The sequence below is a fragment of the Fundulus heteroclitus genome, unplaced genomic scaffold (assembly GCF_011125445.2).
Source record: "Fundulus heteroclitus isolate FHET01 unplaced genomic scaffold, MU-UCD_Fhet_4.1 scaffold_53, whole genome shotgun sequence".
In the NCBI taxonomy this organism is placed as follows: domain Eukaryota; kingdom Metazoa; phylum Chordata; class Actinopteri; order Cyprinodontiformes; family Fundulidae; genus Fundulus; species Fundulus heteroclitus.
This window is the reverse complement of record NW_023396956.1, coordinates 1595514-1739394: the sequence shown is the minus strand read 5'-3', so window position 1 is coordinate 1739394 and position 143881 is coordinate 1595514. Positions and strand designations below refer to the sequence as shown.

Below are 143881 nucleotides of genomic sequence, written 5' to 3'. Positions count from 1 at the left end.
TTCATCACACCGTACCGCAGCAAACTACAAAAATGGCCAAACGGAGTGAAATGAAACGCTTTCTGTCCTGGAGGGGGGGTGAAATGCTGTAGATTTAAAGAGACGGTACCAAAACGAGCTGTTCTGAGACGCAGCTCTGGACAGGAGGACAACAGGAGACCGTGGAGGTAAATTAACGAGGAATTCAGACCAAAGCGTTGCTGTTCCACTTTAAATAAACCACAACGAATGATTTAAATGTGAAAATGAAGACATTAGGAAGCATGATACGTCCCCTTTAAATCACCTCAGCTCCTAATAATAACTCATAAAAGCTCAAAGACCAGAATTTTAACTTTGAAGGCTCTTTGTTATTTGAATGATTTTTAATAACACAAATTTATAAAACATGATTATAGATGTGGGACAACCAGCATCAACAGACTCAGTTATTATAGTTAAGGGCTTGGGGAATATATTTATTTAAAAACTATTTGCTTTTAGTAGCAGAACATTAAGCCTTAATTTTATTACCCAGTACGTTAAAGATGCATCTCTCTTCATTCTCAACTTTTCTGATATAATTTGTTTTCACGTCTTAGTAAAAACATTTATTTAAAAAAAAAAAAAGCTGTTCTTATCTGTAACCTCTAAAAACAGTTAAAGAATGACAGTCTACGTTTAAAGTTCTAGAAGCAATCTGCAAGAGAAAACAGCCTTAATCCCAAACATGATGGTGTCGCTCTTAGTTGCAGCACAGATCCTCAAAGAGCAGAAAGTCGTCTGGACCTGGAGCCAAAGTCCAACCTAGACCCAGAACTTTTGTCCCATTGAAGGTCTCCTCTTTGAAATAATCCTGCAGGTAGCAGCAGTTTGGGCTGTCCACCCCGTTCTTAGTTTGAAAGATTTTTTAGAAAATTATCTGGTAGAAGAGTCTGCAAACACAAAACTACTTTAAAAACTGCAGGCTTTTGAAGACCACAGAGGAACACTGCAGGAAGTTCTTCTTGATAAATTATTCATTGAGAAGAATAGAATAAATTAGAAGTAGAATCAAAAACAGAGACACAGCAGGGATGTAAAATCAGCATATCGGTAACTGACAGATCAAATCCTGAAAATTTAGATTTTTTTTCTCCATCTTTTAAAATGAATGCATCAAAATGATGAACTAAAAGTTTTTTCAGGCTATAAACACATGAAGCGACAGGGCACACGTTGACCTCTGAGCTTAATAAAAGTTAGGGATGCATGCTTTGATGCATAAATGAGCATAAACCTCGTAATGATTTTATTTTATGAATTCAAAATGCTACTGCTATCAAAGAGGAACAGAACTGATTTAATCAAAATGAATATCAGCCGGTCTGACCTGAGAGAAAACTGGAGCTTGGTGTCAATAAAAAAAAAAAAAAACTTACAGGAGATGAAGAGAAACGCAGAACAACAAATAATTATAAATATCGTGTTATGAACACCGTAACACACGCAGAGGTGCCAGGAAAAGCCTGCTGGACGTCACCGACACAAACGGAGAACCTCACAAAACCGCATTGCTGCTCACACAGAGTCCAAGAAAAACAATGAAAAGTTGAGTGGAAGGTAAAAATACGGTAGACAACACATTACGGATAATTAAAGTAACCGGGCTGGGCCTTTATCGTATCGGTTTATCATTATCTTGAAAAGTTTCTTATCATTTTGACAACAATAAACTCCAATTAGGAATGTAACTAAAAACTCCACTGTTATTTTATTTATTTTTTTTGTATCACTTTTAACGTTATCACAATAGTACCGTTACCAGCTTCCTATAGTCTGTTTAGTTAACTTTAGAAATATGCTTCATCAGGACACAAGTTACATATAGAAATTAGATTTTTATCACTAAACTGAACACAGTAACGGCATTTAAAGACATTTTTAATTTACTGACATTTATTGACGCTCTTAAGAAACCAACAAAATATTGTGATTCAGGATTTCACGAGCAGTAAAGAATAACTACCAAAACTAAGATATAGCAACATTCGTGAATAAATCTCTATAATATAAGAATGACAATTTTGAATTCTCACACAAGAATAAAATTAGGTTTCCCTTTATCATCCAATCATAAAGATCAACATCATGGAGAATTAACTCTACATTTCAAAGTTTGTGGTTTCTCCCATGTGTTGCTAAATAAAAATAATAAGATAATAAATATAAGGAATAGTATTTTATTCACAGTGGTATAAAACAGCAGACCTAACGTTTATGTTGTGTTTACTAACTTAGATGATGTATTTGCTGTCCAGATACTCTCGGCTCTGTTCGGTTGTATTCGGCTCTACTCGGCTGCAATCGTTTTGTTTTGGGTTTTAATCCGTCGGTTAAACGGCTAACGGTACAACAGTTCTGTCCAAATTCAAAAGGGAGTAAAAAATGTCTTAACTGCTCATGTTTAGACCAGACAAAGTCAACGGTGAGTGAACAGAACCAAAACCAACAGAGAACCGGGACCGTAGAAGACAAACCCGAACCAAGCCTGCCCGTTAGCCGCCGAGCAAACTCCCACCGGAACCACCGAGAGAGCAACATTTTTACCTGAACTCACAGCGTGAAGTTCCGTTATAATCCGTCATCGGGACACCGTCCCTCCGTTAGTTCACTTTGACTGTAGATAACGGGAAGAATCTGCACTTTCAAACCGGGAGCCATACCTTTTCACCCGGACACCAAAACAAAACCACCGCCCGTTATTTTCACAGCGCCGCCTGCTGGTCGGAGGAGTTAACAGCAGCAGCCCTACCGTTAAAACCAATAATAAACACGGAACACGGTTTAAATGTAGCTCATTAAAGACATGCAGTCATAAATAAAAAACGAAAGAATAAGAGAGGCAAAAACAGATTAAACGTTTATAAAAAGTAAGAACATTTTACTAAAGACATGCAGTCATAAATACAAAACGAAATAAGAGAGGCAAAAAACAGATTAAACGTCAACAAAAAGTAAGAATTAAAAAAAAACATGCAGTCATAAATAAAAAACAAAATAATTAAGAGAGGCAAAAACAGATGAAATGTTAATAAAAAGTCAGAAAATTTTATTAAAGACGTGCAGTCATGAATAAAAACGAAATAATTAAGAGAGGCAAAAAACTGATTAAATGTGTGTAAAAAGTCAGAAATTATGCTAAAGCTAAATAGAAGTAAAAAAAATAATGATTATCAAAATGTCAAAATAAATTAAACTAAAAATCTTATTTCCACTTTAAAGCATGTATTTAATTAAATATTACCATACCCATACTATACAAACTTTATTTATAAAGCGCTTGAAAGCAACAACAGTTGAAACAAAGTGCTGAACCTGCGTTTTCAAAATACATCTTTAGTTATACAGTCAACTCAAATAATTCATAAAATATATTTAAGTGTTTTATTTAGAAATCACACCGTTTGAAAATAAACTACAAAATAATAAAATTAATCTGTTGAAATATGTATTTTCATGTTAAATATCACAGAAAATGTTTCACAGAAAAAAAAGCACAGTAAACATTTTTTTACTATAGTAGCTTTGTTACAGACCTGAGGAAGAGATTATAAGTTTATGATTTTATAAAACATAATGAAATATGCTCTCTTTCTGACACCCTGCAGACTTTCTAACCTCAGATCAGTGAGTTTACTGTCCCGCAGCAAAAACACCAATCAATAAATACACATTTTTATTTAAAAAAAAAAAAAACTGACAGACTGTGGCTCAAACAGGAGCCAGCAAAAGGGGGAAAAAAAAATCACTCAGAATATTTACCATGATTTACATACAAAAATCCAATGTCATTCATTTCAGACCAAAAAGACATTTTATGCAGTACTGCGTCAGTTAACTTTGACCCGAGCCATGTCAGCTGTACGGTATGTAATTATGCTACATTTACAAATAAATTCCTGCTTTTTAGTGTTTAAACTTCAGTTTCAGAGATGCCTGCTAAGCCCCTGAGTGCATTTACTGTAGTTATATCAAGAAACACGTACATAACTTTGAGTTCTTAATCTCTAACTGGTGCACTTCTACAGTCATTTATAATAACAGTTTATATGCAGTCCTTGTAGGTGGTGTACAGTGAAACAATATCTGTCTTTTTTTGAGTTTTGAGCTCATTTTGGAGCGTTTTCACCTCCTTCCCACACGGAGACATGAGTTTGGATCGAGCAGAGAACCCTTTTCTTTGCACAGGTAAATGAAATGCTGTCATCTCTGCTCAACTGCTTCTTGATTGGGGTGAACAAGGAAAAAATCTCTTTGAATTCATGCATACTCTCCATGCCATACCTCTGAATTTACATGTGCAAAGAAAGCATTGTCTAGACGTAGGAATGTTTAAGAAGAAAATATACAAAATTCTTACTATACAAGGCCTCAGAGCTTTGAACCAAAGACAAAAACAGCTGCAGGTGCAGTTCACTCTGAAATAAACCTCAGGGGAGTCTAAAAAGCACCAAGATCTTAACTTTTAGCTTACTGTTCCCCTTTTTTATAGGATGGATTTTTCTTAGATCGATCCGTTTATAAATGTCGTATATTGTTTTGCTTTCTGTTAAAGATTCCATGACAACAAATACAATTTTTCTGAGGTTTTTCGGGTATATTATGATGTGATGAGGCCAGTTAATGTCTAACCCTAACACCAAAGGACCTGAACAGGGATCTTCAGCTTTGCTGAAAAACGGTCAGATCCACGTTTGTTGTCTTTCTAGGTAATTCTTGCTTGGTGCTCTTCTCCAATCAGAGCAGAGCACCAAGCAGACATCCGTCCCTCCTCCCCCCAGCTGATGCACCAGCCCAGAGTCGCCCGTCTGACTGCTCCTCTGGAGAGGAGGAGGCCGGAGCAGCCAGATCAGCCTCCCTGCATCGGCTCCAACAGGAGGCTGAAGCTGCGGAGCGCGAATATATTCAGGCTCTAACTAACTTCACTGCAGTCACTAAAAGGAGAGCTGATGTGGCCGAGGATGGTCTAAAATTCAAAGTTTCCACTCATTCCTGAAGGACGAGAGAATCACAGAAGAGTGGCTGAAGTTCATTCATGGGAACTTTACTGGAGACCGATTCAAGTCGAGGTTTTCAAACAAACGGATTAAAAAAACAAAACTCTTTGATTTGAGCAGCTAAATGAGACCATTTTCCATTGGAATGAGTATTTTACCCCTAAAATAAGATAATTAGATATCCTGCACTTGAAATAAGACGATGGAGATGAATTGTTCCTATTTTAAGTGCAGAAATATTATTCCATTGGCAAATAGTGTTATTTAGCTGCTCAAATCAAGAAAAAATTCACTAATTTCAAGAATATTGTACTGTTAGTTTTCTTTTTGCAGTGAGACTACATGATACAGTTTATACAGTGATGTCACGGCACCTTTAAAACAGTTGTGGACTGCCTCACAGACTCAACTGAAGAAGATATGACTCATATATTGAAAGTAGAAAAATGCTCAACATGAATAACTTTAACGCCACAAGCAGAACTGAAGACAGGGTTCTGGACAATCCAGAGTTGTTGTGATTGGACAGAAAGGATGCTGACCCGGTTCACGTTGCTTCTGGTAGAGTGTCCTGTGTGTCAAGTTTCATCTGTTTGATTTCAGGGCGTGTTCAAAGCTGAAAGGTCTTCAGAAATCCTGCAAAGCCAATGATCAAGACCACATGACAGGGAAGCTGTGAATTTGAAACATAAATCTGGATCAATTCTGGACAGTTCGCCCTTTTATCCGGTTAAAACGGTCGGCAGAGCTTATCATAAGTCAGTTTGTTTAACAAAGTGCTTTGTTGTATAAATAAAGTTTTTTTTTCTTCAGAGAGTTTGAGGTTGTGGCGAGGAGAAAGGACCAAACAGAGCCGGCCTGACTCCTGAAGTGCCGTCCTCAGAGACATGAAGTCAGCAGTGGTTCTGGTCCAGACCCGCTCAGTAAGTTCTCAGCCTGAAGACCTTGCTGAGCCTGGAGGTGGCGCTGGAGTAGAGGAGGAAGGAGCCCTCGTCGGTGCTGAAGTGTTCCCAGTCTCTGCAGCCGAACGTGGGCAGACTGTGGACCGGGACGAAGCCCTCGTAGCCCTGCCACCTGAAACACACACACGCCGCCGGTCACATGGACTCAGACACAACACCTGCACAGGTAAGGATGATCTCAGCGCACCTGTAGACAACGCTGTTCAGAGAGTATGAACTGCCGTCGTGGGAGTTCGCCACAACCAGGAACTTCTCGTCTCCAACGGTGAAGAACTCCCAGTCCACAGCGCTGAGAACAGCAACATGCAGCAGTTATAACTTCATTTTCTGCTTTTATTGAACCAGACACTGATCACTGAGGGATTCTAACTTATTCAGGTTTCTAAATTTTTATTCAGGTTTCTAAATTCTTATTCAGGTTTCTAAATTCTGAAAGCAAAATAGAAACTGTGACTGTGAAAGTCTCGAACCGGGTCAGTTCAGACAAAATTAGAAATGATGATTAAAATCAGCGTCGGAGGTTAAGGTTTAACGACTGTTTGGTCATATTTCAGTTTAGGTAGCAGACGGTGTTATGGGAAAAATATGATTACTTGTTATATTAATCAGGCAATTTTATGGAAAATAATAAGTACTTTTTGGTCTCTGAACTGTCTTGGAAGGAAGTGGGGGCTCCCCTCTCACACATGTCACAGGGTGTTTGTTTTAAGGTCTGAAAGCTATTCTATGGTTCTTGAGGACATCTGGGTGCTAAATCAGCCTTACTTCATGAAGACTCTTGAGAGAATAGTCTTGTTTTGGGAGCAGATAGGACCTGGAGCCACAGTGTCTGCGCCCCCCCCCCCCAAACTAATCAGGAGGGGCTGGTCAGTCTGATAAAAGATAGGTTTGCGAAAATGAGGGTAGACTAAAAGCTTACAATGGCTTGGGATAAGGACGTCGGTAACATACTGAAACTAAGCTTGTAAGTTTTTCTTTGTCTCTTTGGAATTCCAAATGAAATAAATATGCATATTTTAAATGTTTGCCACTGATAATTGTTTCTCCTTTATTACCAAATCTTGAACCGGGGTGAGACGGGCCGTGGGGAATGGACAGGAGCGTCCCCTTTTAAATCTTAACAACAGTGATTAATGAACAACGAACAAACAGGTAAATAGTAATAAATGAAAAACAGATAATAAGCAGGTAGCAGACAGGTGAGACAGAGACAACAAACAGAAATTAACAAAAATATAAGATAGACAACAAACTTAGTTGGAAGCCTCATACTATATATATTAGGAAACAATTGTGAAAACTATTGTAACATTATTTAAAATAAAAACGTTAATGAATGTAAAAGGCTTGCATATTATATACTCCTCCTTGGTTATGCCATGTTTGACATATTGCTCAGAAAAATGGGGAAATGTAAATAAAACAATCATTGACATTTTAGTTAGGTTACAAAAAAAGCTATTAGGCTTATTAATAAAGTGGGATACCATGAACCAACTAATAAACTTTTTAATCAAAGTAACACATTCAAATTTAAAAGACATTGTAAATATTAAATTACATGCAATAATGTATGACGCATTGAACAAAAGTCTTCATTCTGGAATTCAGAAATTATTTAAGCTAAGAGAGAGAGAGTAAATATAATTTACGAGGTTTTTAATATCTGAGGCAAATGTGTTTCTGTTATCGGTGCGAAACTGTGGAATGAACCGAATGATGACCTCAAATTATATCCTTTTGTGGTGAGCTTTAAAAGAGTATTAAAATGTAAGATTATAAAAGCTTATACCCGTATGAAGTGACTGTTTTTGTAAAAAAAAAATTGCCATGGAGCAATAAATAAATCTGAATATGTAGATGCAGATATGTATTGTGTAACTATGAATGTAGGCAATGTATGTAAGAACTTAATTAGAATTAAAAAAGAATTATTATTATTATTATTATTATTATTATTATTATTATTATTATTATTATTATTATTATTATTATTTTACTGTATGCTGCTGAGTCCATGGACAGGATAGACAAGTATAAGCCTTGGCTTCAGCCTATTCCTTTTTTGGGGGGTAAATTATGGGTTTGTAAATTATTCTTTTTGTTTTTCTTTTGCTTCTTTTGGTAATGTTGTTAATTTACCAAAATAAAGTGAAATGAATGAGTTAAACTGTAGTTAACATGTAGTTACCATGTAACAAATGGGCAAATAACATGTTACAAATTGATAAATAATTATGAACAGGTAGTGAACGCGCAGGTGAGAACAGGCAACAGATAAGTGCTAAAGGACAGGATAGGGAAGAGTAATAAAACAAACTACTAAATATGTAAGAAACGGATAAATGATAAGTAATCAGAAGTAATTAGCAAAAAAATAAAGAAAACCACTGGTAATAAACAGCTAATTGGCAGATGAACAGGCAACAAACAATTAGCACAAAAAAGGTAACGGAAAGACGTGAAGCAGGTAAAAAATGTCCAAACAACAGATAAACTGTAGTGAAGAAATGGGAAATTAAGGGGTTAAAAATAAACAGGTAAAGGTGCTAAACAGGTTAAAAACAAGCAATAATCAGACAACAGGGCTAATTAAGAGTGATGTAGGAAGCCTGAAGTTAACGAGCAGGTAATGAGCAGGTGGTGGGAAGGACAGGTCAGCTGACCTGTGAGTCAGGATGTCCTGGAAGCGGATGAAGGTCTGGGTGAACATGTTCAGCTCGTACACGGTGGAGTTGATGCTGTAGAGGCTCGGGCCGCGGCTGGAGAGCTGCTGACTGTTGGCGACGGCGAGGAAAAACCTGCCGTCGATCTGGAACATCTCCCAGTCGGTTGCTCCGACCGTCTGAGGAGGGATGGAGGAAAAATGTCAGACAGGACTGATGTGAAACGGCTCTGCTACACCCAGCAGATTTAGTTATTTCCTGCAGAGGATGAAGCCGAAACATTAACCCTCAGACTAACGAGCAGATGCAGGTCCGTCAGTGAAGAGGGAAAGTGGCCGTTAGTGTTCGTTAAGGGAAAAGAGACGAATTTCATCACACCTCGTTTGGAAGGATTTGTTGCTGATTTACAGCAGTTAGATGACATATTTATATAATCTGATGCTTCAGGCTATAAATATAACTCTCAAGGAATAATCTCACGCGTTCCAGAAACTAACCTCAAACACAACAAACTGGAAATTATTTATAAAATCTTTATAAGATCTGAACAGTTTCAATGTTTGCATGGTTATAAGAATCTATATTGATTACTGGGTCAATGTGAGCTTCTGTGCTTTCTGTGTCTCTGCTCTGTCTTCTCTAACATAGAAAGTACTCCTGGGTCAATGTGAGCTTCTGAGCTTTCTGTGTCTCTGCTCTGTCTTCTCTAACATAGAAAGTACTCCTGGGTCAATGTGAGCTTCTGAGCTTTCTGTGTCTCTGCTCTGTCTTCTCTAACATAGAAAGTACTCCTGGGTCAATGTGAGCTTCTGAGCTTTCTGTGTCTCTGCTCTGTCTTCTCTAACATAGAAAGTACTCCTGGGTCAATGTGAGCTTCAGTGCTTTCTGTGTCTCTGCTCTGTCTTCTCTAAGCCCCAGTGGGTGGAGGCAGATGAGCGTTCACACTGAGCCTGGTTCTGGTTCTGCTGGAGGTTCTCCTCCCTGTTAAAGGGGAGTTTTCCTCTCCACTGTCGCTTCATGCATGCTCAGTATGAGGGATTGCTGCAAAGCCATCAGCAATGCAGACGACTGTCCACTGTGGCTCTACGCTCTTTCAGGAGGAGTGAATGCTGCTTGGAGAGACTTGATGCAACCTGCTGGGTTTCCTTAGAGAGGAAACTTTGAACCAACCTGGAGGATCTGATGGAGTCTGACTTTGGAAAGAGACTTGAGATGATATGGTGTGAATTGGTGCTATATAAATAAAACGGAATCGAATTGAATTAAAACTTTGTGGAAGTGCAGCAACTCCACCCGGATGGAGGTGTTATTTCTGATGTAAATCATAAATGCAAATAAAAGCCAGACTAAACACGTCTGTTTAGGTATAAGTAGCAGCGTGAGATGTTGATGGGTTTATTTTCTGGAGATAATGTCATCTGTGCGACTCAGTGAGCGGCTGGATTACACAGCAGGAGGATTTAATATGTTTTTGTGGTTTTAAAAATGCAGTAAAAGTTTCTTCAGTCTTCTGCTGGAAAACCCCTCGCCCTCTCTCATTAATTACTCACTGCTGGTTTCCTGAACTCTCCGTTTGATCATCACCAGCAGGCAGAATAAAAACGTATTTCTGTAAATCTGCTGCAGATTTTATGCCTCTGTTTCATGTCCTGACTCCTGTCGTCACATTAAAAAGTTTTACTGCAGTTTGAGGAGCTTTATTACAGACAGGCTGCAGAAAAACACGCAGCTGCTGCAGGTGTGGAGTCCCATTAGGACAGCAGGTGGCTCTTCAAGGTTCTCCAGAACTTGTCTGTGTTCAGACCCGTAAGGTCACCAGACTTTTGTGATTTCATTATTTCTCTCCTTAATTTGTTTTAAGGAAGCTCAGACCTGGATATACAGCTGGCCACTGTGACTGGATAAATGTCTAAACTGGGTCAGAACAAGGATCTCTGAGATAAAGGAGCTCCCAGGTTGTCTTGGAGGCAGTTGAGGAAGAGGCTCTGCCTGACAGTCTGAACTCAGGGATTATGACAACCTGCTCCAATCAAAACCTGCCTGTGTGTGACGTCACACAGTCTCTCCCTGTTGGTCCTTGTTGTGATTAAATCCCCACTTGTCCAAGAAGGTCACTAGATTGTCTATGGCAGGCCAATTTAACATAAGATGGGCTTCACCTCACTAGCGTTCCAGATATCTTAAATAGATTTTTGACTAGACACAATAGTGAATTAACATATCTGTATTTATATTTTGACTGGGCAAAATATCATTTTTAGATATCTTTAATTACATTCTGACTCGTCTAAATGACGTCAAATGTACCATTAGTTTGTATGGGGGCTCAAATTTAAGATATCTTAATTGCATTACTTACTATTTGAAAGGTATATTTCAGATATCAATAATTTAATTATGACTAATCATAAGGTACATTTCAGATATCTCGGTTTTTGATCTGACTTGTCATAAAGATATCTCAAATTACCCTGTTATTCAAGATATGTTGAATGTATTTTAAGATATCTTAAAGTAAGATTTGACTAGTGCAAATGGAATTGCAGATATCTTGAAAAGCAAATAATGAAAAGGAAAAACTATGTTTTAGATATCTAGAATTGTTTTTTTGACTAGTTAAAAAGTCATTTGAAGATATCTAAAAAAATTAAAGATATCTTGACTATTTTTTAATCTAAATGGCCTTTGTACTTCATATATCTTGTATTATCATTCTGACTAGTCAAAACACACCATTTACGTAGGGTTTTTGGTCTGGTCTGCAACCAGAAGATATTTTTGATGTGAAGCGGAACAAAGTCGAGGGAATGGACTGCTGTCTGCCAATCATGTGACGATATTTGAGAAAAGGCATTTTGATTGAATCATTCTTCTTACTAGTCAGAACATAAATGCAGATATCTTAAACTACCATTCAGGATAGCCAATTGTAGTTCTTACTGGTCTAAACTTGTTGTTTATTATTATTATTATATTATTATGTATTTACGGACAGGGAGAAGAAGCCGATTTTATGTTAAAACAGCCTGCCGTAGTTCGTCATTGTTGTGCTTAGATCATCACTGTTACAAGAAGGGCCCTGTTCTTCGTACATTGCTTAAAACATCCAAAATCAAATGAGACATAAGATAATATCATCCGGCTAATCATGATCCGGCTAATTGGGTTCTTCCAACACACCTGTTGTTTACGATTAGTATGGCTGGATTGAGTTATCTGAGATAACTGCGCGTTAATGCGTTTGTTTAAAAGGGGAAATGTATCGATAGCAGAAACAATGATCAGCAGCGCTGCTATTGGCTGTTCAGCAAAGAACGCCCACAGTTTTTCTCCCAAGCAGAACACGAGCTTTTAATGGAAGGTTATGATGAATTTGAGTCATTAATTAAAAATGCTAAAGCCAGGAGAGAGGGCTGGCAAAAAGCAGCAGACAAATTAATGCGTAAATACTGTCCATGGTAGATGTTTCTATCACTTTCTACAGTATTAATTTTTGCATTTTAATAATCTCATATTTACTTTGTTCTTTTATGTCAGAGCCTCCACGGGACCCACTAGAACATGGGGACAAGTAAAAGTGAAATACAAGAATATATCTACAAAATGGTAGCCTTTAATTATTATACTTTATTTTCAAAAGCAACTTCTTCCTTTTTTAAAAGCCACTGTTAAAAAAGGATACGCGATTAATTTGAAAAGCTCTGAAATTATTCTTGCACCTTCCGCAACAGGTTGCTGTCGTAAAAATGGACATGGCTACGGCAGACTTCCCTATCTCCGCCGCCTATACAGCCGTGATCTAATCTTGTTTACATGAAATAAGCCTGTTAGCGAGCAGGTTTAAGCTGGCGCACATGTTGCTATGACAACAAGTCCAGGATGAGTTTCGAAGAACCAAACCATCCAAGATCATGCCAAATCGTCAACAATCAAATCCAGCAAACTGAGTTAGCGACGTACGAAGAACGGACCCCAGGTCTCTAAATTAAATTTAGAGATCATAACATTTACACATTGTATGTGTAAACCTCACCACTAGAGGGTGCTAAAGGTAGAAAGTTGTGAATTTCCACCACCAGGATGGAGCCAGATCTGCAGCTCTGACCCAAAGCTGCTTCTCAACACTGACCGTGATGTTCTGGAAGGTCCGGAAACACCCGTCCAGCCAGATGTAGATGGTGGAGCTGATGGTGGTGGTCTGACCGTCGAAGGTGTTGGCCACCACCAGGAAATGGTACGGTCCGATGGTGAAGAACTCCCAGTCGTAGGCTCCAAACGTGGACAAGGTCTGGTTCACCTCAAACAGCTGGAGCAGGAATGAAGGACAAAGAAGTCCAAGAGGAGGAAAATGGACACAATCAGGAATAAAAAAGAGGACGTCTTCTAACGTTGACTCTGTGGACATTAGGACAGCGAGCGTTACCTTCGTCTCAGGGTTCCACCTGTAGATCACGCTGGGGATGTTATGGTTGGAGGCTGAGGACACAGAAACGTTCATCAGATTTACAGACAATCACTGGACTGAAGTGGCTGCAGAGACTCATTATGGGGTTCTGATGGGACTGAAGCTTCATGGCGTTCTTCAGGTGAAGGTTTATTTCTCAGACTGCGTGCGCCTCAGTCTCAGACGGTGCTGTTCAGTTTGTGATCTGATCCCCGTTCTCCTGCATTCCTTCCTCTCGGATCATAAACAATCTCCGTGGACCGCTGAGCTTGTTTTCATCTCCACAGGAAACATTTTGGGCATGCAGGTGGAGGTGCTGTTTGAAGTGGCTGCAGGTCCACAGCCCAGGAGATAGCAGCGCTCTCTGAACTTGAAAGTGTTTTATCGGCTGAAAAACCACAACTTTCCTAACATGAAATAGTCGTGTTTTAAAGCTCTTAACGTACGAACTAACCGCAGAGCGATGGGCATCTCTGATTCTGTCACAGTTACAGCCGAGACGGAGGAACCTGACCACACGGCAGCTTGTTATTTAACACCTCTGATTACAGACGGCGCTGCAATGCAGCATTTTTATGAAAAGGCTCTGATGAAGAAATAAAATGTGTTTTATAAATTAGACTCTTCATGTTGGGATGTCTTTGGTTTTAATCTGTATCGCAACATCGTCTATGCACTTAATTTACTACAGTTTTGACCAAATTTTCAAATTATACTGTTTAGTTATGCATTAGTCTTTGTGCTGACAGTTCACACAAGCAAATAAATGGATATTATTTATAACTTAAATTTAACCAGATAAAGCCTCATTATAATATTAAAAATCTCTTTTCTAAGAAGGACCTAAATTAAATTAATGTATTTCATACCCAAAATGACTTAAAGTCAATACAGTCATATCATCAGCAAAGATGAGACCTTGAAGTTCTAATATCAATGTAATTTTTCTAATTTAATTTGGTTTGTTTATTTAGTTATTTACCAGGACAGTGCATATTAATTACATAATCTGTAACATGCCAGAGTTAGTTTAGTTTTCCTCTGTAGTCCCGTATGCCAGTTGTACAGTGCCATTAGCAGACTGACTAAAATAACATCGAATGTCCCTGAAGTCGTTGTGTTTTTGTGTTAGTTATCACCAAAGACAAGAGGAAAGCCATCTTTGCTACAATACAACCATGCATGAACATTCCAAAAGTCTGGAGCCATTGCAAGGCCTTTGTTTGCCAATGGTATAAAGCTTGGTACTCATCATTACTCCAGACTTTTTGAATTGAGAAAGCTTCCTGGAGAGGAAGCAAAACGTCTTCAACTACGGAAAACAAGTCCAGTTGCTTTGTTTTTTACTTTTTTTGGAATGACCATGACCTGGATGACTGAGAATCTTCACCAGAAACCATGCATAAAGAAAAATGCTGCTGAGAACAGTTTGCTGGATCACTGAGAACTTGAAAAAGACAGGTTAGGCTGCAGTGAGGAAGTCAGGATGTCCACAAATGTCCAGGACCGTCTGCTACTGAGGAAAGCGCCACAGATTCACGTCGCCACCAGAGCAAAGCGAGGTAAAGATTTTATATCCAATCATAACGTCTCAATCTATCAGAAAGTAGGAGTTTTCAGTCTTCCTTAGAATCTTAGTTCTTCACTGTGATCTTCTCACGTCCTCCAGATGTATTCAAGGTATTTTATAGTTTTGTTTGAGCTTTTCCTGGTTGGTGCCTTACTTTCAGCCTCGTACCTGATTACTTCAGACGGTGTTTGCGTCCTGCTCACCTCGCCTGTGATTGGCCACCACCAGGAAGCTGTCGTTGTGGATCTGAAAGGCCTCCCAGTCCTGAGCAGCGTGAGTCTCCAGAGTCTGATAGCGAAGGAAACGTTTCTGCCGCCGATTCCAGCGGTAGACGACCGACAGCTCCGGCTCGGCCTTCCTGATGTCCGCCACCACCAGGAACACCTGAAGGAGGGAAGCAGCGACACACGACCCGTTTCAGCATCACGAGTTTATCATCTGTGCGACTGAACCAGTTCCTTCCACTGTTTGGCTGACTTATATCGTTAACTGTTGGCGAGTCCGTCATTACTAAACAAACAGGGAGGAGTGCAGGCTTTAACTCCAGGTTAGGTCTGCCGTAAATCTGTTTACCCCTAATCTGAGATTTGAACCTCCTGGAGACGACCTTCTCCATGAGGTCCAGTGATCCCTGGTGGTTGGCAGACGCTCCTCGGTCCACCTTAGGTAGAAACTGGTCCAGATGTCCTCTCTGGCTGTGAAAGCCAAAGTTTCAGGTTCAGAGGACTTGGTAGAAGCCATGGAGAAGAACTTCTACTGGTCGGGGTCGGGGCTGCACTTGGTTTGGGACTCTGAACCCAGACCATTTTTAAGTTAAGGAAGAAGTAATTTGAGGAATTATTTAGTTTCTTCACCGTGTCCACAGTTAAGGAGGTGATCTAATGATTTGTGGAAAAGACCCTGAGATCAAGAAGAACCCGTTAAAACAGAAGTTTTCAAAACTGCCGGAGCCGCTCTGTGATTATAAAAAAATGGAACATGGATCTGACCCGACTACAGAACCGGATGGAACTAGAACTCGTGGACAAACACGGGTCTGTGGCTCTTTGACACATTTAAGGATCCCTCCTCTCTGAAGCCACCTGTAGCTTCTCTCTGGGCCCGCTGGTACGCAGCAGCTGTGAATACCTGCAGAGCTTTGTGTTAACACCTGTGTCCCACCGAGAGCAAACACGCCGACACAATGCGAACGCAGGAGTATACCCGAACACACCTTCACAGGTCACATGATCACAGGTGAGGCAGCAGACCCGGTTGGTTCTCATGAGCTTTGATTTGGGTTCTGGCAGCAGCTGCAGAACTTCCCCAGACGTTCTCCACAGAACGTGCCGCTGTGTCTGAGCGACTCTCACCTTGTCGTTGATGGTGAAATGTTTCCAGGCTCGGGCTTCCTGAGTGCTGATGTTCTGGTACAGCTGGAACGTCCCATTCCTCCATCTGTAAACACCAGAGCCGGGCCGGGCGTCCCTGTAGGAGGAGACAGGTCATGAAGATGAAGACCTTCAGGTCCTTTAGACCTGCTGGGGGGGGGGGGGGGGGGGGGGGTACCTGTTGGCCGCAGCCATGAACAGGCCCTCAGATGGGATGGAGAAGACCTCCACGTCGAAGGTTTCTGAGCGGGTGTACAGGTCCTGGTAGTCCTCCACATAGTCCAGACGCTCCTTACCTGCAGAGGGTTTTAACTTTTATTATTTTAAATGTTATTACTGTTAAATAAAAAGAGGGCATGTCAGGCAGTTGTGTTTTCAGAACCTCCAGAACTAACAAGTGAAAAAAAATGAGTGAAATGACGCCTTTACTCTGGCATCACCGTGTTTTTCTGTCAGTCTGGGGTTCTGTGGAGTTTCCTCCTGTCGTCGCGTTTTGACTCACTCTGCAGCAGCGTCCTCCACATCCTGCCGTCGCAGATGAACAGACCTTTCCTCTGAACGTTGAACCACAGCTGACCTTTCTCTGGTCCCGAACAAGGAGGACGATCTCCTGCAGTCACCCGGGCCTCGGCCTCTGAAGCAAACACAGAACCGGGGGTGAAATCTGCTTCTGATGCCCGGCTGAACCCAAGGAGCAGAAATCTTTGATAACTTTACGTTGAAGCTTCAATAACGGCGAAGTTCTCACTTCCCATGTCTTCTCTGAAAACCTAAAAGCTGTTCTTGAGTCCTATTCTTCGTGCAAACACAGCTTAAGGCGTCCAACAGTCTGAAGGGTTCGCTGTCATCTTCAAGCTATCTGCTGCTGTAGCCAGCCTTCAGCCTCCTTTAACTTTCACACTAAGACTGATCCAGTTTCTCTTGAGCAGAAACATTTTCAGACAGCAAATCCTGCTGCAGGCGAGGAAAATATGACGCAGCCTAGTTCATCAGCAACGGGTGGGGGAGGGGAAGCACTGAACACAGCGCTTTGCTTCATGCAGTCAGAGGAAACTAAAGTCACTCCTGCACCAGCAAGGCGCTGAAAGCGTGTGCAACTGTTAATCTGGTGGAAATTGTTTGCAGTTTGGTAATCTTGACATTTTCAAACCCTTGTATATAATAAGTTTATGAGAGATAATAACCAGACCATGTCTAGTTCCCAGTCTGTGAAATATGCGTCCAGTGCCACAATCTCCAGGTGTTAGCTTCTTATTTTGTGATTGTTTCCATTCACTTATGTTCATAATGTTTTTGATTCTTGCCTCATTATCGATATATTTTTTACTTTACTCCTGCTTTCCGTCCCCTCTATATTCTGGTTTCTCCCCTTTGGGTTAGTAATTATCTTTTCGCCGGTATTCACTGTTTCTGTTTAGCCTCCCTGCTTACCCTTCGTTCTCTGATGCTCCACAGATCCCCTAATTGACACACCTGCAGTCCACCTGATTGACCTCAGGTTCCCCATCGCTCTGACCGTTCTTCATACCCAATTCTGTGCATCTTTCTTTCTTTAACCTGATCACTTCATCGCATACATTTAAATTCTTTGTTCTGATAAAAAAGTAAATGGCTCTTCTGGGGAAAGTTAAGATCCGGATTCTTTTTTGCACATTAAAGCTGTCAGCTGTTGATCCATTTTCATCTGAGGGGTTAGAGATCCGGCATGTCCAGCTCAGGGTTACTGCCTCAAATTTCTTTGAAGATCTCGGATATTTAGATTATATTCTGCGCTGCTGAAGTAGAAACATGTGAATCAACTTCTGTCTTTCTTTGAGGAACGTTTAATACCTGCAGCTCCTCTGAACACCTCCGCTTCTTAAAGTTTTAACCTTTTACATAATATTTCAGCTTCATTTCCCCTAAATTGTCCCCATCCCAACATTTTCAAGAATGTTTCCAAGCCTGAAATACAGGAATGTCTAATGTTAATCGTCGTGTTAAATTAAATGTGCCAGAACATGAAAGATCCTGACTTTGTGCTGCCTGTAATGAAATAATCCCTTATTCCACAGCGCTCCAACCCTCTGTGGGTTGAGGTTTTTGTGGGATCGGGCGTGTTTTCGGTTGGAAAGCTCCTGGGTGGATTAAGCTCTTTCACGGATCATAGGAACGTGATCTCTGGTGACGTTCTCCCCAGAAATCTGAGGTCAAGTTCAGGCGACTGCCGTTTGCGTGGCTCGCTCAGCTGCAGGCAGGTACATAAATCAAACGCACCTCAGATGGCTTTTTATAAACTGTGATTCATAAAGAGTCTGACAGGATCAGCGCTGAACTTCAATCAAATGAACTTTATTAACTTTATCAACTGGAGATGGCTGAGAGAGAAGCAACATTACAGGCCAATCAATCAAGGATTTTCAGACTCAACACAGCTGACATCAAACAGAACAGAAAAGGTGAGACTGCTCCACACTCCTCAGCAGACGTCAAGACTGCAACACCTGTGCATGTCCTTACCTGTCTGACCTCACTCCATTACTATGGAAACACTCATCAAATAGGGCAAGAAGCCTTCGACTCAAACTCAGCCATACTTCTAAGGACCTAAACTCAAAGTTCAATTAAATTTTATTTATATAGCTCCAATTCACAACACACATCATCTCAAGGTTCTTTCCAAAGTCAGCTTCCATCAGATCCTCCAGGTTGGTGAGAAAGTTTCCTCTCTAAGGAAACCCAGCAGGTTGCATCAAGTCTCTCCAAGCAGCATTCACTCCTCCTGAAAGAGCGTAGAGCCACAGTGGACAGTCGTCTGCATTGTTGATGGCTTTGCAGCAATCCCTCATACTGAGCATGCATGAAGCGACAGTGGAGAGGAAAACTCCCCTTTAACAGGGAGGAGAACCTCCAGCAGAACCAGAACCAGGCTCAGTGTGAACGCTCATCTGCCTCCACCCACTGGGGCTTAGAGAAGACAGAGCAGAGACACAGAAAGCACAGAAGCTCACATTGACCCAGGAGTACTTTCTATGTTAGAGAAGACAGAGCAGAGACACAGAAAGCACAGAAGCTCACATTGACCCAGGAGTACTTTCTATGTTAGATGGTAATAGAGGATGATCTGCCTCCCCTGATGATGTCACCGCTAACAGAACGCCAGACCAGGTGTACCTTCTATGAAGAGAAAAATGACAGAGAACAAAAAGTTAAAAGCTGAAATAACAACAAACAATGCAGATTGGAGAGCAGTAGGAGAACTCAGCAGAGAGAGAGAAATAGACCCTGATGTCCTCCAGCAGCCTAAGCCTATAGCAGCATAACTATAGAGGTAGCTCAGGGTAACATGAGACACTCTGACTAGAAGCTTTGTCACAAAGGAAAGTTTTAAGATTAGTCTTAAACTTTCCTTCACAACTGTGAGCCCTCAATACACATCCAGCTTCACCAGAACCACTATCTGGTTCCCTGCAGAGCTACAGGTCTGGCCACTGTTGGCGTTTCCCACAGATGGGATATAGACGGAGTTACAGAAGCTGGAAGGGCCTGATACTCATAAACAAGCAGTTCTTCATGCTGTCAGTCAGTCTGGAGCTCGGGTTTCTGGACCACTGATACCATCACAGCTCTGGGTTTACACTGCAAACACACCACAGGCAGGCAGTGAAAGTGTAGAAACACTGAGAATAATTAGGCTCCAGTCTAAACACACGGCTGAGACAGGAGAGATCAGTCCCTTTAGCATCCTGGATCCACAGTAAACATCTGCAGTCATCAGTGTTTCCAGGATTGAATGGGCGAGTATTTAAAGCTGTCACACTTTCCTGTACCGCTGTGTATTCTAGCATATTGAAAAATGTGTTTGGTGGCTCTAAACATGAGGAAATTAAAGGTGTTTCTGTGTCCTGTGACAACCTTTTGGTATTTTAGCTGCTTTTGCTGTGCTCCTAACATGAACAGCGCACGTGTGTTTGGATCAACACTGTGAAAACTGCAGTTTTCTTCTGAGTTAGGACAGGATGTGTTACTTTTCCTTTACCATTTCTAACTGTCTGGAATTGAAATCTCAATCTTCCATCAACGCTCCAGGTGGTCAGGTAGTTACTAGCCTAATTGATGAGAAAGTGGAGCCACCAGTTAAACTGTTTTAATGTTCTTTTTTGTCTCTACATTCTATCCCTACTTGCTTTTATTCCTATATTTTAATCATGTAAAGCACTTTGCATTGTCTTTGTACTGAATTGTGCTATATAAATAAATTTGCCTTGCCTTGCCGTTCTGTTTCGCTTTCAGTCTCAAGCATCGAGCATGCTGAGGTGAGTGAACCTGCATCAGCGCAGACAGAGCTATGTCCTAGCACTGCGTGAGATTGAGTTATGTTGGTTTTTGTCACTATATATAAATCACAACTGCGTCAATTCTACAGCAGTGGTGCTACACAGTAAGTGCATATTACCATACTACCATTCATATAAACTTTCCTAATCTATGAATGGTAGAGTGAGGATATTAGAGACCCTCAGAAATACTTATTTTATATGAGCTAAAATCTACTTAAACTGGACTGTATGTATTTCAGATTATCTGGAATGAGTTCTGCCACCCTGGGACTAAACTTGATTGTTTAGTCCAATTGGACAAAACATATAGTCTTCTATAAATGTGTTGAGGTGTCTTTTGTTGTGAGCTGATGTTTTATCATCTAAACTAAACTGTGGTGATTTTTATAAAAATCCCTATGAGCTGCTGGTTTTCATCTCACCGTAGGGATAAACTGAGCCCTGCTGGTCCGGCTGGAGTGGGGAGGACCTGATGACCTGGGGGACGGACAGCTCTGCCAGACTGGGTTCAGAGTTGGGACAAAGTCTGGGCGTGGCATCTGAGCCTGGAAGCAGAACCAGCTGACGAAGCAGACCCTGAATACAAAAGAACCAGTGTGATTCTACGGGAGAAAAACATCTGGTTCTGGTTCTGTTCATAGACTCACAGTGAAGCGTCCCTTCCAGTGTCCTCTGCTGCCGATGAAGAACCTGGACCCTTGGGTGTTCAGAGTACTGGGGAAGGACTGGACCTGTTTACTGAGAGACAGGAAATCAGCTAAAGAGGCTGATAGAGCTCTGATCCAGAACACGATGACCTATTCAGTGAATGGGTTGAATCTTTTGAGACGAGTATGTAAATATTTCACTTGGCAGTACCGGCCAGAACCAAACTGATCAGTTCTAAGCTGGATCTTAAGATGGCTAATTGGATGTACCCAGAACCAGAACCAAACATGGAGAAGCAGCATTTAGTTCCTATGCTCCACTGATCTGGAACAAACTCCCAGAAAACTCTGAGTTCCTTTAAATCCAGACTGAAACCTCCTGTTTAGAGTTTCTGTCAGCCATAGTAACAGGAACACTGACCAACATGTTGGTGTTTTTGACCTGATATAATTTAATGTTTGTTATTCACAACCAGTGTCTGTTTGATGTGTTTATGACGTTTTTATGTTTTCATGATGTGAAGCATTTTGAACCACCTTGCTACTGAAATGTACTACAAAAAACTTGACTTAATGTAATAACCTTATCTAAAGTGGTCCTTAGACTGAACTAGACAGACCCTGATGAGCCTCTTTAGAACCAGCTGGGAACCTAATGAGTAGAACTGCATTCAATCCAAACCTTTTAAAAAACAGGATTGAACCAGTTAGCAATAAATAACCTCATGTTAAAATGCAGCAGAACTGATCCAAGGTGAACTGAACAGGATAACACTGGAAAACAAGCAGCTGATCCAAGTTATTAGGGATGAAATGAGTCAACGGGACTCAGTCTGTTTGTAATGTAAGATGAACCACTATGGAGGATAACTGAAATAAAGCAAACTACACTAAAAGAAGCTAGATCACACTGAATTAACCCGTCAAAGCAGGTTTGAACCAGTTTAAAAAATTTTTTTTACAAGATTGTGACCAGAATTCATATAATCTGTACTGGTATGAAGGTGGCCTGCTTAATGGGCCTGCACAGAACGACTCTGAACTTTCCTGAAACAGTTTAAACAGTTATTAATTAGTTTTCACTATCCTAAATTAGTTTAAAGAGACTTGGACTAGTTAGAACTGCTGCCAGCATGAACAGTTTAAACAGTTTTCAACCGGTTAGCACCAACCTGGTGCCTTTTAAATTTGTTGGTACTAGTCAGTGGGTTGCACAATGAAGTAGTCTAAACCAGTTTAAACAGGTTTCAACTAATTTGCACCACCTGGGATGCTTTGAACTAGTTTAAACTGGTTTGAACTAATTTGAGCCAGCCTTGGATGGTTTGAACCAGTTTGTACCAGTTTAAACAGGTTTGAATTGATTTGCACCCGCCTGGGATGGTTAGAACCAGTTTAAACCAGTTTAAACAAGTTTGAACTAATTTGAGCCAGCCTTGGATGGTTAGAACCAGTTTAAACCAGTTTAAACAAGTTTGAACTAATTTGATCCAGCCTTGGATGGTTTGTACCAGTTTAAACCAGTCAGACTCACAGCTCCACAGGGAGTCCACAGTCAACGGTCAACGTGGCGTAACGACCAGTCACAGCCAGAACCAGGGTGTGCCATCTGTTGTCTTCCAGTCCAACGTTTTTAAAACTGATCCTTCGCCGCCCCCCAGCACCTGGAGGCGTGCTCAGAAGGTGAAGACGGTTCTCAGAGATGCGTAGCCCCAGCAACAGTGATGCAGATCCTTCCTTCACTACAGAGAGGATGTACTGACTTGTCTTAAAGCGGAAAGAAAGCATGCAGGTTAGATACTCCTCGGTTGGACTTGACAGGACCAGACTCTGGTCTGCTTACCTTCATTCTGAGTCTCTGTATCTTCAGAGTGGCAACCAATGAAAACTCAGAAGGAAAATAGTCGCAGTTGGTGAAGATCTGCGAGGCGGTAAAACTCAGAGCTGGGCTGGTCAGTCTGATACCTCTGGACCCTCTGGACTGAACCATCTGGACCTGTCGGGACAGAACACTGATCAAGTCGAGTGTTTACGCCCATATTAGCTTCTTCTTCCTGTTTCCTACCTGAGTGGGCGTGGTTTGTCCGGGGGGTGGCAGGGCTCTGGCCAACAGGTCGATAGGGAACAGGTCTGTGGAGAAAACACAGCATCGGTCTGTTCTGCAGCTGAGATTCACTCAGGAAAACAGAAAATTTTACTAAAACAAGACATTTCCACAAGTCAAGCACAGCATGTTGGAGCAACAAGCTAAAAGGTTTAATGAAGCTGAGAAATGTTTTTAGAAAAGACCCTTTAAGCTTTAAACACCAGTGGTAAACCTCGCATGATGAAGGATTGATGTGAATCTTTTCTGTTCAATAAATGAACATTATTAGAGGACCTTTATTTGTAATTTTATGTTTAAAAATGAAATATTTAGCTTATAAATAATGGCATTTCTAATGTGTTGGTTTATGCTAATTTCATTTTTTTTTACATACTTTGTGGGTCTAGTCATTTAACAGCTGCCTGACATGGGGGAAGTGAGAAGGGGAATGACTGAGGAGCCGCTTGCTGTTGTCCCAGTAAAATATGTGCAGGTTTGTGGTTTTAACGTGACAAAATGTGAAAAGGTTCGAGGTAAAAATGCTTCTGCGAGGAAAGCCGTTCAGTAAGAGCACCAAGCCAGAGTTACAGCTGCAGGACTCGGTTCACTGAGCCGAATCAGGAGCAAGCGTCTGAAACTTCCTGGTTTTCAGGTTGTGGCTGATCGCCGTGGAAACTGTTGGAGCTAAAAATAAATCCTGATTAGATGTGGACGGATTATCTGCTGCTGATTTCAGATCCATGAAAGCTGATTTTCATAGAGGTTAGGAGAAACCAGCAGCCGGAGGAAACTAAACCAGATCCGGATCTGTTTCCTCCAACAGAGGCCGCGTTCTTTCAGATTGATCGTTATCATCGTTTAATCATCAGATTTATGTTTGTGTTATCAGCTCAGAGGATGATGGCTTCTTCTGTTCGATGCTGCAGGATCTAAAAACATAACCCGAGCTTTGATTTTCCCATCATCACAGTCAGGTCAGATAAATATAATGAAATCACCTCAGTGTTTGCTGCTGCACCATGGACTCCTGACTGCTGAGAGTCACTAGGAAACTGGACAGCTGTACCTAATAAAGCGGCCGGACTGAAGCATGATATCTTGATTTAACATTAAGTCATTTTAGAAGAACTTATCTGGAGAAAAACAGACAAATTCTACACAAACTGGTCAAAAGTAAGGAGGACAGCTGGACATTTATTGTTTAATGAAGACGTTTCACTTCTCATCTAAAAGACTCGTTTAGTTGCCTTCTGACTAATTTTTTTAGGATTTTCAAACCCAGGATGACAGAAAATCTACATCAGCTATAAAAATTTAATTTGCAGGCCAACAATGACCCTAACAACTCCCCATTGCTAAGGGGTGGACCAGTTTCGGTGTAATTTGCATGTTATCTAAGCCATAACAAGGTCTTTTTGGGCAGTAATATAAAGCTTGGAACTCCACATTACTCCAGACATTTTGAATTGATTAAGCTTTCTGGATGGGAAGCAAAATGACTTCAAACTTCGGAAAAAAGTCCAGTTTATTTATCTTTTTTCCTTTTTTTCAGAATACAAATTAAAGGAACTATGCTGAAATCTGTTTTTGCCCCATGAGAAACCGTCCGTCGCTCCTCCTGGCGTCTCCTCCCAGTCAACATGCAGCAGACTAAAGGTGCGCCTCCAGCTCGGTTACAGTCCTCTGGAGGAAATAAGGCTTCATGGAGGGACTTCTCTTTGTGTTGTTGGACATAAACGGTTATGTCTCGGGTAACTGACATTTTCTAATGTAAACGGTCAACGCTGCTCGTTGTACCATTAGCAGAGAAAAGTCGCCTCGGTTCCCATTTCGCTGCTTATTCCAACTGAAAAAGCCTGGAGTTGCTCAGTCAATTAATCAGTTGTTATTATCAAATTATGTCTTTTAGCTCATAATGGCCAAGCCTTTTTCTTAACCTGACAAAAATAAATGCAGGTACAGGATCTTTATCAGGGGGTATTATTTTTATTTTTAAGACAATCAAGACAAATTAATTATTGTCAAATACATCTCAGCTGACAATAAGAAGGATTCCTGATAAACGAGCATTACAGATAACCCTGAACATCTTCCTCCTCTGTCCTTTACCACAGAGTCTTCAGTCAGAGGCTTATTCATACCGCTGTAAGACGGACCTCTACAGGAGATCCTTCCTCCACAGCCATCAGCATCAGATGTGTTAAAAAATTAGATTTTCCAATTCTGAATCGATTCTCATATTAATTCCCAAAGATCGATTAAAAAATGCATTTTTCACTGTGAGCCTAAAGTTGTGCATTACCGGCTCTCACTGTGGGAGGTGAATTTTTAATGTCTTATTTTTAATAAAGCACCAGGTTAGTGTCCAGCTGTAGAAATCTGTCTTCCTCTGTTTTCTGCCCCTCAGCATGTTTGTGAAACATCCAGGGAGAAGGTTTGGTCCTTCAGCTGCCATTAACAACTATTCCTGTATTAATTTGCTGTTGAATGTTAAATATTAAACTAATATCAACATGTTGCATAACTACACAGTAATGCAATTCAGATATTAGCTAAAAAAATGTGTTTAATACTAGAAGCAAAGCAATTTGAGATCAGAGAATCGCTTCTAAATCTTGAGAATCAGAATCAAAACGATTATTGAATCAATACCCAGCCCTAATCAGAATCAGCAGCGACTCATAGGAAACTTTGATAAGAAGAGTTACAACATCTATTTGGATTAAACATGTAGTTTTTAAAATCTTTTTTCTGTGTGAACCGAACCTTTGGTTTGTTAATATGACCCAATGACGCTGCTGTAAACTAAGATCCACAGGAGACTCGTTCTCAGGGAACTGACTCAGAGACTGACTCAGTCCAGAAAGGTTCTGACTCTTTGGGTCCCGGTCACTGAATGGTACAAAGTTCAGGGACGGCAAACGGATCTCTGTGGTCCAAACTCCAGAACCACTCAAATGATCTTCACCAATAGTCCTCCGTTCAGTTAAAATATATACATTTTAACTGAAGGTGTCTGAGGTTGCATTTTTGACTTTAGCTGCTTTTTCCTCACATTTTATCCCCTCCAGAACCTAAAGGCGGACCTTAATCTTCGATACCTCAGGCTTCAGAAGAACAGAATGAGTCTTGACCATTAAAAAGTCCCTGAATTCACTGTTTTAAAGCTAATGAGAGACAGTCAGAGCACATTAATATTGGAAAATGTTTGTGAATGTCTGGATCACTGCGGCGTCACCAGTTTATCTCTGCCTTCAAAACCACCAGATGTAAAGGAGGAGTACAGAGAGCGGCCTTGGGAGGATAAATCTTTTTTTATCCGACATCAGTTTCAGTTGGAATTCCCCTTTAAGCTCCTCTGAGGCCGTCTGTGTGTTTTGGTGCAGCAGCAGATCAATGCCGGCTGAATGGAGGGAGGGGACGACAAGTTCAGAAACACAGCTCACATTTCAAAGAAGCAAAAGCAGCAGAGACGTCTGAACTACATAAAAACACAGAGAGAGAGAGAGAGAGCCGTCCCCTGCTGCAGTCAGAGGACCAGGGGCGGTTCTAGACCAAATTTACCAGGGGGGCCAAAGTGGGGGCCAGTGTTTTTTCACAGGGGCACAGAACAAAAAAAAATTAAAAACAATAAAACGGCAATATTTAACTATGTAATAATATTAAGTGAGCCACTTGTGGCTCTGGAACTGCAGGTTTCCGACCCCTGATCTAGCAGTTGAAAACTTTGCCCCCTGCTCAATACGGCTAAAGCTAAACGTGAAACATCTTAAGTTTTAAATTCTTTTTAGAGTAAAGCTGTATAGGTAAAAAATAATATTGGTCAAAGTGACCAATCAGTTATGGTTTCTTTGCCATTACAAATAAATAATTATGAGAAGTTTATTTAACTTTATGCTTTTAGTACAGGGGCCATAACAGGGGCCAGGGCCATTTCTACAGGGGCATGGGCCCCTGTTGGCCCCTGTCTAGAACCGCCCCTGCAGAGGACGATCCCCTGGAGACAGCATTCGGTCCCTTCTGCAAAGAGTTTGACCGACCGACTCCAGGGTTTCACCTAAAACTCTGAATATTTACCAGTAATGCTTTCACATTTCACACAATCTGATCATGCAACTCAATTAAGCTCCTCTCTAAGGCAACCTGCTGGGTTTCCTTAGAGAGGAAACTTTATGACCAACCTGGAGGATCTGATGGAGTCTGACTTTGGAAAGAGCCTTGAGATGATGTGATGTTGTTAATTAGAGCTATAGAAATAAAATTGAATGGAATGGAACGTTATTGACCAAATACTTATAAAGGTAGAAGTAGGTATGTAGACATAGGTAGGTAAAGCACATTTTCACAGACAGGTGTCACAAGGTGCTTTAGACGGGTAAATCCAACTAAACACAGCAAGGAGCAGGTGTTGGGAGCACTAAAGGGTTCAGGATCTAATCAGAAACTCAGGAGGGAGCCTGTCCATGTAAACTCTGAAGACTGAAATTATAAGAGGAAACCTAGACCTGACTGGCAGCCAATGTAGCGACCTTAAGAAGACATGTCTGAGCGAGCAGAGAGAGATTTGGACAACCTGAAGGCGAGGCAGGTGCCGTGTGGAGAGAAAACCACTTTATTATGGGAATCCCACCAAGACGGGTTGAAGCTATCAGCAGAAGAAGATTCAGGACTGATGAGATGTTTATAAAGCATCTCATTCAGAGCTCCTTATGGATGCACCTTTACAATATTACAGACCTGGGAGACTCAGAGTCAACATGGTTCAAGCTTTAATGTCGTTCTTCACAAGCAGCTATAGGGGAAAATGCTAACATGTTGGTTTATTCACGAATAATCCCCCTTTAGTAATGAGCTCCCCGCTCAGACACGGGTAAACTATGACTTTAGTGTTAATGAGTCATAATATTGGAGCGGGCCGCCTTCAGTCTCCTTTAATACTGAAAGCTGAGCGTCTGCGATGAAGCGCTCCTACCTGTGCACGGCCTCCAGCTCTGGCTCCGGACTGAGCAGGTGAGCAGCGCCCAGGTAACCAGCAGGGGGCGACACAACGACATCACGTCTTTGGCTGTGATTAACTCAGCTCAGCCTCATGCAGCATGATTCAGTGAGGAAGAGGGACGAATGAGGATGAGGAGAGGGTCTTCCTCCTGGGGGTCTGCGAGGAGAAACACGAGAAAGGAAACGAGTCAGGATGCAGGTTTATTCACACCGACAACTCAGATATGTTCGTATCGTTTAAGGTTCTGAGGTATAAAAACACTAAACAAAGACTGGAGGCCGTCTTTAGCCGACGATCACAACAAAACTTTGGTGACCTAAGCGTAAATTATTGATAAACTCGTCCAAACAGCCTGTGGAGAAGCTGTAGTCTCCAGTGAGCGTCAGTTCTGAGGTTTTTTATTCCTGTCTGGTTTCTGACTCTCTTACTGAGCAAAGTGTTCCTACATAAACGTCTTGGCCTCGCGTCAGGCTGTATAGTCCTGATGTAGGTGGTACGTCTCAAAGTAACATTTCATAAAGTAACATAGAGTCTGTTTCGCACATTTTTTAGATCTTTCAGGCCAAACATCCATGAATCACATTTAGCTTCAGAAAATGTATTGTTTCTGCTCAGATGTTCTGGTTTCAGGTCAACTGGGCTACTTTAACTGCTATTTCCCTTTAAATGTTTCTTAAATAAAGAAACATTTAAAGGGACAAAAATTGGCCTAAAATAACAAGATTAATTTATTTTCAACAATCTGAGAGAAACTTTCACCCACTAACCTTCAAAAACCTCCTCAGCCTTTATGACTTTTCAATAACATCCCAGAGAGAAAACCCACATCTTATGATACATAATTGTATGTAAGTAAAAAAAATATATTATTTGAAGTATAAAAGTGTTCATAACAGTGGTTCTGTAGAAATGAAGCACCTGATCTCCCCACAAAACAAAACATGAGTCCACTCTTCCCAATAATAATAATAATAGTAATAACTTTGCTTATCGGAAGTGCCTTTAGAGCTGAAAAATAATGATTGGATAAAAATCTATCTAGATGGCTTCTCATTAATTTTTGATTTATAAACTAAAACTAAGGTTTAATAAATGCCAAACTGTGTTTTTTAAGAATATCTGTTCAGTGTATAATAACCCAGTTAAGATTCAACATATCGAACCACAGATGATCAAATGGAGCCCAGATACCTTTAAAACACAAAATAATCTTTCAGATCAGCATCAAATCATGAGCTGCAAACCTTTAATTAATCAGCAATGTGCAGCGCAAAGCAATAATTTCTTACTTTGCTGCCATTAAGCATCAGCACCACACTTAACCCCCCCCCCCCCCCCCCCCCCAATGAATGGACGTGTAAATAAGCAGAAGACCGGTTCATTTTTTCATGTTTTCTGTCTCCTGACGCCCCTGGCTGACGATGCCACCCCGGGCAGAGAGCCTTAGGGCCCTTATTAATAACAATGCATGAACGCCTTTGCTACATAATAATGTATAGTAATAATAATAATACATATAGTAATACATAATAATACATACATGCAACATGAACATTCAGACATTAATATAGTAACAAAAACATCTCAAAGAGCGATTTTGTAACATGTAACAAAAAAAACTATTTATTTGAAGGTTTGTTACAAGCTTGGACATGTTTGCTTCTTCTATGAAGCAGACGTTAAACATAAATGTGTCTGAGGATGTCTGAGGACATTTTTACTGGCCAGGAGGTTTAAATCCAAACAGACAGAAGACAAAACACGTTTCAAGAGCTTTATCTTCCCTTCTCATGGCCGTGTTAAATATTTATATTTACAGCTGATCTCAGGTTTTAAAGTCTGAAAATGCTGGAAGTACGACAATAAACCAAAGGGTTCTGGTTAGAAAGTGATCTACAGTGATCCATCAGTGTAGATCACTTTTTGTGTCCGCTTCAGTTCAGAAGAGTCAGATGTAAATCATAAAACGTGTTTTTATCTTCCTGTTCCTTTAGATCATGTTGTTCTGGAGCTCTTTAGCAGCACATGAAGTCAAACCTGGTTGAAGGTTGATAGCTGAGGTCCGGTTCTGGTTCTGGATCAGCCGAGGTTCTGTGCGCCTTTGTTTAATCCAGTCCAGATGAAATCATCCAGTTTTGGTCCCACAGAGTTAAGGAAATCTAAAGCTGATCAAATAAAAAAAATGTTTTATTATTAAATGTCATTTTTGGTTTTGAGTGGATCTTTAAAGGGGTCCAAACCACAGAAAAAAAAAACTGTTTCTCACGTTTAAAATACAAATATAAAGCAGTTTGATTCCAACCTCAGTTCCTTAAATCAGAGCGATGGCGATCCTCCCTTTAAAGTCTTCAGCTGCAGGACATCCACCTGTCCTCCTGCTGCTGGTCCTGCTTTCCCTGCAGCTTCAGGTTGAGTCTCACTGAGGAGAGAGAGAGAGAGAGAGACTTCACCTGCAGCGGGGCGAGCTCGCACGACCCACATTTAAATATAAAAGAGAGGGAGGGGCTGCAGGGAGGAGGGGCTGAACACCTGAACACACCTGGGGAGCAAACATGTCAGATCCAGCTGATGAGAGAGACTCAGATGATGGTGATTAATCCTTATCGTCTGAATTAATCCTTATCATCTGAAGCAGGAATAAATCATTGAGATAGAACAGAACAATGCTTCTTACTTACCTGGAGCACATTCGATTCTCTGGTACCGGACTAATGTGGATTCATCAGCGGGTTTTTGGTTCTTTTGGTCCAACAGTGAAAACTATTTTTCAAATAAAATGGATTTGTTAATATTTGTGTTGAGTGTTCAGGATCAGCAACACCAGCTTTAGACTCTCTCAGCCTAAATAAAGCAGCTAAATCTCTAGATAAAAATAGGAAGTCATTTTAAAGCAACACCTTTGGGAACACATGGAAGGCTCATGGACCAAATGGACCCAGTTTTAGCTCATTTTTGCTTTTTCTCTACAGTCCAGATCACCTTCTTTCCAAACGATCAACTATTTGTGTGACGTTTGTTTCAATTAAAGAAAGCTTAATTGCTCTGTTTGATTATAATTGTGTTTTAAGTTTTTAAAGAGCACACTTTCAGGGATAGACAAGGCTCAGCTATGATGTTAATGAAATTACTGTCATAAGTGTGACTAAACATTTTATTTATGCTAGTTTTGTGCTGGAGGCAGCTACACTGCATTTTCAGGTCAGGGTCGGTGAGGGAATTCAGTTTTTTTTAAGTTGGATGTCCAACTTCAGGTGATTTTTTTATGACTGAACACAGAAATTACCTCCTCTGGGTACAAATGAAGAACAATGAGATTCTCTTGTGACAAAAAGTAGGGATTTTAAGAATAAATCTAGATTTTTTTTCTTGAATGTTTCCCTTTCGGATAAGTTATTTCTCCTCTGCTTTACTTTCAAATTAGCTTTTTAAATGTACATTACTTAATCTAGTGTGTAACTCTGATATATCCGTCTACGTATTTTTGCCACTGTCATGTCTGTATTTCCCCATCGTGGGACAATAAAGGTATTTCTGTCCTTTATTCTATCAAAGAAATGTTCTTTTATTGTGTTTATATCTTTGTGTCAGATCTGCATATCAGATCATTTCTACCTGATCACCAGTTAATTAGATCATGCAACGATCAGTTGAACCAAAGTGGTCCCAGGATGCATCCTTGGGGCACTCCAGATGAAAGTTGATGAAGACATACGCCTCCAGGGTAAGACACAAAAATAAAGACTATCATTGTGAAGCAATTGAATCAAATAATTTCCTTTGTCCCAGGATAATCAGCTGGGTTGTTTCCATTACGATAGTTCCACAACTGGAATTTGAGAAAGCAGCGTCTGCCCTTCGCTCCTGAAAACCGTTTAAATTCAGATGACTTTAATATTTAACGTTCCTGCTCTGTGACATGACACAAGTTTGTTGACTCATAATTAGAGACGGCAAAGAAAGATCAAAAACTTCAACACACTCTTGGTATTTTGTGATCAATCATAAAGCAGCTTCATTACAAACTCTTTCAGGTTCTTGATTTTACTGTTAATGGAACCACTTTCAGTAAAAAAAAAAAAAAAAAGTTTAACTGAAACAAATGTTGGTTATTCTCTCAGACACTTCAATAAAATATAATCAGACAGAAATATAACTTCACTTGTGCCGGAAGTTGTCCGCTGCAGGAAATTAGTCAGAACGCCTGTAAATTGCACCGCCCCCTGCTGGTAATGAGATAAATTACGTTGGAGATATCACCCTCTACTGGCCACTCTGCGAACTGCAGGCTTGCAGTGCTGCCCTCTACTAACCTGACAACAGCCAGCTGCATGTATCGCTCCGCCTAGCTCGCTAGGCGGAGCGATACATGCAGCTGGCTGTTGTCAGGTTAGCCCTCTACTGGGTGTCGGAAAGAAAGCAGGTTTGAGGCTTTTGCATCATTCTGCAAACATGAGATCCAATGCATGTTCATGCGTGTTGGTCAGAGGCCCTGAGGCCTTTGAACCTGCGTCAACGTCACATCAATGAGGGCTGCAACACGCGTGTCGGGTTCTGTAATGATAAATGAAGTCAACCTGTGAGATGAAGCTCCAGCGTGGGGGAACAGTCTCCGTGAAAACAAGTAAAGCAGCAACTGATCTGAGTTCTGTCCAACAGAGGAATTCCCCATGTAAGCCTGGGCCCCGCCCGCTCACCTGTTCAGCCACTCACACAGGTGTGGGGTGTACAGTGCTGTGTACTCTGCTGCACAGCTGTGAAGTCTGAGCTGGGGAGCAGCGAGGAGCAGCTGTGAGCTGAGATCTTTAAATCCCAGTAATCCCAGATTAAACATGGAGGGGGATCCAGTCCAGCAGGCGGAGACACGACTGAACTCCAGCGCCTCCCTGTGGTCCTGCGAACCGAGACCAGAGGGAAACCAAAACATTGTTAAGCTGCTTCTGGGTCAGAATCCTCAGGAGAAGCCGAACACTGACTCAACATTTAATAATTTACCTGCTGATAACCACACGGAGGAGTCTGAGTTAAAATTCAAACTTTACCTGAACGCTTTCCTTCAACTATACTGATAAAATGAACACTTTCTGGTCTAAAGAAGGAAAACAGCCACTGAAGGATCTTTATTTCCAGAACCTTCCTGAACTAACAGGACCAGAAGGTCCAACTATACTCTGTGCTTGTTTCATCCTTTAGGCAAATTACTCCAATAAACCAAAGCTCCTGAAACATAAACGTCGCTTTATTAAGTTTAGGTCAACATGCTTTAAGTTCAGTTAGACACCAGAAACAGAAACAAAGTGAAGCTGCTAGTTTCTGAGAGAGGAGATCAACAAGAAATCAGAGAAACAAAGAGCTGAATATTCTGTTTTTAATGAACTGGTCGTGAAAAGGAACCCAGAGAAACTCTTCGCTGCAGAACTCCTTCAGCTCGGCTGCAAAAAACCAACGTGGAGTCCAACATGGCGACCACCAGGGGGCGATAAAGTGCAAACAGTCCGCTGAGAAACTTCGAATTAGAGGCCGGGAGGAACCAACAACACAGAGAGGAGCGGAGGAGGGAGACAGAAACAGGAAGTGATGTCAGGAGAGGCTGCTGTGGCCATAACTGATCAGTCTCTGATCCATCAGTTCATTGATCTGTCCAGCTGCTGCTCTGTGTGTGTACCGGCGCGGCGTGATGACATCATCTCTAGATGCCCAGCGACTTGCGGACGGTCATCTGGGCCAGTTTGTAGAACTGCTCTCGGTCCTCGCGCCACATTTTAGACGCGTCGACGTTGGCGCCGCTCTCATCGTTGGGCTCTGAGAAGCAGAAACGGAGAATAGTTAAAATTCATGAATGATTCTATAAGATGAAACACGACAGGCGTGCAACAAACGTTTAAATGTGAAATAAAGCAATAACTATTATGAAATCCTATCAATCAACTGTTTATTAGATTTGTACCAGGTGTTTGTAAGGCAGGGCGATGAATCGATTTAACTGATTCGTTCAAATTTAACGTTTTTTAAGATTTAATTTTTGGAAAATCTGGATTTTATTTTGCCAATGAACTCATTGGGCTTCCATAGAGAGAACAGCAGCAAAGCTGAATATATGTTTAGGGAAATATGTTGTCAAATGTTATAAAGAGGAAACTTTAACCACAATACGAGACACTTTTTATCTATTCAGGTATTTTTTTTTTAAGTTAGGTGAAGCCTGTTCTCAGCTCGGTGCGTAAAACCACCAACAGCATTTAGTTTTACGTTTATCGTTTACAACGGCAGGGCGGCCATCTTGTTCCACCAGTGTGTCTCACAGCTTGGATTTATCTGCACTTTGACGTCAGGTTTAACTCCCAGACGAAAAGCTTTTTTTTTTTTAAATAATTTCTTTAATTTACTTTTGTAAAATGACATAAGAGTTATTTTTAGGCCATATCGCCCAGCTCTGTGTGAAAGATGTTTAATCTATGCAACAAATGTCTCGACTGCATGCCAGATTATGTAACAGGCAGGTAAAACGCATACAGGTGTGAAATTAATAAGTGACAGGTTCGTAAATCGTCAAACAGTATAAAATAAACATCGGACGTTTATTTCATGCAGCTTGTGTCACATCTGTCACAGGTGTGTCATAAACACGCAGCAGGTACGTATGGAACAGGTGGGTAGTAAATATGTGACAGGTGTTAAATCTATTTAACACACCTGCCTGACTCAACAGGTGTGTAATAAACATGACAGGTGGATTCACTTTAATGCAACAGGTGTGTAATAAGCAGGTGAGCCGCATGGAGCAAAGCAGCAACAGGTGTGTTAATAATGTGACGGGCTGAACGTGAATCCTGTAACAAACCGGTCACAGGTGTGTATGCGACCGGCATGAACTAAACCTGCGCCAGGTGTGAAATTAAAACGTCACAGCTGTTTAAATCTATTTATGAAACATTTTTTAACAATAAATAATGTGCTAATCGTGTATGAACTCTCAGAAGGTGTGAATGGGACCTGAGATGATGTAATAAATTGATGCTAACAGGTGCTAACAGGTGTTAACAGGTGCTAACAGGTGTCCCGCTCTACCTGCCAGCATGCTGACCACAGACAGCAGGATCTTCTCCACGCTCTGCACCGGGCTCCACCTCTCGGCGCTGCTCTCATAGCCCATCGGGTCGTCGCCAGGCGCGTGAAGGATGGAGATGCACACCCGGCCATCTGGATAGACTGAGGAGGAGAAGAAGGAGACAGAAACGTGTTTAAAGAAGAAGAAGAAGAAGAAGAAGAAGAAGATTCATTGTGGTTCAGACTCCTTCTCTGCATCTCTGAGATGTTCTTCTGGGCCGAGGACATTTGGCGTGTCCACATGGGGACACCTGAGGCTCAGAGCTGGTTTTAGTCTCTGTAAACCATCCCACTGGCCCATGAGCAGCTGTAGCATCAGGCGTCTAACCAGCAACCTGCAGGCGGGTCGGGAACTGCCTCAGTGCTTCTGCCGGACCTCCAGATAACTGGCCTCAGATCTGATCACTGACTGATGCTTTCTGGATTCTGATTGGACGGAACCCTCCACCTGTTCATCTGTATAGAGCCGGACCCGGTTTGGACCTTTCTGGCTGATTTAACAGAGTTTCTGGTGCCGCCTGTATGCAGAGAGACCGTCCAGGAGCGGATGGTTCTGATCAGGATCAAGGCCTCAGGGTCTCTTCAGACCGTTTAAACTTTCTTCTTCATGGGTTTTGTCGTTGACGCGGGACCAGAAGATCCGGTTGCAGCAGGCGGTTCAGCTCGGGGGCGGGTGATGGTAGGGAACATGATGACGGGTCGGGACCGAGCGCTCTGTCCTCTAATCAGAACCCTGCTGAGCGATGACATCACCGCTCCTGCCCACTAATCACCATGTTAATGACAGCACGCTAACGAGGCGTGTTCTGACGGGCCCAATGACAGGGTTCAGGTGGGACTACCTGGGTTAGAGCCCGTCGTCACGTGACCAGGTGCCTCTGAGCGTTTAAGTCTGCTGTCAGGGTGGAGCTGGGGGGGGGGGGGGGGACTTACTGTTGGGGTGAAACATGTCGCAGGTGAACCTCATCTTCGGAGGACTGAGAGGATAGTCAGAGGGGAAGCTGAGGACGGCGGGGAACACGCCTCCTTCAAAGCACGTGTCCTCTGGACCCCTGAGGGACAGACAACAGAAACATAAACGAGACATGAGACGCTGCTGTAGATCTAGAACACGTAGACGTTGCTGCAGACACCCTGTCTACTTTTAAGACTAATCTTAAAACTTTCCTTTGTGACAAAGCTTCTAGTCAGAGTGGCTCATGTTACCCTGAGCTACCTCTATAGTTATGCTGCTATAGGCTTAGGCTGCTGGAGGACATCAGGGTCTATTTCTCTCTCTCTGCTGAGTTCTCCTACTGCTCTCCAATCTGCATTGTTTGTTGTTATTTCAGCTTTTAACTTTTTGTTCTCTGTCATTTTTCTCTTCATAGAAGGTACACCTGGTCTGGTGTTCTGTTAGCTGTGACATCATCAGGGGAGGCAGATCATCCTCTATTACCATCTAACATAGAAAGTACTCCTGGGTCAATGTGAGCTTCTGAGCTTTCTGTGTCTCTGCTCTGTCTTCTCTAAGCCCCAGTGGGTGGAGGCAGATGAGCGTTCACACTGAGCCTGGTTCTGGTTCTGCTGGAGGTTCTCCTCCCTGTTAAAGGGGAGTTTTCCTCTCCACTGTCGCTTCATGCATGCTCAGTATGAGGGATTGCTGCAAAGCCATCAACAATGCAGACGACTGTCCACTGTGGCTCTACGCTCTTTCAGGAGGAGTGAATGCTGCTTGGAGAGACTTGATGCAACCTTGATGCTGCTGTAGATCTAGAACATGGAGATGCTGCATCAGGAAGCGTCTAGTTAAAAGAACCGAGTGTCAGTTTTTGATCACGACATGCTGAGTTATAATCAGAGCAGGAGTTTGAATATCTGATCTCAGATCTGCCTGCTCTCCTTCCCTGATCTGTTAAGTGAAGCTATTTCAGTCAAACTGATCTATGATCAGATATCTGCGGCTCTGTTTATCAGGACAGACGGCGGGTCGGACGAGGTTCTGCAGGAGCCTCTGAGCCGTGAACAGTCGGCTCTCACTGATCTGAGGTCAGATCCTGAATGAAGGTAAAGCGGCTCTGATCAGAGCGTTCAGCTTCACCTCCATGCGCTCAGAGGGAGGTGTGAGGAGGCGCAGAGGACTCAGGTATAATGACAGGTGTGCCGTCTCGGTGATGTCACTCTGCAGGGCCAGCAGGTATGCGGACTCTGACGGTAAAGCAGCAGAAAATTGAAGGGCGGCCTGAAGCCGCTGTCACGGCAGCATGGAGCACGGTAACCTGTAATGATGGTGCCTTCACTGACATCACGGTCCCCGCAGCGTCCCTCTGTCAGAGTCGCATCAGACTGCAGCACATCTGGATTAACTAAGGTCCGGTACGCATGTAGCCGGTATTTATAAAGACGAATATCTCCTCTACACCGCTTTTAAAAATAATACCGTACACACGGGAACGTTTTTAGAAACGTTTTCATCCAATAAATTCCCCACTGACCGTTTGTTTTAAACATACCAGACGCTTCGGGGGCAGTCAGCCAGTCAGAGTCCTTCAAAATAAAAGCGATGTGTGTATAACTTCTGACCTCCAAGCTCTTTTTCTCCTTTGCATCTCAACACACTGGAGCTGCTGGGCTTGTAAAACCGAATAAAACGCCTCGGTTATAAACGGTTATAATGTCCCATGTACGCTTTTACTTTGAAGTCTCGACGCCGAGGTGAAAACAGGAAATGCTTTGTGGTGCCGAGGTAGCATCAACTGGAAATAAAGACCAGAGACGCTGTAGCTTAGTGAATTTGTCCAGTTTACCGTTGATCAGACACACGTTGAAACATCATAACTACGTAATAACCAGCATCCTTTTAATCCTGAGCTTTCAGAATCATTTGTTTTTAGGGATGTAAACGCTGTTTACGTGTGGATGAAAGGCATAACCGCATAAAACCGTCTCTGTTTTCCCAGATATGCGGCTATTATTCACGCCTCTTCCATCTTTACCACATTGTGTCAGGTTAAAATCATGACCTTACTTGTATTTTATTTCATGGGATGTGATTATTTTTTATGAATTAGCTCGACGTCAGTCTGATTGGACGGAGACTGGACCAGATCGGATGTGTGGGCATCGGTTTTTCAAGCCTGGCCACATTAATTGGATTTAGGTGTCGTCTTTCAGGCTGGTTGTCCTTCTGGAAGGTGAACCTCCACCACAGTTTTGAGTCTTTCTGCAGCTTTTAACAGGTTTTCTTCTAGGATCGTCCCGCGTTTGCTCCATCATCCTCTCTGTCCAGCTTCCATGTCCCAGATTAAGCTTGACTGGTGATTTCAGGGTCAGTTCTCCTGGTACAAAAGCGGTGGGGCTGCTGTCTGCGTCAGCTGTGGTCTCAGAGAGACGTGTTTAGGTTTGCTGCACGTTCTGCCTGAGGTGGGGCGCTGTCTGCTGGTGAGCAGCGACACCTGCTGGTCAGGAGGAGACATTGCACCTGCAGCAGCTGGATCACCACCAGCCACTGATCTCTATTTATTCACTGGAGCGCTGATTTGCCCGAAAAACTGAAGTCACTGGCCGCCATCTTGCTCCTCCCCACTCTCACAAAATCCTATAGCATTTGGTTGCAACAACAAGCAGTTTTCTGGCTGTGTGAAAACGTTTCACAGGTAAGTTTACAGTCAGTGGATGTACTAAAACTATTAACTACTAGGAAATGATGTGCTGAAATATTTTACATGTTTGTTTATATATTACCCCCCCTCTGGTCATTGATGTTTTATCCCTGGGGGGGATACATTCCTCTCCCCCTCTGGCCTGAATAGGTAATATTATGGATTTTTAAAAATGTATATAAATTAGGGCTGTCAGTTTTAATGCGTTATTAACGCGTTAACTTTGTTAGACCACAAAGCCGACAATTTCTTTTGTCGCCGTTAATAGTGCGTCAAAACACACACGCCAATCCTAATGTTTTTTCCCCGCCGCGCTCTCCAGATTGTGTTTCTTTTATCCTCGGCGCTTTCCGTAGTTTCAACAGTGCTAGAGACTGTAGCAAAACCCGCGCTCACTGTTGATAAGACTGTTTATTTCATGCGACTTTGAGCTTCTTTTTTCTAAAGTCGCATGTATTTCATGAGTCGCTGGTTGCGTTTTTTTCGGCCACGTTTCTGAAAGTGAAATCGCTTATTTGGGCTCTAAAATAAGTGATGAAACAGCGGTTATTAAGAGACCTGCCTGCACTAGACTGAGTGTATCCAGCTGAAATATCCCTCCGCCATAGGAGCCGACGGTAGTAAAGGCAGACAGAGCAACTCTGCACGTATTTTCTGCAGTTTACGGTGCAATAACCGGTGATAACTGCTGAAAGTAGATTACATGGTGCAATCACCATTTTAAGCAGACATTGGTTCTGAAGATGAGTTTTTAACATGCTGATAACATTGCAGAAACCCAACCCATAAACCGTACTTTAATGCTTATTAATTTGTTTTCTCTGTATTTGACAAACTAAGGATGAATCACGTTGCCAAACGAAGGACCTGGAGTTACTAAACAGTTGCTAAACAGTCTCATTCAGGCTATTAAGCTCCTGCCCAGTTACAAGCAAAGTGTAAGACTGGAATGACCTGGAGATTTAAAACCTTTTTCCAGGCTTAAACTCTATGAATATGGATATAAACAGCAAGCAAAAATATTCAAAGAAGTTATTGTTGTTGGTATGAAAGCTCAGAGTTAGATTGAGAGAGAGTGAAAAAATGAACAACAAAACTTATGACTATATTGAAATGTAATTTTTTTTTTTTTAATTTGCGATCAATCTCTACTTATCTATTTAAATTAGGCGATTAATTGCGATTAAGATTTTTAATCGTTTGACAGCACTAATATATATATTAGAGCTGTAAATATATTATTCCACACAGTGATGCTGCACGGATGAAACAATGGGTGCAAGTATCTACATACATACTTCTATGTATATTATATGCAAATTCTCAACTAGAACCGCAGCTCTGCATATATTACATCATCAAGATATTTTGGTAATTTGTTTACTATTACTTTCAATTTTATTATTATTATTATTATTATTATTATTATAATTCAGAATTGTGTATGTGCATACACAAGCTGTGTAATGTGTAGACAAACATGTACACTTGAGTGTGTATTTTGCAAATTTCTGTGATTTTTCTAGTGTAGAACTGAAGCTCTGTGGAGCTTAAATTGGTTCATTAATTTAGCTCTATTGTAAATTTGTCAGATTTAAAGGCTAATGCACAGACACAGCATAAAAGTATATGGCATTTGACATTTTAAAAGTCTTAAGCCCCCTGAACATGAGAAAATCATCGTTGTTTGATGCTGTAGCGCACATATTCCCTAGTTACTGGAGGAAAATAGGGAGTACCAATATGGCGGCTGGTGGCTTCACAGCGACGTGTATTACATACGGCCAATCAGCATCCAGAGAATAAATAGAGATCAGTGGTTTTAGCTAAGGTTAGATAAACCAGTCTATCTCTGGGAGATTATTAAATTCAGGCAGAATCAAATGAAACGTTTAGCTTCAGTTTAAAAAACAACAACAGAACACCTGAAAAGGGGCGGAGCTTCATGTCATGACCCGTCACACCTGGCTAACAACGCTGTGGCCCGTACTCACATGATGAGCGCCTCCCATTCGAAGAAGTTCTCCTCGTTGGCTGGACCTGCGGAGCAGAGAGAGAGAAGCTGGGTCACGGTTCCACCCTAAGGTTCTGTTCTGGTGCACCTTTAACGGAACCACGTCTGTAAAGCCGACACATCCTGAACAACACGCCGCTCACGCTTCAGACTTTCAGTGCGGCGCTAAAGCGGAAGAGTAAAGATAAACCTCCAGAAAGAACTACTGATCCAAACCACACGGAGAGACTGCAGGACGATCTGGATCACTGGAACCGACAGAAGTAGGTAATCACAGCAGGAACCCTGAACTGGGTTTAAACTGGGAACACCGACAGAACCACAGGTGTGGAGGTGGAGTCTCACCTGCGACGATGCCTTCAGGTGGGTTCAGGGTCAGCTCTGAAAAGCAAAGGCATGAATCAGCATCACAAACATTATGACTCCTGCTTTAAGCTTCTTTAAAGTCACTCAGCAGATAAGTGGCTCAACATTCAGTCTGCAGCAGGTTTTATTCTGAGAGAACCAGCCCAGGTCAGGATGAGAGGAAATTATTAGGGATGTGGAAAAGTCCAAACTTCATTTTAACTTGTTTGAAATAAAAATTCTAAAAGAAAGTGTGAATCTTTATTTTGTTACCTGCAGAATAAACTAAACACGCAATAAAATTTGACTGATTCTTATTTTTTGAAGAGGACTGGAGTCGCTCTACCTTTGAACGCCCCTGGCTGAATGTATCCAGGTTTAATAAAGCTTTAGATGCTGGATTGGATCAAATTAATAAAACTACCAGATGTGCCAGCAGAGCAGGAACCTGCACAGGTAAACCCCAGGTGAGGCTGGAGCACCTTCCGCTTTTCTTCTGTACAAAAAGAGTTTATACTTCACTTTCTTCAAATGTATCTAAGATAGCTGAGATTAGGGCTGGACGATATAGAAATAAAGCGTATCGATAAAATAGAAATCATATCGGCCGATATTGATAGTTACCAACAAATTAAAAACATATTTTTAGATTCAGACACACTTAATTCAAATTCAACCCTTTATTCAACCAACTTTTTACCAAAACCAAAAATAACGTGTGCTCTCTGAACTCTTTGAAGGGGGTGGAGCTTGGTTCCTCGGTCTGTGTTGTGATTGGTTGGGAGGATTAACGACTGTAATATTAACCTACATAGCTAGAATACAAAAAGAAGGAAAAGTTTTATTCTATTTTACTTTTTTGAACTTTTTTTCTATCATTGATATGTATTATTATTGAATTATTGTCTAGCCTAGCTGAGATACACACATACTAACCCTTCCTGCTACGTCTTCCAGCGCCACCTGCTGCCTGGAGAACTTTTAAAATGTAGCACTTAAATTAGAAAAAAATTATCAGATTTAAATGTATCACATAGATGGAGTTTTTATATTTGTTATAATGGTTCCCCGTGTCTTCTGTTTGGCTTATGTTTAATTTTTTTATTGCAAATACAGAAGACAAATCAGCTCTGTCTGTTAAACATTTCATTTAAATACATTTTAGACCAAATGAGCTGAGTATTGGGTATTAATAATTCCTTTAATAAAGTTAATTAAATGTGAGGCATGTAGGCTAAGTTGTGTTTTCTGTTTCTGTGTGTAAAAATATCAGAATCAGAATCAAGTTTAATCGGCAAGTAGGTTTGCACATACAAGGAATTTGATTTGGTGATGATGGTGCAGACAGAAATAAGAATACAATAAAATAAAGTAAAATGGAATAAAATCAATATATATACAGAAGTAATATACATTCAGTAGACTGTGCGTCTACTGAATGTAAAAATATGACCTGGACAGAGAATTTTAATACAGCTTTCCAAGAATATTTTCTGTCATAAAACACATCGCCTCACGCAGATGAATATGACATTTATTATATTCTCAGCTGTCGCTTTAATTTTGACTACAAATATTTTATAATTCTTTCTACTTACATATTTAAGATGAAAAGTCAGTAGTTACTTCGAGTTCTGAACTCATGTGACCCAGACCTGGTAAATTTGTTGGAAAAACCTGCTTTGATACAACATGAGATTACATGACGCAGATTATATTTTGTGATAAAGTACAGAAGTAATCTCGTTGTGCTCCCTGTGTAAGAAGAAAATAATAATAATGGTAATGTAAGTTTTAAAGCTGACCCAGAAAGTTGTGTCACTAATCTAACCTTTAATCAATTTATAGTAATTATGTTGCTTTATTTATCTTAAGAATTTTGGAAAATTCACCTAGGTTGCAACCCTGTGTGTATTTTTGCTGCGGCAATTTAATAGTAAATCAGATAAAAACTGATTATTTAATATAGGTAATTTTTCCCCCACATTTTGAAAATAAATGGGTGAATCTTGCAACCGAAAAGTTGTGGGTTTGATTCCAGAGATGCCTCCTGTCCCATATCGATGTGCCCCTTGGCAAGGCACTTAACCCCAAGCCAACCTGCGTGTGACACGGAACCCGCTTTATAAATTCAAATTACCAAATGTGCTAAAATTTAATTTATAAAACTATTAATGTGAAGAAAAACGCCAGAATATGAAATTAGCGAGTATAAAAAAAATAAACGTTTACCAATAAACATTTAAATAACCAAGAGTGTCAACAGCTGGCAGTCAGACAGGTTTTATTTTAGTCCATCAGAACCAAACCAGGTTCTGAACACTAAGCGGGTCAACAGCTTCTTTGTTTACCTTCTGGTTGGTTTGATTGCCTCTGGTTATTATTATTCTTATTATATATTATTATTCTTTTTGTTTCTCTGCTGATTTTATGTCTCAGTTTACAGTCTCAGTTACATAAACAGCGAAGAAGGTTCTGGACGGAGCAGCACCAGCCGCACACAGACAAAATGTCTAAATGTGTCGTTCTGCAGAATTTTAGGTCCAGAAAAGCGGCGCCGAATCGCCCAGACCGGCCCGTTCTAAACGGGTTTTGTGAACTTTAAATCTTACTGTGTAGATTTAAGCCCCAGAGGCAGAGAAACGCTTAAACCTGCGGATTATGTAGGGGAGTCTGGTGGAGCGGAACTTCCCCCGGCTCTGAGTCAGCTTGTCGGGTACCGGCTGAGCTCAGCCGCCGGAGCTTCGGTTACTCACGTTTGTATTCAGCCATGAGCCTCTTCAACGCGGTTCCGGCCATCCTGGCTTCCGGACGCAAAGAGTTAAAGAAAATAACTAAACAAAAACAAACAGCTCCGATCCGCGCAGCTCAGACCAGACTCGGGACTTTTCCGCTCGTTGTGAGAGCACACAGCGCCCCCTGCTGGCGCGGGACCGCCTCGGCTCTTCTTCTTCTTCTGCTGTTTCATGGCGGACGGCAGATGACTGTACAGTGGACTATCGCCATCTAGTGGATATTAGTGGAGGCAGGAAATTAAGAGAAAAGGCTACATTTCCTTCAATGCATGTGCATTGCCATTGCTCATATACATAAGTTCACGTTTAATTTTAGGTGTATTAATTTTCAAAATGTTTTAAATTGGAGAATTGAGGGTTAAATTAGGGGTAGCTTGCACAGCCCATAGATGCCTGTGTAAACGCAGCTTACCCAGGTTCAACTTCAGCCTACGTCCCTTTGCCACACGTCTTCATCCTCTGTCAGCCCCACCTCCTGTCAACTTACTTTGAATAAAAAACGCCACCAGTTTCACAAAAAAATATATTTAAAAAATTGCATAATTGGTTCAGGGCAGACTTCTTTAAGCCTTAGCAAAAAGTGTCTCAAGTACACCTAAATTAAATTTTATTAAGCATAACCTACTTAAGTATAAGTAAGCTTAAGTCTTAGTAATAATGGACTTGGTCTTAGACTTCTGTTTATTCTTTTCAGCATAAATCAAGTATACTTAACTATACTATTGCATCCTTATCTAGCATTACAAATGCTACCGAACTCTCAGTTTTTTAAAATGCATTCTTGCACAAATCATTTCTGCACATACAAATGGTTTTTAAAAATACTCACCTGTACAGTGTGATCGCACACTGTCTCTTTCTCCTGCATTGTTTACATTTCAATTGTTTTACTGTTAAATCACTGCTGCACTTTACCCTGTAATTTTATCCTGTAATTTACTTCATCCTGTAATATACTGTAACTTACTGTAATTTTCAAGCTGTATGTAAACAAAATTTCGTTCAGTACGCACTCTGTGCATACACAATGACAAATAAAGTTGTCTAAGTCTAAGTGTATTGTTAAGTATATGAAATATAATTTATGATAAATAAACTTCAAACACACTGCCTCATTTAAGTGTGGAATAAGTATACTCGTAGTACCCTTGAATAAATAAAGTATTCCTGTTAACTGTCATCACTGAATTCATGCTGGACATATTCTGCCAAACTGTGATCATAACACGGCGACATGTTTACCTGTTAGTGACTCTGTGACCCGACCTGAGATCATTTATATCTGACTCGGTTTTCCTATTTCTCCCTACATTTATGGCACATTTGTCTTCCTTGGTTATTTATTTGCCATTTTAAATGCTTTGTTGTTGTTGGTTTTTAACATAATTGTTAACAAATAATTTAATTAAAAAGCCACAGTTCTGGATTACATTGAATATTTAGGCAGAATATCCATATTTTAACTTAACTTTATTTGCTGAATCATTGATGTCATTGATTGTTGAATCATCTCACCTAATATTTGATAGAGTTGAAATGCTATTAGAAGCTCAAACATTTTTCTAACAGTTCTAATCTTTAATCCGCCGGCTGCTCAAACATGATGCCATCAAATCTACTTTGTAAACGAATTAATCATATCCATCATACACTCTTCTATATCAAAACTTTTAATTGTATTATTTTTGTGTTTTATTGACAACATTAGATTATAAAAATAATGATATTGTGTTTGCTGGTCACTTGTATACATGTTCTGCTTTTTGAACGGCTGTTTTCGAACCTTGTTATTGACTAACTTTAACCTGAACCGATTCTTAATCATAACAGTCTGTTGTCTTCAATCAGTTGTTTGACTTTTTCCACTTACTGACAAAAAATCCTTATGTTCATCACCCAAAGACCAACGTTTGCCCTAAATAAAGCTCGGTGAGAGCTACAAATATCACGGGACCTTTTCAATACAGACAGCTCATAGTTTGTGTTAAATATCTACTGAACAAAATTAGTTGTCATTTTCAAAGGACCAACAATTGTTTTTCTTATTTTATGTTCTAAAATAAAAATAACATTTTGCAGAAAGCAGATCGTAACATTTTTTATACAAAAAAAAACAAAAAAACAACAACACAAAAAGCACAGAGTTTCTCATCTAAGGACTTAATAAAAAGTTTTACTGGTAGTTATGTCATTCTGTTGTTAAAATAGCAAGCAATTATTTACTGTAAAAACACAAAAGCTACTAAGACCTGCATTTGTTGTATCTACATTTAAAAACATTACGGTTATTTATCCTTGAAGATCACCTTAAAGAGTTTTCAGTAATGTATGGCCTATTCTCTCCTGTATTTGCCCATTTGTATTTCACATTATTTCTCATTTGTTGTTTAGTGGTGGCTGGAAAATCAGCTTCTAGGTGCATTTACTCCAACGCTGTGGGCCAAAATAAGGCAGACTCGTTATTTCCTGACTCTGCACACAAAGAACACGATAAACAGGAACTACTGACTCTGATCTGTGCCCTGGAGAATTTGGAATAAATACATGATGGCAATTTTCCTAAAATGGCTTTGTTCATGAAAATACAGCAATGCTTCATCCTACGTATACCGAGTGACGTAAATCCAGCAAGGTTATATAAAGTGCATGTTGAGTCCTAAAAGGTTGAACCTGTTATATACCTAGAACTGCATGGAAAATGGGTTAGACAGTAAAATCTATGTTGTCACCGTACCATTTAACATTTACCAGCACCAAATAAAAGAAAAACAGTTATAAACCTCGCAGATATATGCCAAAACCGTTTTTAGGGATGTTTTCTACTGTATGGAAAATCATAATAATTCAAGACCTTCATTTTATTCCCTACAAACAATTTGCAATATTTATTTAAAGTTCAGTTTTCTTTCTGGAGAGGTGATTTAGTTTAATATTACTATGCAGATCATGAGGCTGAGGAAAGGGAAGAATTCATTTGACACACTAGAAAAAACAAATCTATACAAATTCATAATTATTCAGGCCAGCAGCATCCATTTAATGCTGAAAATATGTGTCATCACGAAAAAAAACAGAAAAAATAAAACAGAGGGGGTTTCTTTTCATATCAGCCCAACATTTAATTTAAAACATTTTTTGAATATATATACACATCACTACAACAAGAGGAAATTATTCATTTTTCAAAACAGAGCAGAAGCCCTAAAACACAAATCATAACGGAGGTTATAATCTGTTTTCCTTTCTCCTCACATTTCCAGATCTAGAAAACAGGATCAAATTCCACATTTCAGTCCGTTTTTCTGCTGCCCAGCAGCCGCCTGACTTTATCGGTGATGGCGCTCATGTTCAGGCCGTACACCACCGGGTTCAACACGGTCGGAACCAGAACCACCAGCACGGAGGTCAGCACCGACGTTGCAGGCTGGTCGGCGGCCTGCAGGCGGCGCTGCAGCAGCTCCGCCGCGGAGCAGCCGCTGTAGTTGAGGAAGACCAGCAGGTGCGGCAGGCAGGTGCGCAGCGCTTTGCCGCTGAAGGAGCGCGTGCGGCAGACGCAGACGAAGAGGATGCTGCTGTAGGTGAAGAGCACGAAGGCGGCGGGGACCAGGACGGTGGCCGTGAAGGACAACAGCGCCAAGACTTCGCTCAGCTGCGCCCCGCCGCCGCCGCAGCTGATTCTAATCAAACTGTATAAGTCACAGTAGAGCCTGTCGACCTGAGCGCGGCAGTGCGGCAGGCGCGCGGCCAGAAGCACGGTGCCGCCAATCATCGCGGCGGGGATCAGCCAACAGAACAGCAGCAGCGCGCCCACCACGCGCGGCGACACCAGCGCGGCGTAGCGCATCGGCTGGCAGATGGCGACGTAGCGGTCGAACGCCATGGCCGCGAGCAGCATGAAGGCCGAGGTGCCCAGCGTGTACAGCACCCACGCCTGACACGCGCACGCCGGCAGGGTCACGATCACAGAGTCCCCCTCCCACAGCAGCTCCCACAGCAGCCGCGGGTAGAGCGCGCTGCCGCCCACCAGCGAGTTCAGCAGCAGCGCGCCCACGAACGCGTACATGGGCCTATGGAGGCCGCGGTGCGTGCAGATCACCACCAGCACGAGGCCGTCGCTGCACAGCGCGAACACGTAGGCCGCGAGGAAGAGGATGAAGAAGAGCAGCCGCTGGTCAGACAGCTGCCGCAGGCCGTGCAGCGTCAGCGACGTCGCGTTCGCCGCGTCGGTCATGAGAGAGGCGGAAAGGAGGCAGAAGAACCAGCAGGAGGGGACAGAGAGGAGCAGAGACCCCGAGAAGAGGAGACCTTCACCGGACAGGTGTAGAGAATGCACACCTTGGATCATCTGCTCACCTCCGTCTGTCACATCTAACCCACAACATGAGGAACCACATGAACTTTGACCTGTTAAAGTTATGGTGATTAGACACATTAAACCATCTGAATGTTTTTTCAATCCTCAGTTAATGTTCACACCTGAAGCATCTCGCATACATAACCTGTTCACCAGCCGGCCACCGTGCGAGTCAGAACCTGAGGAACATCTGGTCCAGTGAGCTCCTACTGTAGGAGCTCCTGCTCTCTGTGGACCTAATTAGTGGCTTCATCACCTGAGAGCACCTGTGGAAGTGGCGCTTTCAAGTCATGGCGTCAAAATGTTTTAAACTCTTTGTGGTTAGGTGAACCGTTAAAGCAGGAATGGAAATAAATCCTGAGAAAAACGTGACCATAAAGTGGTGACATTTATAAACGACCATCCTTGGAGAGTAAAACATGAACACGTATTTTCTGTCTGCCAGAAACCTGAGCAAACACACTTTGGTGGAAGAGTCACGTCAGCATAGAAGTAAAAACTAAACTACATAAACCCTGAGAACGTTTTTATCGACCACATGAAGCACGGCGTTGGTGGCATCATGATGTGGCCATGCTCATTATCAGCACAACCTGGGAAAAGGTTAAAGGAATGATGGACCAAGTTAAATATTGATAAGATGTTGGGTAAAGTAACATCCAGTGCAGACCAGAGAAATTAATTTTCCAATTCTAACCCTTAGTGACAATAACGGCAGATGAAAGAAAAGGGAAACCACGTTCCAGAAGATGATGCTGTGGGCTGCTGAATCACCTCTGGATGATTAAATCCACAGCTACAGGTGCTGCTCATGTAATTACAATACCATGAAAAAGTTTTTTTTTTCAGTAATTCCATTCAAAAAGTGAAACTTGTATATTATGTTTATAGATATAGTGTTCATTTCTTATAATTTTGATGATAATAACTGAAAACTAATGAAAAACCCAAATTCAGTATCTCAGAAAATTAGATTATTACTTCAGACCAATAGAAAAAAAGTTTTTTCCAGAAAGGATGACCAACTGAAAAGTATAAACATGAAAACTATGATCATGTGCAGCTCTCAGTGTTTAGCTGGGCCTCCTTTTCCCTGGATCACTGCAGCCATGCGGCGCGGCATGGAGTCCATCAGTCTGTGGCGCTGCTCAGGTGTGATGAGAGCCCACAGACTGATGGACTGCTCCCCAGGCGCCGCACAGTGGCAGCCCACTGCTCCCTGAGGGGATGGGTTAAGATGCAGAAGTGAATTTCTCCATTGTGAGATCAATAAAGTTCAATTATTTATTATTTTATTATTATTATTAGGTTGCTCTGATTGAGGCCTTCAGCTCTTCTGCATCGTTAGATCTGGTGTATCGCATCTTCCTCTTCAACCCCAGAGATTTTCTACGGGGTTAAGGTCAGGTGAGTGTGCTGGCCCTTTAAGAACAGGTGTACCATGGCCCTTAAACCAGGTACTGGTAGCTTTAGCCGTCTACCAGGACAACTTCCTGGTAAACGGCTGCTTTGACCTTTGACCTCAGCAGACGACATGGCTCCCAAACCATCACTGACTGTGGAAACTTTCCACTGGACCTAAACGTGGATTCTGTGCCTCTCCTCTCTCCCTCCAGACTCTGGGACCTTGGTTTCCAAAGGAAATGCAGAGTTGACTGTCTAGGAGGCATCCTGACCAGATGCCCGAGCCACCTCAACTGGCTCCTCTGGACGTGGAGGAGCAGCGGCTCTACTCTGAGTCCTCCCCGGATGACTGAGCTCCTCACCCTATCTCTAAGGGAGAGCCCAGACACACTACGGAGAAAACTCATTTCAGCCGCTTGTATCCGGGATCTCGTTCTTTCGGTCACGACCCAAAGCTCGTGACCATAGATGAGGGTAGGAACGTAGATCGACCGGTAAACCGAGAGCTTCGCCTTTTGGCTCAGCTCTCTCTTCACCACAACGGATCGGTACAGCGCCCGCTTCACAGCAGACGCTGCACCAATCCGCCTGTCGATCTCCCGCTCCATCTTCCCCTCATTCGTGAACAAGACCCCAAGATACTTGAACTCCTCCACTAGGGGCAGGACATCCTCCCCAACCCGGAGAAGGCACTCTACCCTTTTCCGGTTCAAGACCATGGTCTCGGATTTGGAGGCACTGATTTTCATCCCGGCCGCTTCGCACTCGGCTGCGAACCGCTCCAGTGAGAGCTGTAGATCACGCCCTGATGAAGCCAATAGGATCACGTCATCCGCGAATAGCAGAGACGCAATCCTAAGGCCACCAAAGCGGATCCCCTCAACACCTTGGCTGCGCCTAGTTGGATAGTCGAATCTCGGATTCATATCAATAAAAACAACATAGAAATCAATTTCAGTTACTGTCACATGGACGACCTTGAGCGGTTGGGTTTTTTGTTCAGTGAGACAGAGTCTTGAACCAGAGTCAGGTGGAGAACAGCAGCAGTTTATTTTCCACTCAGCATCCACACAACACTGTCCTTCACAGCTGACACTGCAGTCTTAAATAGTCCCAGCTGTGACGGACCAAACCATATTAAATTGACAGGGGAATCTCTTAATCAATCTCCACCAATTTACATAAAATACATTTTATTAAATACCATACTTCTATTTACTTTTTATAAATATTTTTCCATTTTATCATTACACCTTAAATAAACACCACAAAAAAACCCAACAATTCCCCCCTAGTCTCCTCAATGGCCTCTCCCAAAGCTATATATGGCGTCTGGACCCCCGGGGTAGAATTTGTCCAAACACCCTGGAGAGGACACAGAAAAGACAGGTGAGTCACTTTACCACAGCACTCCTCACTCAACAGAGTATGCACACATTTGCTTAGTTTTTCCTCACCATTAGCTCATTGCTCTGTGGTAATCATTATGCTCCTCCACAGGCACCAGCAACCAACCTCACTCATCAATGAGGAGCAGCTGTGCAGAGCCCAAAACAAAGGCCACATACCAATCGCCAAAATGCTCAATAAATATAATTAAAACTTCTTGTGTGCAAACTTATTGCTGTGCAAATCTCTGCTTAAAGTGCGAATGCTAAATAAAGTGTTTGTTAATACAGTGCAGAAATACCTTTTAAGTGCCATACAGTACTATATATGTAAAATAGTCCCAGTAATGAAGATCTCTTCATTACATTTCCTCCCTCCTCTCTTAAAAGCACAGTACCTCAGTCCTCCGACATTCTGGATAAACAGTCAGCAACCACATTAGCCTTCCCTGGCTTGTACTGCACCGTGAAATCAAATGGCTGCAGTGCCAAGTACCATCCAGCGATGCGGGCGTTGGCATCCCTCATTTTTCTCAACCACTGGAGGGCACGATGGTCAGTCTCTAAAATAAAGTGACGTCCCAAAAGATAGTACCTTAGAGCCTCGATAGCCCATTTCATGGCCAAACACTCCTTTTCCACTGTTGAATATCTTGTCTCCCTGTCAAGCAGCTTCCGACTCAGAAACACCACAGGTCTTCTTTCACCGTCCACCTCTTGTTGAAGAACGGCTCCAAGCCCCACTCCTGAAGCGTCTGTTTGTAAGATGAATGGCTTAGTGAAGTCTGGTGTGTGTAAAACTGGATGAGTACATACTGCTTGCTTGAGATCCTTAAACGCTCGATCACAGTCTTCCCTCCAGCACACTTTGTTGGGGGCTGCACCCTTTGTTAGATTGTTCAGTACAGCTGATCGCTCTGCAAAAGAAGGTATGAATTTCCGGTACCAACCCACTAAACCAAGAAATCCTCTCACCTTCTTCTTGGTCGTTGGAACTGGGAAGGAATGTATTGCGTCCATCTTCCCCACTTGAGGCTTTATTTTCCCAAACCCAATGACAAAACCCAAATACTCCACTTCTCTCTTAGCTACATTACACTTCTTTGGGTTAACAGTCAGTCCAGCCAACCTGATGCGGTGTAGCACCTCCTGCAGGTGAGTCAGATGCTCCTCCCAAGACCGGCTATACACCACAACATCATCTAAATATGCTGCAGAAAATGCTGAAACATCTCTCAGTACATGATCCATTAAACGTTGGAATGTTGCGGGCGCACCCTGGAGCCCAAATGGCATGACTCTAAATTGGTACATACCAAAAGGAGTTTTGAAGGCCGTCAGCTCTCTCGCTTCTGGTGCCAAAGCCACTTGCCAGTATCCTTTGCACAGATCCAGCGTTGTGATGTAACTTGCCGAACCGACTTTCTCCAGTAAGTCGTCCACCCTGGGCATCGGGTACGGGTCAAAGTTGGACACAGCATTTAAATGTCTAAAATCTATACAAAATCTCAGGGAGGCGTCTTTCTTTGGCACCAGCACAATCGGGCTGCACCACTCACTCCTAGACTCTTCAATTATTCCCAACTCCAACATCAGCTTTATTTCTTTTTCCAGTACCGGAACCAAACGTTCTGGTATGCGATAGCTCTTTTGCCGACTCGGTGCATCTTCTTTCAGCCGAATCTTATGTTGGACCAGTGATGTAAATCCTGGAACTTCTTTAAAGAGCTGAGGGTCCAAGAACGGTTTGATTTTTTCCTGCTCAGTAGGAGACAGATGAGAAACGTCAACCAAAGCACAGTCTGACATGCTAGTTGGGAGAAATTTTTCGGTCACTTCCTCATCCTTAACTGCTCTCACAAATAACTCCTGGTGCACAGGCTCTTGTCGGCTGCGAAACTCTTTCAACAAGTTGACATGAAAAGTCTGATGCTTTTTAGCTCTTTCCGGCATGTACAGTTCATAAACCACTTTACTCACTTGTTTGGTGATCTCATATGGTCCATGCCATTTTGTCAGCAGCTTGTTGTCACTGGTAGGCAACAGTAACAGAACCTTCTGTCCTGGCAAGAAGACTCTGTCTCTGGCCTTCTGATCGTACCATGTCTTTTGATGTTGTTGAGCTGCTTTCAGGTTGTCCTGTGCAAAAGATGCCATTTCCTGCAATCGCTCTCTCATGTTAATGACGTATGCTGCAATGTTTTCACCCTCTGGCTTAGCGTCTTCCCAACAGTCCTTCAGTAGATCCAGCGGACCTCTCACTTGGCGGCCATACAATAACTCAAAGGGTGAAAAACCTGTAGACACTTGTGGAACCTCCCGGTAAGCAAATAACAGGTACGGCAGCCATTGGTCCCAGTCGGCACCTGTGTCAGAGACAAACTTGCGCAGCATATTTTTAAGAGTCTGATTATATCTTTCCACTAACCCGTCCGTCTGGGGGTGGTAAGGGGTGGTCTTAAGTCCTTTAATCCCTAATAATTTATAAACCTGCTGCAAAAGTTTGGACAAAAAATTTGTTCCGCAATCTGTGAGAATTTCTCTTGGTATTCCTACTCTAGAGAACAACTGCAGAAGACAGTTAGCAACATGTCGGGCTTTAATGGATCTGAGAGGAAAAGCCTCAGGGTACCGTGTCGCATAGTCACATATCACCAATATGTAACGGCAACCTGTAGAGCTCCTCTCTAATGGACCCACAATATCCATGCCTAGCCTCTCAAACGGTGTCTCAATAATTGGCAGCGGCTGTAGGTGGGCTCGGGTTACTCGTCTGCCAGAAGTCAACTGACATTTTCCACAGGAACTACAAAATTTTGAAATCTGGGTATACATTCCCGGCCAGACAAAACGGCTACTGATTCTACTCAGCGTCTTATGAAAAGCCATATGACCTGCCCATGGAATTGAGTGGCCCAGCTCCATGACTTTGTACCTGAACTGTTGTGGAAGGGCTAATGCGTCACCCTGTCCCTTCTTCTGATACAAAATGCCTCCTTTAATAATGTAAACTGCATCTTCCACGAAGTCTAACCGGCGCTGATGAGTTCCCCCCCCCAGTTACTTTTTCAAACCACGGTTTTAAAGTAGGATCATCTCTCTGGAGTGCACCTACATCTGAGGGAATGTCAAACTCCAACAAGTTATTTGGCTTAGACAACTGTCCTATCCCTTCATCACCTGAGCCTTTGAATTTCTCCATTCTTTTCTGAGCTCTTGACTTTTTAGTTTTTCCCGGCTCTATTTCCAGAGACTCCCCATAAAAAGGCAGCTCTTCCAACACAGTCTTTGCACTTTGAGCTCTTGTGACTATATTACAAGGTTTCAGTGATTCTACTGGTATATCAGATTTTGGGCATAAATCCTGGGCCTCTCTGTTGGTAAGCCCTTTGGGTTCATATTCTGACTGGTGAATAAGGTCAAAAAGAGTGGGGATATCATTACCAAGTATAACGGAGTACGGCAAAGAGGGAACTACAGCTACATGTACCAAGTATGTTTGACCTCCCACTGTCAAATACACCTCAGCACTTGGGTAGACATGTTCATCTCCATGTACACATTTTATCTTAACCCCCACCCCACTTAGCTTTTCTTCAGAGATTAAGCTAGCATGCACTAGAGACTGGAAGCACCCAGAATCAAGCAAAGCTTCTTCTTTTTGCCCATTCACTAGAACAGAAACTGTACAAACCTTCTTTTGCACAGCCTCAATAGCTGGTCTTGGCACTGAACACAAAAGTGATGGCTTTGATTTAAGGGCGGGGCAAAAATGTTGCGTATGGCCAAAGCCATTACAATTGTAACATCTAATATCTTGCGCAGAAGACTTGTGAAATGACTTTTTTACATTAGGAGGTCTTTGAGAAGGGAGCTGCTTTGAACTAGAAAAATTTCTAGCCTGACTTTGACCAGAGCCCTGTTCACCCCCAGTGGACTTACTTGATGGGGCATAGTGAGTCTCTCGGCCAAAATAGGTGCTCTTGCTCCCCTTCCTGGCTGACGTGAAGACCTCTGCAAGAGTAGCTGCTTCTTTTGCCGTCTTCGGGTCGCGCTCACGGATCCAGATCTCCAACTCTGGATTAACCATTCTTAAAAACTGCTCCAGAATTATCTGCTCGGATATTTCTTGCACAGTACATTTATCAGGTTTAATCCATCTTGAAAACAAGTCTTTTAATCGCACATAAAGTTCACGTGGCGTCTCACCTGCTTCAATCTTCAGGCATCTGAAGCGGCGTCGATACGTATCAGCAGTGATTTCATATTTTGCCAGAATTGCCTCTTTCACTTTTTCATAGTCCTCAGAGTCAGCCATATCCATTAGAACATAGGCTGTGCGGGCCTTACCGGTCAACAAAGGGACCAGACGAACCGCCCACTCATCTCTAGCCCAGCGACACACCTGGGCCATCCTCTCGAACGTCGTCAGGAAATGCTCAATGTCATCATCCGTGGATAAGGGAAGAAACTTTGGTTCAATTATGGTCCTGGAACCACGAGCCAGCTGGACATCACCACCATCTGATTCTTCTGTAGGTGCTTCAGATGTCGTGGGTTGAAGATGTGCTTCTGATACATCAGATTTTCCAAGTACAGCATGCACTTGAAGCTGCATTTGTTGGAATTGATGCTGTATGCTTTTCCACCTCTGCTCCTGGCGGGAAAAATCTTTATCAATCTTCAGGTCTCTAGCCACTTGAGACCGCATCATAGATTTCACCATCACCGCCAGTTCCTCCAACTTATCTTCAGGGTTGGTTGTTGCCATTGTCTCCATTTCAGAGGAAGCTCCAGCTCCTTCCTCAGGCTCTCCCTCTTGGGCTGGCTTTTTTCCTCCTCTGGTCATCATCTTCTCTGGCATGAACATCCCACTCCTGACACCACTTGTCACATGGACGACCTTGAGCGGTTGGGTTTTTTGTTCAGTGAGACAGAGTCTTGAACCAGAGTCAGGTGGAGAACAGCAGCAGTTTATTTTCCACTCAGCATCCACACAACACTGTCCTTCACAGCTGACACTGCAGTCTTAAATAGTCCCAGCTGTGACGGACCAAACCATATTAAATTGACAGGGGAATCTCTTAATCAATCTCCACCAATTTACATAAAATACATTTTATTAAATACCATACTTCTATTTACTTTTTATAAATATTTTTCCATTTTATCATTACACCTTAAATAAACACCACAAAAAAACCCAACAATTCCCCCCTAGTCTCCTCAATGGCCTCTCCCAAAGCTATATATGGCGTCTGGACCCCCGGGGTAGAATTTGTCCAAACACCCTGGAGAGGACACAGAAAAGACAGGTGAGTCACTTTACCACAGCACTCCTCACTCAACAGAGTATGCACACATTTGCTTAGTTTTTCCTCACCATTAGCTCATTGCTCTGTGGTAATCATTATGCTCCTCCACAGGCACCAGCAACCAACCTCACTCATCAATGAGGAGCAGCTGTGCAGAGCCCAAAACAAAGGCCACATACCAATCGCCAAAATGCTCAATAAATATAATTAAAACTTCTTGTGTGCAAACTTATTGCTGTGCAAATCTCTGCTTAAAGTGCGAATGCTAAATAAAGTGTTTGTTAATACAGTGCAGAAATACCTTTTAAGTGCCATACAGTACTATATATGTAAAATAGTCCCAGTAATGAAGATCTCTTCATTACAGTTACTCTGTTCACTAAGGAAAATACATTACAGAGATTTGTTACTGTTTTCAGGCCTTGATTGCAAGAGCTCCCTGCTGCAGTTCCATCCGGAAGTCCAAACTGACAGATCAAATCCACCTTTAGTGAATGAGAAACCCAAATGTTCGGGTTAGCTCTCAGGGGAGGAGATAAACTGGAGCCATGAAATTAGGTTTGGGTATTAAATCAACTGACCTTACCTTTAGGTTTCTTTTCCAGACGATTCGGTTTAGCTTTCTGACCCGCGTGCAGACGTCACACTCACGACTCAAAGTAAAGGTTTATACACTCCATTGAATCTGGAAGCGGAGGACAGCAGTTAGGCGGAGCTTGGCGTAACGCTCAGGGGAACGAGTCAAGGTGAGAGGTGAGCTCTGCGGCCCGCTCAGACCAGAGGCTGCTAATGCCAAAGCTAGCAGAGCGCAGGTTCCGGTGAGCAGATCGGGAAACTGACACACACTGGCAGCTCGGCCTTGACACCGTCCACATCCAGACGATTCCTCTCGTTTCTCCATGCAGTTGTCATCATTGAAAAGACACATTCTGTGTGTGCATTACTGCATGGGAAGTAGAAAATACAGGCACTGACCTTCCTGAGATTAAATAGTGGTACATCTGCTTTGGAAAACACTTTCAGACATCGTTCCTCACTTCTGGTGAACTGAAGGAACCTTCCACCCATATCGGTCCAGATCGCAGGCCTGGACAGCGGCACTGTAGTCCTCAAATGTCACAGCAGGTGTGAGGCCAAGCTGTTGTGTCAGAGAAGTATTATCTTTCACGGATGTATTCCTCTGCTCTTTCATTAAAACCCTCTGGTGCATAGCGGCCACTGTAGTGTGCAGCACCTGAGTGAAGTTGGCCCCCCAACCCTCTTCAAATCAGACAGAATTGGTGTCAAATGTTTGTGCAGCAAAAGTTTTCGTTTGTGCCGCTATCATTTTTTTCCAGGTTAAAATTAAATTATTCATATTCACAGGTTAGCAACTTATAATTTGTATGAAATTCACAGTTTCAGAATGAACTGATGTTCACTGACCTTTGATGACTTCTACAAACCATGGTTAATATCATTAAAATGATAGCTGTACTTGACATGAGGCAGTTTTTGACCTCCCTGTCTCCCCATGAACTTTTCAGCACTTTCACCAGATGAGTTTCAAAGAACCAAACGATCCAAGATCATGCCAAATCGTCAACAATCAAATCCTGCTAACTGAGTTAGCGACGTATGAAGAACGGACCCCAGGTGTCCATGGTCGTCTTCTGGACAACTGTCAGGTCAGCAGTCTTCCCCATGATGGCGTCGCCTACAGAACCAGACTGAGACCATTTAAAGGCCTTTGTAGGAGTTAATTAGTTAATTAGCTGATTAGAGCGTGGCACCAGGCGTGTTCAACATTGGACCTTTTCACAACATTCTAATTTTCAGAGATCCTGAATTTGAGGTTTTCATTAGTTGTCTGTCATAATCATCAAAATGAAAAGAAATAAACACAAAATATATCAGTCTGTGTGTAATAAATGATTGCAAGATATAAGTTTCACGTTTTTGAATGCAATTACTGAAAATAATTAACTATTTCCTGATATTCTAATTATATGAGTAGCTCCTGTATCTTGCTGTAGCTGCAGAAACTCCCTGGCCTCAGTAACGTGAAGATGTTTGATGACGGCGGGACAACCAGGACTGGAAGATGTCCGGATGAGAACTGGAGCATTTAGCCGGAGTTCCTCACTACATCACAGCTCACGCTTTATTTTCTCATTTATAACATAAATTGGAACAAGTTTGCCGCTCAGACTTAAGAGCAAAGTTAGCAAATGCCAGTTTAGTAAATATTTTTATAATTTTTTAAATGCTTTGGTTCTTGATGCAAAAAGGGAGAAGAGCTCTAATTCTCTACAGCTATAAAATGATTTGTTTCCGATTTATTTTAACATCTGCACCTATTGTTGCTGTAGTCTGAGATCCTCCATCATCATCACAGGTTACTGCAGAATAAAACGGCAGATTTTTTCTTTTCATTTATTTAGAGAAAAAAAAATAATACGAACATTAAAATAAGATAGAGACAAGGAAATAAAAACTAAATCATCAACAAGAATCAGAAACTTTTGTTGTGGTTTGTGTTTAAATCCTCTGAGGAACATTTAGAGAACAAACTCAGAATTAAATAACAAGGATGATGCAACGGCGTCCATGTTGTGTTGTCCTGAGAGGGTGGCTTAACGAGCTGCTGGTCCTAACAGAGCCATTAACGAGCTCATTAAGGCCGACACACACTGACCAGCTGCTGTCCGTCAACACACACACAAAATGCTGTTTCTCATTAACGGCTTATTGTCTCGCTCAATCACTAAGTCTACAAGTTTATTACTAAGTGATCTTTGTAATATTTGCTTAACTATTATTTGTAACCATCATCTGAACTCTGAAATGTTAGCCGGCTGTTCTTCTGGAAAAAGAAGAAGAAGCAAAAGATAAAAGCAGTTTTGCTCTAAACTGATTAAAACAACGTTAATCAGCGTTTGAGTTCCTCAGGGATCACTGAGTTCTCAGTCCTTTCATGTTTGTTTTCAACTTTTTCTTTAAGAACAGTAAAATTAATGGTTTATAAATAACCATATTATGAATTAATTGATTAATATAAAGCTCTTCTGGGTCTTTTAAAGCAAATCAATCATAAACAGAAAATATCACCAATTAATCTGAGTTTTAAACAAAAATACCACAGGGACAAAGATTATTTAGTGATAAAGTTTTATTTGGTATCTGTGAGTAACTACAGTTGTAGTGTTCTCATACAGTTCATCAAACTGATATATTTTTATAAAAATTAAAGTAATTAAATCTACATACATCTAACAAAAAAAATAAAATAAGAGTGAGTCCACCTCTGCTTTAATAGGTGGGGACATCAAGTGCTGTAACACCTTCTGGAAGAATGATCATATAATTAAAAATCTGTGCATTAAATAACAATAAACAGACTTCAAACACACGCACAGGACGGCTGAAAACTGCAGGGAAACACTCTCACACGCATACAGTTCACACACACACCTGTGAGTTAGCAGGAAATAAAAACCCTCTTTGGTGTCTGATTTTAAAAAAGAATCAGATTTCTGGAAAAGATTCAAACACAAACAGCTGGAATGTGACATTTAACCAGAACCTCTGGCGACACACTGTGAGACTTCGCAATGATAAAAGCGTTTATGCTGCGTTTATGCGACGGCTGAAGTCAGGAACCGGGCCGTGGAAGCTGGCAGATTCACGCTGAGGTCTGAGAGTTTCCTGATCCGCCAGCAGCTGCTTAAGGCCACAGAGGATGAAAACCATCCCACAGTGTGACAGAGAAACTCTGAGTGTGATTCAGTGACGCTTTAAGGCTGCAGCAGGAGGCCAAACGTGATCATGGCTTCACCATGACATGCAGAAGCTGATTTCTCGGGTAACAGTTACAGAAAATAAAGGTGATCTCTGCAGCGGCTCCTGTTCAGACGGGGCTCAGCGCAGCTTTAAGGCAGACGTGGCGTAAGGCTCACTGTCTCGCACTCAGACAGGACGAACAGGATAACATTTAAAGTGTTGCCAAACATGCTTTGGAACAATGTCTCAGTGTCTCATTTTCAAATCAAACAGGGACAACGTGTGACTTTACGAGTTAAACATGTACAAGTTAAAGTTCAGTGACGTCACAGAGGCGTGCGCGGCCTTTCGCTTTGCTTCGCCACGCAGGGCGGGCCGACTTCCTGCAGCTTCCATAACACGACCAGTGGTGCGAAGGCGGGCTCCCGGGACAGGTGCATGTTGGGAGATAACCTCCAGACTCCACGTGAGAAACATATTTGACATTTTTAAATTGTGAATCTGGTAAAACCCGGAGCCGTTACGGTAAAAGAAGGTAAAACTACAGGAAGTGCCGGTGTGGTTATCTGGAGGAGCTGTTCTTCGCAGGGGGCCAGTCCGCTGATGTGACCTCACAGGGCGGGCAACGGGCGGGGCACCAGGTGGGCGGAGTCTAATAGCTGCAGGGCGGAGCTGTCTGGGTTACCTGAACGGACCAAGGTGACGCTCGCACCTGGGAGGCAGTGTTACTGTTTTTTTTTTTTAAATAAATGCGGCAGTGAACAGTCAGGCAGAGTTGAGTATGTGGGTTATATCATATAGAAAACTTACCAGATTCTCTCTGTCCGTGCCAAACAGCTGGTTCTGCTGTTGACACTCGTTTGGTGTCATTTATTGGAGGCCATATTAACAATTTTCATGAAATAGAGTCCAAGCCATCCTACAGGTGTTCAGAGGCGCCGCGTCCTCTCTGCCTGGCGCTGAAGGAGGATTTAGCTTCATAGGTAAACCCACACACTGGGTAAACCCGTAAAAGCCTTCTACTGAATAAAGGGGCATTCTTTAATGAGGAATAAACTGTACTATGATTTAAGCTTTCTCGTTAAGAATTGTTACAACAAAGAAAAAAAAAATCAACCTATTGTATTTATTTCTAATTGGTGCTAACTTTATTTTATCCAGTCTACGTCTCATGCTTCCATGTAACACAGCAGATAGTTTAATAATTTAACAACCATAAAGGCCAATGTAGTAATGTAAGTGTAAATCATTTCCTTTCATTAAAGATTCCTGCTTCCAGCAGCGCAGCAACAGTTCCCTATCCTTCGTTACTAATGTCCTGTTTATAAAAACCTTTTTTTAAACTCTAATAACTACATTGTGCAGCATTATTTCACATAAACACTGCGTTATGTTTCCAAATGTTTTTCCTGCCGTATCTCCATCGTCATCATGTTGGTTTTTAGTGGTAAACAGCGAATTTGCCGACTGAAATTATTAATATATGACGGATTGCTAAGTTTGATCCTCCTGACGTCAGGTAAACAGGTAAACAACACCTGGTGGTGTTTACCTGTTTACCTGTTTACCTGACGCCTGTGTCACGCCTGCAGTGACACAGGCGTCCTGAGTCTGTGGATTCAGTACCGTAGCCGCCACTGTTCAGAGAACTGGGGCTCGTTGTGCTTCAGATAATCACGCCACAAACTCAGCTACTGATCAATCAGCTCCAGCTGCAGCTCTGCACATGCTCAGATTCAGGTATGAGAAACTCCGCCCACCTGTACCTCCAACCCCAAACTATTACTGTGGGTAAATTTTCTCCTGCTCAGGTCTGACAGGCTGAGGAGCAGCAGGCCTCCTGAACCTCCGACAGGAATCCTTATTCCTCCTCCTCCTCCTCCTCCTCCTCTTCCTCCTCCTCTCCAGCCATCACCTCCACCAGCAGCTCTGCTGTACACGTCGCCTCGCCGAGACTGTTGACAGCCTTCACCGTGTACTTGGCGTCATCGTCACCTGAAACCTGCAGGTTTCCACAAACAGAATAAATCAAATGAATCAGAAATTATTAATATTATTTCCAGAAACACATAAAATATTCAATCATCTTGAACTTTTTCACATTTTGTACCATGTCCTATTTACATATTCCAATGTATTTTAGTGGGTTTTAATGTGACGCCAACACAAAACACAACATAAATTTGAAAATAGAAGGAAAATAAGACTCTAAGTTGCTGAAAGTTAAACAGGGTTAGGCTCTAAAATTATACACCAAGCTTTTCACAACTTTGTTCAATCCATCTTATTCTTTTGGTCATAATTCATACCTCGGGCATAGTTGTGCTAATCCGCAAACAGCTAATTGCAAAACTAACATTCATTCAGCACATTAGCATAGATATCCTCATCATGATAAAAACAGAAGAAACTGGCATTGTGCACCAGGCTTTGTTCCCTGCAGCATTCAGCAGCATTCAGCAACATGACGGTTGTGGTTAAGTCCTCCATCGATGGCGGACTGAAGGATTTTACATGTTAGCAAAGAACATGCTAGCAGCTGTGCATGTGGAAGAATGCTTAGCTTCGTCAGCCTGCGAGATGAATGCTGTAAAAAATGGGAGGCTGATCTGGATTGCAACATATGCTGCTCGTCTCACTTCTATTAATGCATTAGATGACTTGTTATACTACACACAGGTAGGATCACTTTTTTGTTTTTTATGCAACGTGGCTGATTAACTTTTAGCTTATCAACTGAAAACACTTTATAAATATTAGCTTGATTGACACTTGTAGAGGTGTGTACTTGTACTTGGTGCTGAGTAAGAATATATTTTTCATATTTTACCAACAAGACGAGGACTTCCATGTGATGATTGTAGCAGTTAGCGTTAGCTTCCACTAATTTCTTTTAACGGTTTAGTGGTTTAGCGCTAGGGAAGCTAATATTTTAGTTAGTGATGCTAACTTCTCTGTTAGCTGTGTCAGCCACTGCTCATGACTATAGGCGGAGGTTGTAGACGATCCGGTAAACCAAGAGCTTTGCTTTCTGAGTTCTTTCTTCACCACAACAGACGGGTGCAGCGGCCACATTACTGCAGACAAAGTCCCGATCCGTTTGTCCATTTCAAATTAAAACGATCTGTGCAGCAGCAGGTGACCTCTGACCTCTGAAATGATCAGACTGCAGTTTCCTTCTTCGTCGTAGTCGATCTGGAAGTGTCGGGTCTCTTTGATCGGCTGGTCGTCTTTGTACCAAACCACCTCGGGGTCAGGGTATCCTGCAGCAGAAAAAACTCATTTTAACTTGAAAGCTTTGGACTGACTGCTTGTGGAGTTCAAATCTGGGTTTAATTGTATAAAATTAATCAACACATTTTAGTTAATTGGATGAGCTCAGCAGCTTCGTAACTTCTCGGAGAAAATCACCTTATTTCATCCTGGAGGATAAAATTTAAAGTGTTGATGCAGAAGATGACAGTGGGTTTAAAACTGGAGCATAAAGATCAGGATTACTCAATACTGAAGTGAAAGAGTAATAAAACACTCCTGGGTTTCCTGATTGCTCATACGCTGATCAATCTCTGCATTGATAGGTTGTACCTTCAATCTTGCAGTCGAAGCGAGCGGCGCTGCCTTCCACCACCTCCACGTCTTTGATGACTGCACTGAAGGTGGGTTTGCTCTCTGTCTTCTGTTCGTACTCCAAACACTCCAGGAACTGATTATCCTCTGAAAACAAACAGGATCACATTGAGTCAGCAGGCGGCTGTCGTCTTGTTTCACTCTGGTGTTGGTAGTTTCCGTCGCAGGAAGGGTTTCTGTCCTTTGTAGTTTTGCCAACATTCAGTAGTTTTGACCCTCTTATCTTCCCATTTTTTTATTGGTCTGTTTTTGAACTTTCAGGACATTTTGAGTCGTCCTTTAAGCAGTTAGGGTCTAATTGTTTTTCTGTAGTTGTTTTTTCAACGAGCCGTTGCTGATTATCCAGGTTCTGGTCGTGTTGAAGGTTTGTTTCTGTTTAAAGGGAGTGGTTTATTTTCACTGTCACCTCATGCATGCTCAGACTGAAGGACAGCTGAAAGTCACTTACTCGACGTGTTTGATCTGCATGTTAACGTGTGACTTTATTGGGTTCGGTACCTTCGGTGGGCGAACCCTTCTTGGCACTAACACCAGCCATCATGGCCATGGAGGAGAGTCTGCCAATAGCTCGAACAGCGTGACCCGTTTTCTGTCACAGAAGAGCAAATGTTCACAGTACATCATTGATGACTATTAGAGCGTTGAGGTGTTAGGATGAAAGACGTGCTTACCTGCCACTTCCTCCTCAGGATGTACTTCTTCATCCTCTCCTTGGACAGCTTGGTGGTCTTCATGGTATTGGTGTCTTGCTTGAGCCAAGGGTGTTCAAAACACTGAGGGCAGGTCAACCGAGCCCTGTTGGACGACACGGTACATTGTAACCAGAGCGGTCAGAGTCCAGATGTGTAATAATCATATCCTCAGGTCATGTGGAGGGTCGCAGTGAGGGTGAGGTGTTCATCAGGATTACTTCATGTCTTTTTTCAGCAGGTTGGTGATAAAGTCTTTGGCATTCTCCGAGATTTCATCAAAGGCCTCGTCCTCAAAGTCCCAGGTGGCGGAGGTGACGTTGGCCAGGGTCTCATTGTCGTTGTCGCCCATGAATGGAGACAGACCGCTCAGCCTGAGGGGACAAGAACAGAGGAAGCCCCTTAGCTGAGGTTCAGCCAGCTGAGCCGCGTTTAACAGGTGGTTGTATCCTCACAGGATGTAACAGATGACTCCTATGCTCCACATGTCTGTGGGGTAACTAATGGCTTCGTAATTGATCACTTCAGGAGCCACAAACTCTGGAGTCCCGAACAGAACCTTCAGGGTCCCAGCGTTTTCTGTTGGAGCACAAAAATACAAAGTTAGACGATAAAGAAACACAGCAGCAAGAACAGGTTAAAACAGGTTAGCGTCAGTTAGACGGCTGGTTTCATTAGTCTCAGAGTCCGGTTACCCAGCCGGCGGGCGAGGCCGAAGTCGATGAGTTTGATTTTGCTGCCGGTCTTGTTGACACACATGATGTTCTCGGGTTTGAGGTCGAGGTGGACGATCCCCTGTTTGTGGATGAAGTTGACGCCGTCGATGATCTGCAGCATGTATTTAATGACCTCCCTCTCCGTCAGCTCAAAGTCCTCGTCGATGATCCGCTCAAACAGCTCGCCGCCTGAGATCCTGCAGACAGCGAAGGCGTTCACGACTCAGAGGATGAGAAACACTCAAACTGACTAATTTATGCGGTTCCATTTTGCTCTGCAACATCATTAAAGGTCAGTGTGTTTCACTGGGAGTTTGTAAAAGAATAAATCACAAATTAGCACAAAATGATAAAGTTGAAGGAAATAGTTTTTATGAAACTTTTAAGTAAGCAGATAAAAGACCAAATGATATCCTCTTTCATTTGAGGGACGTGGCCAAGCAGGGCAGCAGCCCCCCTCATAGTGGACAACAATAACAGAACAAACAATAAAGTATGAAAAATTTGAGCTTTTTGATGGATAAAATGCAAGAGTTATTGTAACAGTAACAATTTAAAATTTTAAAAGAATACAAAACTTAAAATTATTTCTTTTACAAATAAAAATTTGAAGAGTTTGCCGTGAATGTGCCTTTAGTCAGCACCGTATAGTCTCATCTAGAGACGAGGAAGATTTGCGAGTACATTCTCAAGTCTTGCAACCGATTCTCAATTGGACTCAGGTTTGGACTTTGACTAGGCCATTCTAATACATGAACAGGCTTTGATCTAAAACCTTCCACTGTAGTTGTGCCTGCATGTTTATGGCTGTTGTCCTGCTAGAAGGTGAATTTCTATTTAGCTTCACCCATCTTTGCATCAACCTCTGACTAATTTCCCAGTCCCAGCCAAAGAAAAGCATTCCCAGAGCAGAAACCTAGAACTGTGCTGATCAAGGTGGCTGCATGTTGAAGTAGCTCGGTTCTTTTTATTCTGCAAATCATTGTAAGGAACTTTAATTCCTCCTTTTTGTGGATCAAAAGTAGTTTTCTATGGTTTTCTCAACTGGTGCTAGACACTGTGCTGCCCGAAGAATTGTGTGTTTAATTTTTGGGAAATTTGTTATGATGCGTAACCATAGCAACCAGATGGTTTTGTACAACCATGAGCTGATTAACATCTCAAAAGCTGAAATAATACTTCAACTACATCCCCAAATCCCAGATGAGCTGAACAGCAGGAGCAGAGGATGCAGAGCAGGAGCAAGAAGAAGAGAGAGGAGGAGGAAATTAAAGCCATCTCTTTTATCAAACATTATGGGCAATGTGAGCTCTTCGGGAAACAATTTGGAGGAACTTCAAGCCTTAACAAGGACCCAGCCAGAATATGAGGAATGCAGGATTATGTGTTTCACTGAAACATGGCTGCAGGATCATATCGAAGGCTCCAGCATCTTTCTACCAGGCTTTCTGATCATACGAGCAGACACAGATTTTAAAGAACAGTGGCAAGAGCAAAGGTGGTGGATGGGCGGTGCTGGTGAACGACAGATGGTGCCATCCAGGACATGTTACTGTGAGGGTTCATCTGCAGCCTGGATAATGAAGTGTCAGCAGGAAGGACTGGGTACCTTTCACATCTGAACTGACACGGCACCAATACTGAGATGGTACCGGTACTCAACGGTACCTATTTTTAGTGCTTTTGTGTGTTTATGTAGTAATAAATGTTAGTCTTCAGTCAAAGACTTCTCTAGATCAGCTGTAAGACAGACCTTACATGGGGAATTCATATACAGCGTTACTCCTGCTCCATACCTACTGTTTTGGTCCCCCCCACCAGAATACCTTCCTCCAAATATTTGTTGTGCCCCCTACAGGACGTGTAGCAAACTGCAAGTAGGACTTTTTATGGCCTTTTCCTCAACGATGCCTTAATTTCTGCCCCTATTCCTATGGTTACATTTGCGGAGTGCATGAATAAAAGTCCTGTTTATAGATCTTCCCACCTGAGCTGTGGATCTGAGCAGCTCCTGTTGAGTTACCATGGCTACCTTCTTTCTATCTCTGATGGGAAGGAAAAGCTCTCAATGACCAGTGGTCAGCGGTCAGCAACCTTTACAATCCAAAGAGACATTTCTGACCCAGCCAAAGAAAACTCATTTAGAGCCGCAAATGTCCTGTTAGTTAGTCAGTGAGTCCTTTTGGCTGCCCCGTTATCCAGGGGTCGCCACAGCAAGTCATCACAACTCACACACAGACTTGGCCGAGTTTTTATGCCGGATGTCCTTCCTGACGCAACTGGGAACCAGAAATGTTATATAAAATTTGACATAATGGCAACTTATACTACTTGAATATCTTTTACTGTAAATATAAATTTAGTTTCTTCTATGGGATATTGATATTTGTGGAGAATAATGTTTAAAAAAGCAAATAGTTTTTCGACCTGAGACGTTCAGAGCTGGAGTTATTGTTCTATAACCTAACCGTTTTTTTTTTTATTTATTTGTTTTTATTTATAAATTTTTAACCGTGGTTTAAATGTCTCCACAGCGTTCTCCCTGACCTGTTGGCCATGTTCCGTGGTCCTCATGATGCTCCGAGGCCTTCACAGAAAAGTTGTTTTTTAAAACACCGGTTTCCTCCATTAATTAATTAGGTGCACTATAAAGGAAGTTTGTCAGACTGTATATAATGTCAGCAGTATTAAAATAAAACGGGGTAAATAAACATGCATACCACAATTTTATTTTGACACAGATTTGTCATCCTTGTATAATTTTCTTCCTAATATACGATTAACATACTACTTTTGTTGGTTTATCACATAAAATCCAAGTCAAATTAATTTAAGGGTTATGGCTGCATCATGGAGCTGCAAAGTGGTGCAGCACTGTTGCAAGAGGGTCCTGGGTTCGACCCCTGGGTGTGACCTGGGGTCTTTCTGCATGGTTTCTATGTTCTCTCTGTGCATGCATGAGTTCTCTCTGGGCACTCCGGCTTCCTCCCACAGTCTAACAACAAGTTAAGTCAACTAGTCTCTCCTCTGTCCAGGGTGTACACCGCCTCTCGCCCAATGGCCGATGGAGAAAGGCACCAGCCCCCCTGCAACCCTGCATGGATAAGTGGTACAGAAAATGGATGGTTGGTTGCAGGAAGTGGAAATAGAAAACAGTTCAGGGGGTGTGAATAGTTTCCAGGCACAGAGTAAACGCCATGGCTTCTGTTTCTAAACTTCTAATTCTCTTTGTTTAGATTAAAATGACAAAAAGATCCCTGTTATGAACTCAGGACCGTCTCAAAGTGAAAAACTAATTTAGATTCTCTGGTGAAACTTTGGGAATCAGGTTCCTGTTTGTTTGTTCCCTCATTGTGACGCCTGCTGCTGTTTCCATAATGAAGCTGCAGATTCAAATGTTATCAGATCTCAGATGAACAGAGATAATCTGACTGTAAACACGACTCTTCCTGTTTGTGTTCCCCGTTTTCTGCATGTCAGCACATAGCTGCTGCTTCCTTTCAGATGTTTATTTATCGGAGTTAAAACTGAAAGCTATTTTCTGAACAACTGAGGAAATCAGCTGAAGGAGTTCAGCTGGAAAACAGCAATGAGTAAAAAAAATAATATCTGTTTCAGGATGGGTCGAGGTTGAACTTTGGATTTAAAATTAGCTCCCAGGAAATCTTTGCTTCTGAAATCCTCTCATAGCTGAGCAGGAAATTGTTTTCCGGTGTTTTGCACAGAAAAACATTTTGTTTGTGCTTTCAGATGAAACACGGCAGAGATGAGATCTTTAATCTCCTCCCGTCTGTGGCGAGCTCAGCTAAGGCGTGGGTTTACGGGCAGAACCGAACCCTGCAGGGGAGCACCTACATCTCCAGGACCATGACGATGTCCGACTTGCCCTCGAAGGCGTCAATGCACTGGACCAGTTTGGGGTGATGGAGGCTGTTCATGATGCAGATCTCCTGTCGCACGTTCTCTTTCTCCTTGGCCGAGTACGCTTTGATAAACTTCCCAGCCCAGACCTTCTTCGTAGCTTTCTCCACCAGCTTGAAGACCTGACCGAACTTCCCCCTGAGACAGAAACAACACCTTATTCACCTGCAGACTAATGCGAGACAGGTGAGAGTGGGCGGAGCCTTACGTTCCCAGCCTCTCCTCCACGTCGTACAGCTCCTTCACCTTCACGTCGGTTCTGATCGTCACGTTTCTGTAATCTGGCTCTTTTTCTGAGGTGGAAAACAGAGAAATGAATCATGTCCCTCTGACCGCCGCGGCTGACAAAATGTCACGTGTTAGTTTGCTTGTCTGCAGAGGCTCGTACCTTCATCCTCATCCTCTGCCTCAGCATCATCCAGGTTCTCTGTTAGAGGAATTAAACAGCAGCAGCGTTAGTCCGGTTAATGGTTTTAGTTCAGCGTTTGCATTTCTGGCCCTGCCAGAGCCCAGTTAGTTGGATATGGTTCTGGTTTAGTAGCATCTGGATTCAGATTCAGGTTTGTTTGCATTAGTAAATGCTGCCGCCCTGCTTTCAGGCTCCAAAATGCTGGATGACTGGAATAACGTATGGAGATGGAAAAAACATTACTCAACCCCTCCTAGCAGTGTTTTGTAAAAGGTGCTTTTGATCGGCGCTTGCTACAACCAACACCCAGAAGGACACATTGTCTCCAGCACTATTTCTCAGCAGGTTTAATAGCTTAAGAAGAACCTGTGGTGCACCACAGGGATCAGTCCTCAGCTCTCCTCATTCAGCTCTCTCTTCCACCATCCTGTTTAACACCATCATGCATGGAGTCATCTCTATGCAGATAACAATCTGTTATACATGCTGACAATTCAATACATTTGACTTACAGTGCACAGTTATGCTTTTTTCTTTTTTAGTTCAGCTAAAAATACAGCAGGAGGCCTCAGCATCCCAGACTTTCACAACTCCAAGGAAATTACTGCAGGGTTAGTGAAGAAAATGTGACTTCTGGCTTTGAAAGACTAAAATATTTCTTTTCTTCAAAGGGGAATAAAAACCTGTCTCAAAAGTTCACAGGCAGTGGCAATTTACCAGGTTATCAGATTAAACAGATTATCTGAGTAATTTACCTAAATCTAAACACAAAAAAAATAATAAACTGGGGACCCAGGTTAATACATCTGAAATCTTAATGATAACAGACTTATTGATAACATTTATATCTCTACTAACCCAGAAGATGTTAAAGAGCCTGATTGCAGGCAATGTATGTCTGCAAAATGTATCTGTATAAAATATTCTAATAAAGTCTGTGGTCCGATGGTGCAGTGGTAGTGACTACGACCCGTAAACAGAGGCCTTAGTCCTCAACCCAGCTGACCCGGGTTTGATGAGCCACTAGTGCCATTAAAACCCAGAAAAAGAATTAAAAAAAATAATTTCCAATAAAAACAAGAGAAGCTTTATATTATTGTCTCCCCTAAGTGACGATAGCAAACGTTTTTATTATAAATTGAACTCCAACCTGTTTTCAATAAGTGCAGCAAAGGATGATTTATTTTTAGTTTGATTTTAGTAAATCTCACTGAAATTTAAAGAGCCTGATCCATCAGACTTTAGATGACAAGTTTAACAGGAGCGGGCAGTAATCCAGGCTAATCACTAAAACTGATTACCTACTGATACCCAGACTGCTGTAATAAACTAATATCCAGAGCTTCTCACAGGCGGTGAACTGGACTTCTAATAAAAATGATCCCTTTTGGGTTTTGGATGGATTTTAATATCTTTCTTTCCAACATTAGAAACTCCGGCAGTAAACCTCAGGCTCTCTGACCCGTTCCTGGCTGCTGGGATCCACAGATGGATTCTGCTAACCGTACCGAGACCGGACCTTCTTTTGTTTACCGGGTCTCTGTCTACTGGTTCCAGAACAACAGAGTTTTAGTTTCCTCACCGTCGTCCACCAGTCCCACTGTCACAGCTTCAGACTCGGCGCTCGGCTCTCCGATGCCGTAAATGTTCTGAGCTCGGACCCGGAACTTGTACTGTCGTTCCGGAAGGAGGTTCTGCAAACACGGACGTTCTGTTAAACCTTCAGAACCAGACCTTTGCTGTCTGGAGCTGGGAGACGTGGACACACCTGGACGTTGTAGGAGGTGCTGTTGCAGGACACCAGCTCTTTCCACTGCTTGTCCACAGAGTCCCAGATCTCCAGGTGGTAGGTCTGCACGGCGCTGCCTCCGTCGTAGGTCGGCCCGTACCACGACAGCGTCAGGCTGGAGCGCCGGATGTCCGAGGCTGCGGGGACCTTCGCCGGGGGGTCGGGTTTATCTGAGGGGGGGAGCAGGTGTCATTACAACCACAGGTGTGAGCAGCTACTCGTCCTGCAGGGGGCGCTGCCCTGAACTGAGCCTCGCAGACTTAAAACGTCGGATTATTTGGTGAGTGTCGCTTATTAAACACCCTTTCCTTCAGTAATATTGCCGTGCTTTAATATTACTGGTGCAATCTTCCTCAGGTTTCTCCCAGAAGAACTTTTCTGCTCTTCAACACGTCCTCATAAAACCACAGGTCTAGTCAAAGCAAATTCAACGTGCCTCAAAGTATTAGCAGCAGAAAAGCAGAGTTTGTTGCCTAAAGTGAAGTGGCTTTCCTTAAAAAGAAAACAATTTTTTTAAGGGTGCCACTTAAAGTCATCATAAAAAGTCTTCATGAAATAAAAATATAAAAAAATGAAGCAGAATAAAATCTAATTCATGCTTGTCCCAAACATGAAAGCAGCAGATTCACATTCTGGCTCTCAGTGAAGCGGCGGCACAGAGAGAAATCCGCCTTAGAGCTGCAGGACTGCAATAAGCCAGAGGAGGCTGGAAGCATCAGATTTGTTGATGAACCGTCAGCATGTGAAGGTGTTGTTGTCACGATGTGAACCAGACGCTCCTCTTGGGCGGTTCAGAGTCACAGAAGAGCAGCAGATTATTTTATAGGGGGATCTGTGAGCTGCTGCGTCGCCTTGTGCTTGAATTCAGGAGCACAAACTCAGTTTAGTCTCATGGTGATGATGATCCGTACTTTAAGGGCGTTTTTAGGGTCTGGTAACATTGGGAGCTTCAGACCTCTCATTCCTCTTCCTCCCTCTTTAAAAAGAGCGATTTACAGTCTGTATTCATCCATTTACCCCACCATGTTTATCCCTCCTGCTCAGCGCAGAACTGAATAGAAGAAATGTTTCTGCTCACCGCCTCAGCCTGGACATAAATGATGCTGAGACCGAACCATCAGTTCCCTAAATGTTTTTCTACAGACATCCAGGCTGTGGAGGAGTGAGACGCAGTGAAGCGCCTCTACAGAATCTGGGGATATTACATAAAAGTGTTATTTCCTGTAGGCTTCAGACTAGTGGGTTAAAGGCCAAGCAGGAGTCCATGCCTCCCTGGGTCCGCTTGGAGCACAAACATGAAACATCTGCTCCGAGAACAGCCTTTATCGTATTTACGCACTCAGAGGCGCTCTGTGCAACTACAGGGGAATAAAGTCTGGTCAGGGTGGAGGATGTGATGACAAACCTGTTTTCCCCTTTTTAACTGTTAGCTGTAATATTGTGTTTAGTAAAAGAAAAGAAAATAGCAGCAGTTTTCCATTCATTAACTGTCTCGTGTGTCCTGGGCGTCTGGATCCATGATGCGTCTGTGACGTTACGTTCATAAACAGAATTAATGACAGGCTGCCGTAGGTTAAATGATCCAGAAGCTCCTCCGCTGTGTTTGTGGCTCTAAATCATCTCATAGATTATTTTTTTCTGCTGTCATTTCAAGGATGTTCACCAGAACAGAGAAGGTCTTTTCTGCTTCCTTTCAGCCTGGATCTTCTCCACAGAGAACTTACATACGTGCAACTTAATAATTTAACTAAAATTATTTGGCTCACCCGTTTTTTATCAGGCCTGGCCCAAATGTAACGCCACTGGCACACAAATAAAGAAAAATTATCTGATTTAGTGTCTTTAGACAATTTAGAAACCTTTGAAATAATCCAGATTATGGTGAACCTTCAATGCGATCCTGCATTTTATGTAACGGTAAAATTATGTATAAATGTTTTAATGTAAAGACAACCTCAGTTATGAGATTCTGAATATTTATGAGTCTTGGTTCCACCTTTTTGTTTCTTTCTGCTCTCGGGTCAAAGTTTGGCATCAGAACTCAGAACTTGGGCTGTAAATCTGGTGGATTTCGGTCGATAATGAGGCTGATTGATGGATGAACGTCGTTATAGTTTATCGTAACCTGATTTAGTTACTGAAGAACTCGATTCAGCCTCTCAGAGGGTCCAGATGTCTGAAATGTTCTCGTTCCGATGTTTCTTACCCACGATGGTGAGGTTGAGGGCAGCCTGCCGGAGGCCGTAGCCGTTCCTCAGCTCGATGGTGTAGCAGCCGCAGTGCTCCTGCTGCCCGCTGCTGATGGTCAGCTTGCTGCTGCTGTCTGTGCTCTCTATGGAGATGTCCGAGGAGCCCTCCTGGATCTGAGCCACAGCGACACAACCATCAGACCCGGTCAGAAGGTCCTGGGCGGGACCGGGCGACCAGCTGCTGCGTGTGAGAGAGACCCACCGGTTTCCTGAACTTCAGCCAGGTGCAGGTGATGGGCGGAGCTCCAGAGAACTTGCAGAGGATGTCCACCTTCTCTCCTGCGAGGATCTTCATGTCTTCTGGGAACTGGAGGATCTGAGGAGGCAGAGCTGCAGAGCGACAGCAGTAAGCAACCACCAACCATCACTGCTGCTGCGTAAAAAGTCTGGCTTCTCCTGGATGATACAGATTTACTGTGTGAGGACCAACGCGCATAAAAGAGGAAAATTATTCTGCAGGTTGTTTAATGTTTACAGATATAAATGTTGAGAGTTCTTTGTTTTGATTCATTTATTGAACAGAATAAAAAAATCTGATTCAGGTTGCATCAAGTCTCTCCAAGCAGCATTCACTCCTCCTGAAAGAGCGTAGAGCCACAGTGGACAGTCGTCTGCATTGTTGATGGCTTTGCAGCAATCCCTCATACTGAGCATGCATGAAGCGACAGTGGAGAGAAAAACTCCCCTTTAACAGGGAGGAGAACCTCCAGCAGAACCAGAACCAGGCTCAGTGTGAACGCTCATCTGCCTCCACCCACTGGGGCTTAGAGAAGACAGAGCAGAGACACAGAAAGCTCAGAAGCTCACATTGACCCAGGAGTACTTTCTATGTTAGAGAAGACAGAGCAGAGACACAGAAAGCTCAGAAGCTCACATTGACCCAGGAGTACTTTCTATGTTAGAGAAGACAGAGCAGAGACACAGAAAGCACAGAAGCTCACATTGACCCAGGAGTACTTTCTATGTTAGATGGTAATAGAGGATGATCTGCCTCCCCTGATGATGTCACAGCTAACAGAACGCCAGACCAGGTGTACCTTCTATGAAGAGAAAAATGACAGAGAACAAGAAGTTAAAAGCTGAAATAACAACAAACAATGCAGATTGGAGAGCAGTAAGAGAACTCAGCAGAGAGAGAGAAATAGATCCTGATGTCCTCCAGCAGCCTAAGCCTATAGCAGCATAACTATAGAGGTAGCTCAGGGTAACATGAGCCACTCTGACTAGAAGCTTTGTCAAAAAGGAAAGTTTTAAGCCTAGTCTTAAAAGTAGACGGGGTGTCTGCCTCACGGACCAAAACTGGGAGTTGGTTCCACAGGAGAGGAGCCTGATAGCTAAAGGATCTGCCTCCCATTCTACTTTTAGAGACTCTAGGAACCACCAGCAGACCTGCAGTCTGAGAGGGTCTGTAAACAGAACTCTGTATGTTTCTGCTGCCAGTTGTGACATTATTGATGATTAATGATCAGTGATTATAAACCCAGCAGATGACATTATTTACGGCGGTGAAACAAAACCAGGTATGGGTTTGGTTTTGAGACGGTGTGTTCAGGTGTGTCACCTTGTTTGGGAGGAGTCTTTGGAGTTGGCTTCTTTATCCTGGCTTCGCCTGATGGAAACACAAAGACAGCAGACAGTCAGCCGGAGCCAGTTTAAAATCTCTTTATCAGCTCAGGGATTTCCTCTGGTCGCCATGGTCTGCTACTAAATCTAAATTATCTTCAAGTTCTCAGTAATTCCCAAAATACGGCAACTCATGAGTTGCGGTTCAGAGGTTTGCAACATTTCTGGAACCAGGAGCCCAACAGCCACCGTTTCTTGTTTTATATGTGATGGACGAAGACAAATTAGAGCATAATTATGAATCATAACTGGTTAATCAAATTATTTACAAATAACAATCTGAAAAGTATGGAGGGCATTTAACACAGAAGGCCTTCACAGATCAGCTGGATTTCTACTTAAATCTTGACTGTGTTAATTATATAGGTGACTTAATAAGGCATTTGGTTATATTGGATTTTATTTACCATTATTAAACGTGCTGATGAGCAAGGCACCGTGCTCCCCTGAAACTTCTGGTCTTCAGAAACTTTGCTGAACCTAAATAAAAAAATTTAAAAGTGCTCTGCTGCTGCAAAAGCTTCTCAAGGACATTTGGAGCCTCCAAAAACGGTTTTATTTAATTTTAGGGCTACTATAACCTCTCCAAGAACAACGACAGTAAATGTCACGGGATGCTACAGTTTATTCTTCCTTCACAACCTTTAAGTCAAATAAATAAAACATCGACCACAATCAGTGCTCTTGCTGCAGCTTGACGGCACCTTAAAACCGGAAATATTCGCTCCTCCTTCCTAACTATCCTTCAAAGACTCAGTAGCATCCATCAGAGTGAAACTCTGACGGTTAATATTCAGCGTCTGTTCCTTTATTATAACCCCAGCAGGTCTGTCAAAGATGGCAGCTTCTAGGAATCAGGAGCCAACAAACGACTCCGATCTGTTTTACTCTGATTCTGATTTTCATCAAGTGTGTTTTATGTTTTGTGTCTAATTTGTTTCCTAAATTAATAGCTGATCTGCTCTTCCTGTGTGTCTCGTTCCCTCATGCAGGACGGGTCCTGGGTCAGTGAGATGGACTCCGTCGGAGGGAAGCAGCAGAACAAGAATGTGAGACCTTATAAGGAGAACCTATTAATAGTCCTGCTGATGCAGGAAGCAGCTCGTGGAGTTTGTTATTTATCCTCCAGATGAATAAGAGGCCATCTTATAATGATGTAGCTGAAGGTCTGTCTTCTTTTTTATTTTATTTATTATTACACAGAGGGTCTCCCCGTGAAATCTATAGAACATCTGGATTTAAAGCAGAAAGCATCTTCCACTTCACTCAGACTCACTAATTCAGCTCTTTTAGGAACTCTGGCAGCTGCCGTCTTATCGTTAATTAAATCTGACGTGTGGCAGAAGTTTAGCTGACATCCAAACGTGTTTATGTTGGATTTATTATAGTTATTCTACTTTTAATCTATATTCTAGTTATATTATGTTTCACTTATAATAACTAAATGACTATGCAATCTTATATTTTACTAATAACATTCTTGACCATTTACAATATTATATTATACTTATTACTGAAGTGTTATTTCTCCTTGTATCAGAACACAAGCATGCGAGCAGTTGCAGGTTGCACCCAATTGTATCTTGCAGCTGCCTGTGGAAGATAAAGAAGTTACTCCCATAACAATGAATGCTGTTGTTGTGTATTGGTTCCCTGCCTAATAGATTTCAACTGGTTTGTTCCCCTTCCCTCAGCAGTTGAAATCCTGTGTAACTAGGGCGTTCCAATTTTCAATAAAAAGCCTGGCGAGCGGAGACTGCTTCAGAGTGGTTTGGAGGATTGTAACTAAGCAGTCTCCGAGCCCTCTCCTTGCAAGAAAAATTTAACTGATTCTCTGTGTCTTCTTTGTGCAGGTTGCTGAATAAGATGTTTGGTGTTTAAACCTAACAGTTTATCGTGTTTTTCTTCACTGAAGGTGAAATGATGAAGCAGGAAAGAGACGAGGAAGAGAATCAATTAGAGAAAACTGTGATTGCTGATGGTCTAGACGGCACCGTTGTTGAGTTTCTGTTTCAGTTTTAGAACCAAACAACAGAAACTTCTCAGAGGATCAAATCCATGTTAAGAAACCTTAACAAAGTTCACAACATTGAAAGAAAACCTTAATGTGGCTCAGAGGTACGAGGATTTATTTCTCTTGACATCTTTAGTCAGATAAATAACTGATGACTGCCTGATAAAATCGATCTGTTGACACTAAACTAAGGTTTATTTCATTACTTTATGAACGGCTGTTGCAGGCAAACATCTTCCCTGTGAGCTGCATTCACTAAGAATTAGTCAGAAGACACGTTTCCATCTGTTTTCTGAGGCTGAAGGAAATCTCCACATGAGCTGCTGTTCTTAATTTATCACAACTCGGTAAAAACATTGATAATATCTGCAATAATTCATTAACACCATAACACAATTCCACCTGCATCCGTTAATATGCAAAGTTTGTGCAACCAACCAAATTAATTTGACTTGATTGTGTTTTAGTCACATTTTTGTTTTGTAGATAATTTTATATTAAAATGAATAAAACCAGATTGTCTGCTATAGAAAAAATTATATTCAGAACAGATAGAATAAAGCTTCCAGCCTGTTAAAGTGAGGTATGCATCAATCACTTTAATGTAATTTATAGTTAAATCAAATATAACTAAAACACACCCAGCAGTAATGACTGATTCAGAGGAATAAATCCGGTTTACTCTAAGAAACAACCAAAGAGCAACAAAGATTCCTCATTTTCTGTTTAGAAACAATATAAACTAAATATCACGGACATTATTGTCTAATATCTTTAATGAGCCAAACTCATGTTAAAATGAAGCTGCATTAAACTGTGTGTGCAGCGCCCCCTGCTGCATTCAGGATTAATAACAACAGAAAATTAAATAATTAACCTTAATCTTTTTCTACTGAACAAAAATAACTTAATTTAAGCATAAATTTGGTTGTATAGATGTCAGATGGAGAAGAATGATCGCCGTTTGCAGAACCAGCAGAACTAGAACCGAGAGAACCTGACGTTTCCTCTCGGCACAAGATCTCCTGGTAGAAGCTGAGTTTGAATGAATTCGTTTAGCTGAACAGATCGAGGTGCGTCTAAGAGGGCCGACAATCACACAGTGGAACCGCTAGTTTGGACCAGAAGACCCGGATCAGAAACACTAAACCCTTTAGAATAATTTAACTACTTAAAAGTCACCAGAACTTTGCTGTTCATCTTTAAAATCAGAACAAACATCTATGACACATTTAAGGTATATTATAAACTGTTTCTGAACACTTTTATTCTGGATTACAGCTCCTTTGCAAAAGTTCCAAGTCCGATCCAGACTCAGTCCAACAGTTATTTAACATTATTTTCACCTTCAGCAGTTTAATTTAGCAAACTGATGTCTGCAGACTTTGTTGAATGAGATCAGATGACAGACTGATGTCTGCAGCTGATGGCGATGCTGCCTTGCAGCAATATAAGGTCCTCGCGTTAAAGTTACGCTAAACACATTACTGGAACAATTTCTTCCCTTTAAAACCCAGAGTTTCGTTATTGCACGTTTAAAGATGCTTAAATAGAGAATACACTGTTTTATAGTCAAATTTATTCAAATCGCACATCTAAAAACTGTTTGTTCTTGCAGGAATCAGTCAGAAACGAGGAGACTTTATTCAAGTAAAGCCTCTGAATTAATGAATAAATGTGAAATTCTGGCTTCCTAGCCTATAAATGAAACTTCTGCGACAAAGCAACAATTTCTGATTTCAGCCAATTAAGCAGAAATGTCTTGTTATCTGATGAGGCGGTGAGACGCTGCAGCGTTGGATGAATGCCATGCAGACGGGACATCCAGTCGATCACTGCAGGCATCCATCAACATGTCCATCAGCCCAGAGGAAAACATCTACAGTCGATGTTCCTCAACCACTAACAGCTGATCTGAGAGTCAAATGAGCCTCAAACAGCAAAACTGAACCAGCTGCTGCCCAGAAAACCCACAACATCTGGTCCAGCTGTGTGTGGGCTGAAGTTACAGCGAGCAGCACTTGTCAGGAGTAACAGGAAATGTAGGTTTCAGCCTGAGAAATCCTGCAGCCCGCTCAGCATCTGGACCCAGAACCAGCAGGTCCAGGAAGACGAGCTTCTTAAAAGGAAAGCTGCTCCACTTTCAGGCGTTTCATCTGCGCTGCGAAGCAAAGCGACGTGTGAGCGAGCCGGCGGAGAGCTGGCCTTAAATGGAAACGAGGGAGAGGAGTTCCCATCCTCCACCTTCATCCCCCCCCCCATCCTTCCTCTCATCTGTCAGCTCACATCTGAGGGGAAAACTCTGCAGATCCAACAGACCGACCAGACAAAGACCTTCATACTGAGCAGAAAATGCTCCTTTATTCAGCTCTTCAACTTTAACCGGTTAGTTTGTTGGAGCTACAGCCGCGATAAAGACTTATTAAACCTGATGGTTTAGTCCCTGCTGACTCGTTCAGGCGGATGAATCTGTATTTACTGAGAAGCAGTAATTTCAGCAGGGCGTTGTAAACAGGGCAGCAGCCATATCACTGCCATAAAAGGAGAGCCCAGCTCTGAAGGCCCAGAAGAATGTAACGCAATCAGTCGCTTTATAAACACCGCAGGCGAACCGCAGGAAAACCAAAGTCCACGGCTCAGAGACTGGAGTAAAACCTTCACCAGTCAGGTTCTATTTGAGTTCCACCAAGACAGAAAAGAATGAACGCTGGTGGTGTTTCCCCGTGACTGCTGGGTCGCCTTTACGCTCCGTCTCCCTTTAGTTTCAGTAACAGCGGATCATCAGAACTACAGGATGTAGGATTAGAGTCCCAGCAGGAACGGCCTCACAGTAACTGGGTGTTTCCAGGCTGTGGGACGGGTTCTCCGAAGGTCCGGACCTCGTAGGGACGCCAGAACCAGACGACCAACCTGAAGCATCGTTTTAAGAGCTGCTGCAGACCCAGAAGTCCGTCTGATTCAGGCCGCCATGCAGAACCAGCAGAGGAACACGAGGAACAGCACACAGGTTCTACTGAGTGGCCCGAATGTTAGGTACAGCAGAACCAGAACCATCACGGCAGCTTTTAGCAGATTCTCCTGAAGCTGCACTTCAGTTTTCATCCAAACCTGCAGGTTAAGCAACTGAAGCCTGCAGACAATCCAGTTTCATCAGAACCACAAAGAAACGACTCTGAAGTGTTTTAACGAGAGTTTCTGTGTTTTAATTTGTCGGTTCTGTTGTTTATTTGGGAATTTTTACTTTTTAAGATCTTTTCACAGCTTCTTGTTGTCAGACAGGTTTCATTTTAGTGTTTTTTGATTCTTCAGGTGAAGCAGTTTTCAGACCAGGGTTTGGAAAGAGAAGTTCAAGAAAAAGATTATTGAAGGTTAATTTAGGATTTAACTAAGACAGCAAACCCTCCTTATGACCTAATAAAGTAATTCATTATTCAAAAAAACTCCTTTTGGCTTCACTCAGGTTTAAATTAAAATTGATGACCTGAAACATGCAAAAGGAATTTAAAAAAGCAACAAAAAAAAACAAAAAACGAAAGAGTTGATACTTTTTATGCCACTTTATATTCACATCTATGGAGTTCTGTTATTGACAATTTGCATATTCCTCCTTCACTTTAAACTTTAAACTTTTTAGAGTCTGCTGCAGGCAGGGAGAGGTTCTGGGTGATGAAGCTATTTTAATATTACTTCCTTCTACAGCCAGAAGATATGTAAATGAGATCAGTTTAATGGGGAAAGGGGCCAAATTAAGGTTTATATTAACAAAGAGATCAGAGTATTAAAAAGAAGGCGAATGAGCTGATAGAAAATATCCAATACTGCATGATTGCAAAGATGATTTCATTACAAAAGCACCCATGGAGATCTGAATTCAGCTTAAAATGCTCTGCTGTTGCTAAAAACTTTGCAATAACTGCGTCTCCTCAGGTTTTACTTTCAGCTTTCCTCTCTTGGTGTTTTCCAGATGGACCGTCTCTGTGGAGATTCGTGGGTGAAACCGTCTCAGGATTATATTTATTGACTCTGTACATTAAAGGTTTAATGTATCGGCTGCTTTTCCGTGGACATCATCTATTCATCACTCAGGAATGCACGCATGCAGAGATGCACTGAACGCGCTGAAGCATTTAGAGTCGTGTCCTAAAGATAAGAGCCGACTTTCCGCTGAGGCTGCAGACAGAAAACATCGTCTGCGTTCATGAACAGCATCTGTAACAGAGACGCTTTAAACTGGAGAGATCGAAGCTATCAGAGCTTTAAAAGGAAATGTTTTTGTCTTTATTGTCTTAAAACATCAGTAAATATTCTGATAAACCAGCCTAACAGACAACAGAGCACTCACACATTTCTCCTTTCCTTTAAAAGCATCTGACAAGCGCTTCTTCACCTGAAGCTCTGTTTGTCTGCCTTTATGCTTAATGGGACAAAGATTAAAGATAAACTCACTGCTCTAAGAGCTCAGAATCAACATAGTCCTGATATCCAGAGGAAAACCACCGTTCCCGTTGCTGTAGCAGAGTTCTGAATGTGACAGTGAGTTACAAACTGATGTTTCCAGCGATGCTCAGAGAACATTTAAAATAGAAACCTCCAGCTGTGTGTGTGTGGGAACCAGCAGTCCCAGACTGCAGCTCCTTATTGGGACAAAAGGAAAGAGGCTGGCGTGGCCGCATATTTTGGAAACTCACTCTCTGAGGTCGGAGCTCCCTTCTTAGACTTCTTGTCGGACGGAGAGTTTTCTGGCGGATCTGCGGGAGGACGACACACACAGAGGAGGTCTTAGACACGGGACGAACAGCCTCACTCAGGGTCACAGTTTACATTCAACCGGTTTTAGCTGGAAGCCTCTCAGAATGAGGCAATAACAGCTGCAGAGTCTAAAATCAACAGTGGGAACAATGTTATTAGAAGAAGAGCGAGTCCAGTCCGATGCTGCAAAACCTCCATATTTAACCGACCAATTCAATTAAATTAAACTTTATTTCTATTGCAGCAATTCCCATCATGTCATCTCAAGGTTCTTTCCAAAGTCAGACTCCATCAGATCCTCCAGGTTGGTGAGAAAGTTTCCTCTCTAAGGAAACCCAGCAGGTTGCATCAAGTCTCTCCAAGCAGCATTCACTCCTCCTGAAAGAGCGTAGAGCCACAGTGGACAGTCGTCTGCATTGTTGATGGCTTTGCAGCAATCCCTCATACTGAGCATGCATGAAGCGACAGTGGAGAGGAAAACTCCCCTTTAACAGGGAGGAGAACCTCCAGCAGAACCAGAACCAGGCTCAGTGTGAACACTCATCTGCCTCCACCCACTGGGGCTTAGAGAAGACAGAGCAGAGACACAGAAAGCACAGAAGCTCACATTGACCCAGGAGTACTTTCTATGTTAGAGAAGACAGAGCAGAGGCACAGAAGCTCACATTGACCCAGGAGTACTTTCTATGTTAGAGAAGACAGAGCAGAGACACAGAAAGCACAGAAGCTCACATTGACCCAGGAGTACTTTCTATGTTAGAGAAGACAGAGCAGAGACACAGAAAGCACAGAAGCTCACACTGACCCAGGAGTACTTTCTATGTTAGAGAAGACAGAGCAGAGACACAGAAAGCACAGAAGCTCACATTGACCCAGGAGTACTTTCTATGTTAGATGGTAATAGAGGATGATCTGCCTCCCCTGATGATGTCACAGCTAACAGAACACCAGACCAGGTGTACCTTCTATGAAGAGAAAAAAGACAGAGAACAAAAAGTTAAACGCTGAAATAACAACAAACAATGCAGATTGGAGAGCAGTAGGAGAACTCAGTAGAGTGAGGCCAGACGCAGCGTTGATGTAGAACAACCCAGAAAAGGTTCAACCACAGGTACCAGACGCCCCTGCAAACTGCTGCTGGTAGATAAACTCCAGAAATAACCCGCAGCCTCGCACCATATTAACAACAGAAGAAGAAGGGTGAGATCAGTGAGCGCTCACCCAGCTCTGCCTGAGTCTCTTTATTATCGTTTCATTCCTCCTGGTTGCACCGGTGCATCCTCACAGTTCACATGACTTTTCCTTTGCAAAGACATGAATGTTTTTTTCTGTCTGTAAAACATGCAGAAAAAAACAAAACCCTGCCTCCTCCACTAAGGGGCTTCAGCTAAATGCATGAAAGCTGCAGAATGATCTGGTTCGTCTGGTGAACTTGTCCACAGCTTTGGGAGTTTATTGAATTAGCAACAACAGTTGAGCTGCACAGCAGATGAACTGAGGCACTTGGATCAGCAGCTGATGATAAAACTGATAGCTGGGAGCAATTAGTACATTAAATCTGAATAATAACATATATACTCATAATATATACTCTCAATCTAACTAGATTGAAGCAATGAGACACTAACGAGCCGCTGCAGCTGATTGGCCGGAAGCACCCAGGATAACCTGACGAGGCATTAAAGGTCAGCACAGAAAAGTGGAAAAAGGAAACAGGCAACGCAAAATAATCAAAATAATCAAAAGATGAATTTCAGCAAATCAAAGAAAACAGGATTAATGTCCAGAAAAGCCAAAACTGAGATAACTCTTAAAGTGCAACATGGTTCCAGGGGACTAAGCAGGATTAGACTCAGAATGCATTCACCAATTATTCACAGAGGAAAAACAGACGAACCCAAAATCAAGACCAGTACATAGTCAGGATGAGCTGTGGAGAGAAAACGCTCCATGTCCATAATGATGATGAGGTTCTGATCTGTCACTGAGGGATGAACTTTTGATGGACATCAGTTTGATCTTTTCTGTAGTTGGCAAATAAAGCAACACCTCCGACTCCTGCTGGGTGTGGCTCTGACGCTGGAAACATTCACCAAAACAACGTTCATGTTTAAAGGAGAAGGAGAGACGAAACATGGACACTTCCCATCATAAGCCACGCCCACATTCCAAAGAGACAGGTGCCCCACCCCAGATAGCCACGCCCCCTGAAGTCCCACCGCTAGCCACGCCCCCTCAGGGCCGCCATGTTGGGTCTCAATTCAAAGGTTGCATCCTTCGGAGGACATATTTGTAGGCGGCGATGAATGGATCCTCGTTTTCCCCGATCTGAAGGATGGGTCTGGTGTATCTTTCCTTACTAATCCCATGATTCATTGCGGGTTGAAGAGAACTTTTTAACCGGAAACGGCAACGGTGGAGGGGAGTGAGAAAACATTGAATAAAGTTGTATATATTATGCTTTCTGTGACATAAGAGTACATTTTAAAAAGCTTTTAGATGAGAAGGTATATATATTAACCTGAAAACTCTGCTTGATTTTAAATACGCTTGCAGGATAGAACACCTTTATCCCAGCTTTCCACAACAAGAAATAATGTTTGGTTAGTTCATTATTATTATTATTATTATTATTATTATCCATCCATCCATCCATTTTCCAAACCGCTTTATCCCTCATGGGGTCGCGGGGTTGCTGGTGCCTATCTCCAGCGTTCACCGGGCGAGAGGCGGGGTACATTATTATTATTATTATTATTATTATTATTATTTTATACAAATAAACTGATTTAAGTGTATTTCCGATCCGTCATGTCGTGGCTGCAGTATGTTTTTATATTCACACGGGACAGAGGATTCAGAGCGTTTCCTCCCATTAAAGCCAAAACTAAAACTCTTGAGAAAAAGAGAAGCCTCTTACTATCTACAACGGAAAAGCTGAGTCAGGGGTTCAGGGCACCAATGGCTCTGGTTAATTTAGTTCTCAAATCAGCACAGTAATAAAGTAATCTCTGATAGAAAAAGATATCGCTATGAAGGGACCTAAGAGATGCATTTCCCTGGATTCTGGGGTGAAGGCGGCTTTCTGATTCTATTTGGATTGTTTCCAGTAACTAGAGTCAATAGAGCCTGGGGTGTCTTTGTAATGAAGCCCAGCGCTGAATTGTGTCTTTAAACTTTCTTCCAAATAGTTGAGGATTGTCTCAATCACGGCCCTGTTAGGCTGGGAGGAGCTAGACGGTGAAATTAGGGCATATTCACTTGATTTCTGATGCAAGAGGAGAGTTATTTCTTTAAGGGGATCAGTCAGTGAAATGTGTCTCTTTCTCAAGACTTCCTTCATTTAGTCCCGCTTTTGGCAACTGATTTATTTCCTCCAGTTTATGTGAAACCACGCACGTTCTCCAGGGGGTCGTTGTCTTGCTCTGCGTGACAGAACCATAATCCTCGCAGCTCTTCCTGTGACGTCAGAGGCTGTGTTTAAAGTTTATACTCTGAGGTGCGGTTTAGCAATAGCCAAACCTGATTTAACTAAAGGTGAGACGAGGCTAAATAATCTCTAAAATATTAATCCTATTCCACGTCTGTGCATCACAGGAGCTCCATAAAAACAGGTAAATCACCCCCTAAATCTGATAATTATAGGATCAGGGGAATATGACTGATGATCAGCCAGTTTATAAATAAAGTTTATCTTAGGCTGCGCCGGGACGTCACTGATCTGAAGTGTAATCTTATGATAGTCTTTCCATAGACAGAATTTACGGGAACATTTTGGTCCGATTTAATTTCTATATGTTTATTTTCATTATGTTTCCTGGGAACTGGAAGGTTGTGTGTTCAACAAAATGGCGTCAAGAAAGGGGAGGGGCTTAAATAAAACGGTAGACCGAAAGGGGAGGGACTTGAACAAACTTGTCCCCAGAGTGGGCGTGACTACAAGCGGGACTTCCGGCTTCACTCTGGAAAAGTGGGCGGGGCTTAATCTTGATGACCAGCCTGAGTGTAACAGACATGAAGCATGAAGCTAGTAAATCAGTTTTGTTTTTACTTTATTAGTGACGACTCTGGGCCTCCAGGAGACCAGAAAACTCTGAACAGGATGCAGAAGCAGCTGATTTCCAGTCAGCGGCTCTGCTTCCAGTAACCGTTGGAGATCTTTGATAAATACTGTTTGTTTGTCTCCATTTGTTGTAATTACAGGAAGCTCCAAACAGACGGAGGCTCCCGGGGAATCCTGGGAATCAGGAGGAGCAGGAAGGAGACTTATCCTGGTGTTTCTGAGCCACTCTCAGGCTCCAGACCTGCAGCTGTTCTAAGATCAGACCTGCAGCTCCTGCAGCTCAGAGACTCAGACATGAAGATTTAGTTCTCATCCTTAATGACAATGAATCCGGCTTTTGGTTTCAAGTGCTGTTGGACAACAAGAAAGTGATTTTGGTTCTCCCTCATATGTTCTCCTCAGAGTTGTGAAGGAACATACACTTTCTACAGGAGGAAAATTAATAAAAAATGAAACCTTCACCTTCTGTGCAGCCCTGACCTTGGTGGATTATCTGCAGATAACTAAACGTGTTTAGCTATAGTTAAAGCTCGGTTCTTACCGTCGACTAGAACCGTGCAGGAACACTCTGCTCTGCCTGCAGAGTTCTCAGCCCGGCATTTGTACTGGCCTTCGTCCTCCGGCAGAGCTTTGTCGATGGTCAGAGAGCAGAGGCCACCTGGAAGACACCACACAGCACATTTATCAGCCAGGAAGCCAACCGTATCCTCATTCCTCCACCTTCCTCCACCTTCCTACCTGTGACCTCGATGGGTCTGACTTGTCTTAAAGTGGTCTGGATCTGCAGCTCTCCAGACTCTCTGAAGGTCTGTCTGATTCTGTCTGAATCATCTGAGCAGATGATTCAGCTCTCAGGTGATTCTGTGTCATTTATCCCCTTTAAATCTTTTTAAGGGAACATAGCATAACCTCGTGGCATGTTCATGTTTCTAAAGAATAAAATACTCAAACAGAAACTTTTTCCCACAGCAATACAGATTAAATGTCAGACGGGACTGGATTCTAGATGATGCCTCGAGGAGACTAAAGGGAGGTCTAAGGAAGACCTGGAGATTAACAACACATTAAACAGCAATGCTTCTCTAAGTCAATGATCAGCTATATATTCATCTTTCAGACTGCTGAGCCTGAGGTATGAAAGGACAGATTATCCACAGAGAACTAATTCCCTCACATCTGATGGTTGCAGATCATTTTGATCTCGTGGTGGAAAGAAACCAGACTAGTTTTCTTACTGCAGGGAAAATAAAATATCTGTTTCCAGGGTCGGTTTTTCAGCGTTAGAAGCCCCTGAACCTCAGCTGGGAGCTAACGGGTGGAGAACGTCTCAGGATCTCCGTCCTGGTTGCCATCTCTGCAGAGACGCATGATGCTGGCAGGTTGTTAAACGGCTGCTCAGCTCCACTGGCATGATGACTTAGAGCCAGAGCGCCCACTGAGCCCTCCAGACAGAAACCAACCACCCAGTAAATCTGCAGCACGACTAAAACCTCAAAGGTTTTATGGAGCAAAACTAATGAATGCTTTGATTTCTCAGGATGCTGCATCTGCCGGTTATTACCATAGCAGGCAATAAAGTTGCTAGAAGCCTAGTTTCCCCAAACGTTGAACTTGTTCAGTCTCCATCCTGAGGAGCGTTAAGCTGGAAGGAGGAACCGCCATGTTGTACCGAATGTACGATACAACACAAAACATTTGTCTTTTAATAAGCTTTTTACCTGCGCTTTAATTGCATAGTAAATAGGACGACTTTCACTCAAATGAAGACTTTGGTGCATTAAAATCTGATTGGAATTAATTGAATGAAATCGGCTAAATACAGTTTAATACGTTTTTTGAAGTGATCATATTTTGTTGGGCATGTTAAAGGAAACAATCACCATATTTTTGGTTATGTTGTTTATTTTTATTCATCTTTTGGCCCTCGAGTGCTTTCAATTTACCAGTTTTGGCCCAACAGGAAAAAAGTTTAAGCAGATGTAGATTTTCTGCTGAGTCATGCAGCTTGTGGTTAATTAAAATGACTCAGGTTATAAAAGCTCCTGTTTGAGGACCTAAAGGAGGAGAAGGAAAAGTTAAGAAACTCAGCAGGTTGATGCTGCTGCTGCTGACAGTGATGAGCCGCTTTCAGATCATTATCTCACAACAATCACACAACCACAGCATTACTTTGTGCTTTCTCATGATAAAAGGCACCTGCTGAGGTCATGTGAGCACTCATTGGGCTGGGACTGCAGAACCAAAGGGGCGTGGCTTATAACCTGCAGCATTCACCTGCTTTAAATACAAGCAGACTTTGTGTGGGCCATCTTACTACGGTCATCAGATTCTGCAGATGCACCGTAGGGCTGGACAATAATTCAATAACAATGAACATCCATCAATAAACGTGTATCGATGACAAAAAAAAAATGTCATTAAAAAGTTCAATAGAATAACAGATTTTCTTCCTTTTGCATTCTGGCCATGTAGGTTAATATTACATCATTATATCCTCCCAGCCAATCACAACGCAGACCCAGGAACTGAGCTCCGCCCTCTTCACAGAGTTCAGAGAACATGTTCTATTTTCTGTTTTAAAAACTTTCAGTTTTGGTAAAAAGCTGGTTGAATAAAGTGTTGAGTTTGAATTCAGTGTTTGTGTCTTTATCTAAAAACAGGTTGCTAGGCAACAGCATAAAATGGTCAGGGCTGCACTTAAAAATAAATGTTTTGAATTGGTTAATAATCATCGATCAGTGTGATTTCTATTTTATCGATATGCTTTATTTCTATGTCGTCCAGCCCTAGATGAACATATTTATTACATCACAAAGACGCTGATCTGCTCACCAGAATATTTACCCGCCATACCGTAACAGGACTTTCCAGCTGAACGTGAGTCCCACAATCGTGTGTAAATCACCAAAATAAATGATTAATGAGAGCGATAAAGGCACCATTCACAGCATGATGAGACCAAGGTAATAAGAAAACTGCAGCTTAATTCATCCTGTTTTTTCTGCTTTGTTTGGTACAGCGTAGAGCTCCTCATTCTTAGACAGTGGCTGGTAATCAGGACTCAATAATCAAACTATAATTGCATTAGTCCTCTTAAAGATTCCCACCCACAGATGAAATAATAGATTTCTGAGTATAATCGCTGGTAGACGATTGTTAGTTTTAATCGTATCTAATTTAACGCGCGGCCACACAGACGGTGTTGGAGTAAATTTAACTTGTGGCATAAACCTGGGATGATTAGTTGTTCTGATGCCGTCGGTTCTGGAGCTGCTGATATCGACTCACTGCTGCAAATAACACCAACAACAACAACATCCCTGCATGTCTGAGGCTGATGTGACCTCTGACCTTCAGCGTGCATGCTAGCAGGATTGAAGCAGGACCGTCCTGAAGGTTATAAAAACACACAGAGGGATTATTTACTCGCACACGCGGAGTCCCACACTTGTTCAGGCAGATCTCTACTGTAGCTGACTGCGGTGTTTCTACGCATGTCAGACATTCTGTCCGGTCAATTTAACTTATTTACAACCTGTGACATATGTTAGTCACATTTAGATCTGATTACATAATAATTTGTTTATATTTATAGTACAGTGCAATCAGTGAATAATATAAAGTCAACTGGTAAAATTTATCATATCTAAGGAAGCCTGTTAAATAGCATAAAGTCAGTTTATTTGCAGCAACCCCTCCTCCTTAGAAAGCACGTGGTGACAGTGGTACTGAACAACTCTCTTTTAACAGGAAGACACCTATAGCACAGTGGGCCTGTAACTTTTGACCGTTACTCTACTTCAACACCTTTAAGGTACCCTGAGTCCTCTGATGAACATATCTGTCAATTAAACACTCATTAGACCCCAGAACATTAATGTTCATATTAGACATTTAGAACAACCAGTGGCCGTTATATTATGCTGATAGCTGTTATCTTGATATGGCCCGTTTGTTCTTGACAGGTGTTATTTTTTGTAAAGTTAATGTTTTCCTATTTTCTACAAGAAACCTGCAGCAGTAAGACGAAGTTACTGTAGCAAAGCAAAGCGGTAGTTTTATCTTCCTTCTGTGACTCTATAGATCTGGTGGTGGAGACGTTTCAGGAGGCGCGTCTACATCTAGTGTTCCCACAACAACTGCAGCAACAACCACGATGTCTTCTCCAGCTCCTATCTACTCTCACTGATCCAGAAGGAATGAACTTAGCTTCTTTTGTCAGTGACGGAACATTTAGAGAAAGAAATTTGACATTTTACTCTGTCGGTACTTCTTTGTACCAACAGACCTCTTAAATAGCCAGTTGATCCTATTTAACCTGTTTCCTGCATTACCCAGAACCAGAACCAACCATTTAGCTCTTCTGCTCCGCTTAACTGGAACAAACTCCCAGGAGACTGAAAAAGTGCTGAAACCCTGAGTTCCTTTAAATCAAGGTTAAAAAAACCTATTTTTATTAGTGTTGCCTTTATATGTTTTAGTTTGTAGTCCAGCCTGTCTTATATCTTGACCTGCTACTATTATTTCACTGCAATCTGCTTTCCTCTATTTTCATTTCTTGTGTTCTGTTCATGTTCAGCACTTTGAATTGTCTTGTTACTGAAATGTGCAACAGACAAACTTTTGCTTTACTTAAATACCCCACAGCCACTGGTTTGGGGCCAGATTATTGAACGCTTTTCCCCGTAGATGTCCAGTTTTGTTCCACGTCTGATTACCACGTTTCAACCATGATTCTGTTCCTTGGATTCTCCTGCCCTGCCTTTGTTAGACTTCTTTTGATTTTCATTCTGAACCCTGTCCTATCAGCTTGCCGGATGTTTTGGATTTGTTTCGTACCTCTGATTATCTGAGTATGACCCTCGCCTGCCCCTTGGATTGGGAACTGATCTCGGCCGTTCTACCAGAAACCATCCTCCAGAGGTTCCCTGATTGCATCCAGGTTTCTGGTTCAAATACACCTTTTAAATGCAACTTTGTCTGTGGGGTGAATTCTGGGTCCCCATTCTGGATTTCCTGACAGGAAACCTAATTTTAATAAAATATCTTAACACTGTACAAACATTTAAAGCACATTTCACGGCCTTTATTGCACCTAAAACGTCCACTGTCGACATAAACTCCACCCAGAGCGCTTTTTAACTGCAGTTGCTGCAGACTGAATAACAAACAGAAAGAGAGAGAACTAAAGAGTTTGCAAACACAACAGCAGGTGTGAGAGGCAGAGGATGGCCAGAAAAACTGAGGTTGTTGCTCCACGCTGCAGGAAAGAACGATGACAGCAGAGAATCTGAGAGGAGCAGAGACTCTGAGAGGTAAAGATCTGCTGCGCCTCACAGCATCAAGGAGGGAAACTCAGTGAATGAAAGCCGTGAACCTCTAAGAGTGTCTGAAGGCGCTGCTCACTGAGTTACAGCTGACTGAAGCTCTGCTGCTGCTGCAGGACGCAGGCCATAGACGAGGATGCCCCATCCCCCACCTGTTGCTGCTGCTCACTGCTGATCAGCTGGCTGAATAAATGCTACAACACTTATCCCATTCCTCTTGGAAGAAAAATTCAGCAGTTTGTACATTTTTCTGCTTTCAAAAGCATCAGACAGGTGTCATGATGAGAAAACTAAGGAAGCGAGTTGAAGTCTGTTATGGAGCCCAACTAACGGACCGACTAACAGCTTGTTATTGTTCTGCTTCCTGATAAAGATCAGAACCATTAAAGTTTCACATTCTGCACAAAAAATATCTTTTGGGAGGGATTATTTAGTGTTTTAGCTTAAGCTGATGTTTACAACCCATAAGTAGTAATAGTAATAGTCATTGTGTTATATAATTTTAGCCAAAGAAGTGATAATTGTAATTTTTCTTCTATTTTAAATGAAAGAAATTGGATAATCTTTTATAAGCTTTAATATTTTGCATAAAAACTGAAATCTGTGGCATTTGTACGCTCATCACTCTGCCTGCTTGGATGTCCACTGATCACGCTCAGGTGAGACTGACAGAAAATACAGAACAATCAGTTTTGGCTTTAAATACGACGGCTTCAAGCATAATAAACCGCAGAGACGGTAGAAAAGGAAATATTTTCTACAGCGTAGTGGTGTGGCGTTTCTGGCACGATAAATTCAGTGGGGCATAAAAACTCAACTCCTATTAGCAGCAACTAATCTTTTTGTGATGCATACAACCTGACTTAGAATAAATTTTAAATAAAACAGATAAATTAGCATAAACCAACACACTAGAAAATCCATTTTATATAGGATAAATAATTAAATTTTTATACATAAAATTACAAATAAAGGCTCACTAATAATGTACATTTATTGAACAGAAAAGATTCACATCAATCCTTCATTGATCCAGCAAGGACAACCACCAATAGATTATTATTTGCTTTTAGTTTCCTATATTTTAGTCCAACTGTTTTTTACTTGCTTTTTATTTTCCAATGTTTTAATCATGTAGAGCACTTTGCATTGTTGTTGTGCTGAAATGTAATAAATCTGCCTAGATTGTCTCAGACTATCAGGCAGAACGTAAACGTAACATTTCCAGTGTTCTGATTGGACAATCTGAGCATGTTGCCGTAGGATTTGTGCCCCACAGTTGTCTGCTGAGAGCGTACTGAGCATGCTCAGTGCGATTTCAGATGTTCAATATCAAGACGCCTCAGGAGGATTTAGTTACTGAGCTTGTTAGTTTCCTGGCAGACTTAAATGTATAGACACAAAAGTTTATAACAGAATTTTATTGCTAAAGGAATCAGAGTTTTTTACAATATTGCTCTATTAAAAACGATGATGTCTCACTGATTATTGCGAACAGAGACATCTGGTGGCCCCACATGCAGAGACGCTGCTGTGGACGCAGCGCTGAAATGAGGTAAATACCGAGATGAGCGGCTAGGGGGCAGCGTGGAGCATCGGTTACATCAGAAAACAGAGAGAGTCCTAACCCAGCATAACTAACACTGACTTTTCTTAACCGCTAAGGAAATCTTTTATTGTAATATATTCCAGAACACAGACAGCGCCCCCTGCTGGAATCAGATATTAGACCAGGTCAGGACGGTTTACAGCTCATTTTTATGTTTTAGGGGGACGTTTTGTTTTGGTCTGGGGGGCATGGAGACGTCAGCTCCGTGGCCCTCAGGCTGAACTGGCTCCTGATGAATGTGGCCCTGAGCACAGTTAATGCTGTCGGTGTAAAGTGATCTTTCCCCTCTGAAATAGCAGCAATACTTGGTGGTCTCACATCACATCCTGCATCTCTACGCTCTTTTGTTTCACATCTGAGATCTATTAATAGAGTCTGAATCCTATGAGCTTCGGCAGCAGCTGCTCCTCCTCCTCCTCCTCCATCGGCACAGTTTCCACCAAACCCCAAACAAACAAGCCCTCCTCCACGCTGTTGATCTCTACCTTCATGTCTGACTGTGTGTGTGTGTGTGAACTCTGACCTTGGTTGGCGAGGATGATGAACTTGGACGGTTTGATGGTCTTCCCGTCCAGCGTCCAGGTGACGGAGACGTCAGCGGCGGCGGCGGAGGCCAGGCGGCACTCCAGCCGGAGCCGCTGACCATCCAGCACCGTCACGTCCTTCAGCTTCTCCACGAACTCTGGGACCAGCCCTCCTCCTCCTCCTCCTCCTCCTCCTGCCTCGCTCTTCTGGCCGTGAACGCTTCCATCCACGCAGTTGTTCACCTTCTCGCTCTCTCCGTTCTTCTCGGGGCTCGCCGTCTTCTTCTTGTTGGCGAGGACGGAGCGGAAGTCGGCCGGGCTCTTGGACGGCGCCTCGGCCGGCTTGCCCCCGTTGCCGCCGGCGGCGCCCTTCTTCCCCAACACGCTCCTGAAGTCCACCTGCTGCGGGGAGTTGGCCTTCTCCTCCGCCTTGCCTTTGACGCCCCTGAGGTTGGCCTTAAAATCCATCTGCTGGGCGTTGGGGTCGGCGTCGGCTCGGCTGCTCGGGAGTTCTCGGCGTCCCAGCAGCGACCGAAAGTCCAGCTGCTGCGCCTCCCTCTGTCGGAGCTCCTCTTCGCCGCGCTCCCTCGTTTCCACGCAGCGTTTGAGGAGTCCTCGGGGAGCAGCCTGGAGACCCTCCTCCTTCTTCTCCTGCTCCTCTAGGTGGAGGTCCTCACCAGCCTCCTGCCTCTGCAGACTGACCCTGCTGCCTTCACCTCCTCCTCCTCCTCCTCCTCCTCTGTCACCTCCTCTCAGCGAGGCAGCTCCAGCTGATCCTTCTCCTGGACTTCCTTCTGCTGCTGCAGCTCTGGAGGAACGAGCACAGAGAGAGATGGAGTGAAAGAGAGAGAATAAACACAGCTGAGGCTCCGCCCCCCAGGAGCCAGGAAAAGGAGGATGAGGAGTTCAGCTCCGGCTGCTCGTTACATCACAGGTGACTCAACTTTCCTTTTATGGGCATGAATGAACTGATCTTCATCAGGCCCCTTTCACGGCCGGGACTCCTCTTCACCTCGCTCTGTGCCGTTGCTGGTTTGGACGCTGCAGATGGTTCCTTGCAGCGGACCGGAGGATGCATGCAGAGGAAGCAGCGGCTCTGATTGGTCGGGCTGATACGCAGATTAGAGAAGCTTTGGGAATTGCTGGACATGAAACAGACGGATGGATGGGAGCAGAGGGAGGGTTGGGAACGGAACGGCTGAATGACAACAGGAACGTAATAAACGGGGAGAACCACATCTGACCGTCTGCATGCGGTGAAACGCGTCAACCAGCCGCCTGCAGGACTTAACGCCTGATTATAGAGAAATCATTTTAACAAAATCAACTTTAAGCTGCCTGATTCGGTTTTAGAGCGTCAGCAGCATCATTTTGATGTAACAGTTTCCATGAAGCTGAGAGAGAAACCGTCACAGGAAACGTTTTTATTGGCCTGTTCCTGTACAGCCTGATGACTGAAAAGTCAGAAACATAACTAATGATTAGTGTATCTTCTGCTTCGTGCTTCAGCTGCTCCTTTTAAGGCCCACCAGAGAGGATCTTCTGCCAACATCTCAGCCTCCTCCTCCGTCACACCAGCCTGCATGTCCTCCGTCATTAAATCCATGATATAACAATGTCTAAGTCTGTCCATCTTGGTCACTTCCTGTAGAAATCTGAACATTTTCAGCTTCTGTCTCTCTGTTAGCACGGCCGTCTCCAAACTGTGCAGCGCCACATCTCACTAAACGGCACAAAAAGGGAACTAAAAGTCAGTAAAACGTTCTTGAACTCTAATTCCTTTGGGAAATCTTCTTGTTTTCCTGCTCAAATCAAGAGCAAAAACAGTCCTTTTAAGAAAGTTTTACTTACTTTTAGTTCTCTTTTTGCAGTGCACCATATTGTTAACCCTCTGTTTCAGTCTTTCTTGCACTATTCTTCACCTCAGTTGCTTTTAATGATACTTTAACTCCTCCAGTACTTCTAATCTTTGCAGTCTCCCTCCTCCAGCTCTCTCTCTCATTCAGACACATTTATCGTGATTTTAATCCTGCTCCTTACTCTCTACAGATCAGAGCATCACGATCCTCCTCTGTTAATCCCCCTTTGAGCCAATCTGTGATTTGTACCTGTTCATCACCTGTTTTTGAAAACCAGCGCTGGGACGGTTCCATTCCTCACTGTCTATTGCTTTAATTTTTATGTATTTCCTGTCTTTTCATGTTTTTTTCTTTGCCGTACGGTGAAACCTGTAATTATAACCATATTTTAATCAGTTTTTCTTTTTCAAAATGACAACAGTGCATCATTCTCTGCGTGGACACATGGCTGTACAGGTAGCGGCGTTAGCCAGCCCACCTGTTGAGTGCTCATTGGTCAGGTTGCTCCATGCTGGTGCATACTGCATGTGTTTCTGGGCTTTTCCTGCCATGACATCAGCAGAGAAGCTGACGGAGGTGGAGACGGACTCTCTTCCAGAGCCTCTATGGGCCACGCTGCTGTCTCATGCAGCTTTGCAATGTAGCAAGTTTTCTGACATTTTTTAAAGTTTGAATAAGTCGATTGGATAAAAGTAAGTAACATGTTCTTGAAATTTGCGTATTTGTCCTTGATTTGAGCAGGTGAATAAGACTATTTGCCAATGGAATAAGATTTTTGCACTTAATAGAAGAACAACTTCCATCATCTTATTTCAAGTGTAGGATATCTAATGTATTTAGAGGTAAAAATACTCGTTCCATTGGCTGATAATCTGATTAAATCAAGGACAAATAGACTCATTTTAAGAACATTTCCCTTAATCAAGTGTGGAAGCGTAAGAATGTTTGGTGATTGATGCTGTGCAAAATGCTTTAGGAGACAAGAGAACATGTTTCCTATAACCATGCTTGGGGGGGTGGGGGTGTGGGGGGTGTATACAGCTTTTTTTATTCCACCTCTAAACGTCTTTGAATTACTGCCCTTATGAGACGTAAAGTAATGACAAACTAATACGGTACACTGCAAAAACGGATCTAAAAATAAGTAAAATGTTCTTAAAAGTTGTGTTTTTGTCCTTGATTTGACGCAGTAAATAAGATTACCTGCCAATGGAATGAGTACTTTGACCCCTAAAATAAGACAATTAGATATACTGCACATGAAATAAGATGATGGAGATAAATTGTTCCTATTTTAAGTGGAAAAATATTATTGTATTGGCAGATCATTTTATTTACCTGCTTATATCAAGGAAAAATACACTAATTTTAAGAAAATTGTACTTATTTTTAGTTCGGTTTTTGCAGTGTAGCCTTGTCCGACTATCAGGTGTTAACTGGTTAAAAGGTTCACAACGTCTCAGACACTTTCATCCTTTTCTTCAGAATTATTTTACTCTTTTTGGCTACATGCTGCATCGTGATGCACTGAATCTCACTGAATTGTGACTAATTAGTATTTGTATGGAGTCAGTTTTACACATTTCAAAGCTGGTTATAAATATTTACAGCTCTGACATAAAACAATATGCACACAAAGCTCTTAATATCTGCTTTAACAGTAAGCATATAAACGTATTATAAATGCAGCATATTATTGGCGGCATGTTGAGATTCAGCTATCTGCCACAGACCTGGGAAGCTTTCTTTGGTTTGAATTCATATATTTCTGCACCTCTGCTGGTTTTGATGCAGAGACATTTTACTGTGATTTCTGCACGTTGTATTTGTCCTTTGATATAATCAATAAGAAGTTAAGAATCAACGTCATTCAGGTCGGTGACGTGCTGCAGAAACAGTTAAGCTGAAAAAAGTATCCTTCCTCTCACCTCCTGTCTCCTCCTCCTCCTCCTCGTCCTCCTTCAGTGACGGACAGCTGGGCCACAGCGCTGCACTCTCCCACTTTATTCCTGACAAACAGAACCTGAGAGTCACTGAAACGGTTCCTCAGCCCCAGATATCCAGAGCGCTCAGAGCTGAATTCAGACCGCGGCTTTGTCACGTCAGTAAATCACTGAACCTCTATCGTTTGTATGAAAAACCTTCCTGTCCACATAACTGCTGCTTGCTGCACATCTTCTGCCTTTGGACCATTCTCTGTAAACCTGTGAGGTGGTTGTGAGTAAAAGTCCCTGTAGATCAGCAGTTTCTGGAATAAGAACCATCCGAATGCTTACTTTCATCTTCATCACAGCCGGATGCCTAAACCCACCGTGTTGCTGCCATGTGATGGGCTCATTGATTAAGAGGCATGTGTACCTAATAAAGTGGCCAGGGGATGTAAATAATTCACGACCGATCGAGGCAGGAGGGCTAGAAAAATATAGATTTGATGCTTGATGTTTTTATTTCTGTTAATATTGTAGTTCTGAAAGTGGAATTGTGGAATAAGCACTAAAAGCTCAGCATGAAATGGATTCTTGGTGCTTTTTCCTGTTTCTGGAAACTGCCAGACCTAAATCTACAGATGTGTCCTCAAGCTTAAATCTCTACTTTATTTCTTTTTCTTTTTTCCCGATCCACTGTATATATGTGGACGCACTGTCTATACCTCATGCACCTTTTTTCTCCTTTTGGCACCTTCATTAATTATAAGAGACGATGTGACACGTGGATTTCTCCACTGTGAGATCAATAAAGTCTATTTTAAGCTGCCGGTAAACTCAGAGTAATGAGTTTACCGGCAAAATATAAAACTAATCCTCGAGGATGAAGATGCTGTCACTCTGACAGGAAACAGTAAAAAGCTCAGGAAGGTAAAACTCTTCCTGTTTCTTCAACGACCCGCTGGCTTCAGATTAAACGCAGCCGGTCTGTGTTAGCAGCATTTTCTGCCTCTGATGAAGCTCCAGATGCTGCAGCAGGAAGTCACGACGTTTCAGGTTCTTTAGGGTCAGAACATGTTGGTGTATTTTATATTTTACAAATGAGAGGCTGAGGACGCGCGGCGGTCCGACTGCAGCGATGACAGATTATGGACAGATTCATGGAGGGGGAGGGGGATTTTAATCCTCTGATCTGAGCTGTAGATCATAACGGATTATTCCAGCCTGCTTGCTCAGTTCGGGTTTACGCGTGTGTTGCTGCGTCACCTCAGGCGGATCAGGTAGTCTCCTGCGTGATGCTTTCGGACCCGTCTGGAAAAGAAGAAGCAGAGACAGCAGATTGTTCCCTCCCGTCCTTTCGGCCACGGCGGACATGTGGACAACTGAGAGACCTGATGAGCAGCGAGACGACGTCCTCCTTCTGCAGCAGCTCGTAGTCCCCCCCGGAGCTCAGCGCTCGGTTCTGGTCGGCTCTGGTCCATGTGTAATGTGGAAACGGGTCTCCGGCGACGGCACAGGACAGCAGGACGTGCTGACCCGTGACGGCGCTGACCGGTTTGGGTTTTGTGATGAACCAGGGCTGGACGCCGTCTTGAGGCTCTGCAGCACAAACAGAAGCTGAAAGCCGCAGCCAGACGGGCGTGTGACGTCTAGCATCGTGTTTTCTACGTTTCAGTCGCCTCGTCCACTGGTGACCGCAGCTCACCTTCCACGATGAGCCGAGCCTGGGTCCGGTCCTCTCCGTACTGGTTCCAGGCCCGGCAGCTGTAGGTCCCAGTGTCTTCTGGGAAAACCTCCTGGATCAGCAGAGTGTGGCGGTTCTCCTCCCTGAGGAGGTGGAAGTCCTCCGACTCAGAGACCTCCTGTCCATTGTGGAGCCACATAACGAGAGGCGGGGGCTCACCTGTAGGCCAGAAACGCTTCATCAGAACATCTCAGAGTCCTTCATGAAGTGGACCGATCACAGAATGTCAGCAACCTCTGTGATAAAAACGAGAAGACTCTGTCTGTGCAAAGTCTGCTCTCTAATTTACCAGCCCTGATCAGGATGCAGGATTTAACCACTGAGCTATAAAATACACTGGAGTGCTAATCACCGTCTGTTTGAATGAGTCGCTTTGAAGCCACCAGCCGCCATATTGGTACTCCCTATTTCCCCCCAGTAACTAGGGAATATGTGCGCTACAGCATCGAATAGCGAGGATTTTCTCATGTTCAGGGGGGGGCTTAAGACTTTTAAAATGTCAAATGCCATATACTTTTATGTTATGTTCTAAAACTATAGAGTACTGAGAAAGTCATGTGCTGAAATATTTTGCATTTTATTTATTTAAATATATACATTTAACATTTATAAATATATAAATAACAATATACAAAAACATATATTTACATATGTGTATACATATATATACATATATACATATACACATACTTATATATACACATATATATATATTTAATATGAATAACATGTAAAATATTTCAGCACCTAATTTCCTAGTAGTTGATAGTGTTAGTACATCCACTGACTGTAGAATTACCTGTGAATCGTTTTCACACAGCCAGAAAACTGCTTGTTGATGCAGCCAAATCCTGTGGGATTCTGTGAGAGTAGGGAGTAGCAAGATGGCGGCCAGTGACTTCAGTTTTTCAGCAAAATCAGCACTCCAGTGTATAATATAGCTCAGTGGATTTAACTAGAAAAACAACATAAAATGGGTTTTATAGAGCGACTGTCACTGCCGTCCCATGGAAATGTAATCAGCTTTATATTGACTGCTTTCGGCGTTATTCCACCTTTCATTGGGAACAGACCTGTTGTTGTTGTGCATCTCTGGCAAAATTAGTGAGCTACTTAGTTAGAAGCAGAAACCTGGACCTATATGTCCTGAGAACATTTTGTCTTTCTGTCCGTCTGAAAGAAGCTCCCGTCTCTAGATGTTTGCTACGTTTCTGTGGGAGGGGGAATAAATCTCGTGGCCTAACGGCAATAAAAACAGGGAGACCCTGGAAGCGGTCGTGTTAAAACTGAGTGACAGAAGAGAGCTGCAGACCGATCCTCAAACAGCTTATATGGAGACGGGAGTCTGTGGAAACTCATTATATAACACACACACACACACACAGACACACACACACAGTGGGGAGATGATACGGGCGACTGAGCTTCAGTCTGCAGAGAAGGAACATCAGATACACAAACATCATCTGCATGTCTTTCTTTCTAGAGTTAATGCCACGGATCTCAACTGGGACCTAAAATAACTCCGCTAACATGCAGCTAGCTGCTAGGTAACCTAACCTCTCCCTAACCTTAACTCTACCTAGACGCCGGCATGTATTTTCTGATCTTGTGAGGCCCGACCACATCTCTGTCCCAACAACAAGACAAACACAAACAGCGGAAATGAAGAGGCAGGACTACAGTCAATCTGTCTTCATCTCATCTGCACCGTGTCCCCGGAGATCAGACAGGAAATACCACAGCGTGCACGCACACACACACACACACACACACACACACACATACATACACACACACACACACACACATTAAACAACACACACACACACACACTAAACAACACACACACACATTAAACAACACACACACGGCCCGGGCGTACCGCTCAGCTCCACCGTCATGGAGACTCTGCTGCCGTCCATCACCTTCAGGTCGCTCAGCGGGACAGTGAAGCGAGGAGCCCGACCTGCTGTTGCGACCTCTGACCTCTGTGACTGCAGCACGCCTGCCGTGCAGAAAACGCATGAAGAAGAAACAGAGACAGTCAGAAAATCAGCTGCTCTACTGTAACCCATCAGATTGACAACTTCCACTAACACGTTCTAATCGGGTCCCTGCACCGAAACACCGGATCCAAACCCATGAAGGTCAAATCAGGTGTAGAGAAGCAGAGTAACGTGTAAAACCTTCTGGAGAAAAGCACCACTAGCTGATAAAGTTGGTTATGTTATTCCCTGAGAGCCTCAGCATGTAGAAACATCCTTCAGTTTCACACCCAGCAGAACATCTAGAAATCATCGGTTCACCAGAAGCATCATTACCACCAACGTCCGAACTGGCCACCTTCATTCACTTAATTTTATTTCTGCTGTATCTGGAGTTAATTTCTATGTTGAGGGTTTTTATTTTTAGCAGATCAACACTTTGACACTTGGCAGGAGAGCAGATTTCAGTTAATCTGTAAACGCGTGCATTCAACATCTTAGCAACATTTATGTATGGCTGCATAATTACAATGAAGATTCTTGAAATTATCTTTCTGTCCCCTGACATCCAGCACAGACTGTAGGGTCCAACACGCTGAAGGCTAAGGCGTACTGGATGGATCACAATGACACTTCAGGGGGAAAAGAAGGAATTTGATCTCATCAACATATTCAACAGTAATATTAACTATTGCAAAGTTGAGCCTGGTTCTGCTGGAGGTTCTCCTCCCTGTTAAAGGGGAGTTTTCCTCTCCACTGTCGCTTCATGCATGCTCAGTATGAGGGATTGCTGCAAAGCCATCAACAATGCAGACGACTGTCCACTGTGGCTCTACGCTCTTTCAGGAGGAGTGAATGCTGCTTGGAGAGACTTGATGCAACCTGCTGGGTTTCCTTAGAGAGGAAACTTTCTCACCAACCTGGAGGATCTGATGGAGTCTGACTCTGGAAAGACCCTTGAGATGACATGTTGTGAATTGGCGCTATATAAATAAAATTTTATTGAATTCAAAGTACCTCATAAAACTGCAGGACTAATCTAAGTAAATGTGACCCAGATGGTATTAAAGTCAGATGTTGTGAGTTTTACTTTAAGGCAGAACCTCTTCTGCTGCATTAGTCTGTGTGCAGAAACCAGCAGACACTGAACACTGATCACATCTATAGGTGTCAGGAGTCTGGATTTATTTATTTATTGCTCATTTTACTTGTAAATTGAGGACTTTAATGTAAAATTAGGACCTTTTTTGGTCCTCGCTCTTTTCTGGGCTGTTAAGGACTAAGGTGTCAGGGTGAGGCCATAGAAAGGCTTGAAAGTGAATGGAAGTCAAGACACGGTCCTCACTATGCATACTAAACAAGGATGTACATGTGTGTGTTTGTACTTGTTTGTCTATCGTTGTGTGGACCAAAGCTTGACAATAGACCAAAGTTGTGGGGAAATTTGGCATTGTGGGGACATTTTCCAAGGTCCACACAGTGGACCTAAAGAAATCTTTAGTATTAGAGCTAAAGTGTGAATTAAGTTTAGGTAAGGGTTACCTGTAGGGTTAAGGGGGAAAAAAACAATAGAAAATGAATGGAAGTCAATTGAAGGTCCACACAATGATGTATCTAAAAGCTTGTGTGCGTGCATGTGAGTGTTTCTAGGCTCGGACTGATGGACAAAATCACCAACAGATTCTTGTTCTGTCCCAAATGTGTTCAGATGAGTCCAGCTGACTCCAGATCAGATCTCTGATCCCTCCAGCAGCAGCTTCCACAGACTTCCTATTAAACTGGGAATGTTCTTAGAGCCGAGGAGGAGAGTCAGCGTCGGAAACCATCACAGTGTTTCTCACTCAGCCTTCTCCTTATAAGGAGAAAGGATTTCCTTTTCCTCCCAACATCTGGCACACAACTTTAATGGTCTGCTCGCTGAGTGTGTGTGAACAAACAAGAATAAACGCTTGTGCACGAGAAAAGCTGAACTTTCGTACTGAAGTGTTTTTTTTTTCTTCTGTGTACATATCAGACATACCAAAGAGGAGAGTCAGAGAAAAAAAACACAGAAAGAGATAAATTTTTATAAGCTCTACAAAGCAGAAACATTTTATCTATCTTATTTAAACCAGGAAGATCCCACTGAGCTTAAAACATATTTTTAAAGTAAGTCCTGGTCTAAATAGGGAGCCGCTGTAGAACTACGTTGCACACAAAAAACATAAAAACAACAAGAATAAAAAAATACATTTAACAGAAAACTAAAAACAACATGTGCATATAGAGAATTAAGCTTAAACCTACTCAGTATCAATTTAAACGTTCCCAAAGATATAAAGTCTCTTCATTTCCAGTCATTGTGAAACATATTTTATGCAAACTGACCTTGTTATCCATGTCAGTTTCCATGTGAAAAAAGATCTCTGTAATCCAATCCAGTTGAAAATCTAGCAGCTAAAACTGCTTTTTTACATTAAAAGATAACCAAAATGTATCAAGAAGATGAATTACCAACTATGGCCTTAGCTTTTTCAAAAGGTTCTTCCACATATGAGAGGATTAAAAACTACCTGAAATGTTTTCCGCTTGTGAATAATAATTTGTTCTGCATTCTGATGGACTTTAAATACTTTAGAAATTTTCTTCTGGCTGCTGCTTTCCCTCATAACATGTAAGGAATCAGGAAGGACTTTGTTCATCAAACCAATTGATCCTTCGTTTATGGCACCTTCAGTTCAACTCTGATAAATGGAAAATAGTGGACATTTTAAAGGGATTAGTAAATATAGCTGCAGCTGATAAAACTATTGGAGACAGTTTTAAGAGTGATTTTTGCCAAGTAAAGAGGGACATTTATGCAGACTGAATGTTTTGCCAAACTCAGTGGCTCCTTCCCCCCCGGGGAGCCAGCATTCTTGCCCTGAAGGCAGCATCAAGCTTGTATGAACCGATGTGCATGCACTCATTTCTGAATGTATTATCATAGATTTGTGTGCAACAAGAAAAAACTTTTATTGGTAAATTAGCCTAGTACAGAAAGATTTTTCTTATTGGAACAAACGGTGTATTTTGCAGGTCAGATTGTTTTATAATAGTTTGGAGAATAAACTAAACTGAAAATAAAACGTGATTAACGCCACAGATTTCTTTTGGTCTTCAGATGCGACTCGTTGTCCACACATGGACATCGTGTGGATTCAGAGGGCTGACGGGGTCAGGTTGTGGGAATCTGCTGGTATTTCGCCGAGTGTGTGTACACTGGCCTCGTTGGGGGTTTCCTGCTTCTGGCGGACTTTCCTCCCCCTCTCTGATTTTCCTTATAAAGCGGTGATGATAGTTTCTGTTTAAAATGCTGATGAATGATTGGCTTCCTGATAAACACGTTTCTGTGGTCCTTCATAAACAGCTAGTCAGCACATTGAAAACCTGTATAAATACAGGCCTGGTCATGCAATCAGACCAACAGGACAAATAAGACTCTAAATAACCAATTAGTTACAATCAACTTCTCATGTGACAATAACAAAACTAGAGCTAATCTCACTGCTACATGTCTGAGAGACAATCAACCCATTAAAGGTGATAAAATGTAATCAGATCTGTAGGTTCTCTAACAAATCTTTCAGCAACTTTCATTTTGTTTTAGTAACAAATTTATTTTAAGTCACGAACAGCCAGTTGTAAAGGTGTTATTAATGGACATGAAAAATCTCCCCCAGTCATGTCTTTAACTGATCTAGAATAAAACTGAATAGAAACGGTGAGCAGGGGTTTGGGTTTCATGTCCAGAAATTGTCCCACAGAAGCAGAATTTGCTCTTCAAGTGCAGAGAAGGTCAATAAGAGCTTATGTGGGTCTGTATCGACCTAGAAAAAGCATATGATGGGGAGATGGTTCTGCACGAGGACGCCTGGTGTGGCAGAAATATGTGAGAATAGAAGAGGACGTGAATGAAGAGAGTGAGGCAGTGGTGAGGTGTGCATTCAGCGTCCCTGATGGGTTCAGGGTGGAGTTACCCCAGGGATCAGCTCTGAGCGAACCCGTTCGTGTTTGCAGCAGGGATGGATCGGCTGACAGATAACAGACAACAGAAAACAGAATCTGTGGCAGAAGCAAAGATGAAGCTGGGAGGAGCTGAAGTAGTGAACAAAGCTGAGCTCAAACACCTGCAGTTAACCAGTGAAAACAGTGGAGAGTGAGAAAATGGGGCTGAAGGTTGAGGTGGAAGGAGAAGAGAACCAGGAGGGATCGGTGACAGAAGGACGGCTCTAAGATTGAAGGGAAAGTCTCATGAGACAATAGTGAGACCTGCTGTGATAAATTAACTGAACACAGTGGTTCTGAGCTGAAGGAGATTTTCATTGGGAAGGACCAACATGCAGATCAGAAGAAAAGCTAAGGTTGGCTAGTTTAGAGATAAGGTTAGAGAGGCAGGGTTGAGATGGTCTGGACATATTCTGAGAAGACAGAGTGGAGAGGATGCTGGAGATGGAGATGACTGGTTTAACAGTTAAAGAGCACAAAGGATTTTAAAAAACAAACGTCAACGTAGTGATAAGTTTGCTGGTGGACGGCTGGACTGACTTTAGACCTGATAAAACTCAGTGGACCAACACCAGCAGATGACATGGTACCAAAACCATCGCTGACTGTGGAAACCTCATTGTGGACCTCGATCAACGTGGATTTTGTTCCCTTCACTCTTCCTCCAGATTCTGGGACCTTGATTTCCAAACTGGAAGGTAAACTCTACTTTCATCTGAAGAGAGGACTGGACTACTGAGAACCTGTCCAGTCCTTTTCTCCTTCGCCCGGTGGAGACGCTGCAGATGTTGTCTCTGGTAGAGGAGCAACGTGAGAGTTGTAGCTGATGTCCTGCTGACGTCTGCATGTTGTGACTTCTGAAATTCCCCCAAACTGTTGAAGGGGTTTTGCTCAGACTATGATTATTCCTGTTGCTTTTTCCATTAAAATGTTCTTTCTACAAAGCTTTCCAGTAATATTCTGTGAACGGCCAACTTAAATGTGTTGTAGCTTAATCACCTTGTGGAGGATGTCTGTAGCTTTCAGTAGACTCCTCCATGACTGAGTACAAAATATAATGTGGTCACAGCTAAAAATGTCAGTTTTATAGATATTTTTAATGGGTCTTATTTTTATTCTAATTTGCTGAATAATTGAACCTTATATTTTCATCTGAAAGCCATAATCAGACAGAACTTTTTATTGTATCCTAGTTCAACAGGCAGGAGAACTGAGCCTTTCTTCATCATATTGTCTGTAAAGCTCCTGACCTTTGACCTGGACCCGGGCGTGGCTCTCTGCCTGGCCATGGATGTTCTTCGCCACACATGTGTACACACCGTCATCATGGCAGGAAGCGTTCTGGATCACCAGCTCAGTCACACCCCCAGCATGTGAGGTCCAAGTCCTAGGAGGAAGAGGACGGCCTGGAGGAGGAAGAAGAGACGTTGTCATCTTCATGCTAACAGAAACCAGCAGCAGTGAATCATCATCACTATACAGTGATTTCCTGGGAGAGTCCATGTAGGGGGTTTTATTGTTCGAGGAATAAGCAAGTTAATTGGACCGGATGTTCAAATCAATTGAATTTTATCTATATAGCTCCAATCCACATCACATCATCTCAAGGCTCTTTCTAAAGTCAGACTCCATCAGATCCTCCAGGTTGGTGAGAAAGTTTCCTCTCTAAGGAAACCCAGCAGGTTGCATCAAGTCTCTCCAAGCAGCATTCACTCCTCCTGAAAGAGCGTAGAGCCACAGTGGACAGTCGTCTGCATTGTTGATGGCTTTGCAGCAATCCCTCATACTGAGCATGCATGAAGCGACAGTGGAGAGGAAAACTCCCCTTTAACAGGGAGGAGAACCTCCAGCAGAACCAGAACCAGGCTCAGTGTGAACGCTCATCTGCCTCCACCCACTGGGGCTTAGACAAGACAGAGCAGAGACACAGAAAGCTCAGAAGCTCACATTGACCCAGGAGTACTTTCTATGTTAGAGAAGACAGAGCAGAGACACAGAAAGCACAGAAGCTCACATTGACCCAGGAGTACTTTCTATGTTAGAGAAGACAGAGCAGAGACACAGAAAGCTCAGAAGCTCACATTGACCCAGGAGTACTTTCTATGTTAGAGAAGACAGAGCAGAGACACAGAAAGCACAGAAGCTCACATTGACCCAGGAGTACTTTCTATGTTAGAGAAGACAGAGCAGAGACACAGAAAGCACAGAAGCTCACATTGACCCAGGAGTACTTTCTATGTTAGAGAAGACAGAGCCGAGACACAGAAAGCTCAGAAGCTCACATTGACGCAGGAGTACTTTCTATGTTTGAGAAGACAGAGCCGAGACACAGAAAGCACAGAAGCTCACATTGATCCAGGAGTACTTTCTATGTTAGAGAAGACAGAGCAAAGACACAGAAAGCACAGAAGCTCACATTGATCCAGGAGTACTTTCTATGTTAGAGAAGACAGAGCAGAGACACAGAAAGCACAGAAGCTCACATTGACCCAGGAGTACTTTCTATGTTAGATGGTAATAGAGGATGATCTGCCTCCCCTGATGATGTCACAGCTAACAGAACGCCAGACCAGGTGTACCTTCTATGAAGAGAAAAATAACAGAGAACACAAAGTTAAAAGCTGAAATGACAACAAACAATGCAGATTGGAGAACAGTAGGAGAACTCAGCAGAGTGAGAGAAATAGACCCTGATGTCCTCCAGCAGCCTAAGCCTATAGCAGCATAACTATAGAGGTAGCTCAGGGTAACATGAGCCACTCTGACTAGAAGCTTTGTCACAAAGGAAAGTTTTAAGATTAGTCTTAAAAGTAGACGGGGTGTCTGCCTCACGGACCAAAACTGGGAGTTGGTTCCACAGGAGAGGAGCCTGATAGCTAAAGGATCTGCCTCCCATTCTACTTTTAGAGACTCTAGGAAAGTGCTCTGTTAAAAACTTGCTTAAATTGTGCAGCCCTGATCATCAAGATGATGAAACAGAAGTTTGAGACTTCAGTCTCCACAGAAAGATCAAACTACATTTATACGGCGCTGTTGTTCTGTGGTGGAGTGAGTTTGACTGGTGATGGTTCATATTGAGCTCTGATCACTGCAGAAACAACATCTGGACCTGAACCAAGACGTGGTCCCTACATTTTAGAGTGAAGAAAGTCACCATGTTTTAATGCTGTTAACGGAATATGTATAAAAAGCAGGAGGGTTTAACCTTTACATTAGACATTTAAAGCAGCTGCTGCATGTGCAGATTTATTTAAAGCACTCGAAGCAGTGAGTGGAGTAAATCTGTGGACTGGAGGGTCTGAGATGAGGTGGAGGAGTGACTGGATGCAGCAGGAGTCCCGCAGCATGATGGAGAGCAGCTCTGAAACACGGCGAACTCGCTGTGCATGCCCTTGTTGGGTCGGCCAAACGCTCCCAGTGTGTTCCTGTGTGTGCGCTCTGTGCAGCAGCGAGTTTTGTCTTTATATGGTTTCCAGCTCTCGTCCTGAAGCTGTTCAACCGTCCGAGCTCTCTGTAAAACACGGCTGGTTGTTTCCAGCGCCTCCATGGGATTCTCTCTGGTTTAACTCTTTCATTTATCCACTTTAGGAAAATACCGCATTAACATTTTAGATCAACTGTTTAATCTTTCCTCCGACATTTCCCTGCTTGTTTTTATAACTTAACTGTGTTTGGGTCACAGGCTTTTTAAAGCTCACACATAAAGGCACTTAAAGTTAGAAAAAGCTACTTTATTCTCAGATTTCATTGTTTCCTTTTAAATATTTATAGTGAACTCTTCCAGACGGTTTTCAGACATCAGTGGCCTCTTATTCTTTATCGTCCTTTTATTAAAGCAACCCTCTGGAGTTTTATTAAAACTCTCTCTTTAATCTTTGTGTTAATCTTCATTCCTTTGCAGGTTAGAGATGTTCTAAACATCAGACATGCAAAGTTTAGGATTCACACGGAGAGAAAATCACACGTTTTAGTGAATTTGAACCGCTGACTCTACTGAACTCATTTGTGATGTTTTACAGTACCGATTGGATCTGTCTCATCGTCTCTGATGTTTCCATTCATTCGTTTTTTTTTTTATTAGTTCTCTAAAAATAAAAACCTGAACACAGAATCCCTCCCTAACTTTCAACAGTTTTTCTCAGCAGGTTTCCACTCTGCTCCATATCTTATCTGGATTAATGTTTTCCTTTCTGTGCTCAGTCCTGTTACCCAACACTAACTCTGTTTAATAAAGCAACAAAAGCTGCCAGGAGACAAAACACAACAGCACAATCTATCCCCATACAGAAATAAATCAATTGCAGGCAGATCATCCGTTAAAATACAACATAAATAGTTCTTTCTCTGCTCATTTTCATCGTCTGTTGTGTTTGTGCATGTGGTCTGCCATCTGCTGGACACTTCAGCCTCAGGCATTTGGTGCTACTGCAAGTTTCTATTGCTGCTGAGTGAGATCAGTAAAATACAGCTGAGCAAAACAATCTGACAGCTGATGACAGCAGCATCAACCCAAACAGACTGACGCTTGCTTCTCAGCACTATGCTGGACTTATTTAGGTTTATCTCATCAGCGATGGGATGCAAACTCAATCAGATGTTATTGCAGAAAGATGCTAAAACTGAACTGCAGATTATTTTCCACCTGAGAGGTTGTGTCCATTTCTGATAACGCATTAAAGAGGAAAAAAACAACCCACGATTAAAGGCCAATCTGGGAGCAGATACACATTCTCAGCTTTCTCCACAGTCCTGCTCAAAAGGTATTTGTTATGTTCAGAAACTCAATCCATTTACAACCCCAGCCACCTCAGACAAACAGCAGCTGAATGTGAAGCAATGTGATCTAATGGAAGCCATCGGTCAAATGAATGAAACTCACAAGGTCCTTTCTGAATCCTCCGTAGAAACATTACCGTGTTTAACGTGGTGACGAATAAGAAACACAACCTCAGCTGAGTTTACTGAGGTGGTGGAGTAACACAGATAATTATGGGGATTAATGTCAAAATGAGCTTTTTTTGGATTGCTGAAACAATCCAAAAAAACGGTTAAAAATAATATATCACCTGAACTTCTGTTCTGAAGGTGAAGATGTTTCTCTTCCCATTCAGGAAGCTTTCTCTGTTCAAAATGGTCTGCAGTAGTGAGAAGTTCCCAGGTTTATAGACCTGATGGCCTCGTTAGAGCTTAGATTCACCTGTAGATTCACCTGGAGCTGGTCTTCCCAACAATGCACTGCAAAAACGGAACTTGAAAGAAGTAAAATGTTCTTAAAATGAGTGTATTTGTCCTTGATTTGAGCAGGTAAATAAGATGTTTTGCCGATGGAATAAGATTTTTGAACTTAAAATAGGAACAACTCATCTCCATCATCTTGTTTCAAGTGCAGGATGTCTAATTTTCTTATTTTAGGGGTCAAAATACTCATTCCATTGGCAAATAATCTTATTTACCTGCTCAAATCAAGGACAAATACACTAACTTTAAGAACATTTTACTTATTTTTAGATCCGTTTTGCAGTGTGGAGAGTCGTTAGGCTCTTCGTTAGGCTCCTCGTTAGGCTGGCTCCCAGGAGGAATGTTGTGCTCACATGTGCGGAGGTGTGAACTGGGATGAAACTGGGCAGGAATCAAACCTATGGCTGTGTTGTAAGTTTCTGAAAGTGGAAACCTGAGTCCTCCTCCTCTGGTTAAAGTTGATTTTTCTCGCTTTGAGTAAATGTCCTACTTCACCCCTCTCTCAAACCATCTGTCTTCTCTGTCCAAAATGGAAAAGGAAGCCTGACAAGTTTCCCCCCAGTTCACACCTCCACACATGTGCTGCAAAAATTAAACTAAAAATAAGCATGATTTTCTTAAAATTACTGCATTTGTCCTTAATTTCAGGAGGGAAATGAGATAATATGCCAATGGAATAAGATATTTGCACTTAAAACAGGAACAACTTATCTCCATCATCTTATTTCAAGTGCAGGATATCTAATTATCTTATTTTAGGGGTCAAAATACTTATGCCATTGGCAGATCATCTTATTTACCTGCTCAAATCAAGAACAATTACACTCATTTCAAGAAAATTTCACTATTTTTAATTCCCTTTTTCCAGAACATTCCTCCTGGGAGCCAGGCTAATGAGGAGCCTAACGACTCTCCATGTGAGGGGCGATGAGTTCCAGGTGAATCTCAGTTTTAACGAGGCCTGCAGGTCTATAAAGTTGGAACTTCTCACTACTCCAGACATTTTGAACTGAGAAAGCTTCCTGGATGGGAAGAGAAACGTCTTCAGCTTCAGAACAGAAGTCCTGTTGTTTTATTTTTTAACCTTTTTTGGATTGATCATGACCTGATGACTGATCTTCACCAACATATTGCAGAAAGTGAAGGAGCATCACCTGAGCTTAGAGTGAAAACAAAGACCCCAGCAGAGGGTTTCTCTGGAACACTGACCATTGACCTGCCAGCTGACGCTCGGGGCCGGTTTCCCCTCCACACAGGCCTGCAGGCTGATGGGCTGACCCTCCGATACGCTGCAGTCCTGCAGCAGGCGGAGGAACACTGGAGACCTGGGCGCACCTGAGGGGGGACAGTGAGACACGTGGTTATGTGGACGGACAGACAGAGGGACGAGCAGAGTCCGGCGTAGCGGCCTTACGGCTGACGCGCAGCATCCATGTTGCTGAGGCCACCGTGAGTCCCTCTGGAGTGATCAGCTGACAGCCGAACGTCCCGTCGTCCGCCTGCGTCACCCTGTCCATGGTGAGAATCAGACGAGTCCCGTCCCGTCTCTGCTGAAGTCCCGGTCCTGTCTTCAAGGGCTTCCCGTCTCTGAGCCAGGTCACCATGGCGTCAGCATCAGAGGAGACTGAGAGCAGAGGAAGGCAGTGGTTTCTAATAGTGAGTGTTGGCATGTTAGTCACATTGTACTGTGTTGGTCTTGTAATTAAACGGGAAGACGTTAAAAACCGACGTTTATTTCCTTTTTGTTGTCGTTTGTTGTCCTGGAACAATGTGAGCTTCTGTGCTTTCTGTGTCTCTCGCATAGAAGGTACACCTGGTCTGGCGTTCTGTTAGCTGTGACATCATCAGGGGAGGCAGATCATCCTCTATTACCATCTGACATAGAAAGTACTCCTGGGTCAATGTGAGCTTCTGAGCTTTCTGTGTCTCTGCTCTGTCTTCTCTAAGCCCCAGTGGGTGGAGGCAGATGAGCGTTCACACTGAGCCTGGTTCTGGTTCTGCTGGAGGTTCTCCTCCCTGTTAAAGGGGAGTTTTCCTCTCCACTGTCGCTTCATGCATGCTCAGTGTGAGGGATTGCTGCAAAGCCATCAACAATGCAGACGACTGTCCACTGTGGCTCTACGCTCTTTCAGGAGGAGTGAATGCTGCTTGGAGAGACTTGATGCAACCTGCTGGGTTTCCTTAGAGAGGAAACTTTCTCACCAACCTGGAGGATCTGATAGAGTCTGACTTTGGAAAGAGACTTGAGATGATGTGATGTTGGAGCTATATAAATAATATGTAATTGAATTGAGTTTCTGGAGGTGGAGGGGTGATGAAAAGGACAGTACAGCCACTGGCCACATCTGCTTACAGTCCCAAAAGGGAAAGTTTGGGATTTACAAACCAACAAAAGGACGGCAGTAAGATGTGTTGACAAGAGGAATGGGTCAGGATTGAGTTGACTATACCTTTATAGGTGGTTATTCTGTTATTATTATCTTTATCAGCCCATCTGGGCCAGACACTTTGCAGCCCCTCTCAATGTCACTGTTCTGATTCTAATTGTTGCTGAGCAGCTTTTATTGCCCTGTTCAGCGCTCTGATCAGCTTCAGTTCTTTTTAAGGTGCTCCACAATTAAATAACTGCTGTAATTCTCCATTGTCTGGACAGAAAATGTGTTTCTTTCACCGGTTTGTACGCTGCAACTTCCATTCTACCAGTGGACAGATTTACCTTGGCAGGTGAATGAGACCTGTGATCCCTCTGTGGCCTCCTGGTCCAAAGGAACCGCTTCAAACCGCAACCCAGAACCTGAGGTGGATCTCCTCAAAGCTCTAAAACGAGCCATCAGGTCGGTTTGATAGCAAACAAGAAAATATAGAAAATAAATTTAAAAAATACATTAAATTAATGAGAACACACTTAGTTTTGCAACTACAACCTATTTAACTCAATAAAATGAACATAATGAGAGTTAATTCAAACTGTATGGCCGATCGCTAACTGTATCTTGTTTAAAGGGGCTCTAACCTGTTGCAGCCTGATGAAGCTGGCGGCAGCTGGATTAAACCGGTCTGAACTGGATCAGCTCTGACGGACTGCACCCAAAGAAAGAATTTAAACAATAAATTACAAATGTCCACCCACTCATTATGCTCTAATAGCGTATTTTTTGACATTCTTAATGTAAATCATCACAAGCCAAGTCGCCAGCAAAAGATTTAAATTCAGGTTTTGTTTACGTTTCTAAATTATCTCAGAAATCCTAACAGAAACAGAATGTGCTAGCTGAGTTCAGTTTGGTTAAAAACTAAACTGGCAAAATGCCCTAATATTTTATCTTCTTTTATTCTGCTCTCTATCAATAAATACTAAAGGAAGAGAGTGAAAAATAAAAGTAGTTGTAACATGTAAATTTATAAAACCTCATGACCTCACAGCTAAGTGAATCTAATTAATTTACAAAAAAATTGTCATTTGTGGAGCTTTTTTCACCCATTATTAATAAATGCAAGGTTCTGTTTCAGTCACATAAATAAAATCATGCTGTCTCATCTGAAGCACTGACAGAGAAAACGTTCTAGATAATGAAACATTTTAAATATCCTTAATTCAGACAACAATCTGATTTTTAAAGCAGATGACAAGAATTCACAGCTTAGTTAAAGGCCATTACAGTAGCCTACAAAATATGGTATGAAATGGTGCATTTAATTGTATTGTGGAATAATCGTGTTAGGTATAATAAATAAAAAAATAAATTTATTTATTTAATTTCAGGCAGAATAGATTCTTAAATCACTCTGAGGTATATATCAGATATTTAATGTATTAACTATTATTTTTACATATGTTGCATTGTTTAATTTTTATAAGGTCTCTGTAATAATATTTTTATTTTTACATTTTGTGTGATTACTTGTGTAAAGTAAGAACGAGTGTTTAAAGGTGGTGTCACAAAATGAGAAATTGTTTTTGTGTTTTTTTGCAGTTATTTCATTTAATATCACGTCTTTAGTACTGGCCCCTGTACTGGAGCCTCACTTGTTATATCCGGTCTCAGGCTGTCCTTTATGTATTAAATTCTTACTACTTAATAGCTTTGAAACCTGTTTAAGTAATTTGACTTTAGGTAAACAAACCGGTTCTAAACGGAAATGAGAAAACACTTTATGTTGGTTATGATCACCTGAGAAGCAGCAGTACTCCTTCCAGCCACACGAGGGCGCTCTGCAGGAGGTTTTCTCCTCCCGGTTTGTCCATCCTGCTGCTGCTGCTCTGCAGAAGACCTGCTGGGCCTGTGAGCAACGCTGGCCTCCGTCAGGTTCCCGGCTGGTGGTTCCTCAGGTGGATGAAGGCTGCAGGATTCAACAGAGAGAATGTTTTGTTTTAGGGTGTGGTGATAGCAGGATCGTGTTAGATCTGTGATCATGTGCAGCTGTTTCTGACGCAGGTTTAAAAGTAAGTGAAGCTGCGACTTGGTGGTCAGGTTGTGCCTCAGTCTCATCAAAAAACAAACTAAAATTGTTTTTAGGACAATATAGGTCAAGCCAGAAGGTCTCACTAACATCCCTGTAACCACATTGACTTATGCTGCACTGATGAGTGATTACTGTCCAGATGTGTTTGCTTCAATAAGCAAACACATCTGGATCTGAGCTGGAAGTAAGACCCGTTAGAGACAGAAACATCTCACCTGGACGAGGCTTCAGGAACACCTGAAAGAGACAGAAACGGAGAAATTGACTCATACTTTTCAAATTGCCTGATTTTATTTTTATTTTAAACACTGATATTCTGGTGGAGCAATCTTAGAAATCCTCAACAAAAGCAGTCTAAACACAGTTTTTATGGTTTCAGAGGAAACTGCTTGCTCAGTATGAGGGATTGCTGCAAAGCCATGGACAATGCAGACGACTCTCCCTGTGGCTCTACGCTTCTCCAGGAGTGAATGCTGCTTGGAGAGACTTTGATGCAATTAACTGGTTCCCCTATATAGGAAAGTGTTGACCAATCTGTATAATCTGATTGAATTTGACTTTGTAGAAGCGCCATGAGATGACGTTTCATGAATTGGTGCAATATAAATAAAATTGAATTGAATTGAATGGAACTGCACGAAGGAGCTTTCAGACCCTTTTGCACCAACCCCAACATCTAAAGAGTTAAATTCTTAAAGCATTTCTTAAAACTGTCAGCATGAACCCTCTGCAGGTAACCTGGCAAACCAGATTAATAATGTGCAGCACTTTGCCTTCTGGGAAAGGAGGAACATTCAGCAGAACTTTCCGAGCTGACTGGGCAAAGCAACGCCTAGTGCTCGCCTCCTAAAGGTTGGTTTTAGTTTTAAAACATCATAAGCTAGGCATGCTTCGGTGGCGCAGTGGTTAGCGCGCACAACCCATGTACGGACGCCTTAGTCCTCAATGCGGCTGACCCAGGTTCGACTCTGACTCCTTTGCCGCATGTCTCTCCTCCTTTCCTGTTAGCCCACTATATGAAAAATGAGCCACTAGTGCCGTAAAAACCTAAAAAAAATAAAATAAAAAATGTAAGCAGCAGGTGCCATGAGAAACCACAACAAGCTACCCTGGTCAAGGCAGGCTTCTTTGGATCTTGTTGTGTCTCTGCTCTGTCTTCTGTAACCCCAGTCGGTCGAGGCAGATGACCGTTCATACTGAGCCCGGTTCTGCCGGAGGTTTTCCTTCCCGTTAATGGGGAGTTTTTCTTCCCACTGTCGCTTCATGCTTGCTCAGTATGAGGGATTGCAGCAAAGCCATGTACAATGCAGATGACTCTTCCTGTGGCTCTACGGTTCCCCAGGAGTGAATGCTGCTTGTCGGGACTTTGATGCAATCAACTGGTTTCCTTATATAGGACATTTTTGACCAATCTGTATAATCTGACCCAATCTGTATAATATGATTGAACTTGATTTTGTAAAGTGCCTTGAGATGACATGTTTCATGATTTGGCGCTATATAAATAAAATTGAATTGAAAATTGGATAGTGACACCTGTGGATTCTGACCAAACAGATAGCAGCAGCTACACGTGCGTCCTCCTGCACTCCCACGTTTATGTTGGTTCAGCTGTGGACTCATCAGTTATTGCTGTCGTCACAGCTGGATGTCCCGCCTTAAACCATAATACTGCAACATGATTGGCCGACCCGTTTTGGTTCGATCTTGTTAACTGAACAAGGTGGATTTGTGTGTGAACGCACAAAAACCGTGAGAATTCAGCTTACAGGTAAGGTTACCCTATGAGGTCGGTTCTCCTTTCTATAGGAACCAGAATTAGCAGCAGCTGCCCTTTCACTAGATCAGAACTTTACAGGCTTTACATGATCCTGACCTCTGGTTCCCTGCTGTTTCCTGCATCTTTTGACCCTTGCAGACTGGAAACGTAGAGCTGCAGGTGTGAAGATGCCTTGAACAGTAAACCATCATGAACCGGTCGCCTCACCCTGAACTATCAGCTCAGCGCTGGCGGTGGCCGTTCCGGCGCTGTTGGTGACTGAACACGTGTAACTTCCTGCATCCTCCACCTGGACTTCCTTTATCTCCAGGAAGTGGCGGCCAGACAGCTCGTACGCGCTGATCCGACCGCAGGGATGAATCTCCATCTTCCCCTGGAAAAATAAGCAATCATGTAACAATGTAAACAGTGTAAATTATTAATCGTAAAGCAGCTGATCAGGAACGGTGACCAGAGTTAGGCTGTAACCACAGGAATCAGGATGCCACAGTCGTCAGCCTGCAGCCCGAGTTTAAACTGTTCAACGCTGATGTTCTTCAGAGGAACAATCTCAGAACCTGGTTCCAGTCCCTGTGTAAGCTTATGGTCGCCACAGAGAGGTTATGTGGCTTTACTGTGATGAATTGTTCTCTTTGATTTTCTACTGTAGGAGAACAAGACCCATCCATACAGATCAGTGCATCATTGTGAATCAGTGTATCTGAGCTCTGTTGATGATGCCTGTTCACAGCACCTGTAAGCAAGCTGAACTCAGGGTTAACATACTCAGAGTTATTGATATCAGGCGTTCTGGAAATTAAAACTGATAGTTTCCCTGCTCAGAATAATCCAATCCAGAGTTCACAGAGAGACTTGGAGTTAAACTGCGACATCCGGATCCGTCTTTAGTCGGTCCTGACTAGACCCAAGGTGCCGAAACCAGACCTCCTATCTCCAGTTTCCCTCTTTGAGGTCTTCAATAATACTACAGTTTTTAATATTAACTAAATTACTGGTGGTACCTGATTAAATGCTATAGTTTTAGTAAAGGTTTTTTAACTTTAAGCCCCCTTAAAGTGAGAAATGCAGATTAACCTGCCTCCTGTTTCCTGATGTAACATTGGGTTTCCTTTCTTTTTTGTTTCCTCCAGCCTGCAGCTGGTGAATCAAAAGCTTTGCTTACATATCTAAAAAAAAAACTTTTTGTTTTCTTGGTAAATCCTCAGTGCAACACCACTCCCAGCTTTTAAAGCATGCTTTATTCAAACTCTATTACAGCATTTTATATCAAATTATGATTATAATCACTTGTAGACACAATAAATATGAAATAATATTATTGCTATTGCATCATTAGTATTCTTAAATTATTTCTATCTGGAAATGTTTTAAATGTTTTTTGTTTTTTTTGGCTTCATGCAGTTTGCATGCCGAAGTAAATGTTAGAATAATTGAGTTTCTTTGTTTGTATTTTCCCTTCATAGGAACTCTGACTGACTTGAAGTTGAAGTAAAAATAAATTCATATTCATCATCTCAGAAATGATTGATGAGAAGAATCCTACAATTAATTGTAAAAGTCTCCAGCTGGACCCTGAAAAAAACAAGGGACAGATCAAAGTACCATCAGGTGATACCTCAACTTTACTTTTCAGATTCCGGTGCTCATCATAATGCACCATATCTCTGTTTTCCAACAGTGAACAAACTTGAACTTAATCTGGGATCTACTAAGACATTTAGAAAGGACACTTCTTTATGAGTAGCCTGGTTCTATTTAAGTTCATTGCTCACCAACAACACAGTGTTGCTCCTTTTACCTGTTAAACCACTTGAAGTTAACTTAAAAATGTACTTGTTGCACTTTAAAGGAGAAGAAAGTGATTTTTCACGACTAGGTGGCGCTAAAGCACTGCCTGTAGACCAAAACAAGACGAGTATCAAGCCACGTCTCTCTCCATCTCCAGCACTCAGCACCCATCTCTCCTTCTCGCCCATCGGCTCGTTTAAGTCTATTCGCAAAGGATAAAAACGCAGCAAAACAGCCTCACCTGTCAGAGGAACACTTTTAGTGGAGAAGTAAGTAACTCATAACTTTATAATGCTGTTAGTGAGAGAATGTTTTAATCTGATGGGCGTGCTCTCCGCCATTTTGTGCCTGGCGGCGGCATTTTGTGGGCAGGAGGGAGCAGCTGTTCACGTACGCGTACGCACAGCCGGCCCGGCAAGAGATTGGAGAACAACACAGAGAGATAGTGTGTGACATTAAACACAAGTCCTTCTAAAAATATACCTTTAGTTTTTCACAAAACTACTTTTGGTTCTTTTTATCTAAAAATAATGAAATTTGGCTTATTACTAGTTTATGGTCCGGCCAGAATAACTGGATATTTGCCAAACAGTATTCCAGAACCTCCTAAATATGATCTCAACAGCTTTAATAATCAATGTTGCTAATTTAGATATTTATAAAATCGAATAATAATAATATTAATAATAATAGTAATACTACATAATTAGTTACTTCTTTACACAATGGTTCCCAGCTGTGAAATACGATTTTGGAAACAGTAATTGATCGTTGACATTTCAAAAAAGCTTAATAATTTTATTTCTGCTCAGATTTCTAGACTTGATTTCAGATAAATTGCCCAGGAAGTGAAAACTAAAGTCTCAGTTAGGCCCCGCCCACCTTGTACCATGTGACCTGCGGCCGTGGCCGTCCTGTGGCTTTGGTGGAGAACTTCCCGCTCTGTCCCAGCCTGACCAACACTCGGCTGGGCTTGGAGATGAACTTTGGTGGACTCTCGCTCCAGATGCTGGTCGGGTTCTCCGGTGCTGGGATGGAGGAGCGGCACCTGGAATCATGGGAGATGGAGTTACCTCTCCGCAGCATCCTGTTCAATGTGAGTCTATCAGTACTGGAGCGGTTTTATAACTGCTGAGGTCTTGCAGGAAGCAGCTGGAGTAAGAGGGAGCTTCTACAGTAAATCTGCTGATGTGACCTCATGCAGCTGCAGGTTTGGAGCCTGAAGCCTCCAGAAGAGCCTTTCTGACACATTTATGGGGCCTCAGCAGTGATTTAAAGCAGCAGGACGAGGTAGAGTCTGCAGCAGCTCACCCGGATCTCTTCCAGGACGGCAGGATGTATTTATTCCCATAGTTTTCTGCAGGCAGGAAAACATTTGGACATCAGAGAATAATTTGTTTTCTGACTGAGCTGCGGAAACTTTATATATACTGAACACATTAACAGATCAAACAGGAATATCACATAAACACAGGACTTTTTTACCTCCTATTCAGCTGCAACGGGTTTGTCTGTTCTGGCACAGAGGTAGACATTTTCTTCTGATTACAGAAAACGAGCAGAAACAAACCACCTGCTGCAACCTTATAGATAAACTAGCATAATAATAATAATACTGTTATGGTGCATAATAATGAAAACATTGGTCCTGTGTGTTCTGGCTGCTGAACACTGTTTTCTCAGCTGGATGATGATCTGGTTTAACTTTCACTGACTGCAGTTATGCTCTGCAGCCCAGCGGTGCAGTAAACTGCTCACTTAGCTCTCTATGGGTCACATTCACAGAGCTATTTCAGGTATTTCAGTATGCTGAATGTAGCAAATAACGTCCCTCTGGTTCTTAAATGAGCTATGCATTTAGAGGACAGCCTGCCACCCTTTACTGCATGTAAATTACAGCCAGAGCAAATTTCTTGACATGTCACGCCTTTAAAGAACGGCTCAGAGATGTTAATGAAGCAGGAATTCATGCGCTGAAGTCTACCTGATATTCTGGCACACAATTTCTCAGTTAAACCGAGTAAACTGTTAATATATTATTGCTGCTAAGACATATCCAGGCCTCAAACATTATGATTTTGAACTGTTCCACCAGATGATTTACATGCAGTAGTTAATAACAAGATTTGAATTAAATAAACTCTGTGAAGAAGATCTTATTGTGGATCTAAGGTACATTTAGGATAATTTGTCTCACTCGATGAGGGCCTGGTGAGTGTTACAATCAAAGACGCAGAAGAAAGAGAAAAACTGCACTAAAAGGAAAACTTTCTATACTGTTTACTTCACTCTGTTGTGTTTGTGAGGTCAGCTGTTACATGGTGGAAAAAGAGCTAATCGTCTACTCAACTTGATGTTTACTCCTGTGTGTATTTATTTCAGTCTTCTCTGTGAATCAAAAACAGAAGCAAAACAAAGACAAGCACCAACATGGTTGCAACAAATGGCAGCGATTGCACTGCTTCACACAAGGATCCAAGGGATTGTTTTCCCAGTTGCTGTTAACAAAACTACATGATAACGCTTTAACTACACACTTTGCAGCTGCGGTTTGCAAACCAGTCGGCATCCGCTACGCTGTGTGTGCTTTTTAATATTTACTGATTGCAGTCAAACTGCACATGTGCAGTAAGACTACAATCAGATTCATTTTTCCCTGTCTACACGACAACGGAGGCCGAGATGTTTCTGAATCCTTCCACTCAGGAATCAGCTTCTAAGTCTTGTCAGAGAAAACGGGCTCCATTGAGGTGGAAAACAGAAGAAGCAGAACAAATCTCTTCCATTTTAAGCAAAAAATGTTGTGCACACATTGCCTTAGGAAGAATCCAGCGGCTGTCAGATCAACAGTAAACCTTCAGGAGGTTTCTGTGGACAGAGTATGTGTGCATAAAGATGTGGAAAAGCACAGAAAGGTCCAGCAGGACTGATAATTTAGTAATAAAAGGTTTTTGAAGAGTCTAATCATCTGTTTGATTCAACGTCACAAACCTATTACACAGATCCCACCTATGCAAGTTACGAGTTAATTCTCCAACACCAGCGTCGTTTGAGACAGATTACAAGAAATATCTACATTCTATTCAAGCCGGTGGGAATAAAATAGAGGAAGGAGGTGACCGCATTATTTCATCCTCTCTTAAGGTGAGGTTTGCCTGGTAGTTTTAGAAATGATGGACGGGACAGAGCGTTTCTGTTGCTGTTCTTTATTAACTTAGAACCCAAACTTTATGATTGTGGAACGTTTCAACAAACGGCGACACCTCTGGATGCAAATTTTTGGACAAGAACTCTGATATTACAACTCTGTCCAATCAAACTGAGTTGATGTGGACGTCACTGACAGCAGTCATGCAAACATTTTGTCCTCTCCCTGCAGGACTCAGAAATATGAACTAATGTAAAGCAGTAAAGCTCTGCAGTAACATTACAGACGTCTGACCATAGTTTCAGCCTCAGAGATGGGGGGTTAGTCGGAGGGTGGGGAGGGCGGGGTGTGTGCTGCAGGGACCGGTACCTTCCAGGAGGATCTCCACGGTAGCCTGCCGGCTCCCCGCCTGATTGGTGGCCTGACAGGTGTAGCAGCCCAGGTCCTCCTCTGTGACTCCGCCCACCAACAGACTGAAGGTGCCACGCCCACCTCGCTCCACCGTGTAGCGCTCTCCGCCAATCACCGCCTCTCCGTCTCTGTACCATGTGACCTGTGGCTCAGGATGACCTTGCACCTGGGACACGACGAACAAAGCTAAATGTCACCAACGTCTTTCTGAACAGGTTGTTTCTGTTCCTGCAGGTCCGGTTTGTTCAGGTTGAGCTGAACTGTAGGTGGAGTTGTGAAGGTTCACACTTAGCATGAAGAAAAGTTCAGTGTCAGAGAAATGTAGCTGAATTTATGCACTTTAATGGTTTACAAATAAAAATACAGTTTAAAGACAGGTCTGTCTCTGTGCAGACAAATCTGGTAGGAGAAGGCAAGGTTCATGGTTGACGCAGTCCAGGCAGCGTCCAGAAAACAGACCCAATGAGGTGTCTGAACAGGGAAGAGGCGAGACAAGAAAATCCAGAGATGAGGACTTGATCATGAAGAGGAAGGCAGACAAAGAATGCCAAACAGCTATTCACGTTGAGGCTTTCAATAATCTGACACTGGCTGGTAGGGAATCCCCCATATAAATGGCTGGAGAACAGCTGAACGGGATGATACTGACTGTGCTTCAGGTGCAGCTGATAATCCTGATTACAGGGAGTTGAGGTAAAATAAGACAGGCCAGAACATGAAACTAGGAAATAATTCAGATTGGTTTGATAACTCAGTTTCCAACTGCTCACTGAAATCAGTTTATATAAACTATAGTATAGGAGTACGGGGAAAAACGGAGCGCCCATGAAGGGGCCTTCAATTAAGCCCCGCCCCCCGACGGCAACTCTACAGTGACACTGAAAGCATCTCTCATTGAAAAAAAGCTGCAGCATAAAATGAGAATATCATCATAAGTTTTTACTTTCTAACAATTTTTGACTTTTCAATGTTTGGTTTTACATTGTTTAATCTCAATGTCGCTGCAAGCAGTCACTGTTTTAGCTCCATACAGCTGCAGCTGTGATCTATGAAGGAAATCTGTGCTAATCCTACCCCATGGTTTTATAAATCAGGGTCTTTTATTTGTTATGCACCATTATTGGCTTTTAGGCGATGCAACCATCTCGCAAACGTTTTATAAATGAGACTCCAGAACCTGAAATCAAATTAGTCTGAAGCGTGACTTCTAAGTGCAGCATGTGGTTTCCAGATGTGGAGACTGTTTGATGACTTGCAGCTTGAAGCCCATGAGGACTTGCAGGTCTGTCCAGCGTGTTTATGGACTGACGGTGCGTTCAGGCGCTGCAGGATTAGTCATTCTCTGCATTCTTCTTGCTGATAAATCTGAGGCGCTGGGGCGGAAATGCTGTCTCTCAGAATATTAGGACTTTATGTAAGCAGCAGTAAAAACAGAGCAGAGCAGGAAACTTTGATGGAGGTTAAACTAAATCAGCTGACCGATTCATGAGAGGCAACCAGCGGTGTGAGAGTTTAAAACTGTTTAAAATGTTTTTAAATCAAGCAGATTCTCTGCCAGAAGGGTTCCTAAGATTTTTCTATCTCAAAATTATATGTTTCCAGGTTAATTTTTCATACATTTGACATTGTGATAAAGGGAATTTCAAACATGACTTTAGACTTGTGTTATAATAGATTGAATACAAAGCCTTAACATTACAGCTTGTGATCAGTAATATGTTAATTTCCCAAAACTCTAACAAATAGGACATCGAATTCCAAGTTTAAGAACCTTCAGTCTGATTTTAAACAGAATAATACAGGATTTTTGTGACCTAACAGGATTCAAAATGCCCCTTTTCTAGGTAGAATGAGTGTTTTATCTATTACTCATAATTTATGATTATGAAGTTGTAGAAAAACCAAGATATGACGTGAATATCCAAAACTAAAGGTCATCTCATAATAAATGATTATAAAAACTCTTTACTTTTACTAATGGAGTAAGACATAAATTCTGCAAATTCAAACTTTTACTCGCCTTCAACTTACCAGAGGTTTGGTATCGTTATGTGTCCCCAACAGTAAAGAAATAGACAGCAAACTGAAATCTACTTGAATTATTTTATTGACGGTGTTATTAAAACTGCAATCCTCAAACCAAATAAGAAGCATTTTCCATTCAGACGCTGCAATGAAAAATTTTGAATCCAGACAGTCAGTCAGTCTGGATCAGACCTGACGTCTGCAGCTCTGAGACTTTTCCCCTCAGCTGACTTTACATCCACAAAAACACAAGACGTTTAGAGGCAGGAGGCTCTGGAATCACCTCAGGAAAGATGCTTCTCACTGTCTGATCCAACATCTTTGTTTCTTTAGCAATAAAAGCAGAGCTGCTGCTGCTCCTCATTGAAAGAGGTAAGTTCAGGCGGTTGGCGATCTGATCCTGGACGTCTTCCTTAGAGCAGGCGTGCTAAACGCCAGCCAACCTTTAGATGTGTCCCTGGTCCAACACACCTGAATCAAACGGTTAACTTGGGTCCTCAACGTGCAGCCAAGATCTTTAGAGTCCTGCTAACGACCTAATTAATGGATTCAGGTGTGTTAACACAGAGAAATACCTAAAAGGGTTGGAGTTAGACGCCCGTACCTTAGAGGTTCCTAAAAGTGTGACAATCAGGGGAGATTCTGTGGCAGATCCTGAATCTGCTGGAGGGACTGCATCCCTTTGTTATTGGGATCATGTCGATAGAGAGAGGGATTTCTGGGTTTCCCTTCTGGACCTGTTCTCTCCGATAAACAGAGAACGATGGATGGATTTGTTGTGTTTTTAATTTCTTTTTTTAACGCCTTATACTATATTTACATTTTTTTTACAGTGTATGATAATGCAATAACTTAATGTTTCTATAAACACATAATCCCTGAATATTAATATGTTTTTCAACATGTTTCTGATGACTAAATTCTTCCATACAAGGTTTTATTGAATTGATCTTGTTATTAAAGAAAGGACATATTTTTTAGATTAAATAAAATAAAACCTTGAGCAGCTTTGTCTCAATCACTCACTGGATCATCTGTCATGTTAATGAGCACAGCAGCTATAAACGTCTCCTGTGGGCATCCAGCAAAGTTTCTTTCCTCATTCAGCTCAGAGGCTTTGAGTTAAACTCATTTAGAGATACCAAACATCAAGGAAACCACAAATGAGGAGGAATTAAGCAGAAATGTTTATCGATCAGCTTCCTGACTGAGGCCTACGCCCACAGCGTTGCTCTCTTAATGCAACTGCTGCAGATCTGAGATTCTGGCTCAGCTTCAGTGAAGCAGACAGTTATTTATATGTGACGCTGACATGTTTCAGTTGGGATTAAAGCCTAAAGAGACCAACGTTAGCTTGAGAAGCACAGCTTTTAAAACATTTTATCCGCTCATTGTGAATAATAAACTTTAACAGATTACTCTCACCTTGCCCTCCAGGCGGGCGTCTCCCCCCAGGCTGACCCTGACGTTGAGAGGAGGCAGGACGAAGGCTGGAGGTTCGCTGCTGAGGAAAACGCGTCCTGATGGTGGCGCTGTTACCTCACAGACGGAGGGAGCGGCTGCAGACAGTCGGCCGTCACTCATCATGCTGCCAGAAAGAGGCAGAAATCAGCGAAGCATTCAGGAAGTCTTCCAGCATCAGTGACTTAAAGCCAGACGTCTGCTCCAGTTAACCGTTTAACATTTATCAGGATCTGCTGGAAGTTTGTAGAGAAAAAATAAATTAAAAGTTTTTTTTGCTTTTTGGGGCTTAAAGACGAGACTAGAGACCAACTGATGGATGGATGGATGGATGGATGGATGGATGGATGGATGGATGGATGAACAGATGAATGGATGGATGGATGGATGGATGGATGGATGGATGGATGGATGGATGGATGGATGGATGGATGGATGGATGGATGAACAGATGAATGGATGGATGGATGGATGAACACATGGATGGATAATGGATGGATGGATGGATGAACACATGGATGGATGATGGATGGATGGATGATGGATGGATGATGGATGGATGGATGAACAGATGGATGGACAGATGAACAGATTGATGGATGGATGAGTGGATGGATGGATGGATGGATGGATGAACAGATGAATGGATGGATGGATGAACAGATGGATGGATGGATGAACAGATGGATGGATGGATGGATGAACAGATGATTGGATGGATGGACGAACAGATGAATGGATGAACAGATGAATGGATGGATGGATGGATGGATGGATGAACACATGAATGGATGGATGGATGAACACATGAATGGATGGATGGATGAACAGATGAATGGATGGATAGATGGATGAACACATGGATGGATAATGGATGGATGGATGATGGATGGATGGATGAACAGATGGATGAACAGATGGATGGATGAACAGATGGATGGATGATTGATGGACAAATGAACAGATGGATGGATGGATGAACAGATTGATGGATGGATGAGTGGATGGATGGATGAACAGATAAACAGATGGATGGATGGATGGATGGATGAACGGATGAATGGATGGATGAACGGATGAATGTATGGATGGATGGATGAACAGATAGATGGATGGATAGCTGGATGGATGGATGGATGGATAATGGATGGATGAACAGATGAACACATGGATGGCTGGATGGATGGATGGATGGATGAATAATGGATGGATGGATGGATAATGGATGGATGAACAGATAGATGGATGGATAATGGATGGATGAACAGATGAACACATGGATGGATGGATGGATGGATGAACAGATGGATGGATGGATGAGTTGTGGCTGTTTGCTGTTATTTGGGGTCATCTGAAGGATCTCCTGACGTCTGCTGGACGCCGTAGATCTTTGCTGAAGGTCAGGTGGAGTTTGGCTGCTGCTTCTGTTTTATCTCTATTTTCTGGACCAGCAGCAGCTGCTGCAGCTTCTGGTCGTTTTCCTGCTCAGACTCTCTGCTGCCAGAAGATCTCAAGCCTCCAATATTGTCTAAAAACAGTCAGCCTGCTCAGAATTACAGCTTTTTCTCTGAAAACGGACCTTTGTTCCCTTTTAAAGCCACAGAAAGCTTTTGTTGCCCTGAAGTTTGCATGTTTCTGTTGTTTCAGACACGGTTCAGACGTCCAGAGCCAAACCTTGATGTTCCACAGCGTTCCTGCTGAGATCTAATGACAGAGTAAAGTGCTGCTGCAGGCGGGGAAGGTGATTTCCTGTGTGGACATATTTAGAGCTCAGGTGGAGGATCAGAGACGAGTTACAGACGGAGACATCATGGAGACCTCCAGAAACCTGCTGCAGACATGCTGAGGAGAACAGCAGGGAGGAGAACCTGCAGAACAGCTGAAGGTTCCACAAACTCTGAGCTCGTCTGATGTGTCAGTAACGCTCCAGATGAAGTCACGGATCAGAACCAGGAGCACGGTCATGTGACCTGTGAACAAACAGCTGATAGGAGATGCATAACAGTTTCAGGCGCAGATAAAACACAGCCCTGTGAGCCACGGCGATGGGAACGCTCGTTATCAGCGAGTTCACTGTTGATTCTGTCAGAACCAACAGAACCAGGAACCAGAGAGAGAGAGGCTGAGGTCAGGCGACTCTCGGCCGTCTGTGTTTGTCATTAACAGAGTTCATTATCAGGAAACAGTCGGCTGCTGATTCTCACACTGGACCACAAGCACACAGCAGCTGGTTGACAAGGAGCCTGACATCAACTTTTACTGCTAAAACTGCTCAGATTTTTATAAAGTAAAGCCAATAAGACGCAAAAAGTTGCCACAGATGTAGTCGTTACAGAACCCATTTAGAACCGGGTCCAAAACCAGCTTTCATGGTCCAGTAGAGGGACGTTGTGCTTTATTTCCAGACAGACTGATTTTCCTCCTGCTTTGTGGCACATTAGGTCATTGAGTTTTACACCTCGGCTAAGAAGCTTTGTCATGTAAAGCACTTTGCATTGTCTCTGTACTGAATTGTGCTATATGAATAAATTTGCCTTGCCTTTAACATCGTTAAAGCAGGATTATTTATATTCCGCCATCTTGGGTTCAAAACATCCCAACAGAACTGAAGTTAAGAGCCACGGTCTCCCAGTAACCATGCTGGACGCTTCAGAATGAACGACAGCATTCCTCAGTCTGCTGCAGGCTGTGGTGGGACACAGTTTACCAGCTGATCAGTCCAGGAAACAGGAAAACGTTAAAAAACTACTACTTTGTCGTAGACGTGGGAAAACGCTTATTTTGATATGCATAAAATGTGTAATGTGGACGTACAGCCGTACTGACCTATAAGAGCATTTGTAAGATTGTAAGAGTTTCATCATCTTCTCAGCAGAATGAGAGGATGCCAGTGATGGTCTTTTATTCCTTTAACCCTGGCCAGCAGTCTGTGAGGGGTGCAGTCAGAGGGAATCACGCACATAAAAATCTAATATCTGTGACAACGCATCACTACGAGTTTCCGCATCGAGCCCAGGATGCCTGGAGTTTATTCTACCAGTCACAGAGACCATGAGCTGCTGCTCAGGCTTCCTCCTCCTCATTAGTAAATACTGTAGCTGCCAGGTTTTGGACACACGTTCTGACACATTCACAGCTTCAATATTGACTTCCTGCAGCTACATCTCTGTAGGGAGGTTGTGGCTTAGTGGTTAGAGCAGTGCGCTTGCGCTCTGAGAAGAATGAAAGTACCCGGTTCGATCCCCAGCGCCTGCACTCTGGGTCCCTGAGCAAGACCCTTAACCCCTGATTGCTCCTGAGGTGCTGCACAGTGGCAGCCCACTGCTCCCCAAGGATGATGGGTTAAGATGCAGAAGTGAATTTTTCCATTGTGAGATAAATAAAGTTCAATTATTATTAATTATTATTAACACCCTGAAAAAACCCTGGGAAAAATGGATTGGAAAACTATAAAATCGTACCGCAGTCTGAATTTGGTGTCAAGGCGGCCTGAGGCCTGTTTAATATGGGATTTAAATTAAGTTTTTACTTTAGTACCAGTTTAATGCCATCCAGATTAAGTGATTGATTAAGAAGTTTATTTTTTGGTCCAATGTTCCCCCTAATTTTTCATGAGTCTGAGCAAACACACAAAGTCCCTGAGCGTTCACTTGACCTCTGTGAGCAACATCACACACTGAGGGTACATTACACCTGTCCAAAACCTGAGGTTATATCAAGCTACATGGTTTAATAAAAGAATCAAGTTACAGCAATAATTTCTTTTAGGTTATTTAGTTTAGATAAAACTGATTTAGCCCGATTACATGAAAAAGACAAAATTCTTGGATTTTTTTTTAAAGATCTGTAGAGCTGTATAGCTTATTTTTATTTCAGAGTAGGGGTCCTACTAAGGAAGAACTGAGAGATGTGTACATCTTTCAGAGTTCCACTCTTATTTCCATTAAATTATTTACATTTTCTGCAGTGAGATTTAGCTCAAGCATGTGATACTGTTCAGCCTCCCTTCTGTCAGTCTGCTCCAGGGCAGCTGTGGCTCCTAACACAGCTCACCACCGTCAGGGTGTGAATGGGTGAATGATTGACCAATGTAAAGCACTTTGGGGTCCTCAGATGATTTATTTCAATATTCTTAGCCACACATCGCTTTTCTATCACAATGAGGGAACGCTCTCGGTTATGAACAATTTCTTTGTGCTACTCCTTTTTTTTTATATACCAACGACAGCTTTTTAATAACGTAGGAAACTCAGAAAATCTTTCAGAGGCAGTGTCAAATTTTGGCACTTCTATTTCTACTTTTTTTCTATTAATATATTCTAGTTTCCATTCACCTATTTTTCCCCCCCAACACTGTTAGGTCTGCTGCACATTTCTTCACTTAAATAACACTACCTTTACTTCAGCTGAAAATATACATATAGCCTATATGATTAATATAAAGTGTGGTTGGTACAAATTAAACACTTACAAGACAATTAATGTCAACACATTTTTACAAGGATGGGTGACCAACGCTTCCAAAAAGAGGAACATCTCAGTTATTCAATAACTCACTCTATCCCAATATTAATTGCATATGTTGAATATAGCCAATTAATTATTTAATTGAGTATGTTTAAACATAGGAAAACTTACAACTTAACCATACCTGATTAAACTTCATCAAGATTGGCTGCCATGTCCTTTTAATGCTTTTTGTAATCAATGCGCCCTCCCCACTTCCCTTTTATGTTGAATTAGTGAAGTGGGAGAAAACAGCTTTAATTCTCCATCAAATAACTCTCATATGAAGTCAACTCGCTTTTTCAGCAGCAACAGCATTATTTCTTATGGTTAATTATTCTCCATAAGCTTTCATTAAAAATTTCTAAATCCACTTGCGGGAAATACGCACTTTAAAGCTTATTTCCTGTCGTTGCCATGGTGAAGCAGGTTATCTGCATTCCATTGATCAGGGCTTCTTTCATGCCTGTGCTCGCGTTGAAGTCATGGTTGGTTGGACACTGAGTTTAGTTACCTGGCTGATATCACCTGTTCTGAAACCGAAAACCCGAGTATGACAGAGTGAGGAAGAACAACTCAGAGCAGCAGCTTTCTACTCGAGGTAGATCGGTAATTTTTTCTTTAACGGAGTCCAGAACAAAGACGCACAGCGCAACTTGCCCAACCATAAAGCTGTCTGCCCCACCCACCAATCAGTGGTGCGCTCCGATCAGCACCTGCTGCTCACAGAGCGGGCCGCGGAACACCGTCTCACCAGAGTTGCAAAATAGTATAAAACAACTTGGTTTATATTATTTTGTTTACAGTTCAGCAAGGATTTTATTTTCTGCGCAGCATAGATTTGCTGTGCGCGTTGAAGCCAGGTGCCGTGCGCAATTGCGCACGCTTGCAGCTTAGAGGGAACACTGGTCTGGTCCAAGGATTACAACTTCTGTCTTGTCAGAATTTAAATGCAGGAAATTTAAAGTCATCCAGCTTTTGATGTCATCAAGACATGACTGCAGTCGAAGTAACTGATTGGATTCATCAGGATTTATGGATAAATATAGCTGAGTGTCATCAGCATAACAGTGGAAATTAATCCCATGCTGTCTGATAATTTTGCCTATCGGAAGCATATATATAGTAAATAGAATTGGTCCAAGGACTGAACCCTGTGGTACTCCACAGGTGACCCTAGAGTTTGAGGAGGATTTATTATTAACATGAACAAACTGGAATCTGTCCGACAGATCAATAAGAAACCACTGCTGCCATCCTGATGATAAACCACCACAACCTTGGTACAGAAAATGTGTGCCTGCTCAAAACCGTGTGAGGATTTTCACTCAATATCATGGAAATTATACTAACAACCTGCAGCTACATCTCTGTAACACCCTGAAAAACCCTGAAAAACTGGACTGGTAAACTTTAAAATCGTACCGCAGTCTGAATTTGGTCTAAGGAGCTGCAGGAGAGGGACAGAAACAACTTATTCTGGATGAAAAACAGAAAAATTAAATCAAAGAACAGCGTCTGGATGAGGAGATCCTGAGTTTCTGTAAATTGGCCTAAAAACAAGTTTGTGTGACAGTTTTGTTTATGTTTCTGCCATCGCTGCTGCCTCATTTCCAGCTCAGGGAGCGACCGACGCTGATCTGACAAGTTAAACAGGCTGAGATAAACACCGACAGTTCTGCTCTGAAAACAACAGATCCTTATGAGCAACATGACTCAAAGAGCAAGGCACCAGCAGCTGGACTCAGAGTTCAACCTCAGGTTGATCTGAAGCTTTAATGTCCTGAAAACTTCCCATCATGCTGCAGGTTTTAATCAGAGCAGATTCCTTCCTGTCAGTCGACCGTTTCACAAACATCCTTCACAGCTGAGCGCAGAGGCTCGGCTTCTGGTTCCCACATCCAGCCTGAGAGATTCACACAGAAACGATACGTTTGTGTCACAGAGAGCAGCTCCACAGCCTGAGATCAGGAGGAAACCTCCAGATGATGAAGCTGCTGTTTGACTCGTGATGTCTGACTTTAAACCGCTTCAGAAAACTGATCTGATCCTGGATTAACAGTCCAGATAGAAACAGGTAGAAGACACTCATGTTAATGTATAAATACCAGATTTGAAGAACCTCCTGGGTGATCTGTGCTCAGTCTGTGAGAAATGTCTGATTTCATGTGATTTACAGGCTGTAGAAAGTCTGGAATGAGCCTTTAGAGGTTTAACAGCAGGTTCACTGAGATCCTGCAGCAGAAATAAACCTGTTCACTGGATAATTCTCCATCATGTGAGGCAGAAGCTCCTCTCAGCTCTGAGCACCAGCAGGAGTTTAATCTGACTGATGACCCTTCATCTGAACTGTGGTCAGAAGAAAACAGGAAGCTCAAACATTTAATTTCATCACCAAACAGCAGCAGAAAGTCTATCAGACTGAACTTTAACATGGAAAGCTGAGATCATCTGCAGGCTGTTTTCACACCAGGAGATATTAAAGATGAAGATGAAGCAGTTCTGACTCCGTCAACATCAGAGGGTGAAATTAAAACCAGTTAAAGATGAAAAACTTTCTGACCTGAGGAAGCAGCAGAGGAACCTGATGAAACCAGCAGCAGGAGGAGAACCTCAGTTCTCTGAGCAGCTCCTGTTCTTCACTCCAACAACCAGTTCATTCAGCAGCAGAACTCCTCCTCTTCCTCCCTCCCGTCCTCCTCCTGCTCCTCTGAGATCTCCTCTGTCTGTGACAGGAGGAGGAGGAGGAGGTCCTCAGCGTGTGATGAAGGTTTCTGTTCAGACTGAACTTCTAGCAGCTCTGACGTCATTAAATGAGGCGCGATTGAAACGAACTTTCCCGTTTTCTGGTTCACTGCCGCCATCTAGTGTTTAAATGTATTACTGCAGCTGTTGCCTGAAGAGAATGTGAGAATAGAATAGAATAGAATAGAATAGAATAGAATAGAATAGAATAGAATAGAATAGAATAGAATAGCATCTAGTGTGTAACTCTCCTGTCTTCTGTCTGTGTTTTCGTCACACTGTGGGACAATAAAGGTATTTTGTAAGTCCTGAAATGGGCATACAGGGCTAGGATCCAATACTTTGTTGAGCTTATTTGTTGCTTTCTATCAAGCCATCAAGTTTCCATTCATATATTTATTCATACTGGAAGAAAATAAACTCTGTGGACACAGAGGAGGGAAGTCAGTGGGTGTGGCCTGTCTTTGTGGACCACTTAGGTTTCATTTACAAACCCAACCCCTTATTTTTCTTTTGCTCTGTACTTTCTGAATTACTCATTTGCGTCTGTATGCAGCAGAGACAAAGGGCAGCTCTGTGAGGACATATATTGGTAGTTTAGCCCTGCGTGTCTCTTCTCACTTTAGACTTTACCGCCTTTGACTTGGCTTATTGTGTAAGGATATTTATTGACTATCAGGTGACACTGAGGGTTTTATGTTACCTGATTGTTGCTGCTGTATTTTTTGGACCGGAGAGGAAAGACAGAGAAGCTGCAGCTTTGAACTCTTCTCTCCAGAACTTCCTGCAGGTCAGTAACTGAATGATCCACTGAGATCTATTAATAAATACATTTAATTTACAGAATTAAAGGTTATTTCATGGACTGAAACAGGATCAGGGGTTCATTAAAGAGGAGTATCATGGTGGGTCAACGCCCTTATGACCCAAATGATAAATAGACAAATTAGATTTTATGTTAAATCATCAAATAACTTTGCAATGCATTAAAACGTTTATCAGAGACAACTTCAACTTTCAGTATTTAGCCGTTATTATTATCTTTACAATAGCTTTAGGTTTTTACTGTGTAATAAAAGCTTTAGGGGCAAAATAACTTAAATCCTGTTTGTGCTGACTTGATGGAAATGAGAGTTAAATTTAACCACATTTACAAACATCGGCTAAATGGAAACCTTTCAGTCTGAAAAGTCTCTTCTGTGAATAAACTATATAAACAAGAGCAGCTGGTTAGTCATCGTAAAATATGGTTTTTGTGAGCAAAACAGCAGGAGGGAATAAAACCGATGACAGGAAATGGGATAATCCATAAGCAGATTTCTTAATGTTGTTTAGACACGTTTTCCATATTAGGCTGTAAATAGTCAGCTGCTGGACTACGAACATGAATCTATTTATTTTAACCTGGCTGAACTGAGCCTAAAAATGTATTCCTTGTTAAGTATCAACTGCCTGTATGTCTAAAACAATTAAGCCTGGTGTACAAAGCGTGAAAAAATATTCATTAAGCTTATATTGTGCTTTCTGTAAAGCTGACAAGTTTACAATCTACATATCTATTTACACTGGAAGAAAATAAACTCTGTTGGCGTCAGGATGGAAACCAGTGGGTGTTGCCTCCTTTGTGTGGACTGCTTAGGTTTCATTTACTGAGAATCAACTCCTTGTTTATGAGTTTTTTTCCCCAGAGTGTTTGCTCTCTGTGGTGCAGTTTCTGAAATAATCAGATTTAACAACCTCAGTCCGACATGTTGGACGACATCCCTTCATCCTAAACTAAAGACGGCAGCATTAGACTTATTTGTCTCTGTTATACATTTTGATGAAAAGTGAGTGAAAAAAACGTGTTGTGGAGATTATCTGTTTTACAATGCAGCAGGATCTTAAATAATAATTTTAACTTTGGGAAATGGTTTACTGTAGTTTGTTTAACAAGCCTGAAGGTTTATTATGATTTATGGTGAAATAAAAGTAGTTTCTAGTTTCTATATTTACATGTCAAAGTTAAATCATCTTAAGTCAACTTTGCCAAAATGATGTGCTGAATAAATATGTCAGAGTGCCTTCCTGCTTCCACAGTAACCATATTTAGGCCTTTAGGAAACAAGTTACAAGAGACAAAGTTATTTTTGGATTTCCTTTTAATCTCATTGGATTTCCTTTTAATGTCACATGCTAGTTTTCTTTCAAGTGGGGGAAATGGGCTCCCATAAGTTTGTCTTTAATTTGTTGAATGTGGAAAGCAACTGGAGGTGAAGGAAAAACGTAGAACATAGGAAGAGAATATGCAAAATAAATGCTTAAAGGCCACTGCGAAAAATTTGACTCACAAACTTCCTTGTTTTAGAATTCAGGTAACCTACACTAACAAGGGAGTTTGCTCTTTATGACAAACATTCATAGACAAGTTAATAAGGTTCACCAGGTCTGGATGTAAGTCTTCCAGCCACCGTATCCACCTACCTGTTAACAGTGATTAGTTAACAGCTCCGTCCCTCTCTTCATCCCAGACATAATGCCTCATGTGTGATGATACAAGTACAAAATCGACCATTGTTCATACATTTAGGAATGACCTCTTGCTTGAACATGGTTTTTGTTTGGATATCCCATGCCCTGCACAGAAGTCCATTAACAAAATACCTCTTAAAGTTAGGGCCTGAACCCCGGGGAAACCCTAGAAACCCGACGTTCACGAACTGAACGTCTCCGCCTCTCAGCACAGTTAATGCAGACAGAGAGGAACTGCGCCTTAAGTCCGAGAATAGAAAATTATTAACTGCGGTTGAAATAATTTGTTATTAACCTGTCCTCGCCTCGCCATGAGTGAGACAAAAGATCTCATGTAGAAGTGTAAATATTAACTTTGTCGCTGTAAAAAGTCTGAAGCAGGAGCGGTTTTCCCGGGGAACCTGCCATACCGTACCGTACCATAATCCGGTTGTTAAGTCTGACGTCACCAGTGAACTTTAGGGTCCACATCAGCTGTACATGATACTGTGGTTTATGCTTACGGTTAATTCTCAAACTTGTATTCATGCTTTACAATATCAAACGTTAACGTATGCACTGTAGTTAGCGTATGCAACCGGTTAGTTTAATGCTAACACTGCGAGTCAGCAAAATTGCACCATTTTAATAATTTCCTGGAGAATAACTTATTTTAGCAACTGCAGCCATCGCCTCTTCTCCTTCTCATCGCACATAAAACGATACAATTACAGTTGGAGTTGTTTTTTTTGTCTCCGATCTATTAAGACAGCACAGCAGCATATTGAATAAACAAAGGATTCAGCCAGTTTGGACCCAGGAAGAAGTGGTAGATACGTCACAACTTAACAGCCCCATAAGACTCCTTTTAAGGAGGCGGTTGTTCCCAATGACGCCCCTCCCAGTAACACCATTTTGTTGCCTAAATAACATAGAGGGGCATGATCAGGAAAAACAACCTTCCAAATCTGGATGCAACAGCTGTCATCTGACACCTGACGTTTATTGGAGAGTAGTAGGTTTAACGTGTGATGTTAAAGAAAGAAAAGACACAGAAAACCAAAAGTTAAATTATAATTGTGACTGTTGCCAAATATTTGTATTTGTATTTATTTTTATTTAATCAGGACAGTGCACATTAATGAACAATCATACTCTTGTACAGATTGTAAATGAGCCAGATTATAGCATAGATGCTAATTTACATCTGTCGTCCTGAGGCAGGAACAATAAAAAGACAACAACACAAGATAAAATACAATATCAGTCAAAATACTAGACACACAAATAACCTGTGAACAAATGTTAATAAAGGGTAACTATTGCTTCTGGTGGCAAATGCAGAGAGGAGTGGGTTTATGCGGAAGAGCCAGAGATATTATCAGTCAGGTATAAACTCTCCGCCCATGAACATAACCCGAACCATAGGGAGCACAAAAGAACAGAGAAAAACACATCTGTGACAAAAATCAATATTGTGATATATTGAGCAGTTCACCACAAAAACAATAAATGGACGATAAGCTGAGTACAGTCTGTTTTCTGTTAAATCAACATCAAAACAGCCGACTCACACAAGGCCTGGATTCACAAACAAGGGGTTTCACCCTGAACTGGAGCGCTAGCTAGCCGCTACTAATTAGGCGCCCGCCTATGCATTGAAAATGCATGGCGGAGGCCTTATGTTATGCACCTAATAAGGGTTTCTTTAATATAGCTTTTTATTCTTCCGTCACCGTGAATACAGCCCGAACCGTAGGCTGTACCCCCACAAACTATATATCAAAACGTGCGTCTCGACGGTGCGAAGTGTGCTATTTGTACTTGACGCCATTTAAAGTTACCGTGGTGACAAAATTAACCAAAAACCACTTCTTAAAACCACTTCCTACACACAGTTGACCTCACAAAAATGCAGAGCTCAGCATGGCACTTTTTTTCGGTACAGTGGTTTAGGTGTTGGGCTGGTGCACCAAAGGTCGCAGGTTCGCAACCCGCCGGGGGGTACCCAATATTTTTTTTTTTTTTTTTTTACAAGTAACAAATAAATAATTTGAACAACTGATATAAATGAATGAATGATGGAAAAATTGCAACAGCAAGAACTACTGCTCATTAGCAGGCGCAATATGGACTTTTCATCTCTGCACCGTCTCACATAAAAAAACAACAGTTTTCCTGAAGTTTTTTTTAATCTATTTTTCACCGGACTTTTTCTTCCAAAACTGCACCGCGTTGCTGCGCAATAGCACACATGAATTTCTGGACCTTCGGAGCTATAACAGTGATACATTTATCGCCGATATTCCCGTCATCCTATAGTTCTTCAGAACACTGGAACCTGCCGACTTCTCCCAGCCGGGCGGAAGTGCAACTCAGCCGGCATAAACAAAGCCTGTGAACCGCGGAGGGTGGTGCGTGCTAGGCTAAAGCTAACACCACACTGGCTATCTTTTCTTTCAAAACTGCACCGCGTTGCTGCGCTATAGCACACATGAGTTTCTGGACCTTCGGAGCTATAACAGTGATACATTTAACAGGTGTTACGGTAGCTGGTTGCGCTGCTGATAATATAAAGATGAGGAACACAGCGCACCACTAGTGGGGCGCTAATAATCCTTTTGGATGTGGTCAGCACCCATTAAAACACGAAGAAGAAGAAGGGCGCACCGCTTTTAAAACAGAAGAAGAAGAAGTGGTCATGAACGGTGATGCGGAGCTGTTATGGTAAGTGTGTTAAGCCGGCATACACTGTACAAGTTTTTCAGTCGTGGTACTTATATCGTCTCAAACTGTGCGACGGAACCGCGGGTTTAAAAGTTCACCGCTCACGATCTGTGTACGGCGCAACTACAGACATCATATACGTAGACGCGTCATAAGGCCCATTCATACCTCACGTAAAAGACGGATACGGATACGTGTGGAGTGTTTCATACGTTCTAACCGTCGATTTCGTCCGTACTTTGACACGAAAATTAGGAGCTTACGCTTACGGACAAAACGGATCAATACGGAGCAATACTACCGGAAACGGTGGGGGCGCTATTGAGTTTGTAGTACAAAATGTCAACAAAATCCCGAAGAAGGTTAGAATTCTGGGCTTTAAACAATGGCGGGATTCGAGGAACAACTTGCGGAGCTTGTCTGCAACTACCCATACATATGATGTGTCGTGTCCGGGGCACAGGGACAAACAAAACGTTTATTTACGGAGCAAATACAACAAAATCACGTCTTGGACCGTCGCCGTGTTTGATCAGTGACGAATCATTGGCGCTCAGCACTGCCACCTAGAGGAAATACTGGTTATTGCGCACCTCAACGGACGGAGGTATGAAGGAGTCAACGGATAGAACGTACGGACAGAAATACGGACGTGCAGGCCAAACGTAGGGTATGAATGGGCCTATAGGGCGCAGGTTCGCACGTCAACGTCACGGCCATATTGTATGTGGCAGAAAAAAGTTGAGTTCTGTTATTGTGAACGTGGATCAGAGAAGATGCCTCATTACTGTGCTGCAATAAATACACACACACACACACACACACACACACACACACACACATATATATATATATATATATATATATATATATATATATATATATATATATATATATATATATATATATATATTTGTGTGTGTATATGTTATGAGGATCGATTTGTTAAATCTAAACATTGTTGTCTTCATTATTTCATAAAACCGTGTCACTTGTGAACCTTTAGGAACATACTTTTTGGGTGAGTATTAAAGAGGTAAAATTAATAAAATGAGAGAAAAAAGTCCTAGGTCAATAAAGTAAAAATAAACAAACAAACACAAAAGTGATAATGTTATGATAAAAACATCATATCATGAGATTTAAGGGGGAACATTTCCAGAATACACACAGTTTGCAGAATTATTTTACTCCTGGAGTAATAGGGCCAGGTTAGATTATTTTAAATATTTTTATTTTTTAGGAGAATAAATTCAGGAGAATGAAGCTAAAGGGATACGAAAATAAACTTGTAATATTACAAAAAAAAATACTATGAATACAAAGTATATTCAGAGATTCAAGTCCCTCTGATACTGTTTAAGTGACTGAGTAACTGCAGATTTGCCACATTTAAGATGGTGGACGCTCTGACGCATCGCAGCATAGGCAGAACCGCCCAATGACGCGTCTACTCTTATATTATGTCTATGGGCGCAACGCTCGGACGCGACCGGAGTGCTCATACTGTAGAAGAAGAAGAAGAAGAAGAAGACGGAAGTGTCGATGGCTACTGTAAACATTACCGGAGAGAAACGTGCTGCTTTGGCAATATGTGCAATTTTGTGTGCAGAAAGCCCTAAAAAGAAAAGGCGACGACGTATTTGGTGAAAGACATGGCTGAGGAAACATGACTACTACGGTCTGCCAGTTTTACAGAAAGAACTTGAGGTAAGCTGGCGACAGTTGTTGTGCCAAACCAGGTATCCCCGCCAGGATTTGTATCCCCTGCGTCGGGAGCGCGCATTCAGCTTGCTGAACGCAGTAAACTCCGCCTCATTTCCAGACAATTCGGCGTGAAAATCAAGATGTTTTATTTCTCTTAGCGAAATATAGGAATAGTGCCGTTAGATTATTGTTCAGTTAATGGGTTACAATTGAAAACGTAACACTTGTTAGTACGATCGTAAGGGATTGCTATGTCGGTTAAAACTAGTCTGATCACTCAGTATAACACGTTCTGATAAAGTAAATGGCTCTATGGTCATCTCCAGATGTGTCACGAAAGTATTATGTCATTAGATTGTTGCATGTCTGTCTGCTGAAACTAAAAACCCACCTTCCTGAGTCCATCACAGCTGTCTACTTGTTTGTTTTTTTGTGTGTGGATAGACCCGCATGAATGGATTATATAAAGCTGATTCCAAGTGTGATCAAATGAACACAGAATAAAGTTACTGCCAAAATGATCAGATCTAATTATATTTTAATTCAGCCAAGAACCATATTAAGAAAACAAGATGTGTCGCTTTAAAAAAAAAGAACAGTATGAGGAGTTTCAAAATATATTACAATATATAATATTGTAATTGGGATTTTGAGGTTCTATTGGCTAATTTTTTTTAAAGTAGGCTGACAGGAAAGGGGTTATGAGAGGGAGGAAGACACGCTGTAAAGGACCTCAGGCTAAGTTGAGGACTAAGGCCTCTTATATATATATATATATATACCCGTGCACCATCAGAGCAGGCCCAATCTTTGGATTTGTAAGTAATGCTGTCCTCATCTTGCACAAAGTCAGCCAAGAAATGTATGCTGGAAACAGACTATCATGCTGAGCATATATGTATCCCCTTCCAAAATGGATTAGCAGTATCCCACATTCTAGATTTTTGGCATATAAACACCTCTTATAACAACAAGCACCTGCTGAAAATTTGAAGCTGTTAGCTCTTTTAATGAAGAAGTTACAAGGGGATACAAAAAATATCGGGGTCAGCCTGCCAGAATATGTATCCCCTTCCAAAATGGACTAACAGTAGCTCACATTCTTGAGTCTTGCCACATAAACACCTCTTATAATCACAAACAACTGTAGAAAAGTTGAAGCTGTTAGCTCTTTAAATTAAGAAGTTACAAGGGGATACAAAAAATATGGGGTCCAGCCTGCCACAATGTGTAACACCTTCCAAAATGGACTAACAGTAGCCCACATTCTTGAGTTTTGGCACAAAAGGTGGGTTTTTAGTTTCAGCAGACAGACATGCAACAATCTAATGACATAAAGCTAATACTTTCGTGACACATCTGGAGATGACCACAGAGCCGTTTACTTTATCAGAACGTGTTATACTGAGTGATCAGTTTAGTTTTAACCGACATAGCAATCCCTTACGATCGTACTAACAAGTGTTACGTTTTCAATTTTAACCCATTAACTGAACGATAATGTAACGGCACTATTCCTATATTTCGCTAAGAGAAATAAAACATCTTGATTTTCATGCCGAATTGTCTGGAAATGAGGCGGAGTTTACTGCGTTCAGCAAGCTGAATGCGCGCTCCCGACGCAGGGGATACAAATCCTGGCGGGGATACCTAGTTTGGCACGACACCGTGCCCATTTAACACCCCAGCCTTTTGCTGTTTGTTTATCAACAACGAGATATGTCGATTTTAAAAACAGAACAATGTATTAGGAATTTAAAAAAATCTATTTCATTTTATTAGAATGTGATGTTTAAAAATATTTAGACTTCGCAAAGCTGGAGGTTAAAAGTTTTATTGATTTTAAACACTCTCCTGATGCAGGGGATACAAATTCTGGCGGGGATAAGTCGTTTGGCTGTGCTATCCTAGCGCAGCAGGTCTTGGTGATATCACAGTAAAATGAGCAAAAGTCTGGGCTATTTCTGCCCTGTGATGGACTGCCGACCTGTCCAGTTTATACCCCGCCTCTCGCCCATTGACAGCTGGAGATCGGCACCGGTCCGAACCCAGCAGGGATAAACGTGTTAGAAAATGGATGATGGATGGTCTGGGCTATTTCTTTTTCCTTGCCATTAAGATCTTTGCCAACTGGCGCCAGAAAATACTATTATTGCGCTTTCTTCGTCTGGAAACACCTTACACATTGAACGCACTCAGCTGACAATACAGCGATCTGATTGGCTGAGCAGCAAAAATCGAATCACGTGACCTCTCGGCCCGGAGCGCAACAGTTCAGATTTTTTTATCAGCAATAACTTATTAATGTGCAAGTGAAAACGTGGGATTATTGGTGTTTTGAGATCACTGCTATGTGTAGCAACTTATCTAAGCGCAAGAAAGTTGCCGTCTGACAGTTCATCCGAAACTTCTTAAGGAGACGTCCCACAGATTCTGGCCCACGGACTCGTTTTGAGGAAACTACGGTTGTAGTTCAGCGTCTGCCTTGCGGTGGTTGCGGAGAGGTGTCTGTTTTGTAGAATAAATCATCCGCCGATGAGTTATTGATCTGGAAAGCCGAATCTGAAACCAACGAAAAACATTTCAGATCCCAAATGTACAGCGTTCTAATTCTTCCAGTCTATTAGCAGCTTCCCGTAAGAGGTCGGACACTGAACGTCTGCCTGCTGAGTTATTATTAAACAATGCTTCATGTCGGGGAAAAGCCATGTAGATTTGACCGACGCAGTAAAATGCTAACCAACCAATGGGAAGAAGTTGAGTTGAAGAAGAGGTGGAAACGACGCCCCCAAAATGACGCTTGTGGCCAAAAAGTGTATTATGTCAGTAGTGGTTTAGGACTACCGTAGCAAATGAATGGGAAACGTTGACCGTCGGCTGTCGCCAATTAGCTCATTAGCTGCGTCTCAGATCGAAATACGCAGTTTGCAGCTCTGCAGACGCAGAGTTTTCCCGGTCGGCAGGTTTTGATGAAGACAAATCCTTTTCACTCAGAAGGTTTGATTTAAAATCCCCAAGCGATGAGAGACTACGACCAAGGAACTCGGAAGCTTTGCCTTTGACGGTCATGCCCACCACCAGGCGGGCGCCTTCTTCAACTTCTTCAGAAGTTGAACGATTCTAGTTCATTGCAACAGGATGCCCCAAAGTTGCCACAACGGGACAAAAAGGGTCCATAAGGGTTTCTCAACACTGATGGGACATTGATGTTTGTGTTTTCCAGTCCACTCATTACACCAGATACAACAGATATCTTGTTTAATAAGCTCAGAATCTCAGCTAGCATTAGCCTCAGCCATTAGCCTCCTTAACAGCCTTGTTACTGACTACGGTAACATAATGCAAAAACATAATGCTTGTTTTTGTCTCACTTCACCATCGTCCAATAGTGACATGTCCAATAGTTCTCTATTCATGCTGTAGCATGAATAGAGAACATTCATTTAGATTTAATGGTATTGTGTGTAATTTAAGAGAAAGCTAGCCAGCTAACGGCCATGCGCTCGGATTTGCTCCCATTATTTCCGGTCAATCGTCCACTTACAGCACCCTTTACGTTAATTAAAATCTTAATTATTTCTGGATAAATAATTACATAAATAAAAATCAAGTGTGCTCAAGGTTATTGATTTCTTAAAATGTTATTTTCTCAAGTAATGTTTCCCTAAATCAGATTTGCATTGTGAATGGGTTTAACACATAGCAAATGCTGTTCTAAATTAGTTAAGCTTATTTAAACTTTGGTTCTCTAACTTAGATCTTCAGTGAACTCTGAACTCATTGAAATATTCTTATTATGATGGTTTTCAATCATTTTTACTTCTCTTATGTTCTTTAGTTTCTTTAATCTTGATTTTTCTTTAGCAGGGTTTCCCCCACCATATTATACTATATTTTTGGACTATAAGGTGCACTTAAAATCCTTAAATTTTCCCAAAAGTTAATGGTACACCTTATAATACAGTGCGTCTTATATATGATTACCGTTGTGCTTACTGACTGATTATATGTGGTACAATGCGCTCAAAATCTGTTAAAATGTGTAAGTATGACTTTGGTAAGCAACAAAGCCGCTCTGCTCAATGGATATTCAGAGCATTACGGTACACTGTGTCACTACCTGAGGACCCCTGAGCTGTAAGGCAAGGCAAGGTAAATTTATTTTTATAGCACATTTCAGTACAAAGACAATGCAAAGTGCTTTACATGATTAAAATATAGGAAAATAAAACAGAATAAAAGCAAGTTGGAATAAAATGTAGAAACAAAATAAAACATGGGAAAATAGAAACTAAAAGCAAATATTAAAAAACAGTTGGACTACAAAGTTGAACTAA

The 143881-nt window shown here is 42.2% G+C and overlaps 6 protein-coding genes and 1 long non-coding RNA gene across 12 annotated transcripts in view; 1 reads left to right on the top strand and 6 right to left on the bottom strand.

Annotated features, from left to right (window-relative positions):
- The window catches only part of si:dkey-230p4.1 (trichohyalin), a 19616-nt gene extending 16896 nt beyond the window's left edge, over window positions 1–2720 (bottom strand). For 3 of the 4 annotated variants that reach the window (XM_036132593.1, XM_021309962.2, XM_021309964.2), the window contains exon 1: window positions 2569–2720. The gene's annotated coding sequence lies outside the window, so the exon portion shown is untranslated. The remainder of the gene's footprint in view (window positions 1–2568) is intronic. The other variant, XM_036132594.1, reaches the window with a different exon arrangement.
- A 2598-nt stretch (window positions 2721–5318) lies between these two features.
- On the bottom strand, window positions 5319–30240 carry LOC105916783 (thrombospondin-type laminin G domain and EAR repeat-containing protein). The gene is made up of 16 exons (XM_036132591.1): window positions 30119–30240; window positions 28055–28237; window positions 23062–23126; window positions 22840–22992; window positions 22531–22763; window positions 20997–21087; window positions 20772–20925; window positions 16533–16664; window positions 16209–16326; window positions 16013–16127; window positions 14864–15044; window positions 13070–13122; window positions 12776–12952; window positions 8647–8825; window positions 6168–6269; window positions 5319–6092 (listed from the first exon to the last, which is right to left on the bottom strand). Exons 2-16 carry the CDS (start codon window positions 28134–28136, stop codon window positions 5939–5941), a joined length of 1989 nt encoding a protein of 662 aa, XP_035988484.1. The 5' UTR covers window positions 28137–28237; window positions 30119–30240; the 3' UTR covers window positions 5319–5938.
- A 3059-nt stretch (window positions 30241–33299) lies between these two features.
- Window positions 33300–44109, bottom strand: ube2g2 (ubiquitin-conjugating enzyme E2G 2 (UBC7 homolog, yeast)). Its single transcript, XM_012851410.3, has 6 exons — window positions 43942–44109; window positions 41186–41221; window positions 40821–40866; window positions 36119–36237; window positions 35147–35287; window positions 33300–33880 (listed from the first exon to the last, which is right to left on the bottom strand). Exons 1-6 carry the CDS (start codon window positions 43982–43984, stop codon window positions 33768–33770), a joined length of 498 nt encoding a protein of 165 aa, XP_012706864.2. The 5' UTR covers window positions 43985–44109; the 3' UTR covers window positions 33300–33767.
- Window positions 44110–46952: 2843 nt separating this feature from the next.
- Window positions 46953–48327, bottom strand: LOC110366803 (olfactory receptor 10J5). The gene has a single exon (XM_021309969.2). It carries the CDS (start codon window positions 48323–48325, stop codon window positions 47270–47272), a length of 1056 nt encoding a protein of 351 aa, XP_021165644.2. The 5' UTR covers window positions 48326–48327; the 3' UTR covers window positions 46953–47269.
- Window positions 48328–53634: 5307 nt separating this feature from the next.
- Window positions 53635–56039, bottom strand: LOC118561018. Its single transcript, XM_036132722.1, has 2 exons — window positions 55336–56039; window positions 53635–55254 (listed from the first exon to the last, which is right to left on the bottom strand). The coding sequence occupies exons 1-2, from the start codon at window positions 55994–55996 to the stop codon at window positions 54125–54127; spliced, it is 1791 nt and encodes a 596-aa protein (XP_035988615.1). The 5' UTR covers window positions 55997–56039; the 3' UTR covers window positions 53635–54124.
- A 311-nt stretch (window positions 56040–56350) lies between these two features.
- LOC118561019 lies at window positions 56351–56657 on the top strand. Its single transcript, XR_004929726.1, has 2 exons — window positions 56351–56441; window positions 56553–56657. It is a non-coding gene; the product is annotated as an uncharacterized LOC118561019 (long non-coding RNA).
- A 5102-nt stretch (window positions 56658–61759) lies between these two features.
- Window positions 61760–132572, bottom strand: LOC105921769 (myosin light chain kinase, smooth muscle). Of its 3 annotated transcripts, none has more exons than XM_036132611.1 (37): window positions 132439–132572; window positions 125334–125496; window positions 121842–122049; window positions 119636–119681; window positions 119207–119372; window positions 116744–116909; window positions 114972–114993; window positions 114465–114633; window positions 113306–113379; window positions 113009–113109; window positions 111707–111916; window positions 111502–111627; window positions 106305–106460; window positions 100926–101048; window positions 99002–99199; window positions 98688–98895; window positions 98563–98607; window positions 97300–97380; window positions 93512–94320; window positions 86594–86710; window positions 81929–81988; window positions 75165–75212; window positions 73806–73933; window positions 73561–73717; window positions 71334–71524; window positions 71148–71259; window positions 69545–69583; window positions 69365–69449; window positions 69091–69294; window positions 65215–65432; window positions 64975–65098; window positions 64741–64893; window positions 64502–64625; window positions 64329–64419; window positions 63789–63917; window positions 63354–63466; window positions 61760–62205 (listed from the first exon to the last, which is right to left on the bottom strand). In XM_036132611.1, exons 2-37 carry the CDS (start codon window positions 125493–125495, stop codon window positions 62065–62067), a joined length of 5304 nt encoding a protein of 1767 aa, XP_035988504.1. In that variant the 5' UTR covers window position 125496; window positions 132439–132572; the 3' UTR covers window positions 61760–62064. The 3 variants fall into 3 exon arrangements, with proteins under 3 accessions (XP_035988504.1, XP_035988506.1, XP_035988505.1); XM_036132613.1 differs by having other exon boundaries at window positions 113306–113373; XM_036132612.1 differs by lacking the exon at window positions 132439–132572 and having other exon boundaries at window positions 125334–125615.
- Between the last annotated feature and the right edge of the window lie 11309 nt (window positions 132573–143881).

Coding starts and splice junctions, on each gene's coding strand:
- LOC105916783 (XM_036132591.1), bottom strand. CDS start 28,136: ATGTCGTTGTGTCGCCCCCTGCTGGTTACCTGGGCGCTGCTCACCTGC. Junction 23,127..28,054: donor GAGCTGGAGGCCGTGCACAG/GTAGGAGCGCTT, acceptor TTTTCTCCACAG/ACCTGTTCCCTATCGACCTG. Junction 6,093..6,167: donor CTGAACAGCGTTGTCTACAG/GTGCGCTGAGAT, acceptor TGTGTGTTTCAG/GTGGCAGGGCTACGAGGGCT.
- ube2g2 (XM_012851410.3), bottom strand. CDS start 43,984: ATGGCCGGAACCGCGTTGAAGAGGCTCATGGCTGAATACAAAC. Junction 40,867..41,185: donor ACCTGAAGGCATCGTCGCAG/GTGAGACTCCAC, acceptor TCTGCTCCGCAG/GTCCAGCCAACGAGGAGAAC. Junction 33,881..35,146: donor TGTGGTCAGCATGCTGGCAG/GTAGAGCGGGAC, acceptor TCTGCTTCTCAG/AGCCCAACGATGAGAGCGGC.
- LOC110366803 (XM_021309969.2), bottom strand. CDS start 48,325: ATGATCCAAGGTGTGCATTCTCTACACCTGTCCGGTGAAGGTCTCCTC.
- LOC118561018 (XM_036132722.1), bottom strand. CDS start 55,996: ATGTTCATGCCAGAGAAGATGATGACCAGAGGAGGAAAAAAGCCAGCC. Junction 55,255..55,335: donor ATGCCTGAAGATTGAAGCAG/GTGAGACGCCAC, acceptor GTACTGTGCAAG/AAATATCCGAGCAGATAATT.
- LOC105921769 (XM_036132611.1), bottom strand. CDS start 125,495: ATGATGAGTGACGGCCGACTGTCTGCAGCCGCTCCCTCCGTCTGTGAG. Junction 111,917..113,008: donor GGTCTCATTCACCTGCCAAG/GTAAATCTGTCC, acceptor CTCTGCTCTCAG/TCTCCTCTGATGCTGACGCC. Junction 63,918..64,328: donor GAAGGGTTCGCCCACCGAAG/GTACCGAACCCA, acceptor GTTTGTTTTCAG/AGGATAATCAGTTCCTGGAG.